The sequence below is a fragment of the Onychomys torridus genome, chromosome 15 (assembly GCF_903995425.1).
Source record: "Onychomys torridus chromosome 15, mOncTor1.1, whole genome shotgun sequence".
NCBI lineage: Eukaryota > Metazoa > Chordata > Mammalia > Rodentia > Cricetidae > Onychomys > Onychomys torridus.
The window spans coordinates 48,771,254-48,915,432 of NC_050457.1; the positions used below are offsets into that span (position 1 = coordinate 48,771,254).

General features: G+C 39.3%; 3 protein-coding genes across 6 annotated transcripts in view; 2 read left to right on the forward strand and 1 right to left on the reverse strand.

Moving 5' to 3' along the window:
* Positions 1 to 30,043: 30,043 nt before the first annotated feature.
* On the forward strand, positions 30,044 to 80,836 carry LOC118596183 (UDP-glucuronosyltransferase 3A2-like). Its single transcript, XM_036206927.1, has 8 exons — positions 30,044 to 30,274; positions 30,404 to 30,497; positions 35,856 to 35,954; positions 48,882 to 48,996; positions 66,609 to 67,140; positions 75,747 to 75,978; positions 77,266 to 77,485; positions 80,560 to 80,836. Exons 1-8 carry the CDS (start codon positions 30,044 to 30,046, stop codon positions 80,834 to 80,836), a joined length of 1,800 nt encoding a protein of 599 aa, XP_036062820.1.
* Positions 80,837 to 84,251: 3,415 nt separating this feature from the next.
* On the forward strand, positions 84,252 to 108,793 carry Capsl (calcyphosine like). Of its 4 annotated transcripts, none has more exons than XM_036207322.1 (5): positions 84,252 to 84,298; positions 99,733 to 99,869; positions 104,597 to 104,774; positions 105,322 to 105,531; positions 108,491 to 108,793. In XM_036207322.1, the coding sequence occupies exons 2-5, from the start codon at positions 99,733 to 99,735 to the stop codon at positions 108,590 to 108,592; spliced, it is 627 nt and encodes a 208-aa protein (XP_036063215.1). In that variant the 5' UTR covers positions 84,252 to 84,298; the 3' UTR covers positions 108,593 to 108,793. The 4 variants fall into 4 exon arrangements, with proteins under 4 accessions (XP_036063215.1, XP_036063213.1, XP_036063214.1 ...); XM_036207320.1 differs by having other exon boundaries at positions 84,276 to 84,409; XM_036207321.1 differs by lacking the exon at positions 84,252 to 84,298 and adding an exon at positions 98,098 to 98,193.
* A 27,340-nt stretch (positions 108,794 to 136,133) lies between these two features.
* The window catches only part of Il7r (interleukin 7 receptor), an 18,756-nt gene continuing 10,710 nt past the window's right edge, over positions 136,134 to 144,179 (reverse strand). The window contains exons 4-8 of the mRNA XM_036207289.1: positions 143,167 to 143,324; positions 141,408 to 141,576; positions 140,468 to 140,561; positions 138,923 to 138,998; positions 136,134 to 138,553 (exon numbers count right to left, since the gene is read on the reverse strand). Coding sequence (XP_036063182.1) covers positions 138,044 to 138,553; positions 138,923 to 138,998; positions 140,468 to 140,561; positions 141,408 to 141,576; positions 143,167 to 143,324 — 1,007 coding nt within the window. The 3' untranslated portion in view covers positions 136,134 to 138,043. The remainder of the gene's footprint in view (positions 138,554 to 138,922; positions 138,999 to 140,467; positions 140,562 to 141,407; positions 141,577 to 143,166; positions 143,325 to 144,179) is intronic.

The following is a 144,179-nucleotide window of genomic DNA, read 5'->3' on the forward strand; positions in this document are numbered from 1 at the left end:
GGGCCTCCCCCTTCCCTAACACAAGGAACTCCCAGGGTCCTCCTCTTTCCCTCTTCCTGCTGGGGGACCTCCAGCTGTCCTCACTGTTTTCTGCCTCTTTCCTAACACTCATGCAGTACATTGACTAGTGTCTCCACTACCTGGATCCCTTTGCTCTAGTACAATCCTTCCTTCCCCAGCTGTTTCTTCTCTTCACTCCTTTCTGCCATTGACAGTGTTATGACGGTTTCATCCTCTCTGTGACTTCTATTCTCTGATTCTAATTTCTCATATCATTTGAGATAAAAACCTCAAATATTTGACAAATTCTATTTACTACTCTATCTTTCTTATCTTAAAATATCTCTTTAGAGTTCAGAATACCTGTTCTGCTCCATTCTACTCTTCCTGTTAGGAACTGGCACTCCTAGAATGTCATATGAACCAATTTTCCTGACAATAACAACATATGATTGAAGTAGATTTATTTTTCTTGGTAGATATCAAAATTAAAATTCATATGCAAACTGAGCAGTGGTGGTGCATGCCTTTAATCCCAGCACTAGGGAGACAGAGTCAGGTGTATCTCTGTGAGTTTGAGGCCAGCCATGGCTACAGAGTGAGTTCCAGGACAGGTTCCAAAGCTACATGGAGAAATCCTGTCTTGAAAAACCAAAAAAAAAAAAAAAAAATCATCTGCAAATGGAGGGTTTGGAGAAATCATTTTTTTTTTCCAGAGCTAAGGACTGAACCCAGGGCCTTGTGCTTGCTAGGCAAGCGCTCTACCACTGAGCTAAATCCTCAACCCAAGAAATAATTTTTGATATGATAGATTTATTTCCCTATGTCTGAGAAATTATAATAAGTAAGGAAAAGGAATTACATTCTATCCACTTATTGGAGTAACAGCTTTATATGGAAAATAGAATACACTAGAAGTTCATAAATTGATAGGGTCAACTTCAGTGATGATAATTAAGAAGATAGAAAATGAAGTGATAAATGTAGAATGTCCTATTTGACAGGAGTTGAGGGACAACAAGCAATGTGTGGCTATTCATAAAATATTATTTTTGAAATCAAGTAAACATGGGAAAATCCAGTGAGAGATCATCTGCACTGTGTGGATGAGGATCACATATCACAGCTCACATTACACATAGCCTCTGGATTTGCAGGTGTGCTAGTATTTTATATATAAAACATGTTACAATAGAAAATAGTTAAACTCTTAAAATGAAATATATACAGAAATGAATGCACTTCTTCTTACCAGCATTTTTATAACCATGAAAAACATGGGAAAAAACTACTGCAATGACAGTTGATAAAGTTAAATTTGGACATTTATTTCTCAGATTAAAGACAAAGATAATTGCAAATGACCTTGCAATTTATGATTTGCATTTTATAGTTGTGTGGATTCTTATTTGAGAATGCATTATCTTTGCATAGGTTGGGAAATAAGCAAATAATTTGATGGCATTGGAAGGTTCTGTTGGAAACTGACCCAGGACTGTTTGACCCAGGACTGTTATGTCTTGAGTTTTTCTGCTTCATGGAGTCTTGCAAAAACAGGGCGTCCTTGGCCTAACCACAAAATGTACGTTTAGATAAGCCACCTGGAATAAACTGTAATCAGCCAGCTGCAAGAGCCTGGGACCAAAAACACCCCCACCCTGACCACCCTGACTTCTTCTCAAAAATTTCCACTCTCCTTTTCCTGCTCCCCCTCCCTGCCTGAAATCCTGCTTATAAGCTGCAACATCCTGCCAATAAATGAGACCTTGACGCTACTCAGACTGACTCTGTCTTTCTTTATGCGCCTGGTCTCCTTCTCCTCTCGCCCCCACTGGCTTTCAGGTGGTTCCCTCCTCGAGACCCTCGAATAACATGACCTGCTGGACGGGTCAAGTGGCACCCAACATGGGGCTCGAGGCACAGCGACCCACCGGATGACAGATGAAAAGAAGGTCCGGCCGGACACACACACACACACACACACATTTTGGTAGAGGCGCCCGGACAGCATCACTCGTGCGATTCGGGCTACCTTGAGGTAAGACTAGTGGTCCCATAAGGCATGAGCAAAGTTCTGTCTAAAGAAGCTCTCTTCATAAAGGAGATGAAGGATAATCTCAGGGAGAGGGGAATAAGAGTAAAAAAGAAAGACTTGATAGAATTTTTCTGTTTCATGGAGGAAAAAATGTCCCTGGCTGCTTATCAACAGCCCGGGGATTCACCCTCTGACTTGGAATAAAGTAGGAAAAGATATCAATAATATGCTCAAAGAAGGGGAAAATATCCCCGATGTATTTTTCAGCTTCTATGGAGTAATAAGAGATATCCTAAAGAACTCAGAAAAGGACAGTAGAGTATCACATTTACTGGCACTCGCAGAGGACCTATTAAATGATGTATCCTATTCAAAAGAAAAAAAGGGTGAAATAGCTTCAGATAAGGCAGGTCAGAAAAATGAGAGAGTTAATGCCTCAGCCAACACAGACAGACAGGACAGAACCGATGGTAAAAGCAAAAACAAAAGCAGCCTCATCAACGAGGCAACATGGGAGACTGGCTCTCGCGCTCCTTGTCTAATAGATGAGCCCATATTGGAAAAGGACTTGGACCCCCCTTTAATCAGACCTCCCCCTCCCATTAAGTCTCTGTATCCTGTTATCCACAAAGACAAGGGTGATCATTGGCTAGACCCCCCCCTCGGAGGCCAGCTTAGAGGAGGAGGCAGCCCGCTATGAGAGGGTGAGATACGATCCACTTAGGTCTCAGACTCTAACGGCCCTCACGAGGTTCCTCCCAGTTACCAGAGGGTCAAATGTCTTACAATGGCCTCCCTCTCCTCCGCCTGAATTTGTCCCTTCTGCCCCCGTAGATCCCCCCTCATCGTTACCCGGGGTCCAGAGCCTGCTTGCCACCAAGGAATCTCTTTTAGGTCAAGTCCATAGTCTAAGGGAGGACCTTTTATTAAAAAGGGAGCTTAAGGACCTCACCCACCAGATTCAAACTCTACAGGCTGACCTCACCGAAACAGCCTCACCCCCTAAAGTAAGCACAAAAGGACATAGTACTCAGAGGCCGGCGCCCGCAGTATCCCTCTCCTTCCCAGTAATAACTCGCTCGACTGGTCAGCCTTGAAGTACTGGGGAGGCGGGACAGCCAGGGGAAACAGAGGAACCAACGGAACACCCAGACTCGTCCAATGACCAGGAAGGAGGGGACATAGAGAGAAATGATGGGGAGACTGATAATGCGGCTTCGGGCTCCGAGGAGGAAGCCGAAGACAAACCGGTCGATGACAGGGGAGAGCCAGGAACCTAAATGCCACGGGCTCTCCAGGCTCCGATCCTATCATTTTCCATGAAAAGGAATCAAGATTCCTTGAAAACGTGTGGTTAGAAGAACCCATTTCCTGCACACTAGGCCTGCTCCCTGTGTCTGCCCAATGTCATTCCACATAAGCCACACCCGACTTCCAGACCCCACCATTCTCTTGCCCAATCTGCTCTGTTCACATATAACACTAAATTGATAAAAGAAGTCCACATGTTGGGATCCCATGACAAATTCCCATGATATAAAAGTTGAAGGCAGCATCTCACCCCCAAACCTATCAGGCCTATAGAAATATTTGCCGATGAGTATTCCCTGGATGAATCCCAGGATGCATAATTTAAAAAAAAATTATAAACTTCATCAAAATTCAAGAAGCTTAAGGAAAACACAAAGAAACAAAACAACCAAATTAACAAGAAAGAACTTAAGGAGAATAAATACCTGAGTGATGCCCATTAATAGCCTGCCATGGATGGAGGAGATACTAAAGGGGCCCTATTCCTCAATGGTGAACTATTATCTGATGATACATTTTAGGAGAGTGGAATGATTCTCTTTAGTCATGTATCCACTGGTGCTCCACCAGTGATTTTGCAATTAATTAATAATTTTTATTCATTTTACATACCAACCACAGCTCCACCTCCCTTTCCTGCTCTTGCTACCCCCACCTGTCCCAACCCAACCCTATGGGCTCCTCAGAAAGGAAAAAGCCTCCCATGGGATGTCAATAAGGCCTGTAACATTTGGTTGAGGAAAGACAAGCTCCTCTCCCCACATCAAGGCTGAGCAAGGCATCCCACCATATGGAATGGATGTCAAAAATCCAGTTCATACACCAGGGATAGATTCTGCTCCCACTGCCAGGGGTCTCACAAACAGACCAGGCTACAAAACTGTCACCCACATGCAAAGATCATAGTTTAGTCCCATGCAGTCTTCCCAACTGTTGGTCTATAGTCGATGAGCTCCTACGAGTTCAGGTCATCTGTTATGTTCTGATCAAAACAACAGAGACACAAACCAGTCCAGGAGGAGAGTCAGATGGAGGAGGTACAGCAATGAGAGTGCCCCCCTCATACCTCCTGAACACCGACTGCCAGTCCATAAGGAGCTCAGTGTCACATGATATGAATTTAACCTTTGTGTTTGACTAAGTCTGGACTTTCACTGCATGTGAAAGTCACAGAAGCCCTTGAGTGGCACACTAAACAGGTCTCTCTCTCTCTCTCTCTCTCTCTCTCTCTCTCTCTCTCTCACTCACACACACACACACACACACACATCAGAAATTCCAAAGAAGCTGATATCTAATAAGTAAATTCTATTGAGAGAAGAAGTTTATAATGGACCCCCACCCCATACTCTACTCCCACCTAACTATTACAGGTAGAAGTTTATCCTCATAGTCTGTATAGTTGCTTCACTCAGATCAAGGTCAATATCTAGAATCAATTCAAATCAGGGCACTTCAGGAATAAGTATTTGCCAGTTATGTCAAAGAAGACTCCTTTAGGTGCATATATCAGAAGATCTGACCATCAGTGGGATAAAAAAACAATACAAATCACATGGCAATTGTGTTGAGTCAGGCAGTTGTTGATGCTGCTTAAAAGCTCTATTATATTAGTCTTCTAAGATGTTGATTGGGTTGTGAGCAAGCCTTTGGTACACTTTCTTGATTGATGGTTGATATAGGAGGAGCCAGATTACTCTGGGTGGTAACTTGGGCTGGTGGTCGAAGGTGCTATAACAATGTAGGTTGAGCAAGCCATGAGGAGCAAGCCAGTAAACAGCATTCCTCCATGACTTCTGTATCAGTTCCTGCCTCCACGTTCTTACATTGTGTGAGTTCTAACCCAGACTTCCCTTAGTGATGGACTGTGCTGTGGACTGTAAGATGAAAAAAAACTTCCCTCCCATTGTTTTAAGCATGGTATCCTCTCACATCAATACAAACTCTATGACAATGATAATTAGGAAATATGTCCAATCACAAACATGGGGATCAGTACTCAATTTCATTGTAGTATTAATGGAAATAATAAAGAACAGACTTCTGAAGCACATAGAGCTCATAGCACCACATTAAAAGGAAAAAGAAGTTCTCACCAGTCACTAACTGCAGTGCTTGGTGGTAGACATCATCCCCTAGAAATCTAGGGAAAAATAACTTTTTTACAAATAAATTATTGTTTGTTAAAGTTAGGGGAAGGTGTAAGGAAATGGGGGAGAGAGACCAGTAGCATATAAGAAACCCTATAGATTAGGATTTAGATCAAGCACTGAGCCTAGTCAGCCATATGAAGAGATATCTCTAAGCTCTTGTCTCTGATGTCACCTAGAGATATTTGGTTGTAATGCTAAACTAAGATCCCATATGAGTGACTGAACTCTACTTCTGGAATCAGAAGTCTAAACAAACCTATGAAGAAAATGGTTGTGAGGACAACATAGGTATGGCCACGCTCCTCAGGATGAAGTCTGAGGTAACAGAGGCAGGAGGGGAAGAAAAGGGAGGGCAGGCATGCTTTCCTTCTCAGAATTGCTTCAAGCTCTCCCACTTTAACTGATAGCCCCATGCTCTGTAGATTGCTTTTCTTCTCTATTCTTTTTATACAGACAAATGTTTTAAAACTACAGGAACTATTACCACAACACTACATCTTTTGTTTTTGAAAACGTTGAATGCAATGACATGGAATGGCACTTAAAAAGTATTGCTCATTACAGCAGAGGGGGAAATAGGCTTGGCAACAATAAAAGGAGGGATTGCACTTGGCAAAATTAGCCCAGCTCTTTGGGCTTTTGCTATTTATTCTTAAGGTCTGAGCTCATGTGATTGACACCCAGGTAGGACAGTTTTCTTGCAGTACACATTGCCTGTGACTCAGTACACCAAGCCCCAGGAGTCAAACAAAGACTGGAAGAAACCTAAGGAGAACTCACTAGTCACATCCCTGATAGCCAGGAGAGCAGGCATCTCCACCTTGGCACATATTCTCTGCATTTTGTTTGCTCTGGCTTCCATTATGTAATTCTGCCCTCACTGCTCTGCATCTTCCCAGACTGACTCCTTTCTTGTAGTTTTATTTGAGCAGACCAAATCTGTTCCAGTTCCCTTGACCATATGTCAGGTAAACCAAGAGCAGTATTTCATTTTTGAGGATGTGAAGCCACTTCTTTGGATTAAATAATAACTTGGTTGTTGAAAAATTTGTTTTTTTTTTTTTTAGGATGTGTGTATTAAAATGCTAGAGAGCACTTTGATGAATGTGTCTACTTTTGTGTTTACAGGTTGTTGTCTATGAGGTGGGGGAGGGAGGGAAGAAAGGAGGGAGGGAGATGTAATTCAATTTTCTGCAACCAGATAGTGTAACAGGAATCTTAAAAGGTCTTATTAATGAAACTCAAACCTGAGGCCAGTTATTGGGGTGAATGCTGGAAGATCAGAGAAGCAGAACAAGCCACAGCTATCTCATCTTGCTAGTTCCTCAGGTGATCCTGTTTCCTCAGGCTGGAAGCTTCTGAGTCCTCCTCCACATGAAGCTCAGCTGAACTGTGTTGATCCAAAGCTTAACTAACTACATGCTTTTTCCTCTTTAGTTCCTGGTCCTCATGCCTCACATACCTTTTTCTTTCTGCCCCCACTCCCTGGGATTAAAGGCATGGGTCACCATGCTTAGCTGTTTCTAAAGTGGCCTTGAACTCAGAGATCTGGCTAGCTCTGCCTCCCAAGTGCTGGGATTAAAGGTGTGTACCACCACTGCCCACTTCTGTTATGGCTTACTCTTCCCATTTTCTAGCCACCATTTCTGGCTCTGTTCTAGTGGCTGTCTGTTCTCTGACCCCAGATATGTTTATTTCGGGGAACACACAATATTTCAGGGAACACAATACCCACCACATTTCCCCTGTTTTTGTCCAAAATTAAAAAAAGGTTATAACTAATACAAGGAAAATCATATCCAATAAGTATATACAATATACACAGTTAAGATTGCATTAATGATATCTAGTCCATTAACATTTGACAGATTCAGGTGAAAAACTCCATTATTTATAATAATGTCCAGTCCAGTAACATTTGATAAAACTCAGACAAAAATTTTTCATTACTTATCCTATCTTTTCTTTTCATAATAGATTCAGTAGTCTACCTTTTGTCATTTTTATATCTTCTTTTTCTTTTTAGAGTAGATTCAGTGATCTACCCATTTATCCTATTATTTCTTTGTCTTTTTTCTCAGGGTAGATTCAGTGATCTACCTCATATCTATTTTCTCTTTTTCCTTTTCTTTTTTTTAACAAAACCTCTGAATCTAATCTTCATGTTCAGCTTTTTTCCTGACGATTAACAATTAACAACTTGTAACCAATCATCATAAACAATGACAATATCCAAAACTCATTAAACGACCGAAAACCTCCCATCCCACTTTCTGGGGATGTGGGTGTTGTCTTCTTAAAATTACTTCCATCTTTAGAGGATCCTGAAAAGAAAATTTTTGGGTTAATTGTCAAGTCCTGTATCATTTGTCCAGCCGCTGCATAGTGAGAAAGTGCAGGGCTTGTTTCAATCCTTGTTCAGGTAGTCTGTCAGGCTGGATCATCTCAGCTAGCCATCTTGAAATTGTCCTGAGCAGTTTGTAGTCCAGAGTCAATCTTTCCATGGTGTTAATGGCTTTACCATAGTCCATGTGGCATCATCATTGTGGAGTCCCATCATCCTTTTGAAGATTTCAAAGTAACTGATAGACATGATCATGGTTCCCTTTTTTTTTTTGTGTGTGTGTGTGTGTGCATCCTCTTTGGTTTGGAGTAATCACAGTCTGATAAATGTCTGTCTTTCGGAACCATGAACATTCTTCCCTAGAAGAGAAAATCTTCACAGCAATTTCTCCCCAGCATTTCTCTTGCCAACCTTTTCCAAACAGACCTTTGCCGATGCTTTCTTGTAACATGCTGGTCCTGGCGATTCTTCTCTGAACAAGCAGCAAGCAGCAGTAAATTCTTTGTTCCAGGTAGCAGCATCACCAAAGTCACCAACATGATGAGAAGCAGCCGGTAACTCAAAGCAGGAGCCATTGCCTCCATGGTCCCACCAACACTGTTTGTGTCTCTGACCCAGCCAAAGCTTCTCCTAGGCCAGCCTCAACTCTGGATCCTCCTGCATCTTCCTTCTTCAGTAAATTCTACCAGCATGTGCCACCATAGCCTGCCTAGTGGCCCTGAGCTAGGGCTCACAAGGCCACAGGCAAAAGGCTATTTCATGAATTCGTACCACGAATGTTGGGCGCCAAATGTAACAGGAATCTTAAAAGGTCTTATTAATAAAACTCAAACCTGAGGCCAGTTATTGGGGTGAATGCTGGAAGATCAGAGAAGCAGAACAAGCCACAGCTATCTCATCTTGCTAGTTCCTCAGGTGATCCTGTTTCCTCAGGCTGGAAGCTTCTGAGTCCTCCTCCACATGAAGCTCAGCTGAACTGTGTTGATCCAAAGCTTAACTAACTACATGCTGGCTAGCTCTGCCTCCCAAGTGCTGGGATTAAAGGTGTGTACCACCACTGCCCACTTCTGTTATGGCTTACTCTTCCCATTTTCTAGCCACCATTTCTGGCTCTGTTCTAGTGGCTGTCTGTTCTCTGACCCCAGATATGTTTATTTCGGGGAACACACAATATTTCAGGGAACACAATACCCACCACAAGATAGCACTAAACACAACTCAAGGAAATGCTGGAGCAGAAGTGTAGGTGGGGGCCTTAGTAACTCTGTTTTTCCTAAGGCTCAGACTAAAAAGAACCTTAAGAAATGTTCTCAGAAGCATATCTCTATTTGTTCCTATGTCCCCTCTGTCAAGAATGTTGGAAATGGAGCTGAGAACTCTGTCAGTGGCAGTGAGCTGTACAAAAGAGCAGTGGAACAAGAGAGCCTACACACTGCCAGTGCCACGAGTCTCCTTTCAGGGGGAGCTGCTCCACTCATCCTCTACCCAAGATCTCCATGTCCCTGGCTTTTGCTGCTCTATGAATATCAATTCATCTGCTATTGTGGGTTTGGGTGGGTAAATGTGGGGGCAAGGAGAGGCAACCAATACTACAGACATAGCCCACTCCTCCTTTCCCCTCAAACCTCATGTTCAAACACTTGAAATTTTAAATGGATGCACCATTGTCCACAGGGTCCAGGCAGCGTATTGGACACAATAGATTCATTCTAGCTGTGTCTCCATCTTCTGTGCCTTCTCACAGATATGACATACATGTTCATAGACACGCAATTGCAAATGAAAAAAGAGCAAAAATGGTATATTTCTCTGCTTTGGTTATTTACTTTTTTTTTTTTTTTTTTTTTTTTTTTTTTTTTTTTTTTTGCTTTGGCCAAACATATGGTACACCAGCCATCTAAAATATATAGTGGGAGACACAGACTTTGTCAGCTCCAGTTGGTTCAACAGGCAGGTCTTTGTTATTCTAGCTGTTTACCCCAGCCTCCAGGCTTTAGGCCCAGGGGCTCAACACATGCCCCAATACCCCACCCATTGCATGCTCACTTACAGGCCAGCAGGCAGGCTGGAGTACCATTATTCCCCACCAGACCCTGTCACCTACAAGTCTCACCCACGCCCATAACCACCCATTATCTGAAATTACATTTGCTCCCTGAGACACAGAGTCCCCCAGCTCCAAGTGGTCCAAGAGCTTTGATTGGACCAAAAGCTCCAACTGGAATAGGAGCTCCCATTGGACTACGAGTGCCAATTATACCAAAAAAGGCTCCCTTAGACACAGACACCATTTATACCAATTGCAGGAAGAGATGGGTAGACATCAGTGCAAAAACACATTCAATGACATAAAGAGCAATAAGGCACAACTAGAACCTAGTGGTTCTCCATCAGCAAGACCTGAACATCCCAACACAGAAGAAACAGAAGAAATTGGCCTTACATATGACTTTAAGAAGATGGTAGAGGCCTTTAAGAGAGAAATGAAAAATTCTCTTAAAGAAATTGAAGAAAAGACAGACAAATATTGGAAGAAAGCAATAAATCCTTTAAGGAAAGCCAAGAATACTTAAAAAAAATCAAACAGGAGAAAGAAACAGTTCAAGATTTGAATGCTGAAATAGAGGCAATAAAGAAGTCACAAACTAAGGGAATGCTGGAAATGGAAAATCTGACTAAATGAGCAGGAACTACAGATGCAAACATAACCAAAAGAATGCAAGAGATGGAAGAGCGGATCTCTGGCATTGAAGATATGATAGAGAAAATAGATTCATTAGTCAAAAAAAATTAAAGCCAATAAATTCATACCACAAAGCATCCAGGAAAACTGGGACACCATGAAAAGAACAAACCTAAGATAAATAGGGAAAGAAGAAGGAGAAGAATACCAGCTCAAAGGCACAGAGAATATATTCAACAAAATCATAGAAGAAAACTTTCCCAACATGAGAGAAAGCCTTTGAAAATACAAGAAGCTTACAGAACACTGACTAGACTAGACAACCCCTCCAAAGTCCCCTTGTCACATAATAATCAAACCTGTAAATATACAGAATAAAGAAAAAATTAAGAGCTGGAAAGGAAAAAAGCCATGTAACATATAAAGGCAGACTCATCAGAATAACATCTGATTCTCAGATTCTCAATGGAGACTGTGAAAGCTGGAAGGTCCTTGACAGACACTGTACAGAAACATAGAGACAATGGATGCCAACCCAGACTATTATACCCAACAAAACTCTCAATTGCCATAGACTAAGTAAACAAAATATTCCATGATAAAATCTGATTTCAACAATATCTATCCACAACTGCCGCCCTACAGAGAGCACTAGAAGGAAAAATCCAATCTAAGGAAGTTAGATACATAAATGAAAACATAGGCAATAGATAATCCCACACCAACAAATACCAAAGAAGGGAAACACACAACACTACAACCCCAAAATAACAGGAACTATAATCACTTGGTCATTAATATCCCTTAATATCAATGGACTCACTTTCTCTATAAAAAGACACAGGCTAACAGAATGGATACAAAAACATTGAATATGAAAATCTTCAGCTTCATACAAGAAACCCACATCAACTTCAAAGACAGACACTATTTCAGAGTAAGAGGCTGGGAAAAGACTTTCCAATTAAATGGACCCAAGAAACAAGGTGGTGTGGCTATCATAATATCTAAGAAAAGAGACTTCAAACTAAAATCAATTGAAAGAGATCAAGGATATTATGTATTCAATACAGGAAAAAATCCACTAAGTTAAGTCTCAATTCTGAACATTTATGTCCCAAATACAAGGGCACCCACATTTGTAAAAGAAACATTACTAAAGCTCAAATTGCACATCAAACCACATAAATTAGTAGTGGGAGACTTGAACCCACCCATACTCACCAATGGACAGGTCTGCCAGCCAGAAACTTAGCAGAGAATTAAGGAAACTCACAGATATTGTGACTCTAATAGATTTAATAGCTATCTACAGAATATTCTACCCTAAAAAAATGTACCATCTATAGCACTCCATGGAACCTTCTCTAAAATCAACCACATACTTGGTCACAAAGAAGATCTCAACAAATACAAAAAAATTGGAATAACCTCCTGTATTCTATAGGACCACCATGGTTTAAAGTTAGATTTCAACAACAAAGATTACAGAAAGTCTACAATCTCATGGAAACTTAATAATACTCAACTGAATCACCAATGGATCAAGGAAGAAATAAAGAAATTAAGGATTACCTAGAATTCAATAAAAATGAATGTACTACTTACTCAAACACATGGAATGTTATGAAAGCAGTGCTAAGGGGAAAATTCATAGCATGAAATGCTCACATAAAGAAGATGGAGTAATCTCACACTAGTGACATAATAACACACTTGAAAGTTCTATAACAAAATTAGCAAACTCACACAAGAGGAATGAATGCCAGGAATTAACCAAAATGAGGAATGAAATAAATAAAATAGAAACAAAGATACAATATAAAGAAACAATGAAACAAAGTGTTGGTTCTTTGAGAAAATCAACAAGATAGACAAGTCCTTATCCAAAAGGTAGAGAAAGAGAGCATCCAAGTTAACAAAATCAGAAATGAAAAGGGAGACATAACAATAGACAGTGAAGAAATCCAGGGAATCATCATGTCATATATCAAAACCTATACTGCACGGAAATGGAAAATCTAAAAGACACTGAAAATTTTCTGGATAGATACCTCATACCAAAGTTAAATCAAGACCAGATAAACAATTTAAATAGACCAATAACCCAAAGGAAATAGAAACAGTCATTAAAAGTCTCCCAACCAAAGAAAGCCAAGGACCAGATGGTTTCAATGCAGAATTTTACCATAATTTCAAAGAGCTAATGTCAATACTCTTCAAATTGTTCCACACAATAGAAACAGAAGAAACATTACCAAACTCCTTTTATAATGCCACAGTTATCCTGATAACCAAATCATACAAAGGTGCAACAAGAAATAGAATTACAGACCAATCTCCCTCATGAACATTGATGCAGAAATACTGAATAAAATACTGTCCAGCCGGGCGGTGGTGGTGCACACCTTTAATCCCAGTACTTGGGAGGCAGAGGCAAGTGGATCTCTGTGAGTTTGAGGCCAGCCTGGGCTACAGAGTGAGTTCCAAGAAAGGCACAAAGCTACACAGGGAAACTTTGTCTCCAAAAACCAATCAACCAAACAACAACAACAACACAAACAAACAAATACAAAAACCCAAAAAAACCTGTCAAATCAAATCCAAGAACACATCAAAAACTTATCGGCCATGACAAAGCTGAGTTCATTCTAGAGATGCAAGGATGGTTAGACATACAAAAATCTGACAATGTAATACAGCACATAAACAAACTGAGAGGAAAAAGAAAATACATGATCATTTCATTAGATGCCAAAGAAGCCTTTGACAAAATCCAGCACCCCTTCACTATAAAGGTCTTGAGAGATCAGGAATACAAGGAACATACCTAAACATAATAAATGCAATTTACTGCAAGCCAACATCCAACATCAAATTAAGTGTAGAGAAACTCAACATGATTCCACTAAAATCAGGAACAAGACACTCTCCCCACATTTATGCAATATAGTACTTGCATTTCTAGCTAGAGCAATTAGACAACCAATGGAGATCAAGACAATACAAATTGGAAAGGAAAAATCAGATATTCACTATTTGCAGATGATATTATTTTATACATAAGTGACACCATAAATTCTACCAGGGAACTCCTACAGCATGGTACAAGATTCACTGAAAAAAATCATTAGCCTTCCTGTCTACAAATGAAAAATAGTCTGAAGAAGAAATCAGAGTAACATCACCCTTTTCAATAGCTCACAAACAATATAAAATACCTTGGGGTAAATCTAATTAAGCAAGGGATAGACCTATATGATAAGAGCCTTAAGCCTCTGAAGAAAGAAATTGAAGAATATTTCAGAAAATTGAAATATCTTCCATGCTCATGGATACATAGGCTAAACATGGTAAAAATGGCGGTCTTACCAAAACAATGTACAGATTCACAGCAATCCTCATCAAAATCCCAACACAATTCTTCACAGATTTAGAAGAAACAACAATACTCAATTTCATATGGAAAAACAAAAAACCCAGGATAGCTAAAACAATCCTGTACAATAAAGCAACCTCTGGAGGCATCACCATCCCTGACCTCAAGCTCTACTACAGAGCTATAGTAATAAAAACAGTTTGTTATTGGCATAAAAACTGACATGTGGACCAATGGGATCTAATTGAAGACCCTTATGTTAATCCAAACACCTATGAACACCTGATATTTGACAAAGAATCCAAAACTGTACCATGGAAAAAAGAAAGCATCTTCAACAAATGGTCTGGCATAAACTGGATGTTGGCACAGGAGACCACTTTCTAAATACCACAGCACTAGTCTAGACACTGAGAGCAACAATTAATAAATGGAACCTCTCGAAACTGAAACATTTTTAAGGCAAAGGACATGGTCAATAAGAGAAAATGACAGCCTATCGAATAGGAAAGGTCTTTACCAAACCCACATCTGACAGATGTCTGATCTCCAAAATATATAGAGAATTCAAGAACCTAGACATCAAAATACCAAACAATCCAAGTAAAAAATGGGCTACAGAGCCAGAAAATTCCTTTTTTTCATTTTTCTTTATTAAGAAATTTTCTATTAACTCCACATACTATCCACAGATTCTCCTCTGCTCCCTCCTCCCAACTGCCAGCCCTCTTTACCAAGCCACCTCACATCCCCACATGCCCCAAATACAGGTCTCCCATGGGTAGTCAGCAGAGCCCAGCACACTGAGCCTATGCAGGCACAAACCCCTTCCTACTGGACCAAGGCTGTGCAAGGCTTCACACCTCAGGTACCAGAATCCTAGAAGCCTGCCCATAGATCATGGACAGATCCCAATCCCCCTGCTTGGGTGCCCCCCCAAACAGATGGAGCCAAACAACAGTCTTCTGTATCTAGAGGGCCTAGTCCAGTCTCATGGGGGCTCCACAGCCACTAGTCCACAGTTCATGGGCTTCTACTAGTGTGGCAGGTCATCTCTGCACATCCTCCCATCATGATCTCAACGTCCCTCACCTGCAGAATAACTCCTCTCTTTCATTAATTGGATTCCTGGAGCTCAGCCTGGTGCCTGACCATGGATCTCTGCATCTGTCTCCATCAGTCACTGGATAAAGGCTCTATGATTACAGTTAGGTTATTTGCTAGGCTGGTCACCAGAGTAGACCAGTTCAGGTACTCTTTGGACCACTGCCAGCAGACCAAGGTAGGGTCAACCTTGTGGATTCCTGAGAACTTCCCCAGCACCCTGCCTCTTCCTTTTCCCATGATGTCCTCATTGATCATGGTATCTTCCTCCCTGACCTCCCACTCTGTCCCTGTTCCAGCATGATGCTCCCATTTCCCTATGTTCTCATCCCCCTCTCCTTGCCCTCTGCCACCACCCCACACCCAGTGTACTCATGTAGATCTCATCTACTTCTCCTTTGCAGGGTCGTTCATGTATCTCTCCTAGGGTCTCCCCCTGTTTGCTAGCCTCTGAGGAGTTGTGGGTCACAGTCTGACCACCCCTTCACTCGCATTTAGTATCCACTTATGAGTGAGTACATACTATGTTTGTCCTTCTGAGTCTGAGTTACCTCACTCAGGATGATATTTTCCAGTTCCATCATTTGCCTGCAAATTTCATGATATCTATTGGTGAAAATTTTAAGGGCATTCTATGTAGTTAAAAGGGAGGTTTATTTTGTGGGGTAACTTACAGGTGAAGGGATGGTTTACAGGGTCTTGGAAAGGCATGGTGCAGTCCTGGGGTGTTCTCTGGAGAACTCTGCTTGGTCTACCTCCCACATCCAGGGTCCAGGAACTAAGAGAGCCTATTTATCTGGATCCTGGGTCTTCAGCATCCTCTCTCAGCCCTGCCTTGTAGGTGTGACCATTACCAAAGCCTCAATGGGTGTTGGAACTTTTAGGTCAAAGCTGAAATGGCTACCCACTACATAGTTATTATTGTTTTTTTAATGCTGAATAGTACTCCATTGTGTATACGTGCCACATTTTCTTTATCCACTCTTCAGTTGAGGGGCATCTAGGTTGTTTCCATGTTCTTGCTATTATGAATAATGCTGATATGAATATGGTTGAGCATGTAGCCTTGCAGTAAGATTTAACATTCCTTGGGTATATATGCCCAAGAGTGGTTTAACTGGGTTTTTAGGAAGATTTATTTCCAATTTTCTAAGAAACCACCATACTGGTTTCCAGAGTGGCTGTGCAAGTTTCCATTCCCACCAACAGTGGAGGAATGTTCCCCTTGCTCTACATCCTCTCCTGTATGAGCTGTCTTCAGTGTTTTTGATCTTAGCCATTCTTACAGGTGTAAGGTGGTATCTCAGAGTCGTTTTGATTTGCATTTCCCTGATGACTAAGGATGTCGAGGAATTCTTTAAATGTCTTTCAACCATTTGAAATTCTTCTGTTGAGAATTTTCTGTTAAGCTTTGTAGCCCTTTTTTAATTAGATTGTTCACTATTTTGATGTCTAGCTTTCTGAGTTCTTTATATATTTTGGAGATCAGCCCTCTGTCAGATGTGGGGTTGGTGAAGAACTTTTCCCATTCTGTAGGCTGTTGTTTTGTCTTATTGACCATATACTTTGCTCTCCAAAATCTTCTCAGTTTCAAGAGGTCCCATTTATTAACTGTCCCTTGAAGTGTCTGTGCTATTGGTGTTATATTTAGGAAGTGGTCTCCTGTGCCAATATGTTTCAGACTACTTCCTACTTTCTCTTCTATCAAGTTCAGTGTAAATGGATTTATGTTGAGGTCTTTGATCCACTTGGACTTGAGTTTTGTGCATGGCAACAGATACGCATCTATTTGCAATCTTCTACACGTTGACATCCAGTTATGCCAACACCATTTGTTGAAGATGCTTTCTTTTTTCCATGGCACACTTTTGCCTTTTTTGTTGAAAATCATAGGTTCATAGGTCTGTGGATTAATATCAGGGTCTTCAATTCTATTCCATTGGTCCACATGTCAGTTTTTATGCCAGTACCAAGCTGTTTTTATTGCTATAGCTCTATAGTAAAGCTTGAGGTCAGGGATCATGATGCCTCCAGAGGTTGCTTTTAGCTATCCTATGTTTTTTGTTTTTCCACATAAAGTTAAGTATTGTTCTTTCCAAATCTTTGAAGACTTTTAGGGGTTTTGATGGGGATTGCATTAAATCTGTAGATTGCTTTTGGTAAAATTGCCCTTTTATTATTATTATTATGTGTTTTAATTTTATACATCAGCCATGGGTTCCCCTGCCCTCCCCCCTCCCATCTCCACCTCCACCTAACTCCAACCCCTCCCCTCCATTCCCATGTCCTCCAGGACCAAGACACCCCTGGGGATTCATTTAAACCTGGTGGATTCAGTACAGGCAGGTCCTGTCCACTCCTTCCAGGCTGAGCATGTGTCCCTGTGTAAGCCCAAGGTTCCAAACAGCCAACTCATGCACTAAGGACAGGTCCTGGTCCCACAGCCTGGTTTCCTCCCAAACAGATCAAGCTATTCAATTGTCTCACTTATCCAGAGGGCCTGATCTAGCTGGGGGCTCCACAGCCTTTGGTGCATAATTAATGTGCTTCCATTTGATTGGTTATTTGTCCCTGTGCTTTTTGCAATCTTGGATTCAACAATTCATGCACTTACAGTCCCTCCTCTTTCTCGAGAGTTGGACACCTGGAGCTCCACCTGGGGCCTGGCTGAGGATCTCTGTATCCACTTCCATCAGTTATTGGATGTGTAGAAGGCTGCACATAGATCCATATCTGTCACCATGCACAACACTTAAGTCCAAGTGGAACAAAGACCTCAACACAATTCCAGTTACTCTGAACCTGATAGAAGAGAAAGTAGGAAGTACTCTTGAATGCATTGGCACCAGAGATCACTTTCTAAATATAACACCAGTAGCACAGACACTGAGAGAAACAATCAATCAATGGGACCTGTTGAAACTGAGAAGCTTTTGTAGAGCAAAGGACATGGTCAACAAGACAAAGTGACAGGCTACAGAATGGGAAAAGGTCTTCACCAGCCCCACATCTGACAATGGGATGATATCCAGAATATATAAAGAACTCAAGAAATGAGACATCAAGATTACCATTTTTTAATATGTTGACTATCCATGAGTGGCGCCCAACGTGGGGCAAGAGTTTCCACCTAAAACCTGAGAAAAAAGATTCTAAAACGGAGCTAAAAACAGCTTCCTACTTGTCTCTCTCAAGTTAGCGGCAGCCTGCCAGTTTGAGCTACTATGGCGGGTTCCTGGCATGTGTGTCTGACCTGTAGTGTGGTGGGAATTTACTCTGCTGCATGGTGGATTTAACCTTTGCTAGTAAAAAAAAAAAAAAAAAAAAAAAAAAAAAAAAAAAAAAAAAAAAAAAAAAAAAAAAGGTTTCTGGGTTATGCACTGTTTTGATAGAACTGCTTCTGATAGTTGATGGTACACATGGCTCCAGACCCAGAGTTGGCAGTAAACTGTACCACTGCCATGTTGGAAATCTGAGGTGGGTGGAGCCAGCAGCCACAGAGGCCAATCTTACAAAGATGGATATTACACAGAGAATCTGGTTTGTCTTGTCTTTGGGACATTTAACTGCAGAAAAAGATTTGATCGTAAAAGCTGTTGAGTTAAACAAATATGTAAATTTTAAAGGTACCTTGACTTCAAAATTTGGATATAAGGATATGTTGCTTTGGAAGACAGTCTCTGCTTTTGTTTCCACAGAAAGCCAGAGGCACATTGTTAAAAGAAAAGGTTAAGAGATTCTTGTGTCCCAAATCAGAAGAGCCCTCTGATGTGGGACAGAGAAAAACCAATATTTTATTTAAAACACGTTGATTATAAATGCAATCTCTTTCTAAAGATAAAAAGGGGATATGATATAGATATGATAGGATGAACGGGTAGATTAATGAACTTACTTCTAAAGAGCAACAACTCATTTAAAATGTTTTACGTTGGTATAGATTTTAGTCTATCAATACAAACTTAAAGTTAATTTTGTTATACTGTATGTGTATTTCTACTCTTGTTAAAGGTATTATGTTTGTACAGCTCATTTAAAATTATAATGGATAATTAAAAATAGATTAATAATTAGTCATCTATGATAATCATACTCATAGCCATGTTAGTTAAGTCTTCTAGGTATACACAGAGATAATTCAGATAGATAGGTAATCTTCAAATACTTCAAAGACATACAGAATATGGCATTTAAAATATTTTTAAAATTTAGACTGTCTGAACAATGAGACGTATCTGCTCCTGACAACACCGATTTACTTCAGAGAGGAGGATGGGCATTGAAGACACTTCATATCTTATCTTCACCTTGGCAAAAACAGCCATTTGGGCAAGAAACTGTTCTTGCCTGGACTGCTTGATCGACTGGACGTGCAGGACCCATAGAAAGGTGACCACTAAACTTTGCTTGACAAAATAGTCCTTCAGGTTCCTGCTTCGCAGAGGAAACTGCCAGACATTCTACAGGACACTGAGAGAAGTGACCATGAGACTCTAGCCCTATGGGCTGAAGACAAGTGCCCCAACTTTACAAAGGAACATTAGGTGACTGTCCAGGCTGCCAGCTGTCTCTGTCTACCCTGCAAGACTCCCAAAAGTTGCTTGCATCCTTCTCCCAGTTCTCAGGTAATATTATATCCTTCTGAGGTCTTTGATGTGGTTGAAGACTAGATAGTTATAATTTCCTCAGTTATGATGTAAGATAAGTTAGATATAAAACTCTAGACTCACAAATATAAGATAGATAGGATATCTTCTTTAATATTGTAACTATAATTCTTGCTTGGTAATTGTTTTGTTATCTGTAATTTTACTATGTAAAAGTTAACCCTCCTTTTTTTAACAAAAAAAGGGGGAAGTGCTGTGGATATCACTCTGTATATATAAAGTGCTGATTGGCTAGTGGCCAGGCAGGAAGAATAGGGTAGGCAGGACAAGGAAGTGGAGAAGGCTGGAAACAGGAAGGCTGGGAGGAGACACCGCCAGCCGCTGCCATGAGAAGCAACATGTAAAGACACCGGTAAGCCACAAGCTATGTGTCAAAGTATAGACTAACAGAAATGGGTTAAATATATGAGTAAGAGTAGGCCTGAGCTAATGGCCAAGCAGTTTAAATAATATAAGTGTCTGTATGATTATTTTATACGTGGGTTGTGGGACTGCTGGGGCTTGATGGAACCTGGAGAGAAGCTCTCCAACTACACATGAGCACGAGAGACCTTTCCACTTTCTGACATCCTCTTCAATTTCTTTTTTCAGACACTTAAAGTTCTCATCATACAGGTCTTTCCCTTGCTTAGCTAGAGTTACCCCAAGGTATTTTATATTATTTGTGGCTATTGTAAAGGGTGATGTTTCTCTGATTTCTTTCTCAGCCCCTTTTTCATCTGTATATAGCAGGGCTACTGATTTTTTTTTTTTAGTTAACCTTGTATCCTGCCACCTTACAGAAGGATTTCTCTCTCTCTCTCTCTCTCTCTCTCTCTGTCTGTCTCCCTATCTCTGCTTTTTGGTTAATTTGGATAAGGGCTTATCTATCTTGTTGATTTTCTCAAAGAACCAACTCTTTGTTTCATTGATTCTTTGTATTGTTGTATTGTTCCCTTTTTTTTCTTTTTTTATTGATTTCAGCCTTCAATTTGATTTTTTTCTTGGCATCTGTTTCCCCTGGGTGAGTTTGCTTCTTCTTGTTCTAGGGCTTTCAGTTGTGTTGTTAATTCACTGGTGTGAGATTTCTCCAACTTCTTTATGTGGACATTTAGAGCTATGAATTTTCCTCTTAGCACCACTTTCATAGTGTCCCATAAGTTTGGGTATGTTTTACATTCATTTTCATTGAATTCTAGGAAATCTTTAATTTCTTTCTGATTTCTTCCTTGAACCATTGGTAATTCAGTTGAGCATTATTCAGTTTTCATGAGAATGAAATGGTCAACTTGAAACAGAGACAGAATGGGATAATAAGGTAAGAGATGCAATGATAGAGGAAGACATCATGGGAATGGAGAGAAACAGGGTTATAGGGAAGTTCCCAGGAATCCACACCTTAGGCTACTAGCAATAGTGGAGAGGGTGCTTGAGCTGGCTTACCGTGTTAATCAGATTGGTCAATACCCTAACTGTCATAACAGAGCCTTCATCCAGTAACTGATGGAAGCAGATGCAAAGATCCACAGCCAAGCACCAGGTCAAGCTCCAGGAGATCAGTCTAAGAGGGAGAAGAAAGATTCTATGAGCAAGGGGCATCAAGATCATGATGGGGAAACCTATAGAGACAACCAAACCAGACTAGGGAACACATGAACTGTGGACCAATAACTGCTGGTCCTCCATGGGACTGGACTATGCTCTCTGCACAGGAGATATAGTTGTGTAGCTTGACATGCTTAATGGGACCCCTGTCAGTAAGATCAGGAACTGTCCCTGGTACATGTGTGGGCTTTTAGGAGACCAGTGCCTATGATGGAACACCTTACACAGTCTTGGTGCAGGGGAAGAGACTTGCACCTGCCTCAACTGAAGATTGAGTCAGGCTCTGCTGACTCCCCATGACAGGGCTTGGCTTGGAGACAGTGGAAATGGGGAATGGGTTGGGAGGAGGGCTGGGAGGGAAGGAGAAGGGTATCTGTGGTTAGCATGTAAAATTAATAGAAAACTTCTTAATAATATAAAAGAAAAAATAAAATTATATAAAATATATAGTGTCTTTCCTTGTGGTACACTCACAGCCTTAGCCTAGTTTTCTTTTTTTGGCTTCTATTATGAGTAAAACGTAGGCATCATTTCCTCTCTGGTATCTCAGAAAGTCCCCATGCCAAAGCTGTGATACCTGTGCTCTTCCCTGGTGGGATGGACTGTAGCTCAGTAGCAGGACTAGAGGGAGATTCTGGACTTTGAAGGCTGTCTGTGCCCCTGTTGGCCCAAACTAGTAAACTGGGCAGAGATTGTTGAAGGAATGGACTGAACTGTGCCTCTGACAAGGGAACTGTACATATGATGAGCCAACACATGGTGGTGCTATGATCACATGCATTGGGGAGTTCCTCCTAAGCCTAGTTACGCCTGACAGATTATACTGCTATGGCCTAAGAGTCAGAAGGGGCCTTAAGAGTCAGACACACTATTAATTTAGGCTGTGATACCAGTGAAATCATGACATCTTATTCAGAGACTGCATTTGAATGTGTTCGTCAAATCTCAGAGCTCCGAGATTGTCTTGCACTACTTTATTGGAAATTCAACTCTCTCTTGCCTTCCTCTCAAATCCGAGGTCCTTTTCTCTTTTTTTTAGATGTAAATATATTTTATTTTATAATTATTAATAAAATTCATATAATTTCAATGATCTTTAACAATTTTATTTATTCATTTTGAATACCAACCATAAATCCCTCTCTCATCCTTTCTCCCTCTCTTCCCCTCATTTTCCCCTCCCCGACATACTCCTCATCCCCTGCTTCAACAAGGTAAGTTCTCCCATTGAGTGACAGCTAAGCCTGGTACATTCAGTTGAGGCAGGACCAAGCCCCTCCCCGCTGCATCAAGGGAGAGCAAGGTGTCCAACCACAGTAAATGGGTTCCAGAAAGCCAGCTCCTGCACCAGGAATAGATCCTGATCACACTGCCAGGGGCCCCTCAAATAGACCCAGCTACACAGAGGGTCTTCTGTATGCAGAGGGTCTAGTCTGGCCCCATGCAGAGTACTAGCAATAGTGGTGAGGGTGCCTTAACTGGCCTACCCTGGTAATCAGATTGGTGAATACTCTAATTGTCATCATAGAGTCTTCATCTAGCAAGTGAACGAAGCAGATGTAGAGATCCATAGCTAACCACCAGGCCTGGCTCCAGGAGTCCAGTTAAAGAAATGGAAGAGGGATTATATGAGCTATGGGAGTCAAGATCATGTAGGGAAATCTGCAGAGACAACTGAACCAAGCTCAGAGAAATGTACAGACTTTAGGCTGACAGCTGTGGACCCTGAATGGGACCTGACTAAACCCAGGTCTTTCAAACTTTATTTTCCTCTTCTGCTTTAATAAGAGGCTCCAGAATTTAGTTCAAGATTCTATGCCATTCAAGAGCTTGATTGTCTAAGTCACCCCTCAGACTTCTAGCTTCTATCCTAACAGAGTACTTTGAAAAGAGGACATAGTTAATATTAGATGTTTGTTGATGAATTAAGTGACTAAATGATGAAAAACAATGGTTAATATGGGCACCTCAAGTACCATGTGTGGCTGTAACTTTTCCCTGAATTTAAAAGTCATATCCGGAAGAATCAAGATTCATCATTACCCTTGGAAGAACTGGTGTCAGAAGGAAAAGTGGCTGTTGTCTGGATCCAAGTATCTGGTCTTCCTAATGTCTATTTTGATCTTGCTTTAGGATGTGCAAATTATACTTTGAAGTTCTTATATTATATTGTCTGAACACCCAACAGCTAGGCAGGAGAAAATATAGGCAGTGCTGGTAGGCAGAGAGATTAAATAGGAGGAGAAATCTGGGAAGAAAGATTGGGGAGTGCTAGGAGGACAGGAGGACTCCAGATTCCAGCCTTCCAGCTAAACAACAAGCCACAGAGTAAGAGGAAGGTATATAGCACAGGGAAACATAAAAGCTCAGAGGCAAAAGGTACATGGGATGATTTAAGATAAGAAAAGCTGGATAGAAAAGAGCCAAACTAAGGCAGGGCATTCCTAAGAAAAAATAATTCTCCATGTATTTATATGTGAGCTGGATGGTGGGCCCTCAAAAGAGCCAAAGAGTCAATGACTAAAAAATAGCAACCAACTATATGTTGTTTTTCATGACTTACAGGAAAGTCATTTTACCAGTTTATACTTAGTTTCCTGTTGTGGTTATAATGTGTCCTCCCAAATTCTTATGTTAGGAATTTAATTCCATAGTTTATATGTTAATGGAATTTTCAAGTGAGACTTTGTGATATAATTAAAATTAAGGGGAGTCCACAGCGTGGGGCCTCTATGAAGGATACAGTATGGATTTATAAAAAGAGAAGGTGTCTGGGGCTGATTTTCTTTTTCTGCTATGGCAAGTGATGTAGTGGTTAGCTGTTCCTGCTTTGACCTTGAAACACTGCCCCTGGAGTGGTAGCAGGTAACTTCTACACCTGTCTATGACCTGCCTCTGGGACTGGCCTGCCACTGGGGCATGGCTGAGAGGGAACTCCATTAAGACTCAAAGTGCATATGTATTTGGCCCCTTCTGGATACCTTATGGTACTGGAAGCTGGATGGGACACCAAGCCAGCATTCTCTGTTGGATGGTACCTCATCTCTCCCAGATCCTATAACCAACCCCTATTGGCTGTAAGTTATTTCAGAAACAAACCTCTTTGATTACCAGATAAATTACATGGAATTGCCTCACTAGTTACTGTAATAATGTGATACCCTCCATGATGCAGTATGACACACACCCTCCACTGAATTCTTAGTGTATCCTCATGCTGGGTGTTCTCTGGTCTCTCCTATCTACTATTTATTCTACATCTCCACTGTCATAGGTAGTGGATAATGGAAGAATTGGGTCAAAGTCAAATGCACCATGGATGGGTTTGGAGAGGTAAGACCAAATACCAAGTTTCTAGGCTTTTGGTCTTGGGCTCTTGCCACTGAAGTAAGAAAACTGAGAACCCAAGTCTGGACTATCAAGGTCAATCATCTCCTATTTCTGAATATTTTCTTACTAAAAAGATCAACTAGGAAAGAAATGTTGGTGTGTGTGTGTGTGTGTGTGTGTGTGTGTGTGTGTGTGTGTGTGTGTGTGTGTGTGTGTAAGAGAGAGACAAAGATAGAGAGAGAAGAATTGCCTATTCAATAAACCTTATTTAGTATTTAAGGGCACTAACCTACTAAAGAGAGTATATGAGTTACTGGTAAGCATCTCTAACACTCATATTGAGAATTTCAGTGAAGACAGAAGTAACAGAATCCAGGATTTAAACCAGTAAACGTAGGATCAAGGTGATATAGGTAATTATAAATAAATTATAACTATATATAGTAATTAAATATCACAAGTAGTTCAGACAAATGAGTACTGAGAAATTCACTCTTAACTCCTACTAATGTTTCAGACCAAATGGGTTTTAACACTTCTTTATACACATACATTCTCATTTGTTCAAATTTAGCCCCCTTAGCAACTTCTGAATGTTTTCTTTTGTCCCTATCCCAATCTACTACAAGAAATTTGCTGAAGAGGGTTGAGCAAGGCACTGACCTATTAAGCAGTATACATCATTAGCAACCATTTGATTGTATGTTGTTTTAACAGAATAATAGTATTAGGCTTTCTCCTAGACCCATGGCCTACCTAGTCTCAGGATCTTGGGTAATTTAGCAATGTCAGATATGTGTTCCATCTCATGGTGTGGTATTTAAACCCAAATTAAATCATAGCTAGTTACACTCTTATCATTGTACCACTGTTAAAGAAATATTATTTGTAGACAGACAGCTTTTGCAGGTCTCAGGTTTTGTAACTGAGTGATATTGATGAATCCCTTTCTCCTCTGATAATGCTGAATGTACTTTCAAGCACCATGGATTTTAGTCAAAACTCTGTGTAGCCAGGCGGTGGTGGCGCACGCCTGTAATCCCAGCACTAGGGAGGCAGAGCCAGGTAGATCTCTGTGAGTTCGAGGCGAGCCTGGTCTCCAAAGCGAGTTCCAAGAAAGGCGCAAAGCTGCACAGAGAAACCCTGTCTCTGAAAACAACAACAAGAACAAACTGTGTGTGTGTGTGTGTGTGTGTGTGTGTGTGTGTGTGTGTGTGTGTGTGAGAGAGAGAGAGAGAGAGAGAGAGAGAGAGAGAGAGAGAGAGAGAGAGAGAATGGATCACAAAATCCAGAATCACAGGAGTCAGAATCACACTGTTAAGTGTTTCAAGCCAATTGAAATTTTTCTGCAAATCAACAGTTGAATCAAGGACAATCACACAGAGAGGGCTATGTGTGCCCTCTGTGTATCATTCCACTTAACTATTTCTTAATCATTGCTGAACTGAGGAGGGGTTGGTATGTTAGGATTGACCTGTTTCATCTCCAATGAAGGACTTTGGCCCTCTCACACAGCACTCTGTTCTCTCATGCATCACTCTGTTCTTGCTGTTCTGTTCTGTAAATTCCAGCCAGATGCCAGGTCCTTCCCAAAATCTGAATCCAGTCCTCTCACTCAGGGAGAAGGCTTGACCAGATTTGAATATTCCTCTATGATCTGAATTCTGCAAACTGAGTCCAATTAGTACTTAGCTTTTTGTATTTCCTAATGAACAAAATGTGAATAACATTTTCATCCAGATAGTGTTTCTACTTTAGTTTTTAATCATTTTAAACAGAAAGCAGATCTATCTATTGCTTCCTTTTGGTAATATTTCATTTTGGAAAGTATTTTATTGGGACATGAACTAATCATAATCAAAATAAATAATTATACACATATGTATGTCTATATTTGTCTATATATATATATATATATATATATCTTTGATCACAGTGAGGATTTATCATCACAAAAGATTTCTCCTATATAGCACTTCATAATTTTTGCTATTGGCCATCTTATTTTCTAATAGCCATTGGTGGTTAATAAATATTTTTACTGTTTTTATTTTTATCTTCTGGGCCTTATATAAATGGGATCTTAAATTAGATTTTCTATTATTGCATTGTTTTAAATATAAGTTATTATGTAAAGATTCATTCATAATTTTTGTGAGTAATTCTTTGTGTTCCTTAGTCATAGTTATTATGTGTATTGTCACAGTTAATACATTTTGTTTTCTATTGATAGAATTTAGGCTATTTATAGTTTTGCCAGGTGAAAAAGGTAACCTGTTGTAAATGTTTTGTACACACACACACACACACACACACACACACACACATACACGCGCACACACACATTTCTGTATAAAAACTATTTTTTCTACATTGGTGGCTGGAAATGCAGTACCTGAAAGTTTTCATGTGGAATTTCATATACATGTGTAATGCATTCTGGTCATAATTTCTCCTCCATTCTCTCTATCTCCTCATCTACTTTCCTTTCTTCTTAAAGTTTCTCTCCCATTTATATCTTTGTGCTTGTGTGTGTGTGTTTTGTGTATGTGTGTTTATGTAAGGTGTGAGTGTTAGTGTGAGTGTGTGTGCGTGTTTGTATGTGTGTGTGTGTGTGTGAGAGAGGAGGTGTCTGTGTGTGACATACGTGTGTTTATGTGTATATATGAGTGTGACACTTCATATACACATATGTGAACATGTATGTGGAAGCCAGAGGTTGACATTAGGTGTCATTAGTTGTCTTCCTTTATACTGCTCTCCCTACTTTTGGAGACAGGGTCTTTTGCTGGACCAGGAGCTTGCCAATTAATCTAGACTGGCAGGTCAGCAAGCCCAGGATCTATCTGTCATTACATTCCTGGAGCTGGGATTATATTTGCCTATCTTTTTATGTGAGTACTGGGTATCTACTCAGGTCCACAGGTGCTTCATGTACCTAAGGAATACCCCAGTCCTGAGGTCTGATGTTGGAGGTGAGGTAAAGATGGGTGTTTCAGCTCCAGAAGAGGAAGGAAGAGAGAGTCTACCTTTCTGCTGTTTTATATATACATATATATGTATATATACATATATATGTGTACACACACACACACACACACACACACACACATATTTACTTCTACTGCTCAATGACAGTGCTCAGATATTTGTGGAGAAGTTGGAATTTTTTTTTCTTTTACTATTTTTACTAATTCAGAAGCTACTCCCATCTGGAAGCAATCTCATACATGACCAGAAATAAAGCTTTTGCATCTATCTGAGTATGCTTCAATCCAATGAAATTTACTATCACAGTCCCCTTTCTCACATTTATCCTCTTTTTTTTTGTATTTTCAGCTGCATGACTGTGAAATAAGCATGATTATATACAAATGAAATGTTTAAATTTGGACATAGATAAAGACTTATAGACCCAAAACACAATACTACACAGAAGAATTCAAAGCTATATTCTTCTACATGCTTGGAAAGTGCTGAAGCAGATTCTCTTCTTTCTAGGAAGACTTTACTGTCTTCCCAGCCATTTCCCAAATAACTACACAGAGACTTATTAATTATAAATGCTCGGGTAATAGGTTAAGCTTGTTACTAACTAGCTCTTAAATTTCTTTTCTACTTATCTGTTACCTTTTTTCAGCATGGCCTGTTTATCTCTTGTTTCTTCTGTGTCTGGTAGCTGACCCTGAGACTACAACCTTATTATTCCCAGAATCCTCCTAGTCTTGCTCTCCCACCCAAACTCTTTGTTCACAGCTATTGGCCAGTCAGCTCTTTCATATAAAGCAATCAAGAGGTGCCTTGGCAAAGATACATATTTACAGTGTACAAAAAGGATGCTTTGAGGATACACTGGGAAACTTCACTAAAACTTTAATTTTATACTAGAATGTGAAGGTGACAGTACAGGTCTGTATGCTCCTCTTCTTGGGTTGTTTCAAAAGTGGGCAGAATTTGATAGCACCACAAACTTGCTCTTGGGAGGATTGTGCAATACTTCCATTTATGTTTTATGTGGGCTTCATCTTAATTATTTTGCTGTTCTGGAATATTAGTTGTAGATGTGCTCCATTTGTTTATGCTGTGGAGCATTTGTTTAATGATTCAAATATTTGTTGCATTCTATTGTGTTGCATTTGTTTAACGCTATAAAGCTGTTTTAATTTGCCTGTCTAAAATACCTGGTTTGTCTAAAAGAGATCTGAATGATCAATAGGTAGGCAGGAGAAAGGATAGGTAGGGATGGCATGCAGAGAGAATAAATAAGAGGAGAAATCTGGGAAGAGAGATATGGGTGAAAATGGAGAAGGAGAAGAGGAATCCAGGGTCCAGTCACCCAACTAAACAGCAAGCCACAGAGTAAGAAGTAAAGAATGTATATAGAAAGCTAAAAGCCTGGAAGCAAACGATAGTCTGGATAATTTCAGTTAAGAAAATCTGTCTAGAAACAAGCCAAGCTAGAGCCAGGCATTTATAAGTAAGAATAATATGCTGCTTATTTCTTTGGGAGCTGGATGGTGGGCCCTCAACCCCCAAAGAGCAAATAATAAAAAGTGTAAAAACAACCAAGTATATTTTGGCATTCACTGTGGGTCTTAAAAATTCCTCAAGCCAGAGGAAACTGGGAAAGAAACCCCACAAAACACAAAATCTAAATAAAACTACTCCTTTAAGAAACTCTGTCTTATAGCACAGCCTATTTCTCACTAAATAGAAACCAAAAGCTAAGTAAAAAATGTCTGTCAAATAATAATGGACTGAATATTGTAAATGTAATTCTTACTTGATAACTGTTTTTGTTGTGTATAATTTTACTATGTTAAGTTAAAACTTCTCATTTTTATTTAGGCCAAAAGGGGAAAATGTTATGGAATATTAGTTGAAGATGTGTTACATTTGTTTATGCTGTGGAACACTTGATTAATGATGGAAGGATATGTTGCATTTGCTTAACTCTGTGAAGCTTTGTTATTTTGTCTGTCTAAAACACCTGATTTGTCCAATAAAGAGCTGATTGACCAATAGCCAATAGCAAAGAAAGAGAAAGTATAGGCAGCACAGGCAGGCAGAGAGATTAAATAGGAGGAGAAATCTGGGAAGAGAGAAGAGAAAGTGAACGCAGAAGGAGTGGAGGAGTCCATGGTCCAGCCTCCCAGCTACACAACAAGCCGCAGAGTAAGAAGTAAAGAAAGGTACATACTTTATTTTTGTGGTAAAGTCCTGCACTTAAGCCACTAACACATTTTCATGAATTTGTGACTAGTGTGAGGCCTTGGGAGATAATCTTAGGTGTTTTCCTGGATCATTAGCTTATGATTGCCACTATTGGATATTTTAAGACTGGCATCTGGCATTATGGGTTACAGATATGGCAACAGGATACAAATAGAGAAATGACAGAGGGGGCAGAGTCTTGTAAGTTAGGGAATGGGCCTGTAACTTGTTCACGGTACATGTCACTTCAAGATGCTGTCAATGACAAGATTTCTCAGGGTTTCTTGATTCACAATTTAGAGAGTTATTTAGAGGCAGTGAAGAGGATATTTTGGTTAGAGGACAAGGTAAATATTAACTTAGCACCTGTTCATCTATCGACTGTGGTGAAGGAGGGTGAAACTGAATGTCCAATGAAAAGAGACCAGCAGAGACAAGGTAAAGAGCAAAAGGACATTTGGAAGACAAGAGTAAGATCTCTCCATTTTACCTCATTTCAAGGCCAAGGCCAGTGCTTAGTGACAGAGGCTCATAGGGTCCCTTGGTGGCACCAGTTCTCAAGCTGTGCATCCTGTGCCTGTGCTCCACTTGTTTTACAGATGGCTGAGCATCGGATTGGGATTCTAGCGAGCTTATTTCTCCTTGAGGTTCTTCTCTTGGATGCTGCAAAAATCCTGACTATATCTACAGTTGGTGAGTGCTGGTTGGGAATATACAGTCTTGTGAGACCAGGATACCTGGGTTAACATGTCTCATATAAACAGCATGCAGTGGACTGACCATGCAGGAGATTTTCTAGCTAGGCTTAGATCAGACCTGAGGGAGGAAGGATGCATTGTGAAATATTGCGCTCAGAAGGGATTCTACCAAAGAATGGGGGCAAATAGTAGATGGAAACAGCTTCTGATGTGGGAACAGCAGCAGAAGACTGAGTGGTATATTCTAAGGAAGATAATAAAGACTACTCTACTAGCACTTTAGATTGTGAGTAGATGGGAGTAGATATTAGTCAAAGTGATCAGTCTATTCTTCCAAAAAAGGGAGCAGTGAGCCTTTCTTGATTTTTCAGGGGTTTGGCTACATCCATAAACATTTTTGTTTTCTAAAGTATTTCTTGTTCTTCTGTATAAGCACCCAGCCACTGAAGTTTGCATGTCAAAAGGCATCATCTTATTGTAGGTACTTCTACGTAACTCTGAACACCACAAAGGTTCTGGCTCCATTCTTTGGTCTGGGGCTCCTAAAATTTGAGTAGAGCTTCATATACATGAATCAGTGATAAAAGTCATGGTTGGATAGGGAAAATACATATTATTACCAAAGGCAACACTCAACATCAAATCCATATATAGGCTTTCTGAAAATAGTTTTTCTTTTTTACAATTTTTATCCTGTTTGCATTCATAGCTGAATAGGATGTGACCCAAGGATTAGGGCAGGCAAGGACATAGATAAAATAGGAAGGCAGAATTGATGAATGCATTATCTTATTTTAATTCTAATTTGGATACCTGTTGTTGCTGGCAAAGAGTCAAGATTTTAACACAGTAACCTTCAAGCTTCTGCAAATAGAACATAGACACTTAATTTGTAATGTGTGAACACAATAGACTCATAGAAGATATTACCCACAGCCAACTTGTCAGCAAATAACCCACATGTTGTGCTCCATGACCTCTAAAATTAATGATTTTTAAAAGTTAACCAAAAGCAAATGAAGCTGGATGACTTACTTAAATTTTTTTTATAATTATAAGGAAGAGTATTCATTCTGAAGGGACTATAATTCTGCTCTTACTGACTTCTGACATCTGAACATACTCTGTAGCATTACTAAGGAGTTTTTACAAATTAAGATATCTTGTTACTAACACTCTTATGCCTACAATTTGTATATCTATCTGAAATTCTACCTCCTTTAGCTGTCATAGTCATAAGGGTATGCTAGTTTATAAGCATTTCATTGTTGGCTCCTAATGCTGCTTTAGGGCAAAGCTTTTGGCATTATTGATTTAACAATGAAAATAGTAAGTTAGCTGTATCTGGTCCTCCTCACTACTCCTAACTATCACAGCAAGATGATGATGAAAAGTATTTTCTTATTTATGCTTATAGTATGAATATTTTACCTGGATATCTGTCTGTTTGCTACTTATATGCCCAGTCACTGTGGGGGTTCTAAGAAGGTATCAGGTCTTCTGGAACTGGAGTTACATGTGGCTATGAGCCTCTATGAGGGTGCCTAGAATTGAACCTGGGTCCTCTAGAAGAAGATCCAGTACTCTTAAACACAGAGCAAACTCTCCAGCTCTCCCTACTTTGTGACCTTTTTGTATTGTGTTTCTTTTTCTTTTCTTTTGAAAGAGAGCTTCTTTATGTTGTCTTTGCTGTCCTGTAACTCCCTCTGTAGACCATACTGTCCTAAACTCATAGATATCCCCCTGCCTCTGCCTCCTGGTTGCTGGGATTAAAGGTGTGAGTGACCTCTGCCTGGCTAATGATAATTATGTAAAGCAGAAATTTTCTTTCAGCTGCTGTAGAAGTAATCATTACATAGAACTGGGCACGAAAATTTAGATGTACACCTAAGACCTAGAATCCCACAATCTCGTCAGTGGCAGAGGCAGAACATTCAGAGACTTGTCCTAAATTTCTAAGGTGTGAATATTAGGAATGTTTTCTTCCAAGGTAAAACTGAAAAGATGACTTGGAGGAGGATTCTGTTGTGCCCTGCTGTGTTTCATTTACCTTCTCAACATTTTTGAAGATGGATGGGTCTTATAATTCTGTATTCTATGGCTCAAATGATATTTACTTTTGGTTTGTCTAGGATAATAGAATGCAAAAGTTTGGAGATGTGCTATTGTAAAGGGATGATTGTATTCAACCCTTCACAAAGGACAGTGATTTCCCCTTAGATCACTTCTAGAGATGGATCCTGAGTACCTCAATGATGGAGTGAAACACAGATTATAGACATGGGCTTGAATCTTCAGCTCTGTTCTCCTTAGAGAAAAAGAAGGATGAAGGTACTGGGCTGCGTCTTGCAGGGCTACAAGTCATATTTATAGTGTCCCATAATAAATTCATATACATTTTTTTTACAAAAAAGTTATTTTTAGGAAGAAAATATTACCAATTAATTCATAAAATTGTGTTTTTAAAGTTTATCAGTATAGACATACTCTTGGTGAATTTACATTTCCTCTTTGGCATACTTTATTTTTACATTTTATAATTTAATCTGATTTTACATATTTTCTAATGAGTATCATTTCAGTGAGGACTTGCACACTCTTGTTAAAAATTATGACTACATTTCCACCTCCTTTTAAAATTATTTCTTTTATTTTTTGAGATTATAATGATATAATTTCATTTTCTCTTTCCTCCCTCCAAACCCTCCCCAAAATATCTCCATGTTCTCTTTCAAGTTCACGGCCTCATTCTTCATCATTTGTTGTCCCATGCATGCATTCTTGTGTGTATACACATACTACTGAGTATAACCTGCTCAGTGTATACAGCGTTACTATATACACACATATACTACTAAATATAACCTGCTCGGTCTGTATAGTGTTATTGGTATATATGTTTTTAGTGATGACATGAAGCATTTATCTTAATTGTTCTATTATCAATAATAACTCTGGAGTCAGTTATTGAGGTAAAAACCTGAGAGATTCAGAAAGAAGCAAAGGAGTGAACTTCTGGCCCTCTCTGTCCATGTTTCCCAGATTGAAAGTCTCTGTAAATCTTTCTATCCCCTCTATTTCTTCCAGTCTTCTCTACGATATCCTGGGTCTTACAATTTCTCCATGGCTAATTCTCCATATATTCATAGACACTTCCCTCTGATTCAAGGTTAACTTTGTTAACACTCTTGGAGTGTCATAGTTTGATCAAATATATCAATACCATGTCCAGTTTCTATTGGATAAGCAATTACTGTGGTCTTCCCTAGGTAAGACTGGTTCTCCCATTTTCAGCATTTCTTATTTGGGTATGTATTTTTGTTTGTTTGTTTTTGCTGTGTGTGTGTGTGTGTGTGTGTGTGTGTGTGTGTGTGTGTGTGTGTATGTGTGTGTGTGTGTGAAGTATTGAAGGCTCCTGTACTTTCATACATCAACTTTAGCATTTTTATGTTGTTCTTATTTGTTTCATGTCTTGCTGGTGACTTCTTGAGTTTAGATTCTGATATTCCTATGAGACACAATCTCACAGCAAACTCCACGTTCTTCTGGCTCTTAATCCTTCTGTCCCCTCTTCTGAAATGTTCTCTGAGCCTCAGGTGCAGAAGTTGTTTCATCCATCTGCTTTCATGCTGGTATTTTTAATGTAATGAAGATAAAGACCCAACTCTTGATACTTCATTTTTTTCCTGGCCTCACTGGCTCAGTTTGTGCAGTTTGAAATTCTCAGATTTTCTCCAGGATGAGCTCTTTCTGGAGAGTATTCATTAGAATGGCTGTTTCACTGGGAAACCCTTCTCAGTCTAATGAGAACAAGAGCAGGAAAATGAGGGTGTCGTAGGCTTTTAACTGTGTTGTGTCATTTCAGCCAACACAAATGTGAATGAGCAGAGTGGTTCACACAACATATAGATTCAACTTTCCTGACCTTTCCTGCTGGTCCCCACTTTAACCACAGTGCTTTGAGATCTCCTAATCACTTTGACTTCCCAGCTTTTGTTGTACAAATTCCATTTCTTTTCTTGATTTATTGTTCTCTGCTTCAGCTCTGGACTCAAACTAATATTCTAAAGAAATTGTAGCCACAGAGAAGCTATTGTCTGATGATACTTGTGTGATATTTATACACTGTGTAAAGACATATTGCTGTGATAGGATTAATAAGGAGCTGAAGGGTCAATAGCTAGGGAGGCAGTATTGGCAGGATTTCTAGACCTAGAAAGGAAGTGGAGGACGTAATCAAGGCACAGAAAAGATGGCAAGGAGATTGGAGGAAATCAGATATGCAGAATGGAAGAAAGATAAAAAGTCATAAGGTAAAATGTAGATTAAAATAAATGGCCTAATTTAAATTATAAGAGTTAAGGGGACAAGCCTGCTCTAAGGCCTAGTTTTAAGAATTCATATTAAGTTTCTGTGTCATTATTTGTGAGCTGGTGGCCCAAATAAATATCCTTCTATAGATACTTCTACCTTTCCTGAAGATCCAGGATTGTTGAAGAATCTGTTGCCCCAGTTCCTCATGTGTCTGATGTTCTTCATGAGCACCCAAGAGTTGTTGAGACCTCATGATGACTCTTAATGGCTTTATTCAAAATGGTAGAAACTGAGGTCCAAGAAGAGAAATTTTTTAAGGGCTCAATAACCATCTGTCCCCATGAAATATCTTTCACTGAAAAAATATCAGCCATCTTATTGTGATGTATTTTCCATCTCTGGTAATTTATTGAACCAAATGACTGGATGAAGCAACTTCTGCACCTGAGGCTCAGGGATCATTTCAGAAGAGGAGCCAGAATGATTAATGTAATTATGGGAAGACACAGTGGGATATATCCATGAACCACAGGATAAATAATGTCTAATGTCCAAGCAGAGTAGCTCATTAATCAAGACAGGAACCTTCAGATTTTAAAAATAATTTATTTTTATGTTTGTGTTTGTGAGTCCTTTGCCTATACATATATTATATAACTGTATCATGTGCATTAAATGCCCACGGACGCCAGAAGAAGGTGTTAGATCTCCTGGAACTAGAGTTTCAGGTGGTTGTGAGGTATCATGTGAGTGCTTGGAATGGAACCTGAGTCCTATATGAGAGCAGTAACTGCTGTTAACTGCTGAGCCATCTTTTCAGGCATGACCTTCCTATCTTTGGTGGTCAGAGCTCTGGGTTTACATCCTGGATATTATCTAAAATGTAATTAAGGACATGGAAATGCTGGTTTCCACTTATGCATTATGAGGCTTTCTGTGTCTTTACACTTACTTTTGGATTTCTTTATGTCAGCTATTTATGGTAACCAGAAATCTTTTCAGTAGTCTTCACAAAAATGAACTTATGTTTTATTTCTAGGTGGAAGCCACTATGTGGTGATAAATCATGTGTCACAAATTCTTCAAGACCATGGCCATAATGTCACCAATCTGCTTAATGAAAAATTTATAATCCCAGGTACTTTTAAAATCAATTAATACATTAAGTCACTTTAAATAACAAATAATAGCTTTTGTATAGAACTGCTTGATATAAGTTCTGTATTTGATCTTATTTAGAAATAAATTATGGTACATGCGTTTGTGTGTGTGACTGTGTGTGTGTGTGTGTGTGTGTGTGTGTAAGGGAGAGAGAGAGAATGTGTGTATGTGTGTGTGTATAAGTTTTGCAGATCTCAATTAGACTTTGTATATGCCTCATATGGTCTTGGTCTCATATGATAAACTTCTGTATTTTACTTCGTGGTGTAGGTTGCCTGTGATGGCCAGAACAAATAGCATTAAACATTATTGATCCTTAAGTATTTAGGCCTAGCAAAACTGATTGGCCGGTGAATGTATACACTTGGAAAGGAATTACATTGTCCACCCATAGGTAGATTTTTTTCTCAGTGGTGTTGGTGTTTATGAAAGAATGAACCTTCCCTTCTTTGGCCTCTTTCTTCTCTTTTGTCATATGGCTCAAGTGCTCACTGTATGTGAAACACATCACATTCTGTGTTATGATGCAGTGAAAAGGCATCTACCAAAGGCTCCACACAAAAGCTCCACACAATCCTGGATTGTCAATATTTAAAACTATGAGATAAACAATGCTTTAGGTTTATATTTATTTTTGTTGTGTATATTAACGTGTTATGGTGTGTATTTCTGCATATGGGTACAAGAGCCAACAAGCCAACACAAGTGGTTGAATCACCTGTATTAGTAGGCAGTTGGGAGATGCCTGATGTGGATTTTGGGAATGAACATGCGTCATCTGAAAGAGTAGTATACACTTTAAACTGGTGAGCCAGCTCAGTAAAATATTAACACTATAATGTAATGAACATCATTTATTTTATTAGGGCATTAAAAACAGATTAAATAACCCATTACTTGAATGTCACTCACAGTCAACACTACACATCATTTTTGATCATTTTGAGAAATTTGATGTCAAGTATGTCTAAAAGTAGTGTTGAATAGACATATTCTGCCATATTTAGGATTTTAATTATAAGGATGGCTACACTTAGTGCCATGTAAATGTTTCTATTTTTAAAAGACCTACAATTTAAGATATATTTTCTAATTATCTTTTTATTTATGCTCAAAATTTAGGATGTGTGATTGAGAAAACTCCAGATTCTTGAAGAATACTTGGCTCTTCCCAAAATCTGCAGAATGATATCAGAAGTTCTTATTTAGCTTAGTGAGTACAGAAAATCATAAGTAAACCAAAACCCACCAGTCTCTGCTGATAGATTCAGGCACAGAAGCCCAGAAAACTTCAATTCTTTGTTTATTGGATGTATTTTTTTGAGACAGGGTTTCTGTGTGTAGTTTTGGTGCCTGTCCTGGATCTTGCTCTCTAGACTAGGCTGGCTTCGAACTCACAGAGATCCACTGGCTCTGTCTCCTGAGTGCTAGGAATAAAGGCCACCACTGCCTGGCTATTGGATGTGTTTATATATTTAATTTGCCTTAATATTATGGTTTCATAACTGCAATTTATGCTTATCCTGTTTTGCCTAGTCTCATAACCTTTGACATATTGCTGAAGACTGTAGACTCTCTGATCTTTTAACAAGCTATGCACAAAAGGTCTGCAAAGAAATCCTTCATGTCTGTTGACCAATTTTCTTTAATTCTTACATGCAAATGTTATTGACCTAAATTTTCTTTTGTCTTTCTTTTCTTTTTCTTCTCTCTCCCTGCCACTATGCCCTGTGATTTTTCCCCTTCTTGTGTTCTCTGCTTTCTTTTTCTTTTTCTTAGATTTTCTGACACATGCCCAGATTTTTGGGAACTCATTCGTATAGCTGTGGTTGTTCTCAAACTCAGGGAAATGCTCTTATCCTACCTTCCCCAACTTCCAGGTTTATAGGCATGAGTTACCTCTCCCAACTCAGAGGTCCTTTCTACTTCCATAAATATTGGACATTTCAGATGTGATAATGGGTTAGATTTTCTTTTTATTTCCTAGTACAATTTAAGTGGATTTGTGAATATAAACAACATTACCAGAATATTTTTATCCAACCTTCAACTGAAACTCTGTATTGAAACATGTGAACATTAATTGTTTGTCTGGATCACTTTATTCTGTGGTTATTCAACCTGAAAAATCATATGACAGACAATTTGAAGAAATAAAGGTATCTAGGGTTCACATGATTTGCTACTATTTGATAGTGCCTGGATGGATGGTTTAATGGTTTGACCTTATACTTCTTTTCCTTTCTATAACAAGCTTTCTTACACTTACTGTCAACCTTCATTGACCTATGCAGATCTGTCTTCAAGACTTGGTTTTTGAAGAATTTAAGGAATGAGTTAGACTACTGTCTATAATATTACAGAAAAATATGACTTCTATTTCAGTGTAATTTATACAAAACTGTAACAATCAATACAATGATCCAAGAAGGTTGTTTAAGTTCAAAAATACATGAGAAGGAAAAACAAGGAAATAAACATCAGTGATCATGTATTAAATTTAAGCAGAGCAACTGTTTCCTAGAACTTTCTCAGGACAGTTCAGTTTTAACATGTACTATAGATTATACCTGGAAAAGCACAAAAGCACACCAGAAGGCCATATCCAGATTCAGGATACCCTGAGGAGAGCCCTGGGAATATCCTTTAACTAGATTGGGTTCTATAGCTATGTTCTGACATGCAACAAAAAATAACATATCTTATAAATTTAATTTAAGTATCTGTTGTAGCAAGTATGAAATAATGTCCAAGAACAATCCAGAGAACAAAATACACTTGAGGTAAAAGGCCCTCTCCTCTTTTCTCTGGAGCTTCTCTCACAGATCCCCAAGGCCTTGTTCATAATGTGTCAATCTTTGTACCACATTTTAGCACTCACTGTAAAGAAATCTATGCAACCAGATGGTTCTCTCCTGCCTGCCCATTCCTGAATATTCATTCAGATACTTACATTAATCATAAATCCTTAGGCAATGGCTCAAGCTTATTACTAGCTACTGCTTATAATTAAATTAACCCATATTTCTTATCTATGCTTTGTCATGTGGTTCATGTCTTCTTACCTCATTTTCTACACATCCTGCTTCCTTGGCAGCTGGTTGGCATCTGCCCTGAATCTTCCCTTCTTCATCCCCATCTTAATTTCAATTGTATCAGTCAACGTTTTTCTGCCTGGCCATTGGCCAAAACGGCTTTATTTATCAACCAACAAGAGCAACACATATTCACAGTGTACAGACATCCCACAGCACATATATGTATGTATGTATGTATGTATGTATCTATCTATCTATGTATCTATCTATCTATCTATCTATCTATCATCTATCTGTCTGTCTAAGTATCTGTCTGTCTATGTATCTATCTGTGTATCTAGATATCTACCTACCTACTTACCTATCTGTCTATCTATCATCTAGAAAAAGGTTTTCATGTATAACAGGCTGGCTTCTTAATTGCTTTGTATTAAATAATAACCTCGATTTTCTGGTCAAACTTCCTCTACTTTCTGAGTTCTGGGATAATAAATGCCTCCCATAAATTTTTTGTATGGTTCGTGAGAACAAATGTAGAACTTTGTGTACACTAGGCAGGCACTATAACAACTGAGCCACATATAAATACCTGTCTACCCCACCTTTCACAAGGCACATATCTCAAGCTAAATATTGTTTTTGTTTTTGTGGGCCCAATCCAATAACAGCAGAGTTCCTCAGTGATTTGCTATAAATATTCAGGCAAAGACCTGTTTGTATACATGTTCTGCCAGACCAGCCAACCTTCATACCTTCTAATAGGCTAGTTGTTCTTTGCTCTGGTAGTTAGTTAACAAAAGCAGATAGAGAAGATATAATGATATCCCTAACTTAGAATTTAGTTTCAGATTAGAACACAGGCATTTCTTTCTCTGTCTGTTTATTGACTTTATTCCATAGGACACAATGTATGATACTTACATTCACTATGTAAGGTGAAGTTGATTCAATACTGTTGGTTCAACATCTTAAAACACAGCATTATCATTAAATATCAGAATTCTCAAGCTGACAGACAGACAGACAGACAGACACATTCACACACACACACACACACACAGAGAGAGAGAGAGAGAGAGAGAGAGAGAGAGAGAGAGAGAGAGAGAGGATTATCATAGGAGTCAGAAGAGCACTGTTAATTGTTCCAAACCAATTGAAACTCTTCTGTAAATCAACAGTTGAATCAAGGACATTCACATAGAGAGGGATCTTCTGTTCCTTCTGTATATCATTCCTCTTGACTATTTCTTAAACATTGCTGAACTGAGGAGGGATTGGAATTTTAGGATTGCCCTGTTTTTGAAAATCTCCAATGAAGGACTTTGTCCCTCTCACATAGCACTCTGTTCTCTCATGCATAACTCTAGCCTTGCTGTTCTGTTCTGTAAATTCCAGCCAGATGTTGGGTCCTTCCTAAAAGCTGAATCCAATCCTCTCACTCAGGGAGAAGGCCTGATCAGATTTGAATATTCCTCCATGATTTGAATTCTGAACACTAAGTCCTATTAGTACTGAGTGTCCTGTACTTTCTAGTGAACAGACAAAATGAATAACATTTACCCCACATAGTGTTTCTAGTTTAGTTTTTAATCACTTCAAACACAAAGAAGATCTATTATTTCCTTTTGATCACATTTCTTCTTGGAAAGTATTTTATTGGGTTACTATTGACAAACTCATCATAATTACAATGTATATTTACACCTATATTGATATCTATATCTATCTATACTTAAATAGCTGAACACATGAAGATTTATCATCACAGAAGATTTCTCCTCCATGGCTCTTCATAATCTTTGCTGTTGGCCATATTACTTCTCAATGGCTATTGGTGGTCAACAAATAATATTACTATGTTATTTTTTATCTTCTGTGTTTTATATTAATTGGATTATAAGTTATATATATATTTTATTGTAGTGTTTTAAACAAAAGTTGTTATGTAAAGATTCATTCATAGTATCTGTGAATAATTTGTTGTATTTTTTAGTCATATTCTATTGTGTGCATTGCCATAGTTAATGTATTTGGTTACTATTGATAGAGTACAGGCTGCTTATCGCCTTGTGTGGTTAAAATTAACTTGTTGTGAATGTTTTATTATACACCTACACACACACACACACACACAAACACATTTCTATATACAAATTATTTTTCTACATCAGTAGCTGGGAGTTCAGTGCCTGACAGTTTATTTTATATAATTTCATATACACATGTAATGCATATTCTGATCATACTTACTCCTCCATGTTTTGTATCTTTTTATCTAGTTCCCTATCTATTTCCCTTCCACTTGCAAATTTTCCTCCCATATTCATGTCTTTGTGTGTGTGTGTGTGTGTGTGTGTGTGTGTGTGAGAGAGAGAGAGAGAGAGAGAGAGAGAGAGAGAGAACACCACTGTATTTAATATTTAGCCAGAACCACTGTATTTAATATTTAACTAGAACCACTGAATTTAATATTATCCAGAACCATTGTATTTAACCAGGGCATTCTTTGAATGAGCCTGGGTGTAGAGTTGGGAGTTGGGTGGCTCACTAGTGACCAAACCACTGATGACAATGACCTTTCCTCTCCCAGCATCCATGGACAGTCAGCAGTTTTCCCCCAAGAAGGGCAGAGTTGCATGGGTCATTCATCATCCTGATTGAAAGTAAGATCCAGTGAAGGCAACCCATTGTTCTGTGAAATCATGATTGCAACAGCCATGGCGTGTTCAGAAGAGAGTGTTTTATGACCCTTCTCCCCACCATCCAGCTCTTATCTTCCTTTTCCCCTCTTCTGCTGTGATCCTTGAGTCCCAGAGGGAGTGATATAGATCCCCTTTGGAGGACCAAGTACTCAATAGTCACTTTACTCTCAGTATGTCAAACAGACCTGAGTCTTTCCATTTACTGCAGCATTCTGGAAAAACAAGCTCTTTGATGAAGTATGGGAACAACACTTACAATACATGGGTGTAATCATACATGTCTGGACGATAGTTTGAAATCTTGAACATTTAGTGAAACACCAATAGTAATTTCCTCTGTAGGCTGTAAGATCTCCTTAGCAATGGGCTTTTGATGAGGTTTACAGTGGCAGGTCTTTTTTCTCCCTCTGTACAACAAGCTTGAAACTCAGTCACAAGGAAGGTGAACTCTATAACAGCTCGGCCACTATTTTACCACTGGGCACCTTTTTCCAGGGTATCAGTGTTGTAACATGGAAGGTCCATCGTTAGATAAAAGCCCTGATGACATTTTTCCACTAGCGGCCTTTAAGCATTGTGTGTCAATATGAAAGCTAGCCAGATGGAGGGAAGATTCCAATTGAATTCCAGCTTGATTTTCCTCTGTCTGACAACCACAGTCTGTGGTGACTCTAGCAATACCATCTTGTGATCTAATTGGACATTAAGATCAATTACAATTGCATGTGCTATCTTGAGAGCTTCTGGGCTTCCTGACCAACAAATTGTAGGAACCTATCCCATATCTGACACTGGAATTTTTGTTTGATCACTGTGGCTTCTGAGATAAGCATTATCTAAATAAGCATAACATCTCTATTTAAAAAAGCAAAAAGTTGTTTTATGAGTGTTCTTGGCATTGAATGTGTGTACTTATTGTGCGTATGCATGCTCATGTGTGGACACATGTGGAGATCATGGGAAAAGCTGCGGAAGTTGATTCTCTCTTTCCAGTGTCTGAGTCCTAGGAATCAAACTCAGCCATCAGGCTTGGCGGTGAGTGTGTTACTCTGCTATATTGTCTATTGGCCCTTTTAGGGTTTATTTATTTTTCTTTCAAAATTAGCTTTCAGACTAGTAGATTTCCATATGGTTTCTGTATAATCTTTAGTTTTATGTAGTTCTTCTACACCTTTTCCCCAAACTTCTGTCCTCTTTACCATTTAAATGTTGCTATTCTCACAATTCCCTCTACTTTAATGTTTCATGTGTCCTATGCCAGTACTATTCTTCAGAATTCCTCTCCCCAGGCATTTCCTCTTTATAGTCTCTACAAACTTTTGAAGATTAGAAATGGACACATTGCTAGCATATCCCTTGAACAGTCAGTGAATCTTTCTCTACCACTTCTAGTTATAGAAATAATTTATTCATAGATATTTGAATCCTGACTATATGGGAAACATGACCATCTACAGATAAAATCAACAATATAGTATCATGGAATACATTGTCCTACACAATCCAGTTCCACCTTTCTCAATCTGTACACATGTGGACAATTGCCATCTATTATTCTGTTGAATCAGTTTCTTCAAATGGGTCAAGCATGGTAACAGAGTTCATTAACACAAAGAAGGTTTCACTACAAATAAGCACCTTCTTTGTGTTTACAAAGTCACCTAATGTAAAACTAGAGAAAATAAAGAATGATCCCTCCTTAGTGAGACTAAGTGTTCAGTCTTAATTATAAAGTAATTTCCTGAAACATCCCATGATGGGCTTGGTTGTGAATCTAACAAGTACTAAAGTTCTTAGCACTTAGCTTAGTCAGTTTGACAAAAAGTAGTGGTGTTATGGATCCCCTCTAACACAGATTTAACAATGCTACCCAAAACGGAATGAAAATGAGCCTTCAATGACTAGAATCTATTAGAAAATATCATTTTAGACCAGAGATGGTTTGTCCACGCTGTTATAGCTGAAAGTTTTCCTGTGCTCACCCGGCTCCCAAGTCCTGCAGTCCTGTAGCTGCTCAGACCCAAATGAACACACTTAGGCTTAATATTATTTATAACTGCATGGTCATGGCTCAGGCTTTTCACTAGCTAGATCTTACATCTTAAATTAGCCCATTTCTATAAAATTATATTTTGCCACATGGCTTGTGGCTTACTGGTATCTTTATATCTCACTTCTCATGGTGGAAACTGGCAGGCTCTCCTCTGTTCTGCCTTTTTCCTTCCTGCTCAGAAGGTAGAATGTCCCACCTAACCCTATTCTGCCTCACCATTGGCCAAACAGCTTTATCAACCCAGCAGAGTAACATGTTTTCACAGCATACAAAAAGACATTCCCCCATCACTTCCCCTTTTCTTTCTAAACAAAAGGAAGGTTTTAACTTTAACTTAGTATAATTACATATATCAAGCAAAAATTACAGTTAAAATATCTAGTCTATTTGTATTTTGTAAAATTGAAGAAAATATTTTATCTATTCTATATTTGTGAGTCTAAATATTCTATGTAATTTATCTTTTATTATAACCAAGAAAAACACAATTATAATTATCTAGTCTTCAACTACATCAATGACCTCAGAAGGATATAATATTACCTAAGTAAACAGAAAGAGAATTGTAAGCAACTTCCAAAAATCTAGAATGACAGAGACAGCTGGCTGCCTGGACAGTCATCCAAAGTTTCTATGTAACATTTGGGCATCCATCTTAGGCCTATAGACCTAGTCTCTCAGTGACTTTTACATGAGTCTTATAGAATGTCTAGCAGTTTCTTTTGCAAAGTAGGAACCTGAAGGACCATCTTGCCTTGCAAAGTTCAGTGGTCACCTTTGTATGGGTCCTGCATGTCCAGTCGATACAACATTTTGTCAAGCAGTCTAGGCAAGAACAGTTTCTTGCCCAAATGGCTATTTTTGCCAAGAAGAAGATAAACTCCATTCAATGTCCATTTTTCTCTTTGAAGTAAATAGGTGCTTTCAGGAGCAGATGTAGTCTAAGTTTTTAAAACATTTTAAACGCCATATTCTGTAGGTCTTTGAAGTGTTTGAAGATTACCTACTTAATTGAATTATATCTATGTATAACTAGAAAACTTAACATGACAATAAGTTTGACTATCAAAGAATAATAACTATTAATCTGTATTTCTTAATTATCCATTACAATTTTAATGAGTTATAGAAACATAATATTTTAAATGAGAGTAGAAATATACATAGAGTATAACAAAATTAACTTTAAATTTGTATCAATAAACTAAAATCCATTGCAATGTAACACATTTTTAAACAAGTTGCTCTTTAAATGTAGATTCAATAACCCGTCCTTTCATCCTATCTATATCATATCTCCCTTTTTTCCTTAGAAAGATATTGAGTGTGACCAATAATGATTTGTAATCAATAACCTAAACAAAGACAAATATCCATAATCCATTTTTGGGAATGTGGGCATAGTTTTCTAGCTACTTTCTGCTGATAAAGGGTACTGTAATGTTATGGGGATCCTAAGAAAATTAAGAATTATGGTAAAGTCCTGACTGGAGTGGTCTGTGACATTGTATTTATGAGTCGGTTGTCTTGAAGCTGTTTTTGGATGTTGGGTCATCTGGGCCATAGTGTCATTAGAGACCTTTCCGGGGGTCTTGTCTTTTCAAACCTGATGTATCTTAATCTGGTACAAATCCATAGCCTCTTGTTTCCTGTGGAAACAAAAGCAGACCCTCATTTCCAAAGCAACATATCCTTAGATGCAAATTTTGAAGTCAAGATACCTTTAAAATATGTATATTGGCTCAATTATCAGCCTTTACAATCAAATGTCTTTCTGCAGTTTAAAATATCAAAGACAACATAATCTGATTCTCTGTGTAATATCCATCTTTACATGGCTTATTTTTATAGTACCTTTACCATCTCTGTAAAGACTTTATTTTTTAAAACTATTTCTTTACATAACTGTCTATATTCATTTTTCTCTCTCTTCGAAGCCTACATGTACATTTTTACACACACTGTAAACCATTTAAAGTCTTTTCCATCTGAATCTGGCTTATTGTGAATCTATTGTTTTGAACTGTAACATTACTAGAATGAAATGGAAGCTTTGGCTGCTGGCTCTGCCCACCTCAGTTTTCCAACCTGGTGGTGGTATGTTGGTATGTTTACCACCATCTCTGTGTCTGGAAACTGTGTATACCACCAACTATCAGAAGCAGTGTGTAGCCCAGAAATCTTTTATCTATTTATTTTTTGTCTGTACTAGCAAAGGCTAACTTTACCACACAGCACATTGTGTGGCTTGGCGACACCTCTGTGTAATATGGCAGGAATCCACAGCCATGCTGCAGATCAAGCTCACAGGCCATGAACCTTTCATAGAGTAGCTGAAGCCCACAGGATGGCAGGCAGAATCTCTGTGTGTTCAGATTAAGGGCATGTGCTACCACTGCCTGACTTCTGTTTATGGCTGGGTATGACCTCTGATATCCAGGAAAATTTTATTAAAAATACAAGTAAAATATCACCACACCCTATCTCCATTTAAAAATGAAGTTTGTAGTATTTTTAGATCTATAAAGAAACAAAGCTGTTGAGGATTTAGCTAAGTGCTAGCACACTTGCCTAGCAAGCGCAAGGCCCTGGGTTCGATCCTCAGTCCCCCCTCCCCCCCAAAAAAGAAACAATGCTTGAAAGAACATTACTGCAAATGCTGGCATCATAATAATAAGGGCACAGCATAGTCCATGTCATAAGAACACTTTTGTGGAATAAATATTCATGTACTTTGCTTAAGCATGTCAATACATACTCACTGCTGATGTGGTTACCACTCTAGAGGCAGTAGGGCCTGGTATAATGAATTCAATAAACTAGGGAGACTAGTCTCATGCAATAGCCAGCTTTATTCAGAGCATCAGACATTTTAAACTCTGGGGGTTAAGAAGAGTCACCTGAGCAAAGTATCCAAGTGTCTTTGCAACCTTTGTTCTGATATGCCTTAATGCCATTAACAATGTTTCTACTGGTGCAATTCCTCTGATATTATTGCTAATTTAGAGATATGAAATGTAAGGACATTCTTTTGTAGTTTTCTCTAAAATCTTTGTGTATATTCTTTTATAACCTTGACTCACACCCAATTCCTTCTTTTGATTGTTCCTTGACTTCTGTCAGTAATGGTGTGTGTCTTTCTGAGATTCTCATAATTACAACTTCTTCCAGAGAAATCTGACCAGAATTGTTAAAGAGAATGGCAATTTTGAGAGGTCTAAGGCTAAAATCACGTTTAAAGTGAATCCTTGATTGTGTTGGAATGATTTTGTGGGTGCTTTCATACTACAACATCATTAATAGCATTTTTTTTTTTTAGCTACAGACATGGAATCAGTAGTGACATAAAGGGAGTTTTCCAGGATCCTGTGTCATTGTTACCTGTGTTGTGTGGGCATAAACATTCAGTTGGATCTATTCAGCTGGATATTATGTTATACAGGGTAGTCATCCTAACTATTTACTATCAGCACTACTGCCTTGCAGGTACAAGGGTGAGAGTCCTTCCACAGAGGAGACATACTCATAGAGCATGTTGCAACCTACAATCATGACTGAGTTAGAAATTCCAGTATAAGATTGGGCAGAGACACATGATGCAGGAACAATGAAAAGGAAGTCCCAATCCTATAGTCTGTCTTCAAATACTAATAGAAACTCTCCAGGGAGTCTCATGTGAGGATTCTGTTTTTGGCCAACTTGTCTTGACTTGAAATTCTCATCAATATCAAGAATGGATGGTTTGACATTTTTTTTCCTGTTAGATGAAATATATAGGTTGAAATTGTCAGGAGTTAAACTTCAAAAGTGCAATCAGACTATTAATTAACTCACGAGTAATGAGGAGAAGTGCCAGAGTGTCCAATTAAGGAATGGTGGGCCTTTTCTCTTTCCTGTTTTCTTTCTTTCTCTCTCTCTCTTTTTTCTTTCTTCCTCTGTTTCTCTCTCTCTCTCTCTCTCTCTCTCTCTCTCTCTCTCTCTCTCTCTCTCTCTCTGTGTGTGTGTGTGTGTGTGTGTCTCTTTCTCTCTGTCTCTCTCTTGTTTCCTTCCTTCCTTCCTTTTTTTTTCTGGATAAGCATTTTGCCAAAAGCTAGAAACCTTGAATTTGATCAAACAAACCACAAACAAACATGGAAACACCTCTCTGTTCTTGCACCTATTTATACTCCAAGTGCTTGGCTGCCTCAAGAAACAGGTTTGTGAGTTGAAAGCCTATGAGGCCCCTAAACATGACCCTTCCACAATCAAAGAAACAAACAACCAGACAAGCAAACTACAAACATGAAATGAACAGCAACAAAATGGCAAACAAGCAAATCAACACTTTGAATATTTCATTTTAATTTTTCTGTGAAATGCAGGGACTCTGCCATCAAACTGATTTGTAGTTAACTGTAAACTGTAACTATAGTGACAAAGTTAATGAATAATTTTATACTGTTTTCATTTATGCTTTCTCACATTTAAAGTGAAAAATAATAGCTGTGTCTTTAAATGAAAGGTGTTGCTAGAATTTTACATTACTGTAGCCTGTATAGATGTTCCTGTATTATTGTAAAATCTCAGTAATTGCAGAAATATTTTTTTGTGCTCTAACAAAAAGTTTGTTGGAGTTCGGAGCTAGCCACTTGTTAACCACAGAAGCCAGGCAGTGGTGGCACACACCATTAATCCCAGCACTTGGGATCTCATGCCTTTGATCCTAGTACTTGGGAGGCACATGCCTTTAGTACCAGTACTAGGGAGGTGGAGACAGGAAGTGATATGGCTGGGTGGAGAGAGGAATATAAGGGAGGAGAAGACAGGAGCTTGGCCCTTTCATGCTGAGGAGCTGGCAATGTAAGAGGTGGCTGTGGCTTGCTCCTTTGTCTCTCTGATCAGTCAGCATTTACCCCAGTATCTGGCTCCAGGTTTTTAGTCAGATCAATTAGGATTTATTCTACAAATAAATATTGCCAGATTACAGAATTGAATGGATCAAAAGAATGAAACCACTGAAGAAAAACCAAATTTCTGCAAAGATATAAAATTAAATTAATAATTTCTATCCCCATGATAATGTGTGGTATATTATGACAAATTTAAATTTTACTCAACTGATGTTTTCTTAGAATTTAAAGTGGAGAAAATATCATACCAGGTTATAAACTGGCATCTATCTGAAGATAAGCAAAAGGAAATTGGTAAGAGAAGACAACTCCTTGTGAAGGAATTAGTTCATAACAGGTAATTTGTTTCAATTCTTGGAACCAAAGTATTGCTAATCAAATATGATGGTCACATGATGCTTTGAGTGAATTTAAGAGAAATGATGCCTGGGTGAATTGGTAGATGTGAGGATGGATTTTGTTTGGTGGTGCATGGGGGATGACTGACAACTTGATAAATCATGGGATATTCTCTAGAAAGTGGAAGATACGCCTTCTAGGCCTTGATTTATACTTGTTGTCTTTGCATGTAATCTCGATGAAGCCACTGCAGTCACTTCAACTTCTCTATTCAGGGAAAGAAGATACAACTTCTTCTATGCACCTTGTCACCTTCTTACATGAATTCCTTAATGGAGGAAGTCACTTGACATGGCTGTGCCATGCTTTGGTCCTTTCCTGTTAAACTCATTTAAAAGCTTTCCTTTCCCCTGATTTTTTTTTCTCACATAAAATATCCTGATTCCCATTTTCCCTCATTCTATCCTCCCAATAGCTCCCCAACATCCCCCCACCCAGACCCACTCTCTTTCAGTCCCTGTGTCACTATTAGAAACCAAACAATCTTCTAAGGGATAATAATAAAATATAATAACATAAAAGCAAAAATATCACATCAGAGTTGCAGAAGAAAAACAAAGAACAGGAAAAGAGTGCAAGAGAAGGCACAAGATTTGGAGACCTCCTCTTGTATATACTCGTAAATCCCATAACATCACTAAACTATCCACGCATTGATTTAGAGGGCCTTCTTTTCCTGATGTGGTCCAAACCCTCTGGCTACTTCACTGCCTCCTATTCCCTAGGATCCCTAATCCCCAAAGGGATAGAATTGATGGAGACATCCCAGTTAGGGTTGAGTGTTCTAAGATCTCTCACAGTCTGCATGATATCTGGCTATGGGTCTCTATATTTGTTCCCATCTGCTATAGCAGGAAGCTTCTCTGAATATGTCTGAACAAGGAAGTCCCTTATCTACCAGCATTGCAAATGTTTTTAGAAGTTATTTCATTGCTACATTTTTCTCTTGTTTTTACTCTTGACCTTGGCCAATATGCCAAGAAGCGATTTGTCTTGTTTTTATAGACCAATATCATTTGGTTTTACTGTAGGTCCCTGGGCTATTTAGTATCATGTTCTTAATTACCCATGGAGTGTTTGGTACGTTTCATCTCATGGAGTGGGATTAAAGTAAAATCAGTCAGTGGTTGGTTATTCCTACAAGATTTGTGCCTCAATTGGCCTAGCACATCTTGCAGGCAGGACAACATTGTAGGTCACTGGTTTTGTGACTGACTTGGTTTTTATGATTCTATCTTGGTAGTGTACCAAAGATGCTAGAACCTCAGCTCTATATAGGCAACAGCTCATTTTCTCTATGTTCAATGATCTAAGTATGTGTTGTCTTCAGCAATAGAGCCTTGCTGTCAGCAATCTATAGTTTTGGCGAATGCCTGGGTTTTTTTTTTTGGGGGGGCGACTTCTGTGGGACCCCTTTGTCCAAATATCAATTAGATTGACTCAGTTATGGTATTGGAAGTTCATTTCGTGGCAGGAGATGGCCAGTTGGGACCCTGGCTTGTTCATCATTTGGCAATTTTATTGAGATCACCTTCATATATGTATACATTTCAGCAAGTGTCTGTTATGATAGGTTTCCATTCTACCCCTAAAATGTCCATTTATTTTATCTGTGTCTCCCTGTATTCCCTCCCTCATCAATCTCCTCCCACCCCACTAGATACCCCCATCCCAGACACTCACTTCCACCAATAACTATCTAGTCTATTTCCTTTCTTAATGAGCTTTCCCCATTCTCCATGGTCTGTTACTCTACACCTAACCCATGTGGTTCTATGACTTGTAGTTTTGTTTTCCACATGGATGAAAAGTACAGGTTTGTCTCTTAGTTAATTTCTTTTTAAAAATTTTTAAAGAGAATTTTATCCATTTCTCTGTCATTGGGCAATCCCTATGTCTTTCTTAGGGCCCTTTTTTCTAGGTAGCCTCAATGGAGTTGTGAGTAGCAGTCTGGTCATCTTTGTTTTACATCTAGTGTCCTCCTAGGAGTGAGTACATACCATGTTTGTCTTTCTGAGTCTGGGTTTCCTCATTCAGCATGATTTTTTCTAGATCCATCCTTTTGCCTGCAAACCTCATGATGTCATTGCTTTTCTATGCTAAGTAGTACTCCATTGTGTATATGTACTACATTTTCTTTAGCATTCTTCAATTGAAAGGCATCTAGGTTGTTTCTGGGTTCTGGCTATTACAAACAACGCTTATATGAACATAGCTGAACAAATGCCCTTGTGGTATGATTGACCATTCCTTGGGTATATGCACAAGAGTGGTATAGCTGGGTCTTGGGGGAGATGGATTCCCAAATTTCTAAGGAAGCGGCCATATTGATTTCCAAAGTGGCTGTACAAGCTTGCATTCTCACCAGCAGTGGAAGAGAGTTCACCTTGCTCCACATCCTCACCAGCATAAGCTGTCTTCAGTGTTTTTGATCTTAGCCATTCTGATAGGTATAAGGTGGTATCTCAGAGTCATTTTGATTTGCATTTCCCAAATAATTAGGGACGTTGAGCAATTCCTTAAATGTCTTTCAGCCATTTGAACTTCCTCTGTTGAGAATTCTCTGTTTAATTCTATAGCCCATTTCTTAATTGGACAGTCAGGCATTTTGATATCTAAATTCTGGAGTTCTTTATATATGCTGGATGTCAGTCCTCTGTCAGATGTGGGGTTGGTGAAGGCCTTTTCCCATTCCGTCGGTTGTCGCTTTGTCTTGTTGACCATGTCCTTTGCTCTACAAAAGCTTCTCAGTTTCAACAGGTCCCATTGACTGATTTTTTCTCTCAGTGTCTGTGCTACTGGTGTTGTATTTAGAAAGTGATCTCCGGTGCCAATGCGTTCAAGAGTACTTCCTACTTTCTCTTCTATCAGGTTCAGAGTAACTGGATTTGTGTTGAGGTCTTTAATCCACTTGGACATTTGTGCATGGTGACAGATATGGATCTATTTGCAGCCTTCTATATGTTGACATCCAGTTATGCCAGCACCACTTGTTGAAGATGCTTTCTTTTTTCCATTGTACATTTCTGGCATCTTTGTCAAAAATTATATGTTCATAGGTGTGTGGATTAATGTCAGGGTCTTCAATTTGATTCCATTGATCCTCATGTATGTTTTTATGCCAGTACCAAGCTATTTTTATTGCTGTAACTCTATAGTAGAGCTTGAGGTCAGAGATGGTGATGCCTGCAGAGGTTGTTTTATTGTACAGGATTATTTTGGCTATCCTGGGTTTTTTGTTTTTCCATATGAAGTTGAGTATTATTCTTTCCAGGTCTATGAAGAATTGTGTTGGTATTTTGATGGGGATTGCATTGAATCTGTAGATTGCATTTGGTAAGATTGCCATTTTTACTGTGTGAGTGGGGGTAATGAAGGGCAAGTTTCCAGGGCAGGAGAGCTTAGGGGAGCAGGAGATCCCAGCTTGATAAAGAACAGAAATGGAGAAAAAGGAACAACAGACATGATAATTGAAGACCACATGATAATAGGAGTAAGCAAATTGCTAGAGAGGTCCCCAGAAATCCACAATGATATCTCTACTGTAGACTACTGGCAATGGTCAAGAGAAAGCCCGAACTGACCTAGTCTGGTGATTGGATGGCCAAACACCTTAACTGTTGTGCTAGAACTCTCATCCAATAACTGATGGAAGTGGATGCAGAGATCTTTCGCCAGGCCCCAGGTGGAGCTCCCATAGTCTAATTGTCGAGAAAGAGGAGGGATTGTAAGGTCATGAAATGTTGAGACCAAGATGGGAAAAAGCACAGGGACAAATATCCAAACTAGTGGTAACACATGAACTATGAACCAAAAGCTGTGGAGCTCCAACTGGATCAGGCCCTCTGGATAAGTGAGACAATTGAATTGCTTGAACTCTTTGGGAGGCACCCAGGCTGTGGGACCTGGACCTGTCCTTAGTGCATGAGCTGGCTGTTTGAAACCTGGGGCTTATGCAGGGATACTTTGCTCACCCTGGAAGGAGGGGACTGGACCTGCCTGGACTGAATCTACCAGGTTGAACTGAATCCCCAGGGGAGTCTTGGCCCTGGAGGAGATGGGAATGGGAGGTGGCCTGGGGAGAAGGCAGGGTTGGGGGCGGGAGGGGGGAGGACAGGGGAACCCATGGCTGATATTTAAAATTAAATTAAATTTAAAAATAAATCCCAAAGACAACAACAACAACAACAAACCCTTATCTTTTCTTTTTATTAAGAGATTTTCTATTTGTTTTACATATCAACCACAGATTGCCCTGTCCTTCCTCCTCCCAAGCCCCAGCCTTCACCCCCCCCAACCCACCCCTCATTTCCACCTCCTCCAAGGCAAGGTCTCTCCTTGGGGAATCAGCAGAGCCTGGTATATTCAGTTGAAACAGGTCCAAGCCCCTCCTCCCTGCACCAAGTGTCTCACTAGGTTCCAAAAAGCCAACTCATGCACTAAGGGCAGGTCCCAGTCTCACTGCCTAGGGTCTCCTAAATAGTTCAATCTAAACAATTGTCTTTCTTATCCAGAGGACCTAGTCCAGTTCCCTGTGGGTTCCTCAGCTATTGATTCTCAGTTCATGTGTTTCCACTAGATTGGCTAGTTGTCTCTGTATTTTTTCAATCATGGTATAGATACCTCTTGATCATATGATTGCTCCTCCCTCTTGTGGATTGGACTCCTGGGGCTCCATCTGGGGCTTACTCATGTGTCTCTGCATCTGCTTCTATAAGTTACTGGATGAGGGTTCTATCACAACAGTTAGGGTGGTCACCAGAGTAGGTCAGCTCAGGCACTCTCTTGACTATTGCCAGTAGTCTATAGTGGAGTCATCTTTTTGGATTCCTGGGGACATCTCTAGTCCTCTGATTCTTCCTTTTCCCATGGTGTTTTCATTTATCATGGTATTTCTTTCCTTGTTCTCCCACTCTGTTCCTGATCCAGCTATGACATTCTGCTTCCCAAGCTCTTTTCCCTGACCCTTGCCCTTCATTACCCGCCTCACCCCAAGTTTGCTCATTTAAATCTCATCCCTTACTCTGATACTGGGTGATCCCTGTGTCTTTACTAGGGTCCTCTTTACTAGGTAGCCTCCTTGGATCTGTGAGTTGCAGTCTGGTTATCTTTTGCTTTACAGCTAGTATCCATTTATGAGTGAGTACAAACCACGTTTGTCTTTCTGAGTCTGGGTTACTTCACTCAGGATGGTCTTTTCTAGTTCCAAACATTTGCCTGCAAACCGCATGATGTCATTTATTTTTCTGTGCTGAGTAGTACTCCATTGTGTATATGTACCACATTTTCTTTATCCATTCTTCAGTTGAAGGGCATCTAGGTTGTTTCTAGATTCTGGCTATTAAAAATAATGCTGCTATGAACATAGTTGAGCATGTGTCCTTGTGGTATGATTGAGTATTCCTCAGGTATATGCCCAAGATTGGTATATCTGGGTCTTGAGGGAGATTGATTCCCAATTTCCTTTTTTAAAAATTTTATAATTAATTTAATTTTACAAATCAGCCATGGATTCCTCTGTTCTCCCTCATCTAAACCCCCAGCATTCTATCCCAATCCTCCCCTCATTCCCACCTCCTCTAAGACAAAGTCTCCCCTGGGGAAGCAGCTCAGCCTAGTAGATTCCGTTGAGGCATTTTCAGTCCCCTCTACCCTACTCCATGGCTGAGCAAAATGTCTCAGCATAGGCCCTAGGTTCCAGAAAGCCAGTTCATGCACCAAGGACAGGTCCCATCCCACTGCCTGGGGGCCTCCTAAATAGTTCAAGCTAATCAACTGTCTCTCTTATCCAGAGGGCCTGATGCAGTTCCAATGGTGCTCCCCAGCTATTGGTTCATAGTTCATGTGTTTCCACTAGTTTGGCTTTTTGTCCCTGCGCTTTTTCCAATCATGGTCTCAATATCTCTTGCTCATATAATCCCTCCTCTCTCTTCCCAATTGGACTCCTGGAGCTCCACCTGGGGCTTGCCTGTGAATCTCTGCATCTACTTCCATCAGTCACTGGATGAGGGTTCTATCATAATAGTTAGGGTGTTTGGCCATCAGATCACCAGAGTAGGTCAGCTAGGGCTTTCTGTTAACCATTGCCAGTAGTCTGTTGTGGAGGTATCTTTGTGGATTTCTGGGGACCTCTCTAGCACTCTGATTCTTCCTATTCCCATTGGGTCTTCATTTTCCCAGTACTTGGGTGGCAGAGGCAGGCAGATCTCTGTGAGTTTTTAGGCCAGCCTTGCCGACAGAATGAGATCCTGGACAGGCACCAAATCTACACAGAGAAACCCTGTCTCAAATAAGCAAACAAACAAATGGCTCTCTACATGGGCAACCTGAACATGGGGGGTGGTGGAGGGTAAGGGTCGGGGGAAAGAGAGCTTAGGGGAGTGGGAGGTCCCAGCTGGATCAGGAACAGAGTGGAAGAACAAGGAAAGAGATTCCCAATTTACTGTGTATGTGCCATACTGATTTCCAAATGGGCTGTACCTTTTTGTATTCCCATCAACTGTGTAGGAGTGTTCCCCTTGCTGCACACCCTCTCCAACATAAGTTGTCTTCAGTGTTTTTGATCTTAGCCATTCTGACAGGTGTTCTCTCAGAGTTGTTTTGACGTGCATTTCCATGATAACTAAGGATGTTGAGCAATTCCTTAAATATCTTTCAGCCATTTGATCTTCTTCTGTTGATATTTCTATGTTTAGCTCTATAGCCCAATTTTTAATTGGACTGTTAGGTATTTCAATGTCTAGTTTTTGGGGTTCTTTATACATTCTGGAGATCAGCCCTCTGTCAGATCTGGGGTTGGTGAAGACCTTTCCCCATTCTGTAGGCTGTTGTTTTGTCTTATTGACCATGTCCTTTGCTCTACAAAAGCTTCTCAGTTTCAAGAGGTCCCATTTATTAATTGTTGCTCTCAGGGTCTGTGCAATAGGTGTTATATTTAGGAAGTGATCTCTGGTGCCAATGTATTCAAGACTACTTCCTACTTTCTCTTCTATCAGGTTCAGAGTAACTGGATTTATGTTGAGATCTTTGACCTATTTGGACTTAAGTTTTGTGCAAGGTGACAGATATGGGTCTATTTGCAATCTTCTACATGTTGACATCCAATTATGCCAGTACCATTTGTTGAAGATGCTTTCTTTTATTCCATTGTACAGTTTTGGCTTCTTTGTCAAAAATTAGGTGTCATACATATGCAGATTAATGTCAGGGTCTTCAGTTCAGTTCCATTGGTCTACATGTTGGTTTTATGCCAGTACCAAGCTGTTTTTATTACTATATCTCTGCAGTAGAGCTTGAAGTCAGGGATCGTGATGCCTCCAAAGGTTGTTCTATTGTATAGGATTCTTTTGGCTATTCTAGGTTTTTTGTTTTTCTATATGAAGCTGAGTATTGTTCTTTCCATGTCTGTGAAGAATTGTGTTGGTATTTTGATGAGGACTGCATTGAATCTGTAGATTGCTTTTGCTAAGAATGCCATTTATACTATGTTAATCCTGGCTATCAATGAGCATAGGGGATATTTCCATTTTCTGATATCTTCTTTAATTTCTTTCTTTAGGGACTTAAATTCTTGTCATACAGGTCCTTTGCTTGCTTAGTTAGAGTTACCTGAAGTGGGTAGGCATTCCAGCCTTGGCGTGGAAGTTCCAACACCCATTGAGGCTTTCGTAATGGTCACGGCCACAAAGTGGGTCTGAGGGAGGACACTGAAGACCCAGGATTGAGAGGAGAGGCTTCTCTTGGTTCTAGGACCCTGGATGCTGGAGGTAGACTGAGCAGAATTCTCCAGAGGACAATGCCGGACTGTGCCATACCTTTCCCAGACCCTGCAACCTATCCCTTTCTAAGTTACCCCACAAAATAAACCTCCCTTTTAACTATGTGGAGTGGCCTTAATAATTTCACCAAGGGGTTGGGGATTTAGCTCAGTGGTAGAGTGCTTGCCTAGCAAGTGCAAGGCCCTGGGTTCGGTCCTCAGCTCCAGATTTAAAAAAAAAAAAAAAGGAAAAAATAATTTCACCAATAGTTACCCCAAGGTATTTTATGTTATTTCTGGCTATTATAAAGTGAGATGTTTCTCTGATTTCTTTCTCAGGAAATTTATCATTTGTATATAGGATGGCTACTGATTTTTTTGACATAATCTTGCAAATCGCTACATTACTGAAGGTGTTTATCAGCTGTAAAAGTTCCTTGATCGAATTTTTGTGGTCACTCCTGTATAATAAGAGGTCATCTACAAATAGTGAAAGTTGGACTTCTTCCTTTCCAATTTATATCCTCTTGATCTCCTTTTGTTGTTTTATTGCTATACATAGAAATTCAAGTACTATATTGACCAAATTTGGGGAGAGCAGACAGCTTTGTCTTGTTCCTGATTTTAAGTGGAACCACTTTGTTTCTCTACATTTACTTTGATGTTGGCTGTTGGCTTGCTGTAAATTGCCTTATTATGTTTTGGTATGTTCCCTGTATTTCTGATCTCTCCAAGACCTTTATCATGAAGGAGTGTTGGATTTTGTCAAAGGCATTTTCAGCATCTAGTGAAATGACTATGTAGTGTTTTTCTTTCAGATTGTTTGTATAGTGTATTACATTGACAGATTTTCATGTGTTGAACCAAACTTGCTTCTTTGGGATGATGCCTGCTTGATCATGGTGGATAATTGTTTAAAGTGTTCTTGGAGTCTGTTTGCCAATATGTTATTGAGTATTTTTGCATAACTGTTCATGAAGGAGATTGGTCTTTAATTTTCTTTCTTTTTTGCATTTTTGTTTGGCTTTGGAATCAGAGTAACTATAGCCTCATAGAAGGAGTTTAGTAATGTTCCTTCTGTTTCTATTGTGTGGAACAATTTAAAAGGTATTGGTATTAACTCTTCTTTGAAGATCTGGAATAATTCTGTTTTGAAACCATCTGGTCCTATGCTTTTTTGGTTGGGATACTTTTAATAACTGTTTCTATTTCCTTAGGGTTTATTGGTCTATTCTAATAGTTCATCTAGTCATGATTTAACTTAGGTATGTGGTACCTATCCAGAAAACTGTCCATTTCTTTTAGATTTTCCAATTTTGTGGAGTAGAGGTTTTTGAAGTTTGACCTGATGATTCTCTGGATTTCCTCATTGTCTGTTGTTATGCCTCCCTTTTCATTTGTGATTTTGCTAATTTGGATGCTCTCTCTCTGCCTTTTAATTAGTCTGGATAAGGCCTGTCTATCTTGTTGATTTTCTCAAAGAACCATCTCTTTGTTTCATTAATTATTTATATATATTGTTCTCTTTGTTTCTAGTTTATTGATTTCAGCTCTGTATTTGATAATTTCCTGGTGTCTGTTCCTCCTGGGTGTCTTTGCTTCTTCTTGTTCTAGAGCTTTCAGGTGTGCTGTTAAGTCACTAGTGTGAGATTTCTCCAACTTCTTTATGTGGGCATTTAGTGCTATGAATTTTCCTCTTAGCACTGCTTTCATAGTGTCCCATAAGTCTGGGTATGTGGTGTATTAATTTTCATTGATCTCTAGGAAGTCTTTAATTTTTTTCTTTATTTCTTCCTTGACCCATTGGTGATTCAGTTGAGTATTATTCATTTTCTATGAGATTGTAGGCTTTCTGTAGTTTTTGTTGTTGAAATCTCCTTTTAAACCATGGTGGTCTGATAGAACACAGGAGGTTATTCCAATATTTTTGTATCTGTTGAGGTTTGCTTTGTGACTGAGCATGTGTTTGATTTTAGAGAAGGTTCCATTGGGTGCTGAGAAGAAGTTATATTCTTTTTGTTAGGGTGGAATGTTCTGTAGATATGAGTTAAGTCCATTTGAGTCATAACATCAGTTAAGTCCATTATGTCTCTGTTAAGTTTTGATTTGGCGGATCTGTCCAATGGTGAGAGTGGGGTGTTGAAGTCTCCCACTATTAATATGTGGGGTTTTATGTATGATTTAAGCTTTAGCAATATTTCTTTTACACATATTGGTGCCCTTGTGTTTGGGACATAAATGTTCAGAGTTGAAACTTCATCCTGGTGGATCTTTCCTGTGATGAGTATGTAATGTCCTTCTTGAACTCTTTTGATTGGTTTTAGTTTGAAGTCTATTTTGTTTGGTATTAGGATAGCTATATCAGCTTGCTTCTTAAGACCATTTCGTTTGTAAGATGTTCCCAGTCTTTTATTCTGAGGTAGTATCTGTCTTTGAAACTGAGGTATGTTTCTTGTATGCAGCAGAAAGATGGGTCCTGTTATTGTATACATTCTGTTAGCCTGTATCTTTTTTATAGGTGAATTAAGTCTATTGATATTAAGGGATATTAATGACCAGTGACTGTTAGTTGCTGTTATCTTTTGTTGGTAGTGTGTGTGTTTATTTCTCCTCTTTGGAATTTACTGCTGTGGGGTTATCTATTGCCTGTGTTTTCATGGGTGTATCTGGTTTCCTTAGGTTGGAATTTTCCTTGTAGTGCTTTCTGTAAGGCTGGATTTGTGGATAGGTATTGTTTAAATCTGGTTTTGTCTTGGAATGTCTTGTTTACTCAGTTTATGGTGATTGAAAATTTTGCTGGGTGTATTAGTCTAGCCTGGCATCCATGGTCTTTTAGTGTCTGCATTACATCTGTCTAGGTCCTTCTGGCTTTCAAAGTCTCCATTGAGAAATCAGGTGTTATTCTGATGGGCTTGCCTTTATAAGTCACTTGGCTTTTTTCTGTTGCTGCTCTTAACATTCTTTCATTATTCTGTAGGTTTAGGTAGTAGTTTAATTATTATGTGGCAAAGAGATGGGGGGGTAGTCTGTTTGGTGTTCTTGTATCTTCATAGGTATTTCCTTCTTTAAGTTGGGAAAGTTTTCTTCTATGATTTTGTTGAATATATTTTCTGTGCCTTTGTGTTGGTATTCTCCTCTTCCTTCTATCCCTATTATTCTTAGGTTTGGCCTTTTCATGGTGTTCTAGATTTCCAGGATGTTTTGTTTAAGACTATTTCCTCTATTGTATCCTCTACACCAGAGATTCTCTCATCCATCTCTTGTATTCTGCATCTGTGTTTTCTGTTCATTTACTCAGATTTTCTATTTTCAGCATTCCCTTTGATTGTGTCTTCTTCATTGGTTCTATTTCATTCTTCAGGTCTTGAACTGTTTCCCTCACATGTTTAAATACTTTTTCGTGTTTTTTTCTTTCTTTCTTTAAGGGGTTTATTGATTTCTTCCATTTTTGTGTTTGTCTTTTCCTCAATTTCATTTTTTCTTGAAAGGCCTCTAGCATCTTCATGATGCTATTCTTAAGGTCTCCTTCTTCTGCTTCTTCTACACTATGATGTTCAGGTCTTGCTGTTGGAGGATGGGTAGCTTCTGGTGATGACATATTGCTCTTTATGTTGTATGTTATTATGCCTTGACATCTGTCCATCTCCTCCTCTAATAAGTATATGTGGTGCCTGTGTCTGAGCAAGTTACTATTGGTCCACTCTGTGCTTGTTTTGTCTGTGTCCTAGGGGCCCCCTTTGGGTCCAGTTTTAGTTCTTGGTCTCATTGGAGCAGGCAGATTCTGTGTCTCCAGTAGCTGCTCTTGGGTCAACATAAACTTGTTGATTCTGTGACTCACGAGCCATCCTTGGTCTTATCAGGGCTTTTGGTCCAGTCAGAGCTGACAGATTCTGTGTTTCAGGAAGCCTTTCTTGGTCCAATGAGAGGTGGAAGATTCTATGTCTCAGAAAGCCACTCTTGGTCTAATGAGGGGTGTCAGATTCCCTGTCTCAGGGGTACTCTTGTTCCAATGAGAGCTCTTTATCCTATGAGAGCTGGCAGTTTGGTTTCTGTGCTTCAGGAAGTGGCTGGGGTCTTAGGCAGATGTGTATGGGGGCAGGATATGTAGATTGCAGGGTCTGGTGGGGGGTCTTCATGAGGGGGGCCTTTCTGCAGGAGCCCTGCCTGCTGGCCAGCAACTGGGACAGAGTTGGTTAGTGATTCCCTGGGATGGGCTGTGTTCCAGGGATGGGTCCAAGGGGCAGGACTCTCTGGGTATGAGCAGAGTCACTCACTTCTTGATCCAATGAGAGTTGGTGGTTTGCTTTCTGTGCCTCAGGAGGTGGCTGGTTCTCAGGCAGATAGGCATGGGGGCAGGGCGTGGAGATTGCAGGGACCAGTGGGGGGTCTTGGTGGGGCAGAAGGCCTTGCCCAGGTGTCCTGCCTTCTGGCCAGCAACTGGGACAGAGTTGGGCAGGGGATGCAGGGGATGGGCTGTTTCTTAGTTAATTTCATTGGTCTCACTCATCTCTGTCCAAGAAAATTCTACTTAATACTAAGATGGTGCTCACAGCACCATGATTGTTTTTGGAAATATTTCTTACTCACAGAATTAAAGATTACATATCTTTTGTCACACATTTGAAAGAAGTCAAATTGCACCTTAGTCTAACATGGTTGTTATTTATTTACATTTTTGTCATATATATTGTATTTTCTTTTCAAGCTTGAGCTCCTGAGGTGTGGTTCAAATTACAGGCAAAATACAGTCAAGTTGATGAGAATAGAAACTTCTTGAGAAATTTTACAATTGATTTACTTTAAAGTAGAATTACCATTCTACTACATGTATTTAGCAATTATTATATAAAATATGTAAAAATGGAATTTAGATAATAAATATGAATTATGCCATGCATTGATCTACATTCCTTTATTATAACAGAATAACTCAATTTGGGTGAGTTTATAATGAAAAGAAGCTTATCCAAGTTACAGTTGTGGAAGTTCAACTCCTGGTGTCAACATCAGTCACATTGGTTGAAAGCATCGCACATAATAATGGCAACATAATGGCTAAAGAATGTGTGATTTGAAAAGTCAAGAGAAGAGAAAGAACAGGTTTATGTCTCCCATAGAAGTTAACTCAAAGTCTAATGAGGCCTATTTTAACCATCTTTTGGGTAAGGGCTTCTAATAACCTTCTACAAAGGTGTCCTCTTAATGATCCCATGACATCTGCATAGCCATATTGAGCACCAACTTTATGACAGATGAATCCTTGAAGACAAATGATCAGAGAGCTAAAAGAGTGTATATATGCATATATGTCAATTTATTCATGGGTGCTAAGGGAAAACAGACTCACATATACAGTATAATGCAGATCCAGTTGTAGAATCCTTCCTTTTTGCCCATGGGTGTATTGAACAGCCCTCTAGCCTCCGGCCACACAAAGAGAGAAACAGTACATACCCCTCCTCAGTTTTAAACAGTCACATACCCAGAAAAAAACCATGCCTCTATTAGGCCAGATACCCCAAGGTCATTAGCAGTGTGAATTCTCACAACAGACAAACTACAGCTCTTGTGACTTGAAGTGGAGTTTAAAAGTGAGCATTAATAAGCCTGCCTCTGGGATCCATCTTGTGGATCTTTTGACATAGGATGATATGGTTCACTTGTGTATCTTATCTACTAAGCATTGATGTGGAAAAGTACTGGGAAAAGTGCTGTAGGCAAGAGTCATCAATAGAATGACTAAAGTTGAGGACAGTCTTCAGTGTTAGTTTGAGCAGTAGAAGTTGTAAATTCAAACAATAAGCTTCCAATCACATTTATCTTTCACACTAGAAAGTTAAGTTAGTATATAAAGTAATAGGCTTTGCTATCGACATTTCCTTCTTGGTTCCCCCTTCCTCCATAGCACTATTCCATGATACATGTATCCCTTTTGATGACTTTTTATGTGCTATCATTGCCTCCTTTTTAATTTCATCACCTGAAAAGGCAAATACACACACACACACACACACACACACACACACACACACACACACACACTTTAGGTTTCATATATAAGAGAATAAAATCATTGGGTTTTACATTTTATTTTTCTAACTGCTTAGTTTCTAGGCAGCAACTTGAAACATGATCTTCTTGTTCTAATACTATCATTGGAAAGTTCCCTTTGTGTGCTAAAATATCCAAGCCAAGATATGCAGGATTAAAAGAAATTGTGGGCGGCCATCTCCCACCTTTTAAAGGGTTCCATTGAGGAGAAGAGAGGAATAAGAAACATTTTAGATAGAAAGATAGGAAAGACGAGAAAGACAGAAACACAGGGTAGCTTTGGGAGAACCTGGATCAAAATAAAACAGCCCCTTCTGGCTCTTCAAAAAGGCTTTTTATAACAATGCCAAGGGGACAAAAGACCTCCCCCTTCTCATTAAAGCACACTGCACAGTTAAGTGCAGAAGCTTTCAAACACCTGGTAACCATGCCTGTTGTCTAATCATTCCCTTATGCAGCCCTACTGGGAAGAGCAAGCTCAGATCCCACTAGGAAATTTCTCTGGGTCACCAAAACTTCCCCTTCTTAATATTTTAGAGGGTCTCTCAGACTCTTCAGATAGACCTGCCTTAGGTCATTCTTCTTCCCTAGTCAGCCTTACCCTTCCTTGAGATACACTTTCCATCAAGCATACTACTCTGTCTTAGGTTGGAAGCTAGCAAGAAGAATGTTACCTGTCCATGACTACCAGCCTCTGGCAGGGGGGAAGTACAGAACTTAACTCAGCTCTGAATCAGGTCTCTACTAAGAGCTTGCAAATAGTTGAAACAACCACAGAAATTCCTAGGGCTGCCACTCCCCCATGCCCAGTAAAGGAGTAGAGGATGACAAAGAGAGATATCCTTTTTGAATGGGTCTAAGACATCTATAACAGCCTTAACTTTGCCAAGCCCTTTTTTTATATCAATAAACTCTTGATGCAAATGCATTAAATAAATCAATAAACAAGTGATGTAACAGCATCAAACTTAAAGACTACCTTAATTTCAACAAATCATGGTTCTTTAATATCACCAGGTTAACAAAATTCTAGTCTGAAAATTACTATACATATTTATAATTCAAACTGACATTCAAAAGCAAACTCTGTACAGAACTACTTTGCAAACATTAGCAATTATCTAAAAGAGATCTCTTAATAGAACCATTACATTTTCTTCCAATAAGACAGAGGGTACATGAATCATGATTACCATAGTTATCATAGTGAACTCAAAACTGTTTCATTTCTGAGGTTTGCAAAATCTCAAAAAAGTCAGTCCTAATAATGGTCTTAAAGTTCTCCTGAAAGTTTTAAACTACAGTCTAATTCATTAGCGGCTCTAGAGTCTTTGTAACCATTTCCTTGACCTCAGGATTTGGTGAGTGCCACAGCCAGGCGGCTGTAACACTCAGGACAATGCCATTCCCCCTGAGCCAACTTCTCCACTCGACCTTCCTAGCAATACCAGAACAAGTGAAAGTGTGCCCAGCAGCATATAGTCACTGGTGGGCATGGAGGTGGTCCCTTTACCTAAATTCATTGCAGTTCTCCTGAATGCAAGAATTCAACTAAGTTCAAACAAATGTTGCTGAAACTTCACTCCAAGCTACAGAGGCAATTTCAATTAGCTCTCCCTAGAGTGAAGGTAGAATTACCATACTGAGCTACATTTCTGTTCAGCTAGTAAGATTAAGAAACTGTGTCTTCTAGGATCCACACATTGTTTTACAGCTAGCAATCAAAAGTGGTGTGGCTCTGGGCTCTGTTTCATTCCAGTCTTTACAGTCTCAGTAACTGAACACCAAAAAGTGTCAAAACCTTTGTTCCAAACTTCCTCTCAGCAGTTGTGGTGGGGGGAGGCTTAGTCTCCTGCTTTCCCCAGACTGCAGGATGGAACATCAATGTCAGGAACATTGGTTCATCTGCTCTCACTCCAACTCCTCTGGAGGAGCATCAGCAGCTAAGGTGTCATCAGAGCTGACATTCCTTTGTTCCACACAGTGCACCAAGTCCTCACGCAGCCATTGAGCTTCATTTGGTGACTGAGGGTACAATACCTCCCTCTTAATTTTTTGAAGCTGTATCTTAAGCCTGCCATGAGCTCTTTCCACTATGTCTTGTTCTTGATAGACTTTTATTGGCCCAATGTTTCCCTCACTTGCATTTCAAGCAAAACCCAGGTTCCTTATTTGCACTTAAGCTTTTTCCACACCCAAAGCAATTTTCTGGTGTTTTGACAATTTTGCCATTCCATGACCCCCACCCCCCCTTTTTTTTTTTAACCTGAAAATCTAACCCAGGGCCTTGTGCTTTCTAGACAAGCACTCTACCACTGAGCTAAATCCCCAACACTTTACCATGAGCTTTAATGTCTAAAGGGCCTCAAAGCAGACTGACAAGCAGCATTAGCATTTTAATTGGCTCCTGACAGGCAAGCTTTGATCATCTCTTTCCAAGCAACCACCTTAATCTTAATATAAAACTGGACATGTATGACTGCTTCCACGGGGTATTCCTATGCTTCCTTACTACCTCTGCACCCAAGTCCCTGTTCAGGAGTCATCTGTGGGAGGCCAGCTCCCACCTTTTAAAGGGTTCCTAGGAGGAGGAGAGAGGTATAAGAAACATTTTAGACAGAAAGATAGCAGAGAGCAGAAAGACAGAAACACAGGATATTTTCTGAAATACCTGGATCAAAATCCAATGGCCCTTTCTGTCTCTTCCTAAGGGATTTTGTAACAAAAGGGCAAGGCAAAAGATCTCCCATTTGCCATCAAAGCACACTGCACAGCCAAGTGCAGACCCTTCCAAACACCTAGTAACCATACCCATGGTCCAGTCATTCCCTTATGTAGCCTGCTGGGCAGAGCAAGCTCAGATCTCACTAAGAAACTTCTCTGGGTCTCCACAGAAAATGACTTTAATATTGATGACTATAAAAGATGTAATCATGTAACTTACACAGATTGGCAAGAGAGCAAGCCCCTCACCAAATATATGTATATATATATATATATATATATATATATATATATATATATATATATATATATATATAATGTGAAGTAAACAGCATTATACACCTGCCCATGCAGACTGCTTCTTTGAGATCTACTATAATCATTGATGACTTCTAAGGCAGAAGAAAATAAATCAACACTTATGATGGACTGGAATAGATCCTTAGTGGAAGTGTGATTCAAGAAAAAATAGTTTGGGAAGCAGAGCTCTATCGATATCAGAATGACTAAAGTTGAAGATTTTGAATAATGCTGTAAATTCACATGGAAAGGTGCAGTATTATCACCTAGAATATCCTCCCCTGACTCTGTTAAGCAGATATCATTAAGAAGAAAATAAATATCTCCCTGTATTAAAGAGAGGAATGGAAAATGAATTCCTGTGGGCCTATTTATTTTTAATTAAAAATATTTTATTTTATGAAAAGCAATGTGTTTTACATACTAAGTAACACTATAATTTGTATAGCTTTAAATAGAAGGAAAAAATTCAAGCCACAGAGACTCTTCTCATAAAATATATTAAAAATAATTTTATTCTAATGAGTTAGGATTTTATTTAGCCCATTCTACTGGCCTCAAAGTCATAAGTCAATGATAAGCCTTGAACTTTTGATACTTCTGTCTCCATTTCTAGAGAGATTATAGGCTTGTATTTGACTAGCTGTGAAATACTTTCATTGAGTATAACAGTCTTCCAAATAGTATGAAGAAGCTCTTCAAAATATTTTTTTTTACAGGTTTAACCATCACACCAATATGAAGATCTATGAATATTTTGTGGACTTATGCAGTCACTTATTAAGCAGAAAGGACATCATGGACTCCTTAAGGAATAAGAATTTTGACCTGTTATTTTTAGATGCAACAGATCCTTGTGTTTTCTTGATTGCTGAGAAACTTGGGAAACAATTTGTGGCCTTTCTTCCCACTCATTTTAGCATTATAGACTATGGGATACCGCACCCTTTGTCTTTTGTTCCAGGATTTGGTTCCAGTTTAACTGACCAAATGTACTTCTGGGCCAGAGTGAAGAACTTCCTGATGTCCCTTGATTCATCTGTGAAGCAAAGAGAAATACTTTCTCAATATGACAGCATCATCCAGGAGCATTTTGCCGAAGGCTCTCGGCCAATTTTGTCTCACCTTCCACAGAAAGCAGAGTTGTGGTTTGTCAATTCTGACTTTGCCTTGGATTTTGCTCATCCTATGCTTCCCAACATGGTCTATGTGGGAGGTTTAACAGACAAACCTGTTAGATCAATACCTCAAGTGAGTGAAACCTTAGCCCTCAGTTTATCTTTCATTCAGAGCCCTGCAGTGCTTAGATGGTGTCTTAGTTAGGGTTTCTATTGCTGTAAAGAGACTCTATGACCACAGCAACACTGGTAAAGAAAAACATTTAATTTGGGTGACTTCCCATTTCAGAAGCTTAGTCCATTTTTATCATGGTGGGAAACATGGTACCATGTAGGAAGACATGATGTTGGAGAGGGAGCTCAGAGTTCTACAATTTGATCCATAGGCAACAGGAAGTGAACTGTGACATCAGACATAGTTGAGCATAGGATACCTAAAAGCCCCCCCTGCAGTGACACACTTCCTTCAACAAGTCCACACTCACTCCTATTAGGCCATACCCCATAATGGAGCCTCTCCCTTTGGGGGCCATTTTATTTCAAACCATCATAGGAGAAAATTGTCACTAGGTAAAGATATCCTGGAAGGCAGTACTCTAAGGCAATAGAAGAATTCTCAGTCTACATGTATAGGTTTGTGAAAGTACAATGTTAGAATACTCCATGCTAAGTTTGAATATGTGGTTAGATATTACAAAATGTGAGTCTCTTTTGTCTCTCTCTATTCCTGGCTGTGGTGGATTAACTCCTTTAGTTAGTATTGGTATTTCCAATTGAATATATATATATATATATATATATATATATATATATATAATATATATATATAATAGAGTGAATGTCAATATACTTAGTATATGTTACAGGGGCAGGTTCTTCAAAATGAAACAGATAATACTTTCAGAAGGCATGTATCTAGATAGAACTCAGCACTATTGACAAGAAGAATGGCTTCTGATATTCTGTGTTCCCATCCTGTTGAGCACTTGATACTCTATCCCGCTACTGTAAACCATCAAATCTACCATGTAGTTCCCATTTCTATGCAGGCTCTTAATCACTATCACTGAAAATTTACAAGAACAGAAAGCTAAGGATGTTAGATTGGTTGTTCTCTGTCACTGTGGGGTTCCCTCACCTGTGATGGGAGTATAAGCCTTTAGTTTAATAAATGGTGGCCCAGATGCTGAAGTGATGAAGGTGATGATTATCCTCTGTTCAGATCAAAGCAGAAAGGGTATGGATTTTTTCTGGCTCTGTTGGGTACCACAGTGCCTATCCTACCTTGCAGTTTGTGTGAACAAGAGTTTGGGGAGTGATCACTGATATATATCACTTCTTTACATTGATTTTTTAACAGCCCAGTCAGTATTTTATTTGGCTTCTAAACACAAGCAAAGTAACAAGGTTATTTGCAATTGATTTAAAGAAAATTAGAGGATAACATCTCCTCAATAGCAAATCCTTGGCTGATATCTGTCATTACTGCAAGGACTTACATACTTTGAGTCGGGTTATACATTTATTGTCCTATGTCTATTGGCAAATTGTTTCATTGCTATTTGTCTTTAGAATGTAAAGATGAATTAGTTGATTTATCCTAAGTTTTGTTTGTTTTTTCTTTTTGTAGCTTTAATTTTTTTCTTTTTCTTTTTTCTTTATTAGGAAATTTTCTACTCAGTCCACATGCTATCCACAGACTCCCCTCCTCCCTCCTCCCACCCTCCAGTCCTCCTTCCCAAAGCCACCTCATATCCCACAAATTGAGGTCACCCATGGGGAGTCAGCAGAGCCCAGCACACTGAGCCTAGGCATGTCCAAGCCTCTTCCCACTGCACCAGGACTATGCAAGGTGTCACATCACAGGCACTGGATTCCAGAGGCCTGTTCATAGAACAGGGGCAGATCCCAATCTCCCTGCTTTGGTGCCCCCCAAACAGTTGGAGCCAAACAATCATCTTCCATATCCAGAGGACCTACTCCAGTCCCATGGAGGCTCCATATCTACCAGTTCACAGTTCATGGGCTTCCACTAGTGTGGCCAGTCATCTCTGCACATCCTCCCATCATGATCTCGATGTTTATCAAATGCAGTATCTCTCCTCTCTCTCATCAATTGAATTCCTGGAGTTCAGCCTGGTGCCTGACAATGGATCTCTGTATCTGCCTCCATCTATCATTGGACAAAGGCTCTATGATGACAGCTAGGTTATTTGCTAGGCTGGACAGACACCAGAAGAGACCAGTCCAGGCACGCTCTGGACCACTGCCAGCAGACCAAGCTGGGGTCAACCTTGTGGATTCCTAAGCGCCTCCCCAGCACCCTACCTCTCCCTATTCCCATGATACCCTCATAGATCATGATATCTTTCTCTGTGCCTTCCCATTCTGTCCCTGTTCCAGCTTGACCCTCCCATTTCACTATGTTCTCATCCCCCACTCCTCACACTTCCCACCCCCCAACTCAGTTCACTCATGTAGATCTCATCCACTCCTCCTTAACAGGATCATCCATGTGTCCCTCTCTGGAGTTGTGGGTTGCAGTCTGGCCATCCCTCCCCTCCCATTTAGTATACACTTATAAATGAGTACATACTATATTTGTCCTTCTGAGTCTGGGTTACTTCACTCAAGATGATATTTTCTAGATCCATCCATTTGCTTACAAATTTCATGATACCATTTTTTTTTCTTTTTTACTGTTGAGTAGTACTACATTGTGTATATGTGTCATATTTTCCTTATCCATACTTCAGTTGAGGGGCATCTAGGTTATTTCCAGGTTCTTGCTATTATGAATAATGCTGATATGAACATAGTTGAGCATGTGTCCTTGTGGTAATATTGAGCATTCCTTGGATATATGCCCAAGAGTGGTATAAGTGGGTCTTGAGGAAGACTTATTCCCAATTTTCTGAAAAACCGCCATATTGTTTTCCCAAGTGGCTGTCCAAGTTTGCATTCCCACCAATAGTGAAGGAGTGTTCCCTTGCTCCACATCCTCTCCAACAGAAGCTGTCTTCAGTGTTTTTGATCTTAGCCATTCTGACAGGTAAAAGTTGGTATCTCAGAGTTGTTTTGATTTGCGTTTCCCTGATGACTAAGGATGTTGAGCAATTGCTTAAATGCCTTTCAGCCATTTGAGATTCTTCTATTGAGAATTCTCTGTTAAGCTCTGTTTTTTAATTGGATTGTTCAGTATTTTGATGTCTAGCCATTTGAGTTCTTTATATATTTTTGAGATCAGCCCTCTGTCAGATGTGGGGTTGGAAAAGATCTTTACCCTTTCTATAGGCTGTTGTTTGTTCTTGTTGACTGTGTCCTTTGTTCTACAAAAGCTTCTCAGTTTCAAGAGGTCCCATTTATTAACTGTCCCTCTCAGTGTCTGTGCTACTGGTGTTATATTTAGGAAGTGGTCTCCTGTGCCAATACGTTTTGGACTACTTCCTACTTTCTCTTCTATCAAGTTCAGTGTAACTGGATTTATGCTGAGGTCTTTGATCCACTTGGATTTGAGTTTTGTACATGGCAACAGATATGGATCTATTTGGAATCTTCTGCATGTTGATATCAAGTTATGCCAGCATCATTTGCTGAAGATGCTTTTTTTCCCATGGTACAGTTTTGGCTTCTTTGTTGAAAATCATATGTTCATAGGTGTGTGGATTAATGTCAGGGTCTTCAATTTGATTCCATTGGTCCACATGTCAGTTTTATGCCAGTACCAAGGTGTTTTTATTACTATAGTAGAGCTTGAGTTCAGGGATCATGATGCCTCCAGAGGTTGCTTTATTATACAGGATTCTTTTAGCTATCCTGTTTTTTTTTTTTTTTCCATATAAAGTTAAGTATTGTTCTTTCCAAGTCTGTGAAGAATTGTGTTGGGATTTTGATGGGGATTGGATTGAATCTGTAGATTGCTTTTAGTAAGATTGCCATTTTTACTATGTTGATTCTACCTATCCATGAGCATGTGAGATCTTTCCATTTTCTGATATCTTCTTCGATTTCTTTCTGCAGACACTTAAAGTTCTTATCATACAGGTCTTTCCCTTGCTTAGTTAGAGTTACCCCAAGGTATTTCATATTATTTTTGGCTATTATAAAGGGTGATGTTTTCATGATTTCTTTCTCAGCCCCTTTTTCATATGTATATAGGAGGGCTACTGATTTTTTTGAGTTAATTTTTTTATCCTCCCACCTTGCTGAAGGAGTTTATCAGCTGTAGGAGTTCCCTGGAAGAATTTTTGGGGTCATTTATGTATACTATCATATTGTCTGCAAATAATGAAGGTTTGACTTCTTCCTTTCCAATTTGTATTCCCTTGATCTCCTTTTGTTGTCTTATTGCTCTAGCTAGAACTTTGAGTACTATATTGAATAAGTTTGGGGAGAGTGAACCATCTTGCCTTGTTCCTGATTTTAGTGGAATTGATTTGAGTTTCTTTCCATTTAATTTGGTGTTGGCTGTCAGCTTGCTGTAAATTGCTTTTTATGTTTAGGTATGTCCCTTATATTTCTGATCTCTCTAGAACCTTTATCATGAAGTGCTGTTGATTTTGTTAAAGGCTTTTTCAGCATCCAATGATATGATCATGTGTAGCATGAATCTCAGAGTTCTTATTAATAAGATCAAACCTGAGGCCAGTTATTGGGGTGATTGCTGGAAGATCAGAGAAGCAGAACAAGCCACAGCTATCTCACCTTGCTAGTTCCTCAGGTGATCCTGTTTCATCAGGCTGGAAGCTTCTGAGTCCTTATCCACATGAATCTCAGCTGAACTGTGTTGCTCCAAAGCCTGAACGCTTAACCAACCAGATGCTTAACTAACTACATGCTTTACTTTTCTAGTTCCTGGTCCTCACACCTTAAATACCTTTCTCTTTCTGCCCCCACTCCCTGGGATTAAAGGTTGGGTTTCTGGGATTAAAGGTGTGGGTCACCATGCTTAGCTGTTTCTAAAGTGGCCTTGAACACACAGAGATCCACCTGGCTCTGCCTCCCCAGTGCTGGGATTAAAGGCGTGTGCTACCACCGCCCAACTTCTGTTATGGCTTGCTCTGACCCATTTTCTAGCCACCATTTTTGGCTTTGTCTTAGTGGCTGTCTGTTCTCTGACCCCAGATATGTTTATTTTGGGGAACACACAATATTTCAGGGAACACAATACCCACCACAATCATGTGGTTTTTTCTTTCAGTTTATTTATATGGTGTATTACATTGACAGAGTTTCATATGTTGAACCATCCTTGCATCCCTGGGATGAAGCCTACTTGTTCATGGTGGATAATTTTTTTGATGTGTCCCTGGATTTGGTTAGCCAGTATTTTGTTGAGTATTTGCATCCATGTTCATGAGGGAGATTGGTCTGTAATTCTCTGTCTTTATTGCATTTTGTGTGGTTTGGGTATCAGGGTAACTGTACCCTCATAAAAAGAATTTGGTAATGTTCCTTCTGTTTCTATGTTGTGGAACAATTTGAAGAGTATTGGTATTCACTCTTCTTTAAAAATATGGTAGAATTATGTGCTGAAACCATCTGGTCCTGGGATTTTTATCATTGGGAGACTTTTAATGACCATTTCTATTTCCTTAGGGGTTATTGGTCTATTTAAATAGTTTATCTGGTGTAGATTTAAATTAGGTATGTGGATACCCACCCAGAAAATCATCCATTTTGTTCAAATTTTCCAATTTTGTGGAGTACAGGTTTTTGAAGTATGACATGATGATTCTCTGGATTTCCTCATTGTCTGTTTTTGTTTCCCCCTTTTCATTTCTGATTTTGTTAATTTGGATGCTCTCTCTCTGCTTTTTGGTTAATTTGGATACGGGCTTATCTATTGTGTTGATTTTCTCAAAGAACCATCTCTTTGTTTCATTGATTCTTTGTATTGTTCTCTTTGTTTCTATTTTATTGATTTCAGCCCTCAATTTGATTATTTCCTGGTGTCTGTTTCTCCTGGGTGACTCTGCTTCTTCTTGTTCTAGAGCTTTCAGTTGTGTTGTTAAGTCACTAGTGTGAGATTTCTCCAACTGCTTTATGTGTGCATTTAGAGCTATGCATTTTCCTCTTAGCACTGCTTTCATGGTGTCCCATAAGTTTGGGTATGTGGTGTATTCATTTTCATTGAATTCTAGGAAATATTTAATTTGTTTCTTTATTTCTTCCTTGAACCATTGGTAATTCAGTTGAGCATTATAAATCTAGATGTGATTGCCAGAGACCTCACTTCTGGACAGATGGGTCAGATATTGGCACACAGAGAGATGAAGGGATTCTTAAAGAGTAGGAGGAAATGTTCTGAAGTAATACATGACAAAAGAGTCTGGAATCTACTTTATGTGGTATTCCAATACATGTTTTGTAAGAATTAAGTGAGAAACAAATAGACAGTGGTGTTTGCCAATATAAGGAAATCAGACTTTATATCAAAACTCTCAAAGAATTTTATAGACTAAATATATTTGAAACTTTGTGTTTATCAAACATTGCAACTATAAAATATTACTTAAAACGTGAAATAGTTAGAGAGAAATATGGCATTTATGCACAAAATATGAAATAACGAATATGAAGAAAAATGTAAGGAATTTAAAGGGGAAATAAATAATAACTTAAGACTTCAATTCTACAGTTTTAGAATTAGAAGACTATCCATACAAATCATCCCCTTGAATAATACTATAGACCCAATAGATTTATTAGGAATATATAGATCATGCTTACAATGTATTTGTAAGTGACTTTATGTGCCTGAATGCTTGCTGTGCATGTATGTGTGTGCATCACATATGTGCAAGTGCCCAGAAGAGGGCACTGGATCCCCTAGAGCTAGAATTACAGAGAGTAGGGATTGCTCTGTGGGAACTGAACTGAACCAGCCAGTTTTTTCAGCTGCTGAACTATCTCTCCAGTTCTGAGTGTTCATTCCAACAACAACAGAGCACAAAATCTTGTCTAATGCACAAAACAAATTCCTTGGTTCATGTATTACCCTTCCCATCCCACCTGCCCAACATAACCCTGAGATTTGCAAATTCTCAGATTAATGTAAATATCTCTTACCACAGTGGGGTGAGTAGAAAACAACAATATATAAAATCAAAGGGAAATATCAAGAGGCACATTTGAAAATATTATATGCCAAGGGAAAGGAGACAAAACACAATGGAAAAATGGAATGCAATAAAAACAAGACTTAGGATATAATTCATAGCTATTATTTTCTCTATTAGTACAGCCAAGGTATTTGCAATTGATAATCTAACCCTTCAACAGAAGGCACAGAAAATGAAGAGATGACAAAACAGGTTGCTAGCACAAGAAGGGGCTTAAAAGAATCAGAGTGTAGATGAGTGAAACCGTGAATAGGAAACATTAGAATAAATAAAATCAAGAGTAGTGTGCTGAAAACCATTAGAGTCATTGAGAATATATATAAGAAAGAACAACAAAATAATTAACTTCTAAATAAAAAAATTATCCACTGTTATTTAAAACAATAAAAAAGGGAATTATACAAACATGGTATCATCACATTAGGTGATTGACATGAGTGGATATATTCCTATGCATGTGTGTTAACATAACTGACTCAAGAAAAAATAGAAATTCTTAAAGTTATAGGAATAAATTAGACTCAACAATGGTAAGTCTTTCATTAAGGAAGTCTGATATAACATGGATTAACTGGTTAATTAAGTGAAACATTTAAGAATTAATGCCAGTTCCTGTATGATTTTTTTGTGTCACTTCCACAGGAAGGATTACTTCTCCAGCCATTCTATGAATCTATCATGACTCTGTAAGCAAGGATAGAAAACAACACCAGAGGAAAGACAGTATACCACACAGCAAGTGAAGAAATTTTGTATACTGACTTTCTAGCATGAACATAAAATAATACAAATGATGTCAAAAATAGTTAGGAGGGGACTCAAGTTATTAAACAAAAAGAATGACCTTAAAATTAGATTACTCTGGAGCTTACATTTTAAGCAGTAGAAATCAGTTATTCAAATAAAATCTAGTGTATGTATTTGCTTGGAAGAGCAATCCATGAGAGACCAAAGGTGTAGCACGAATTTTAAAAGGTCTTATTGATAAACACAAACCTGGAGCTGGGTATTAGAGTGATCGCTGAATGATCAGAGAAGCAGAACAAATCATCCAACCTCACCTTTGAATTCCTCAGCTCATCTTATTTCCTCAGACTGAAAGCCTGAGTCCTCATCCGAATGGCTCTCAGCTGCACTGCTGCTAAAAGCTAAAAGCTTAAAAAGGCTCTAGTACCTGGTCTTCATGCCTTATATACCCTTTTGCTTCCTGCTATCACTTCCTGGGATTAAAGGCATATATCACCATGCCTGGCTGTTTCCAGTGTGGCTTTGAACTCACAAAGATCCAGACGGATCTCTGCCTCTGGAATGCTAGGATTAAATGTGTGTGCTACCACTGCCTAAACCTATACTTAATATAGTGGCTGTTCTAATCTGTGACCCCCAGATAAGTTTATTGGGGTGCACAATATATCAACCACACAAAGATGAAGAGATGACTGCTATCCAATGCAGTAACTACCCTAGACACAGTCATACAGGGACTACGAAAGGAGTGTTATCATATAGAACACAAGCAACCAAAGGATGGGTTTATTTAACAACTGGTCTTGTTTCATGTCATACCTGCTTTAACAAACCATTTTTTTTTCAAATTTCTTTATGTTTCTTCCAGGACTTGGAAGATTTTATCATTAAGTTTGGAGACTCAGGTTTTGTCCTTGTGGCTCTGGGCTCCATAGCAACCCTGCATCAGACCAGAGAATTAATTAAGGAGATGAACAGTGCCTTTGCTCACCTCCTTCAAGGGGTGATGTGGACATGTAAGGATGCTCATTGGCCTAAAGATGTCAGTATGGCTCCAAATGTCAAAATCATGGATTGGCTTCCACAGACTGACCTTTTGGGTAAGCACCTCCTAGACCTCTCACTTTATTTCCATTAATGTGCTTTGGGACTTAATAGATAACTGATACCTGAGCACTTGCAGTGCAGAAGAAAAGGCTCTGATAGGTGAAGATGTATGTCCAGCAGGCAGGTAGAACCAGCTAGAGTTCTAGGGAGAATCAGTCCATGCTCTAGACTGGCCATAGCAATAACTTCCTCATCCTTTTCAACTCAGACAGATCTCAGTTCCCTAAATATATATGTAGCCTTGACTTAAGAGTATTTGCCACTGATCACTCCAATACAATCTTGACCAATCTGTAATCTATAACTACTCCTTTGGCAGATGCCACCATTTGTTGTTGCTTTTCTCACAATGATGTGGGAAATCTTTGGTATTTTTAAACACACACACATATGAATGTAAGCATGCAGACACATCTTGGTTGTCAGCAAGGGGCTGAAAACTCAGACAGGACATGAATGTGGTGGGGTTGAGGACATAGGGAGATATTTGAGTACCACCACACGTAAGCTCACAGTACGATATGGAGATACCGATTTCTTGAGCAACCGAGAATTCCCTAAAGCCAACTCTCTTCAAATCTTTTGTTTCTATGTGATTTTATGGATACCTATCTTTTCTACACTCAGTGGCTGAATCAGGGATATGTACCTAAGACTGACTCATAACAAGCAGGGAAAATTTTCACATAGGTTCAGTAAAATCATAGGCTATACAATAGGAATAAGACTTGCTTTCTAGGGAAAATGGGTAGATTGTGTGTGAGGTATAGTTTGGGATGGTTTCTTTATGACCATAAGAAATATTTGGGTGCTTTCAATATGAGCAACAGACAAGACCTGTAACGACATAAGTTTCTGGGTCTACCATTCCCATCTGGAAGCTTCTCTTAAAATAGAGCAGATAAAACACAGAATATAGACTTCATGTGAGATCAGATGTGAGAAGCAAGAGAGGGCCAAGATTAGACAAGGGAAGAAGAAAGCATCAGTGGAGAAGATGAAGATGAGTAGAAGGACATGGAAACTTGTCTGGCTTGTCACTATCCTTGTAGCTGTCCATGGGCTCTAGGTCCTAGATAGATTTTGACTGAAGTAAGTTATCTGTCTGCAGAGAGAAGGCTGGGTATCACATCCTGGAACATTGGATCATTGCAAATCTCTAAAGCAACATCAGTAAATTCATTCTCCCCAGTATAATGGTATTTATTGGGTCTGCTGCTTTACCAGGTATCTGAACATTTCAAAGTAAAATATTGGACCATCTTTCTGTTTTGCAACAGCTCATCCTAGAATTCGTCTTTTTGTCACCCACGGGGGAATGAATAGCATAATGGAGGCCATCCAGCATGGAGTACCCATGGTGGGGATTCCTTTTTTTGGAGATCAGGTTAAAAACATGGTTGTAGTAGAAGCAAAAAAAATTGGTGTTTCTGTTCAGCTAGAGACACTCAAGGCAGAGACATTTACACATACACTGAAAGAAGTCATAGAAGACAAGAGGTATGCAGCTCTCTGGGGTTGGGGTCTCCTGGGCTAAATACAGGCTTAGTATTAATTTGTCTGTGTGGTCTTGTTATCAATGAAACAGAATTTCATGGGATGTGTTATAATTCTTGTGTGATACCTTAAAGTCCTGATTTTCCTTTGTTATTAATTCTAATTTTAAGTGATGTGTTGAGAATATGCCTCTACCTGGTGTGGTGTGATGATTTCTTTTTCTTTTTCATTTTTTGCTGGAGCTAAGGACCGAACCAGGGCCTTGTGCTTGCTAAGCAAGCACTCTACCACTGAGCTAAATCCCCAACCCTGTGTGATGATTTCTTAAAGACACATTATCTTTATGACCTCATATATTTTGGGTACTTATAATAGAATTTGAAGAGGAGGCAGGATAGATCATTGGCATATTCATAAGGTGGATAATCTCCCTGACTCATCATATACCTATAGAATTCCAATGGAACCAGCAAAGGACTGTCTTAGTTACTACTGTATTGCGGTGAAGAGGTACCATGACCAAGGGTACATGTAAAATAAAGTATTTAATTGGACCTGGCTTATAGTTTCAGAGGGTTAGTCCATGATCATCTGGGTGTGACTATGGCCACAGGCATGTCACTGGAGCAATTGGTGAGAGCTTACATCTTGATCTGCAGGTGGGAGGCAGAAAGATCAAGACTAGGCCTGGTGTAGGCCTTTTGAACCTGGTCAGTGGCAAACCTCCTCCAATAAAGTCACAGTTCTTAATCCTTCCTTAACAGTCCACCAACTGAGAAACAAACACTCAAATATATGTGGCTATGGGAGACATTCTCTCTCAAACTGTGTCAAGGACCATTGCATGTCCTATATGGGCTGACCTTCCCTCTTCAGGGTCTTTGTGTTGAACTCACAGAACCATCTCTCCAACGTTATCCTCTTAGGAGAACATGATTTTGGCTATTATTTTTTTCTGTCCTTGAGCTCACTCATCATACACTACTTTCTCTTTAACACTTTGAAATATTTGCAATATCTCTACCATGTATGTCATTATTTATCAATGGCCTTATGGAGAGCCTGCTCCACGACCACCTCCATGGTAATGCAAGAAAATACACAAAGGCAGCAAAGGCTAGACTTTTTCTATTGGAGGGTATTTAGAAATCAGTTTTTATCTCTCTGGTATAGTAAGAAAACACACATACATTCTGATGTAAACTTTCTCTTTTACATCATCTTTAAAATGGCCTCTGACTCTTTCTGACTCTGCATTGCTACATATCTCCTCACTGCTACATTCTATACATACAACTACATGTCTGTCTTTACATACATATGGCCATACATCTCTATACACAGTTATATCAGTTTTCACATGTCTACATATCTTTCTTTTATAAACATTGCTCTTCTATATCTCTTTCCCATACAGTTTCATTTTCCTAGTCTCCACATGGCTACAAATCTCTTTGGCACAGTTACATCTACACATTTCTTCTCACTACTCTGTTACGTTTTTTCACATATTATTACATCATTTTTTCATTCTTTACTCATTCATTCATTTTCTCATCTTACTCTCACACTACTCCTTCTCTGCCCACCTTTGGACAATTATAAGTTACATTTTTCTCTCTGTCCATTCAGCTACAGTCCTCAGGTAGTACATGCCCCTACAGACACACACACTGTCACCCTTACCCTCTGACCAGCTCTCACACTGTTCATTCATATCATTGGCCCCCATTCATTCTCTCACATTACCTAATGCTTCTTGTTCCTCATCTCTCACCCAGCGTCCACACACTTCACTCACATTCTGCACAACTTCCTCCTCTACATTGCCAGCGTCTTCATCTCTCACTCAGCACACACACACACACAGACACACACACACACACACACACACACACACACACACACACACACACACACACACACACACTTCACTCACATTCTGCATCAGTTCTCACAGAACTCTACATAGCTGAATCTCCATACTGCCACTACTTTCTTACAGCCAACCAAACTCTGTAAAATTATACCTTACATTTCATTTTCAGGGTCCTACCCAAGCTCACAACACAAGGTAACTCACGTTGTTTCTCTTGGGCTAGTAATGTCACATTGATCCATACAGGTAGCTCAGGGACTCAGGAAGACAGAGGCAAGTATATGCCAACAATTTTGTTTGAAGTTGATGTATGAGTCTATATTAGAAAAAGATGTAGCTATTACAAAGCAGAGTGCTAGAGAGGTCCCCAGGAATCCACTAAGATGACTCCACTATAGACTACTGGCAATGGTGGAGAGTGCCTGATCTGACCTACTCTGGTGATCAGATGGCTGAAAACACTGTCATGATAGAACTCTCATCCAGTAACTGATGGAAGCAGATGCAGAGATCCATGGCCAAGTCCCAGGCAGAGCCCTGGAGTCCAATCCACGAGAGAGAGGAGGGATTATATGAACAAGAGATATTTATACCATGATTAGAAAAAGTACGAGACAACTAGCCAAAGTAGTGGAAACACATGGACTGTGAACCCATAGCTGAGTAGCCCCATGGAACTGGCTAGGCTCTCTGGATAAGTGAGACAGTTTAGGGGGGCCCCAGGCAGTGAGACTGGGACCTGCCCTTAGTGCTTGAGCTGGTTTTTTGGAACTTAGTGCCTATGCTGAGACACTGTGCTCAGCCTTGGTGCAGAGAGGAGGGGTTTGCACCTGCCTCGTACCAGGCTCTGCTGCCTCCCCAGGAGAGACCTTGCCTTGGAGGAGGTGAAATGGAGAGTGGGTTGGGGGAAGGGTGGGGTGTCAGAAGAAGGAGGACAGGGCAATCCGTGATTGATATGTAAAATAAATACAAAATCTCTTAATAAAAATCAAAGAAAAGAAAAAGGGGTGTGTGGGGGTGCCTGCGTGTGTGTGTGTGTGTGTGTGTGTGTGTGTGTGTGTGTGTGTGTCTGTGTCTGTGTGTGTCTGTGTGTGTCGGTGTTTGTGTGGTATATGTGTGTGGGTGTGTGTATATGTTATAAAGTTCCAAGTACTGGCACAGCACATTGGTAACACTTTCTCTTTGTGTCTGCCCATAGGTACAAGTCTGCAGCAATGGCTGCCAGGGCCATCAGGCGCTCCCACCCCCTGACACCTTCCCAGCGTCTGGTGGGCTGGATTGACCACATCCTACAAACAGGGGGAGGAGCACATCTCAAGCCCCATGGCTTTCAACAGCCATGGCATGTGCAGAGCCTGCTGGATGTCCTAGTGTTCCTGTTGGGGCTCACTGTGGGCACCTTGTGGTTGTTGAAGAAAATGCTGGGCTTATTGCTCAGGTCCCTGGGTGTGGCCAGGAAGGAAAAGAAGGACTAATTTTAGGTTTGACCTGGGGGAGGATGTTGAGAACTCTGGCTCTCTAAGGGCCTCCCCCTTCCCTAACACAATGAACTCCCAGGGTCCTCCTCTTTCCCTCTTCCCTCTGGGGGACCTCCAGCTGTCCTCACTGTTTTCTGCCTCTTTCCTAACACTCATGCAGTACATTGACTGGTGACTCCACTACCTGGATCCTCTTTCTCTAGTACAATCCTTCCTTTCCCAGCTGTTTCTTCTCTTCACTCCTTTCTGCCATTGACAGTGTTATGACGGTTTCATCCTCTCTGTGACTTCTATTCTCTCACTCTAATTTCTCATATCATTGGAGATATAACTCTAAATAGTTGACCAATTCTACTTACTCCCCTACCTTTTTAAATTTTATATTCTCTCTTTTGAGTTCAGAATGCCGGGTCTGCTCTATTTTAGTCTTCCTGTTGGGCAGAAACTGCCATTCCTAGAATGTAATATGAACCAATATTGCCTGACAACAATAAAATATGAATGAAGTAAATTTATTTTTCTTGGCATATATCAAAATTAAAGTTCATATGCTGTTGAAGGTTTGGGAGAAATTATTTTAAATATGATTCATATGATAGATTTATTTCCTTATGTCTGAGAATTTAAAATAAGGAAAGTAAAGGAACTGTACTCTATCCAGTTATTGGAGTAACAGTTATATGTAAAATAGAATGAACCACGGATTTATAACTTGATACAGAATGAACTCCAATGCTATTCAGTAATTAGATACAAAGGAAGTCATAAATATAGGACATTTTTTTCAAGATTGCAGGACAGTTGTGTCAGGAAACCATATGTGGCCATTCTTCATAAAATATTATTTGTTCTTGAAACCAAGTATACATGGGAAAATCCTGTGAGGGATCATCTGCAATGTATAGATGAGGGTCACATATCACAGGTCACATTACACACAGCCACAGGATTTGCAAGTATGCTAATATTTTATTTACAAAACATATTAAAAATGAAAAAAAGTTGCTCCCTTAAAATAAAATATAAGCAGAAATGAATACACTTCTTCTCACCAGCATTTTTATAACTATGAAAAACACAGAAAGAACACTAATACAACAACAGTTGAAAAAGCTTTATTTGGTCATTAGGTTCTCATATTAAAGACAATTATAATTGCAAATGTCCTTGCAATTTACTCTTTGTTTGAAGGTGCTCAGTATACCCTGGGGTAGAAGTGTGAGTCATACTGAATCCCCGCTGTGTCTACACTTTCTATTTTATTTACTTATTTTTATTATTTAATTTAATTTTACATATCAGCCACAGATTCCCCTATCCTCCCTCCTCTCACCCCTACACTTTCTCTTAACTTGTTAAGTAACATTTTCTACTGGAAGGACCCCCTGAAATAGTGTCTGACCCAGAAAGAGATAAAGAAAGCAGTTTTTAAGCAGATGGCTGTTTACTTGCCCCTTATATCATTCCATCAGAAATCACCTTAACTAAAGCTGATTTTTAAAAATAAGTCTTCTCATTTGATGTCTATGTCAATCCTTAGAATCATACTGTTTGTTTTAATGATCTTAAAAATCAAGACCATCCTACTCTGCAAATACACAGGTAAAATACATAACAGAAAGTGGAATGGAGGTCTTTCTAGAAAGTTCTGTTCCTAGTTCTTTGTTTGATTCCAGGATGGAAGGAGCCTGTAGGTGGCAATATGGAGGGAGGCGGGATGTCATAGATACTCAGTTCAAGGAATGTGGCTTAGAGATATGCGCCCACAGCAAACACCTAACTAGCCTGCTTTTGCTCTGGCAAAGGTATTGCTAAGAACACATGCGAAGTACATGCAGAAGAAAGAATTAAAATAAAAAAGCCATTTCTGTTCTTGATCCAGCAGGGATCTCCTGCTCCCCTAAGCTTTCTTTCCTTCGAACCTTGCCCTTCATTACTCCCACTGTCGTCCAGGTTGTTCATGTAGATCTCATCCATTTCTCTGTCATTGGGTGATCCTTGTGTCTTTCCTCGGGTCCCGTTTTCTAGGTAGCCTCCCTGGAGTTGTGTAGCAGTCTAGTCATCTTTGTTTTACATCTAGTATCCTACTATGAGTGAGTACATACCATGTTTGTCCTTCTGAGTCTGGGTTACCTCTCTCAGGATGATTTTTTTTCTAGATCTATCCATTTGCCTGCAAACCTCATGATGTCGTTGTTTTTCTGTGCTGAGTAGTACTCCATTGTGTATATGTACCATGTTTTATTTATCCATTCTTCAGTTGAAGGGCATCTAGGTTGTTTCCAGGTTCTGGCTATATTACAAACAATGCTGATATGAACATAGCTGAGCAAATGCCCTTGTGGTATGATTGAGCATTCCTTGGGTATATGCCCAAGAGTGCTACAGCTGGGTATTGGGGTAGATGGATTCCCAATTTTCTAAGGAAGCACCATATTGATTTCCAAAGTGGCTGTACAAGCTTGCATTCCCGGCAGCAATGGAGGAGAGTTCCCCTTGCTCCACATTTGTCGAGAAAGAGGAGGGACTGTAAGAGTGTCAATTGTTAAGACCAAGATTGGAAAAGCACAGGGACAAATAACCAAACGAATGGAAGCACATAAATTATGAACCAGGGGCTGTGGAGCCCCAGCTGGAGCAGGCTCTCTGGATAAGTGAGACAATTGAATAGCTTGAACTGTTTGGGAGGCACCCAGGCAGTGAGACCAGGACCTGTCCTTAGTGCATGAGCTGGCTGTTTGGAACCTTGGGCTTACACAGGGACACATGCTCAGCCTGGAAGGAGGGGACTGGACCTGCCTGTACTGACCCCACCAGGTTTAAGTGAATCCCCAGGGGAGTCTAGGCCCTGGAGGAGGTGGGAATGCAGGGGAGGTGCTTGGGGAGAAGGTGGGGGCGGGGCGGGAGGGGGGAGGACAGAGGAACCCATGGCTGATGTGTAAAATTAAAACTCAAATATAATAAATAAAAAAATAAAAATAAAAAAATAATTTAAAAAAAAAGCGAAACAAAACAAAAACGTGCAAAGGTATCTTCTCACTCAGTATGTGAAAAAAAATAAGAGGCATTAAATATAATTACCTCTGCTAGTTCCTAAAGGTTGTGCTTTCACATTCAGGGCGTCTGCCTTGTAGAGTCAGAAGGGAGCCGCCTGAAACAAGTCAGACAATTTACCAAACATTTTCTTTTTAAACGTGGAAGATCAGTTTTGATGCTGTGTTAGAAACTGAACAGTTGCCAGTGGAACTTCCGCCTGTCATTTCTTCCAGAGCAAACAGCTTGGGCTTTCACGGTCCCTGGGATTTCCTAGGTAACAGGAGTGTAAACTTGAGAAAAGGCAGGACCAGCATAAGAGTGACAGCGAGCTCAACCAATCAGACCATGAATCTGCTGCAGCCTTTCCAGGCCATCCAATTAGCACCGAAAGCTTCGAAGGGCAAGAACACCTTAGGAAGACAGGTAAGAGGGAGGAGACACCGGGCTATAGGAGGATACTAGAGTTCCCTGGTGCGGAAGTCTGTGTCCATAGTTTCAGCTTGAAGCAACCTGTGGCTACAGATTAGATTCCAGGTAACTTAATGTTCTTATTTATTCTATTAACTCTGTCACTTTTGCTCTATTTTTAACTATGAGGATCTATTCTCTAAAAAGAAAAGTTAAACCTTGATGAGAAATCATATTCTGAAGAAGCCATCCCTAGGCTGTCAGAGCACAGAGCCCCTAGGGGGTGGTCTCTTGGGAGACATGTTTAGACAAAAATCAATTTCGTTAAGCAAGGGCAAAGGAGCTAACACTTTCTGAGTGGCGTCTGTGTTCTGGGTTCTTGGATGGGAATTGTTTTGATGATTTTCTGTAACTATCCTGATGGCCCCTGATAAAAGTGAGCTTCGGAGAATTATGTTTCCCAGTCACAAAGCCATCAACCGATACAATTCATTCCTATTTCTTTTGTGAGGTAAGTTTGTATGGATTATGCCATACCCTGTGGACTGATGACAGATTCAGAATCAAAATTAGGGGTCTTCATTTATTTTTTTTGTTGTTGGAGAATTTTATAGACAGAGTACTATATTAACAAACATCCCTCCCTCTCTCTCTTCTGAACCTTCTTTGCTCTGCTCACTCCTCCTGACCCCCCTGTGTCTGTCTGTCTGTCTCTCTCTGTCTCTCTCTGTCTCTCTCTCTCTCTCTCTCTCTCTCTGTCTCTCTGTCTCTCTCTCTCTCTCTCTCTCTCTCTCACACACACACACACACACACACACACACACACACACTCACTCACTAAATAAATCCATTTAGTGATACCAGTAAGTATTTGTATTTAGGGTTGACCACTTTGAATGGATTATGTATCAGGGGATTTTTTTCTGGAAGAAAAAAAAAAAAAAAGAAGGATTTCCCCCTTTTCATCATACATTGATCGACTATATAGCTGCCTTTCCTATGATTTTTATTTAATTTTTTGAAGATTATAGCAGGATTGTATGATTGTATCATTCTCATTTCCTTTTGATCCTCCAACCCTGCCCCCAAGCACCCCTTTGCTCTCTTTAAAATTGATGATGTGTTTTTAATGCAACAACTCATGCCTATTCTGTATATGAACACCAGCAATATTTTGGTGGCTCTGAGTATATTATCTTATGAGCAGTATTATACAGAACAGACTGCATGACCACAGTACTTTGGAATGTATAACAGAAATTTGAGCATTTAATGAAACTTTGAAGGGATTAAAAGTGGAGGTACACTTTACGACTCTGATCTAGACCTGCAACTGAGATATCTTTCTCCTTAAGTTCTAATAAGGCACAGTCAGTTAATTAATGGTTTCTCTGGTGTCAGTGGACAAGGCAGTGGGCACATTTGTGACAGGAAGGCATAGGTGCTTACCTTCAGCAGAAAATGAAAGGGATTAGTGTGATCTCTATTGGAGGGAATGAAGCAATTGACACCTTCTGGCATCAACAACACATGAAGTCAATGATGAGGAGAAATAATTTGCAGTTGATTATTTGTTGAGCTTTGACATTCTGACTGGGGTAAGATGAAAGCTCAAAGTTGTTCTGATGTACATGTCCCTAGTTCCTAGGGATGATGAATGTTGTTTAAGGTATTTGCTAGCCATACTTTTTTTTATTCCTTAGAGATCTTGCTGTTCAGATACCAGGCCTAGTGTTTGAATGGTTCATGTTGTTTGTTTTATTTGGCTCTTTGTTTTTTTAATCAGTTGTCAGATGAATAGCCAGCAAATATTCTTTCCCATTTTATAGGCTTCCTATTTACCTGGTTGTTTCTTTAGCTATGTAGAGGATTTTAGTTTTATGAAGTCCCACTTATCAGTTGTTGGACTTAGTTTTGATCAAACAGAATCCTATTCAGGAAGTCCTTTCCTACATCTATGTCCTATAGAACACTGCCATGTTTCTTCCTAGCTCTTTCAGGGTTTCAGGTTTCATTCTTAGGTCTTTGATCCTTTTGGAGAGTCTTTGTGCTAGATGATAGGTATGGCTCTCACCTCATTCTTCTGTATGTGGACATTCAATTTTCCCAGCACCATTTGTTGAAGATATACCCTTCCCTCCCAAATTATGATTTTAGTATCTTTGTCAGATATCAAATGGCTGTAGTTACATGTACTTGTGTTTGGTTTGGTTCTTTGCTTTTGTCCAATTGGTCCACGTCTTTGTTAGCATTTCTTTTGTGATGAAACACCACACCCAAAAGCAAGTTGAGGAGAAAAGGGTTTCTTTGGCTTGCACTTCCACATCATAGTCTGAACAGGAAGTCAACAAGGGCAGGGAGCTGGATGCTGGGGCTGATGTAAAGACCTTTGTAGGTGATACAATTTCTTGGGCAGGTTGTCATGGGCTGAATAAAAAAAGCTAGTTAAGCATACACCTGAGTGACTCAGCCAGCAAGCAGCATCTGATACCAAGGTTGTGGTTCTTCCTTGTGAATGAAGTCCCTGGTTAGAGCTATGTGGAAGACCAAGGAGACAGGCCTTTGAGTTGCTGTTTGATACCTGGCCCTGGCTTCCATCAATGGTGGACTGCAGTGTGTAAGCTGCAATAAGTCCTTTTCTTTCCTCAGCAGTCCTTGGTCTGTGTTTTGCCACAGATGAAGATGAGTAGTTGCTGAGAGTTTTGCATTGAAAGGAGGATCTGCAAAGTTGGCCTGTGTCTACATAGAATGTGCAGGACTGGCCTCTCCCAGAGACTGTGCTGATGGCAAGGTGTTTGGGAGGATTAGGGGTGTTGATGAAAGTTTGATAATTTCTTTCATCCCTGTAATCTGTTTTTTTTTTGTTAAATAAAGCTTCTTCATATTTAATTTTCTTATAAAAGTTTGTTCTTGATTCTGGTCTGACAAACATTTGACACGTGTACAAACGAAAGAATTCAGAGAGGTAGTTTGCTGTGTTGTAGAGACAAGCTGGTACTTGATAGAAGGGCCCACTATAAGATGCTTGCTGACTGTGAGAAAGCCCACAGGCTGTGTTCTCCTGATGCTCCCATGAAATTTACTCTATTCCTGGTAGCCTTGGGCAGAGACTCTCCCATGTGTCTCAGGCACCCAACATCTTGTTTTCCCTCTAGTAGGAAAATAGTTGTTCCTCATCTTTTGTATTTTGCACAATCTCAAGACAGATGGAACAAAACTTTTTTAAGTATTGCAATTTAGATGGTGTGCTCTGCGAGCATGAAGGTTTTCTGTCAGGGAGAAGATGACAAAGCCCCACTGCTTTGGGAAATGTCTTCTCTGTAGCAACAACTTGGGCTGTCAGGAGGGAGGCCATGCCCCTGCAGGAGGCGATAGTGTGACCTGATTTGCTAGGAGTGCTTTGTGCAAATTTTCGTCCTAGATTTTGTTCTGTGGCGACTACAAAGGCCTTTTGTTGACAAAAGAATATTTTCTGAAATGGGAGTAATTTATACATGATTGTAGTTGAAATCTTGATTTGTTCTTCAACCCTTATACATTTATTTTCTTATTTTGTAAAACAAGGATAAACCACGGAATTAAAAATGAGTTTCCTTGGGCTGGAGAGATGGCTCAGAGGTTAAGAGCACTGCTTGCTCTTCCAAAGGTCCTGAGTTCAATTCCCAGCAACCACATGGTGGCTCACAACCATCTGTAATAAAATCTGGCACCTTCTTCGCGGCCTTCAGGGATATGTGCAGACAGAACCCTGTAAAATAAATAAATAAATAAATAAATATTTTTTAAAAATGAGTTTCCTCTAATGTAAATGTAAATAGAAAACTCTTAAGAGTTATTATCAGGATCTACTTTATACCAAGTTAGAGAGAGAGAGAGAGAGAGAGAGAGAGAGAGAGAGAGAGAGGAAGCACAATACTAATTAGTCTTAACAACAACAACAAAAAACTCCTGTCATCAGATATTAGCTAGTGTGTAAGCCAAAAGATCAGAGAAGCAAAGGAGCAGTCACTATAGAGTTCTTACCTCTGTGAAATCTCATACTGAATGGGAGGAGAGCCTGTCTCTAAAAATGCTCAGGCTGAATGGACTCTGAGATCCTGTCTCTACCCACTTTATATTCTTGCATCTACCTCCCTAGTGCTAGGATTAAAGGTTTGAGCTTCCTATGTGCTGGAATCAAAGGTATGAGATCCTACATACTGAGATGAGAGGTGTGATCCACCATTGCCTGGCTCTGTTTCTGTTTTAGACTGGTTCGATCTCATATAGCCCAAGGTGCCCTTGAAATTCTGATCTTCCTGCTTCCTTCTCTCAAGTGCTGGGATTAAAAGTGTGTGCCACCACTGCATGGGCTCTATGGTTAACAAGTGGCCAGCTCTGCCTTCTGATCTCCAGGCAAGCTTTATTTGTCAGAACACAAACAAAAATCATACAACAGAGAGATCTTTTCTTCTTCTTACATTACTTTATTTCATCCAGGGGACATGTCAAGTGTCATGGCATGCTTGTGAAAGACAGAGGGACAGTTGCTAGAATTGTTTTGTTCCTTCCAATATGTGGCTTCCAGACTAAACTCAGGTTGCCGGACTTGGGGTGAGCATCTTTACCTGGGAAGCCACCTAACTGGTCTCACATAAAAACAAACCAAACAAACCAAAAGAACAACTCTTTGTGAATTATTTCTAAACATAGTTCACTCTTCAGCACGTGACCTTGACATAGTGTATGTACTAAATAATATTTCCTATTGCTCTTATTTTTATCTTTTGCAAATTGTTTCCCCATAAAGGCAGTAATAAACATTCTAGTCTTTGTGCTGTAAACTCTTTGCTGCAACTCTTCATCTTTGTGGTGGCAGCATGACAATAGAGACAGGCCTTTTATAAACACATGTGTGCACCACTTTTAAATAAGTCTTTATTTAGGGGAGAAGGTAGAGGGCTATGTTTTGATGACCTTGGGTGAATTACATTTTTGGTTAGGTTTTTGTGACCACAGAGTATCTTATTATGGATGTGAGGTAGCTCAGAGATTCACCATGACCATGAATAAATTTAGCAAAGGCTTTATCAAATACTGGCCAGGCCTATGGATATTTCCTAGGACCATACCCTGAGATTCAAGACACTCACAGTATGGCTCTCACATATATAGTTAGTGCAGGGTTTATAAAGGAAAGAAACACAAAGGTACAAAGTTAGAGCATTTTGCTGGTCAAAGTAGCTCACATCCTGATGTGCCTAATTTTTATAACAAACTTCCTGCAAATGCTCCAGTTATCTCGAGAAAGCAAGCAGGTTTTTTTTTTTTTTTTTTTTTTTTTTGTTGTTGTTGTTGTTGTTTTTTTTTTTTTTAACCAAAGCAAAAGCAGTGGTTATTTCCCAGGACCGATTGTCTTACAAGAACAGAAGAAGCAGTAAAATTTATGACAATCAGCAGTTTCTTAAGATTATTAGCTCAGCTATTCTGGGGAAGTCATCTCTATTAGTAAGTTCTCCGAGAGAGTACATTTCACAAACTAGCAGCTGAGAAGCTGAAGCAGTTTTCTTATGGGTTCTTTAAGTACAATAGTGCTCAAATTTTGAACATGTTATTCACTATCACAAGCTCAACTCTGGGATGTGGAACAGTATATGGTTTGAGGAAACAGTGGTTAGAAAGTGTAAAGTCATTGCTCAGTTCTGAACTTATTCTTCTAAGGGTGGATGATGTGGGTGCTTGATGTGCCGGTAGAAACCTTAGTTTGTAGAACAGTGACTCTTGACCATCCTACTTGTGAGACCCTTTAACACAATAGTTCCTCATGTTGTGGTGACCCCTAACCATAAAATTATTTCCTTGCTATTTCATAACTCTAATTTTGCTACTGTTATGAATTGTATGTGAATATCTGTTCTACAAGTCCTGTGGGGGTGTATGCCACATGCTGAGTACCACTGCTGTAGACAGTGTTGAGGGATGAGCTGCTCTAGAGCACCACATTCTAGCTTTCTGAAATCATTGCTTCTTCTGCCTGTTGTGACAGAACAGCTTGCCAGTTCAGTCTCAAGGCTCCTTTCTTATAAATATAACCTTGAGGTGGGGGACATAATACTCAGACAAAAATCTGGATCTCCAGTCTCTTTTGTTGCAGAGTGATCATAAAATTCCTGTAGTAGAAGCTGAATGAACTTTCAGGAAAGTATTTACAATGGGGTTGGTTTAGATGGCAGTGTCTCTTGACCTTTCCTGATGATTGGGGTGTTGATGTATTGACTGGTGTTGCTTTTGTTATTATGGACTTTTGGAAAACTTTGAATATAAAATTTAGTCTTGGAGGGTGGATAGACACTAGTGTCTTGGGACTAAGGGTGACTGTTTGGACTGCCTCCAGACTTTTATACATTGAAGGAAATCAGAGTCTTAGTCTCTGCTATGAGTAATGTTTCTGCCACCAATCCATACCAGATACACCAGCCTCCATCAATGTTGCACTATGACACTAGATTTCTATCTACTAATCCATCTCTATTTTCTGTCAATCAGGGATACAAAAAGCTCACTGCTTTTATGATCCTCCATATATTAAATCTTATATAGACAAATGATTCCCAGAGAAGCACCCTAAATAATTACACAAGTGACTTAATGATTTAGGTGAATAATGACACAAATGCCAATAGGGCTTGTGACACTTTTGCATTTGAACTAGGTGAGGACTAGCTATGTCCTTGAAGTGGAATCAAAACCACTGCCTGAGACCAAGTCTTCTCGGCTCTGGAAAAATGTTACTCACTTGTTCACATTAGCCTAATATTGAAACCTGGGAGTTTGCAAACATATTTTTCTTTCTTCTGGGCTTTGTTAATCTATGTACTGTCATGTATAAACTTCCCTATCTATGCTTACCTTGGGTAGAAGTTCCATATCTTCCTACTTTGTTTCTTTTTCTTTTCTTTTCTTTTTTTTTTCTGGAGCTGAGGATCGAACCCAGGGCTTTGTGCTTGCTAGGCAAGCTCTCTACCACTGAGCTAAATCCCCCCCCCCCCCCCCTTTTTAAAGAGTTTTCATCTGGAAGGCTGATTAGATTCAGAATAGACTGCAAGTTATGTTCTGATTGAAACACCAGAGACACAATCTAGTCCAGGAGGAGAGTCAGATGGAGGAGGTACAGCAATGAGAGTGCCCCCCTCATACCTCCTGAACACCGACTGCCAGTCCCTAAGGAGCTCAGTGTGACAAGATCTCAAGGTAACCTCTGTGTTTGGCTAAAGCTGGATTTTCACTATACGTGTAAGTCACAGAAGCCCTTGAGTGGCACACTGAGCAGATTTCTAGGCCTCAAGTAAGAAGTTCCAAAGAGGCTGATACCTAACAAGTAAATTTATTGAGAGAAGAAGTTTATAATGGACCCTCCCCATCCTCCACTGACACCTTTTATACAGGTAGAAGTTTATCCTCATAGTCTGTATAGTTGCTTCACTCAGATCAAGGTCAATATCTAGAATCAATTCAAATAGGGTTACTGCAGGAATAAGTATTTGCCAGTTTTGTCAAAGAAGAATCCTTTAGGTGCAATTATCAGAAGATCTGACCATCAATGGGATAAACAAACAATACAAATCACATGTCAGTTGTGTTGAGTTAGGCAGTTGTTGACATCAGTTAGAAGCTTGATTATATTAGTCTTCTAAGATGTTTGAGCTTTATAGCTATGAGTCCCTTGTCCTTTCCCTCAGGAATATGTAGAGGCTGCCATAGTCAGATATCATTTTCTAACTCAAGACAGAGGTAATGCAAAACATATAGAAGATATATTCCAGAGTCTTCCACATTCTTATTTGGGTCTCAATGGCTAGAATTTGTTCCAAAGGCCACCATTTGGAAGTACAATATATGAAAGAAAAGGATTGGCATGACTTTGAATCAGTTCCTAGCTTTCCAAAATCTGCTGTAGTTCAAACTGAAGAGTTAAAACCTTCCCTGAGGTCAAAGATTAGATACTTCATGCATTGCTACTATGTAGCACAGAATGGATTTTTTAATAAGCATATTGAATTCATGATGAAGACCAGTGTGAGACAAATTAGGTGCCATGACACAACATTTAAGGAGATATTCATTACCAGAGTTGGACAAATAAATGTAGGATCAACATTCTGTGGTCTTGAAATTGAATGTTTTACACTTTGTACTCCAGGCTCTATGGGCTCTTTTAAGCATCCTTGTTCCCTGTCCTTGAATTAGAAGTCCTAAGACTAGTTGAATAAATAAAAACAATCAAGAAAATGAATTTTTGAGAAACTGCACTCACTTGGTTGGCCTGTGAGAAAGCCTTTGGTGCAATTTCTTCATTGATAGTTGATGTAGGAGGGACCAGATTACTGTGGGTGGTTCCTTGGGCTGATGTTCTTTGGTGCTATAATGAAATAAAAAGCCATGAAGAGCAAGCCAGTAAGAAGTACTCATCCTTGGCCTCTGTATCAGCACCTGCTTCTAAGTTCCTGCCTTTTGTGAGTTCTTGCACTGACTTCTTTCAGTGATGGACTGCAAAATGAAATAAAAAAAATAAATAAAAACCTTTCTTCCTATTGCATTGACAATGGTATTTTCTCACAGCAATATAATCCCTAACTAAAACAATGATACTTAAGAAATATATCCCACCACAAACATGGGGGTTAGTACTTAATTTCATTGTAGTATTAATAGAAAAAATAAAGAACAGACTTCTGAAGAACATAGAGCTCATTGCACCACATTGAATATCTTACCAGTCACTAAACTGAAGTGTCTTGGTGGTAGACTTCATCCCCTACAACTCTAGGGAATAGATTTCTTTTCTTTATAAATTATTTTTTGTTAAAAGGAGGAGAAGGGGTAAGAAAATGGGAGAGAGAGACCAGTAGCATATAGTGCTCCCTATGGAATATGATTTAGATCAAGCATCAAGCCTAGTCAGCCATAAGAAGAGATGCCTCTAAACTGTTGTCTCTGATGTTAGCTTGAGCCATTTAGGTGCAATGCTAAACCTAAGACCCTGTCAGAATGACTGAACTTTGCTTCTGGAATCAGAAAGCTAAACAAATCTTTACTGAAAATTGTTCTGAGGGCAAACTAAAGTATGGCCACTCTCCTCAGGATGAAGTCTGGGGTAACAGAGGCAGGAGGAGAAGAGGAGGAAAGGCAGGAGTGCTTTCCTCCTCATGATTGCTTCAAGCTCTTCCACTTTAATCGGCAGCCCCATGCTCTGTAGATTGCTTTACTTCTCTATTCTTTTCATACTGAACAATGTTTTAAAACTACAGGAACTGTTACAGGAACATTATGCCTTTTGTTTTTTTAAATGTTTCATTCGATGGTGTGGACACTTAACAATTACAGAAATGTCTAAATTGGCACTTAAGGTAAAAAACAAAACAAAACAAAACAAAACAAAACAAAAAACTATTGCTCAGTACAGCAGTGGGGGAAATAGACTTGACAACGTTAAATGGAGGGAACAACCTTTGGGAAAATCAGTAGAACTCTTAGGGCCTGGGCTCATGTGACTGCTACCCAGTAGGATGGTTTCCTTTCAGTACCTGTTTTCCTGTGACTCAGTACACTAAGCACTAGCGGGTAAAGGAAGACTGGCAGAAACCAAAGGAGACCTAGCCAGTCACTGTGGTGCACATCCCTGCTGGTCAGGACAACAGGCATCTCCCACCTTGGCACATATTCCCTGCCCCACCCCTGCACAGCCTTTGCTCTGCCTTCCATTATGTAATTCAGCCCTCTCCGCTCTGCATCTTTGCACACTGACTCCTTTCTTGTTAGTGGAGTTTTTCAGTCCTCTCAGCAGCTCCCAAATAAACACACCGAGACTTATATTAATTACAAATGATCAGCCAATAGCTCAGGCTTGTTACTAGCTATCTCTTACATTTACATTGACCCATATTTCTTATCTATGCTTTGCCACATGGCTTGGCACCTTTCCTCAATACAGCATTTGTCTTCTCTCTGCATTTGCTGGCGACTCCCCAGCTCTGCCCTTCTAGCTCCCAGCATTCTCAATTTGGCTCTCCCATTTATCTTTATCCTGTTCAGCTATTGGTAAGTCAGCTTCTTTATTAAATCAATTACAGCGACATATATTCATGCAGTGTGAAGGACTATTTTAAATTTTCTTGTAGTTTTATTTGAGCAGGCCAAAGCTGTTCCAGTTCCCTTGCCTACTTATCAGGGAAACCAAGGGCAGAGTTTCATTTTTGAGAATGCAGTAAGACATTTCTTTGGAGTTAATAATAAGCTGGAGCTGGGCAGTGATGGTGCACATTTTTAATCCCAGCACTCAGGAGGCATAGGCAAGTAGATTGCTGTGAGTTCAAGGCCAGCTTGGGCTCCAAAGCTATACAGAGAAGCCCTGTCTCAAAAAATCAAAAAAGAAAAAAAAATAATAACCTGGATGTGGGGGAAAAATGGTGCTTTAGGATGCATGGGTCAATATACTAGAGTTCTTTGATGTTGGGACTACTTTTGTGTTTACAGGCTGACTATGTAGTTGGGGAGAGAGGGAGGGAGAGAGGAAGAGAGGGAAAGAGGGAGGGAGGAAGGGCACAAGAGAGGGAGGGAAGAAGGAAGGAGGGAAGAGTAATTCAATTTTCTGCCACAAGGTAGCACTAAACACAACCAGAGAAGTGCAAAAGCAGAAGTGTAGGTCGGGACCTGAATGAATCTCTTTTCCTAAGGATCTGCCTAAATAGAATCTTTAAGAAATGTTCTCAGAAGCAGATCTCTGTGCATTTCCACATGCCATCTAACAAGAAGGTTGGAAATCTGGGCTGAGAATTCTGACAGTGGCCGTCAGCTGTACAAGAGAGCAGTGGAATGAGACAGCCTGCACAGGACAGGTGTCATGGATCTCATCCTCTGCCCTAGATCTCCAAGTCCCCGCCTTCTGCTGCTCTGTGAATGTCCCTTCATCTGCCATTGTGAGTGTGGGTGGGTGAGGGTGAAGAAAGGCAGAGACAACCAGCAGCTCTGGATAAAGTCCTAGTCTTCCTTTCCCCCAAAAACCTGAAGCTCAGTCACTTTAGATGGACCTGTCACTGTCCACAGGGTCCAGGCATCATATTGGACACAACAGGCTCATCCTGGCTGTGTGTCCCATCTTCTGTGACTTCTCCACACTGTACCCTCAGTGTTCTCTTATATGACTTTTCTTTCCTTTTCATAGCCTCCATCCTCTGCCTTCATCCCACACACTTGTTCGAAGTGCTTTGTGATGTCACTTACCTGTCTGGTTTTATCCTTCTTCATATTTCCTCTTCTAATACTCCCTGCCAATCTCCACCAGTCTTCCATGGTTCAGGACTTAAGACTTTATGCAGCACTTCCAGAAGACTCAAATTCAAATCCCAACATACATGTCAGGCAGCTCACACCTGCCTGTAACCAGCTCCAGGGCATCCATCTCTCTCTTCTGTCATCCTTGTGTACCCTCACGTATGTGTCATACATGTCAGACACACTCATACAAATGTAATAAAAATAAAAACATGAACATAAAAATGGTGTGTTTCCCTACTTTGGCTATTTACTTTTTTGCTTTGGCCAAAGCATGTGGTATATCAGCCATCTAATATATATAGTGTCCTTACTTGTTGCACATTCACAGTCCTAGCATACATATATTTGTCTTCTATTATGAGTAAAATGTAGGCATCATTTCCTCTCTGGTATCTCAGAAAGTCTCCATGCCGAAGCTGTGATACCTGTGCTCTTCCTAGTGGGATGAACTGTAGCTCAGTAGCAGGACTAGAGGGAGATTCTGGGCTTTGAAGGCTGTCTGTGGCCCCTGTTCCCCCAAACTAGCAAACTGGGCAGAGGTGTGTTGAAGAAATGGACTGAACTGTGCCTCTGAAAGGGAACTGTACATATGATGAGCCAACACATGGTGGTGCTGTGGTCACATGCATTGGGAAGGAGTGCCTTCTAAACTTAGTTAAACCTGACAGTTTATAATGTTGTGACCAAAGAGTCAGATACACTTTAACAGGGGTTGTGATATCAGTGACATTATGACATCGTATTTGGAGTCTGCAACAGAATGTGTTATTCAAACCTCAGAATTCTGTCTTGTCCTTCTTTATTGGAAATATTACTCTCTCCACCTTCCACTCAAACCCCAGGTCTTTCAAACTTTTATCTTTCCTGTTCTGCTTTAATATGAGGCTTCAGAATTCAGTTTAAGATTCTATGCCAGTCAAGAGCTTGATTCTCCGAGTTATCCCTAGCTTTGAAGAGGTCATGGTTAATATTGGCTGTTTGTTGATGGATCAAATGAGTAAATGATGAAAAATGATGGTTAATGTAGGCATTTCCTGTATCACACTTGGCTGCAATTTTCCCCCTGAATTTAGCAAGTCATATCTGCAAGTGTTACATTTCTGGAGGGAAAGATATCCTGACTTGTTGGGAAGTCAGGCTATACCTGAAACTGGGGTGTGGTGGGGGATGGTCTCCCTACAGCATGTAGCAATCCTGCTCTTCTCTGAGAGCACCTTACAGCTGAAATCTGCTCTGCCCTGCCCTCCAAGGTAGCTTCCCAGTAGAGATATCTTTCTTCTGCTGCTCTGCTCCCCTAAAGGAATTTACTGGCATAGGTATTCCTTTCTTCTCAGCTCTGGCCCAAGGTGTTACTTCTTCTGCTTCACTCTGGTTAAAGGGGAAACCTCTGCAGAAGTATAACAATCTGCTGTCAGCTTCTGGGACAAGTTGTTACTTCTGCTCTGGCTCCCTTCCCCTTAAGGGAGTTTCCCAGCAGAAGTATCCATTTCTTCTTCTGCTCTTCTCTGCTCCCAAGGGAGATTCCCAGCAGAGACTCTGCTCCTCACTGAGGAAAGATCTTCACCTAAAACTCATTTAAGAAAGAGATTTATTCGGGAAGGAGGAATCCAGGAGAGTGGCTGGCTCTTCCAGGATGGAGGACAGCTGACAACTGACCAAATAGATGGGCTTATATAGGGCTTCTGAGGGATGGAGTTTTTTCCAGGGAGAAGATTTTCTGCACAGGGATTGGTTGGTTTTCCTGATCAGGGATTGGTTGGTTTAGTAGGTCAGGGGCAGAGCTGGCTCTGGTTTCAGGGCCAAGGTGTGTTTCCTTTATTGGCCCTTTTAAGCGTTTTGGCTCTACTTTTAGGGCCAGGGCGTATTTCTTTCACCAGATCTGGTTCCAGGGCCAATATGTGTTTCTTTGGCTCTGGTTTCAGAGCTAAAGTGTTTCTTTCACTGGCTTGGGTTTCAGGGCCAGAGTGGGTTTCTTCAGCGGGTCCTTTCACCCTACAATATACGGAAATATCAGCCTATATCACCCCTAGTAAAACTGGCTTCAGAAGGTAGAAGTAGTTGCAGTCTAGATTCCCAGTGTCTGGTCTTCCCAAAGTCTATTTTGATTTTGCATAAGGAAGTACCAGCAAATTACACTTTGATGTTCTTACATATTGTTACATATGGTAGAGGAGAAAGAATTTGCTGGGACTCAAAAGCCCAATGTCTGTTGTTTGTCAGAACTTATAGGAAATCCATTTTACCAGTCCATACTTAGTTTCCTGCTGTGGTTTTAACGTATGCTCCCAAATTCATGTGTTAGAAACTCAACTCCAAAGTTTATATATCAATGACACTTTCCAATGGGAAGTTTGTGATATAACTAAAGTTAAAAGAACTCCACAGGGTAGGGCCTCCAGGATGGCTACAGCGTGGCTTTAAAAAGAGAGAAGGGGGCCTGGGGCTGACATGCTTGTTCTGCTTGGTATAGGATGCCCTCCCTGATGGTTACAGTATGGCTTTACCAAAAGAGAACGGGAACAGGGCTTGGGGCTGGCGTGCTTGTTCTGCTATGGCATGTGCTGCCCTCCATCATGCAGTAGGAAGCCCCTCACCAGGTACTGAACAGATCATCATGCTGCGTGTTCTCTCATCTCTCCTGTCTCCTCTCTCCTCTACACCTCTATTGTCCCAGGCAGTAGAAAATGGAGGCTTTGGCTCAAACTCATATTCACCAGGGATGGGTTTGGAGAGGAAAAACCAAAGCCCAGATTTGTAGGCTTTTGGTCTTGGGCTCTTCCCACTGAAATAAGAGATCTGAGAACCCAAGTCTCTACTGCTCAGGCCACCTTCTCTTATTCCTGAATATTTCATACAGAAAAGAAAATCTAGGAGAGCAATATAGATGTGTGTGTGTGTGTGTGTGTGTGTGTGTGTGTGTGTGTGTGTGGGAGAGAGAGAGAGAGAGAGAGAGAGAGAGAGAGAGAGAGAGAGAGAGAAATTGTGTTATTTTCTTTCCTATAATCCTTTTTCAGTATTGAGGGGCATTAACCTATTAAAGAGAGTGTGTGAGTTACTGATAAGCATTACTAACACACATATTGAGAATCACAATGAAGACAAAAGTAACAGAACTCAGCATTAAAACTCAAGAGTAGAACATTAAATGTAGGCTCAAAGGAATATAGGGCATTATAAATATTACACACACACACACACACACACACACACACACACACACATGGAAGCTGACTGGCCAATAACTAGATAGCATATATTTAGGTGGGAGAACCAGACTAAGGACACTGGTAAGAAAGGCAGAGTCAGAGGAGCAAAGTTTTTGTCAGGACTGCAGTCTCCAAAATAAATGCATAGAGACTTAATATTAAGTATAAATGCTAGGCCAATAGCTCAGGCTTAATACTAGCTAACTCTTACAACTTAAATTAACCCATTTATCTTAATCTATATTCTGCCACATGGCATTACTTCTCCTTCATCTTGCATCTCCTATTTCCTCTCTCTGGCTGGCTGGCAACTCCTGACTCTGCCCTTCTTCCCAGTGTCTTTAGTCTGGTTCTCCTACCTAAACTTATCCTGTCCAGCTATTGGCCAGTCAGCTTCCATATTAAACCAATCACAGCAACATATATTCACATAGTGTAAAGGAATATTCAAATATATATCATACAGTTGGTTCAAACAATGAGTACTGAGAAATATACTATTAACTTCTACCAATGGTCCATGCTACATGGCTTCTCTTACTTCCATATATGTAGACATCCTGATTTGTTCAAATTTAACATCCTTAGCAGCTTTCTTTTGTACCTTTTCCTGGCCCCTTTCCTTTCACTATTAAGGATTTGTTTGTATGGAGGAAAAAGGGCTTCAGAAATATCAAAGCATGTTGGGAAATGACTGTGTACTTACTTATTGTCCAGAGTGAAGACAGCACATGTTTTTGAAACTAGATAAGTAAATTTTAAACATTCCAGGCACACAATTGGCATAGTTAAAAACTGTAAATTCTAGGAAGTTGGAGAATATTCCCTGGAGGCTGGACAAAAGATGTAAATTTCCTTCTGTTGACTGCCCAGCCAGAGCTGTGCAGTAGGGTCTGAATTCCATTAACATGCTGTGGATTCTCCTTTCAGATGGCAGGGACAGCACGCCATGATCGTGAGATGGCAATACAATCGAAGAAAAAGCTCTCTACAGCTACTGATCCTATTGAAAGACTGCGATTACAATGCCTGGCCAGGGGCTCTGCAGGCATCAAAGGGCTTGGCAGGTAGGATGGTGTCTTAGTTACTTTTCTTTTGCAGTGACAAAACACTGTAACTAAGGCAACTCATAAAAGAAAACATTTAATTTGGGGCTTATGGTTCCAGACAGTTAGAATCTATGACCATAATGGCAGCAGGCAAACAGACATGGCATTAGAGTAGTAGCTAAGAGCTTACATCCTGATCCACAAAGGATGCAGGGAGATATAACCGGGAATGGTGTGAGCTTTTGAACCCTCAAAGCCCAGAGACACATCTTCTCCAATAAGGCCACACCTCTTAATCTTTTCCAAACAGTTCCAACAACTAGGAACTCAAAATTCAAGCACATGAGCCCAAACGAGTCATTCTCCTTTGAACCACCACAGTTGGGAATACAGTGAAAGGAAGTCGAAAGATCAGAATTGTCTAGGAGAGCACTATACTGACTTTATGATATTGGGAAAATCTTTTTCCCTTAAGGCCTCAGTTTCTTATCTATGAAATTCATTGGTTGGAAGAGCTTATCTCTGAGTCCTCATGACAGTGTTTGGTTCTTAGCCCCAAATTCTGCAAAGCATGTGTCTGTTCCAAGGAAGGGAGGTTCCTAGGGCAATTGGGGTAAAGGAAAACATGTCTAGGAGTATAGACACTTGGAAGGACAAGCAGAGAGGTCCTCTCCAAAGCTGGGGTAGAAGAAGGAGGTGGAGCAATGATTAAATAATTTGGAAAAGTAAGCATGGTGGCACATGCTTGTTATCTCAGCACTTGGAGATGGAGGCAAGAGGATCAGTAGTTCAATGTCATTTCTGGCTACATAATGAGTTGAGGCCAGCAGCCTCTGCTACATGAGATCTTGTCTAAAAGAGAATTTGGGTTTTGCTCCCAGCCAAGCTGTCATGTCTCGCTTGCCACTCTAACTGCCCATGTGATAACTCAGTGTTCATCCCCAGTAGTATTCTATGGGTCAGGTGATTCTTCTTGTATTCCCTGATATTTGATAGTGCAAGTAGACTTGAGGGCTGAAAATCCCAAGGAGAAAGGAGACCATGAGACTCCTAAGAATGGATCTTGTGTATTTTAACAGATTATAATTAATGTCTAACATAAACCTGACCTTGTACATATTTGGGGGGCCTCATGTGTGGACAAGCTTCTGAAGGTCCCATGGAGGACTGAGACTAACAGAGTAAATATCTTGTAAATGTGCCTTTCAGTGGTATGAGAAGATGTTTGATAAAGAAGTACAGGATATCTGTGTAAGGAGAATCCGACCTCACACCCAGAGGCTGCACAAACTCTCAGCCAGGTACTGGGCACCTAGGGAAGCCCCTCAAAAAACTCCCAAGAAACAAATACACAAGGCACTTACATGCCTCCTTAAACTAAGCTTGGCTCTGTTAGAGGTTTAGGGGTGTAGATATACGGACCTTGCTACTCATGCTCTCACAGGCCATTTCCTTTCAGTATTGTGTGGCTCCAACCTCTAAGTCCTCCATCTTGGGTTCACTTCCTTGTCTCCAGGGCAGACCTCTGTGGAACTCTGTCTTGTGTTCTGCTAATGATCATGCAATTGTGTACTTCCTGCTACCTATGCCATTCCCACCTTTTGTTACCACCCCACCTCCATCTAAACTAGCCCTTCCACTGTGAGCTGCTATCATCTCACCCTGGGCTTCCTGTTTAACTGCCTTCTGTCTCCCTTATTGTTGGCCTTGGTCTCCCTTAGTCTGTCCTCAATTTATGTAGAGGGAAGCCCTCTCTCTATCCTTGCCTTGAAAGGCAGGCACTCCAGTCCAGACCCCAGTAAATACACCCCCACAAACACAAGCATTCTCACCAACGTTGCCTTTGAAGAACCACTCTTTGGTTAGTATCTGTCATCTACCAAACCGAGCACTCATTCTGTGAAACCATCTTTCCATCCTGTCTTAAGTATTTATTTGGAAGTTCTACACCAAGATGATTCTTTTATCATTTTGACACCTTTACTTTTTACACTGAAGTCTGGATAATTTCAATAGTATATATTCTTCCTTAAACACTTCCTACTACTGAAGAAATATAGATAGCTCCCATTTCCAAGGTTAATATCCTGAATTTACCAGTTGTCTTATGCACAGCTGAGAGAGCTCTTATTTACTCTGTCCCCTTGTACACACTGGGCAGAAAATCCTCTCTTGAGCTCTGGTTTATATCTTATATCAGAAAAGACACTCTAAGTTTATAACTAATTGGCAACCAGTGAAAATCTTGGGTAGTTGCTTTACTACCCAAAGGCAAGATGAATTAGTCCTTTCTGTAAATGGAGCTACGAACATGCATCATTTCTTGAATGGAAAATTGAGTGTTATCTTCATCAGTCCACCACACTGATGATTTGATTTCTACAGCATTTTGAGGTCTCCTATCATATTGACATTACAGTTGCTTATTGTGGACTCTCAACCTCTTTCTGTGGACTTTCCCCCAACATTATCACTGCTTCATTCACTGCCAACTTTCTGTGTTTTAATCCTTTCAACCAGCTCTTTCAGGGGCTCTAAAATGTATCTTTTTCATATTCTGGTCATTCAGACTATGCAGTTGCTTTTTAACATATAATGAGGTTTAAGCCCTTTAGAACTTAAGGGGATTAAAATTATTTATATTCTTCCATGGACCCACTTGTCCATATTTCTTACATCTCTTTTAACCTTTGGTAGCTATCTTCTTGCTTCCACAGATGGACAAGGGATGTTTTACAAACTACTGTTGATCTGAAATGCTTCTCCTTGCCAGAACTCAGAATAGAGGATTGTCCCCCTCTTCCTATCTTTCAGTCTCTGAATAAATTCCTACAGGGTAGAGTCTGTGTCTCATTTCCCTATGTATTTCATATTACAGGGTTTAATCCAATGTTTGGCAGTTTATAAGATGCCTATCTGATATTGAAGTTTGTTAAATAATCTAAGATGTATCAGCAATACATTATTTATTTCAAATTTATCTCTTCAAAAAGAAATTATCAGACTATTTGTTGTAGCAGGAAAGTTTATTCCTTAACTCACCTAGCTGATGAATATTAATAGATTGTTTCCTACACAGTAAATTTATAAAAACAAAAAGCATAGAGATGGACTCTGCCACCGTATAGCCCATATTCAAGCCTGCATGATGTATTTATTAACTTATTCAATGTCCAAAATGCTCTTTCTAGTTTTTCAAATAAAATATGAGATATAAATGAACAAGTGTCTGGCATTTTATTGCTTTTCTGTTTCTCATTGCCATTCATGGTAAAAGGTTTCATTGTGGCATTTTACACATCTATATCCCCATTCTCATTCATTCTCTCCCTACTGTCCTCTTGTGTTTCTTCACTCCGTCTTGCTGGTCCACTTCCTCTGGCATCTGCTTTTAAGTCATTTGCATCTGCGTCTCTCATCTTTACACAGAACTGGCAAAGAGAAAATTGTAAGTCGAAACTTATAAATTGCACATTATTTTAGCACTAATTAGAAATGAGGGGTCAACAGTGTAGACTTTTATGGAAAAGTGAGACCCAGTTATACTCAAGTTTACATAGGTGTTGTTGCTGCAGAACTAGAAGTCAAGCTCATCTTTTTGAAATCTTAAATGATAATTCTGTCTCTTAGGATTCTAGCAAAAATATAATTCTTAGGGTTGTAGTATGGGAAGTGGTGTATGCTGTAGAAGAGTGGGAAAAGTGAGATCATAACAGCATGGTATGACATTTACAGAAAGACCTTAAACATCACAAAGTCAACAAGAAGACATATTTCTTTCATAAAAGTTGTAGATACTGTGTATTTGGAATGATTACATTCCATGGCTATAACAGATGTGTTTCCAAGCAGAGGTTTCCTGTAGACAAAGCAGCATCTATACAGTTTATGTGGTCAGTGTGCATATAGTGGAGAACTAGAAGCTTTATTTATACTCGATATTAGTTTCTAGAGATTTTACCAAGATTCATATGATTAATAAAAAAAAATTATGCTTCAATTGCTTGTCTATTTTTTTTGGCATTTGTTTAAGTGGAAGATGAGGAAACTATGGATTTATTAGTGAACATGTATTCCAGAAAGGGTGACCTATATTAGTAGCTCTTCATTACTATAACAAGATACCACAGATAATGAACTTATAAGGAGAAAAAGTCCATTTTGGCTCACAGTCTCAGAAATTTCAGTCTGTGATCAATGAACTTCATTGCTTTGGGCCTGTGGCAGGGCAGGGCCTCAGTACAGGGAGCATGCAGTAGGGGTAAAGCTGCCTATTCTTGGTGGTTGGGAGGCCAAAAAGAAGCAAGCAGGCAGGGGCCAGGCAATATCCTTTGCAAGGGCATGACTCCAATTATCTGACTTCCTTCCAGTAGACACCAGCCTCAGCAGGCACTACCATCCCCCATCAGCACCAGTGTACCTGACAGCCAGGCCTTCACACCTAGATGTTCAGGAGACAGAAAAGGATAACTAATTAATGTTCATGTCATGTAATTAGAGTCAAACAGTGCAATTGTCGCCTTCTCTGTGTGTATGTGTGTCCATGCACAATGTGTGTCCAAAGGTTTGCTTGCCTGTAGAAACTGTTGGGAGCCTCTGAGCTCAAAAGTGTGTCTGCAGAGAAAAATATCAAACTTCTGTATTTTATTTGAAAGCAAATGGGAGCGGTTTACATTTTGCATCTTCACACTTACATGTTGTTCTTTGTGGGTTTTTTTTTTTTTTTTTCATGTTGTTGTCTTCAGAGTGTTTCGGATTATGGATGACAACAACAACCGAACCCTTGATTTCAAAGAGTTTTTGAAAGGGTTAAATGATTATGCCGTGGTCATGGAGAAAGAAGAGGCAGAAGAACTTTTCCGGAGATTTGATAGAGATGGAAATGGGACGATAGACTTCAATGAGTTCCTTCTCACATTAAGAGTAAGTATGTTCTTTATGTAGAACAAGCTGGCCTTGAACTCATAGAGATCTGCCTGACTTTGCTTGTTTACTTTGATTTGTTTCCTTACGTACAGGAGGTGTTGCAGGGATGAGAGGAGGATATGGGGAGACCAGAAGGTGAACAGAATTGGGGTGCATGATGTGAAACTTCCAAAGAGTCTATAAAGAAGTTAAATATTTTTAGAAGAGAGTAAATATGTTTCCCAACCCTTACCCCACGAATCAGTGTTTTCTGTGGAGGAGCTTGACTTTCACATGGTTTGGGTTGGCTACCTCAAGATTTTGTTTTCATAACTTGCTAGTACATTTCAGAAGGGTGTGGACAGAAGATTGAACCAGCAGAGGGACTTTTTGAAGTATCTTATTTAGTGGTCCATAAGCAATTGCACATCACTGGTGGGAATATTGAATCACATCTGTTACAGAAAAGACTCGTTTGCATGTGTATTCATCCATGTGTGTGTGTGTGTGTGTGTGTGTGTGTGTGTGTGTGTGTGTGTTTATTTTTATTTTTTAATTTATCTAGCCCCCAATGTCCAGAGCAAGAAAAGAAGTAATTATGAAAGCTTTCAGGAAGTTAGACAAAACTGGAGATGGTGTTATAACCATTGAAGACCTTCGCGAAGTTTATAACGCCAAACACCATCCGAAATACCAAAATGGGGAGTGGACAGAGGAGCAAGTCTTCCGGAAATTTCTGGACAACTTTGATTCACCATATGACAAAGATGGGTTGGTAAGTGAAGAAGATGAATCCAGATGAAATTTATCTGCCCCCACTGAAATTGTAAAGGAAGAATAGGTTCAAAGCCTTTAAAAACCTCCAATGTTGACACCGTAACTGTTACAAATAGAAGGAAACATTCCTTTGGGGCCATCTGAACTGTTAAAAATTAAAAGTGAAAAAATATATGTTTCAAACATGTACTGAGACAGACATATCTTTCTTGGTAGGGTATCCATGAGCTGCTAATTGTTCATCATGGAAAATGTGTTGTTTTGAACATCAGCGCATCTCATCGTTCATTACTAGACTCTCCATGTACAGCTAGCTATATTCTCATGAATTAGATTACAATAAAAGTGTGCTTCATTTTAAATAGGACCAAAATACTTTGGAACAGATATGCAAGGCTTTTCAGGATGTTTGATTCCTTTTACCCTTGTCCTTAGGAGTATCATTTGTCATCACACTCTGCTGTCTGAAAAAGCAGCTGTTGGTAAAGGGAATCCCAGAGAGAAGAATTTACCCTGACTCATGCTTTAGTAAAATTTGAGATTAGCTAGCACATGTAAATTACAGTGAACTTCAAGGCAAAAGCAACCACTCATTTTCACTTTAGTTGCCTTCAACGATACAAAATGTTGTATATTGGAAGAGATGCCACCTGTTTAAACACTAAGAGGCAGTTTTTGTCTTAGAGGACCTGAGAGGTATTGTGATGGGGAGGGGAGTCCCTCAGCCTCAGTAGCAGCAGCACCTCTTAACCTTTGGGTCATACCGGAAAAGATAAGTGGGACAGTGACTAGAAAGGGGTGGTGCTTATGGGAAGAAGAAACACGCCTCCTCCCTCTAAAGGCAATTTCCTCTCCCCTTCCTATAAAACCTGGTGGCTTGTCTTATTATCAAGGGACAGGAGGTAGGAAGGGGAAGTTTCTTTCCGGCTGACATTTCAGTCAGTCAGAGATGGAGAAGTAGATGAAGTCGTGTCTTGTAGGCTGAGGAATTGTGACAACAGAAACAAAGGAGTCCCAACTTCTGTTGGGCAGTCAAATGTCTAGGCCAGAAATAACAGAACTGTATGTTTCCTCTAGCCCTGCTGCCTTTGATCTACCAAGATGTCAGAGAAAAATAGCCAACTGCCATTTCCCCTATAGCTCCGCTCTACACGGGTCCCTGTTGTTTCTGGCTCTGTCTGCAGGTGGTTCCTCCTTGTCACCAGGGAAATGTCAGCTGCCTTTGACTCTGACAAGTCCAAGTAACCATTTGTGAATCAACTGACTTAACGTCCCCACTTCAGCCCCTTCTGACATTTATCTTTATCAGCCACATTGATCTCTCAAATTCTCAAAATGTTACTGAGGGTTTTTTTTGTTTTGTTTTGTTTTGTTTTTGTAGTTACTGTATTTGATGTTGCTTGAATACCATAGACCTTGTAACAATGTTGAATATTAGCTGTTCATTATCACTGGGTGTGTGTCTTGAAAACTCAGATGACTGGCTCTACTGATGAACCACGAAGTTTGACATTTGGGGAGATGTAACCCCAAGTCTTTGTATAGTTAATGTATAATCTATTAGTGCTTGCACAATCCCTATTTGAGATACTTATATCTAGGATATTTTAAAAGCCTTATTTTTATTACTAAACATAATATATGTGCAGCCTTATTTAGTATGACAGTGAATATGAACAATGTTTATTGAATACTTATCAACTTGCTATTGTGCTAAGGGCTTTACAGATATCTTACTTAGTAAACATAATAAATATCTTCATAAAAGTGGCTCAACCTTTTCTGGGTTCTGGGAAGTAAACTAAAGCGCTCTTAAAGAATAGCCAGTGGTCATAATGCCAAGCCATCTCCCCATCTTAATAACATCTTAAAAACATAAGTAATTATAAATACAAACAAATCTATGGAAAACTCTTTCATAGAGGCAATAGTTCCCATGTGTATGCTATTTATTTGTGTTTACACATGGATGACCACAGATCTATTATTCACTGAGTTTAGTGTCATTTTTTCCTTGTATCTTTTACTGGTTTAGAGGGAGGAGGTTTGGGAAACAGTATAGGGAGACATTGTAAGTCATGTGGATATTTTTGGTTAACTTAGAGTTCGTTTTTTTTTTTTTTTTAATTTTGTTCAAGGAGCCCCTATAGTAAATGAAAAAGATAATAATGGTCTCAAAGACTGGTGAGACATATTAAGCTATTACAGACTAGAAACAATTCTGCAGTTATTTATGAGTTTCCTTTCTTGTGACGTTTTAGGCTTTTGACTTAGAGGTTGGCCAACTCCTATTAACTCAAGACTTCCTTCCTTTTTCCTAAACAGTGAGTCCTCTCAACCATGGCATGGATAGACACCTCTGCTGATATTCCAAAGACAGCCATATGCACAGAGTGGAGAACCTGGGGATGGGCGTGAGGAGAGAAAAGCTGCTGGGGATGGTTTTGCTTACTCTCAGCCTCGAATGAGCAATTTGTACCTTTAAAATGCATGCCAATCACATCACTCATTTCACTAGAAATTGCTTTCTTTACCCATTGGAAAAGGCATTCCATGAAAAGTGAGACACTGCTTATCCTGACATTGGACATGGCTTGCTTCTGACATGTGCCAGAAAGGACAGTATTAACTGCAGCTCAAGAACACCTACTTCTCATTTTGAGTTTGGTCTCTTTTTCTGAACCAACAGACACCAGTTCTTAAAGAAAAGATGACAACCCATGCCTTACTCTCCACTTAGGGTGGCTTGGATGTTTTCAAGGCTTAATTCTGTCCTGGGCCCCTTTCACCACTGTCCTTAACTTGGTCTTTACTTTTGTTTTAGATCTGTCCCTCAGCTGTAATCATACACAGAAATCCTTGGTGGGACTGCCCCTTCTCTTTACAGGAATGGAAGAGAGGTCTCCATTAATAAGAGAAGCAAAGTGTCCTTTCTCTTTCTCACTTCTCCACTACAGGTGACCCCTGAGGAGTTCATGAACTACTATGCGGGTGTGAGTGCGTCCATTGACACTGATGTGTACTTCATCATCATGATGACAACTGCCTGGAAGCTCTAATGCCTGGCCCTGGGATCCCGGCCACAGAGACAGCCACGTGACTCCACATGATCAAACCTCAACCCCAAAACTCAGAATGATATTTTGTTTCATGTCCATTGCACAGCTTCTTCTTTGCCAACACAGTATATTTTCTAGGGCTGACATAAGAGCAGAAATAAAGTCACTAAGTAATTAACTGTGGACTTGCCTCCTCTGAAACTGTTTCCTCATCTCTAAAATAGAAATTATTAAAGTTACAACTCTAAATTTTCTAATGCCATGGCTGTATCTTGCAGGTATTCAATCAACTTGGAGTGTCTCTCTTGGTCATTAGTGAAAATTTTGAATACTGTAACTATGACCTCGTTTGTCCAGAAAGCCAGTATATTTTCATCTTTAAGCTAGGCGTGAGAATACATCTATTTGTATAGTGGCAAAATCTTAAGGGGTTTAATCTCAATTTTGGGACCAGAAAGATTATACTAGATTCATAATTTCTGCAAGTGAATCAGGAGTTTCACTTCTCAGGTCTATGGAAGCCTCCTTTTGGCAAAGAGAGTGAACATGACGATTGATTTGCTGGTTTCTATTGGTTTTAAAAATACTGATGTAAGAGTGGAGGCCATATTGTTGAATGGTAAACCTATGGCTCTTCAACACCTCCCTGTGGCTGGACTTGTGAGTTGTGCTGGACCCTACTATTTTATGTGGAACAGCTTCACTGTGGTAACTAGCAAATTTTCTTTTGGTACAATGTTTATCTAACTCTTCCCTGTTGTCAGCCAACCATGTAGGCAATTCTGTTTACCCAAAGAGGATGGGTGTGGCTCAGACTAAAACCATAGAACATTCCAAATCAGATTCTTCATGATACTTGATGCTTTATGATTCAAATCCTCCTTCCAGCACTCATGTCTGCTTGTATATTATTGACATGAGGGAATCAACCCATGAGGGACTAATAGATATAAAGGAAGCCTCAGAAATGAGAGAAGTGGGAGCCTGAAGTTGCAGCTCCTACTCTTCATGATCTGTGCTTCGGGGCCACAGAAAACACAGTGAGTAGATTCTGGTTGCAGTGCTGAGATGAATTCCTAGTGGCTTTTGTTGCTCAGAAGTCTTTTCTACAAACCCCATCTCTGGCTGTCTCTGTGTATTGGTTTAGGGACATGAATTTAGTTGATGGTGTCTTCAAGATCTTCTGGATTTAGGTGGTTCAATACAGAAAGTCTGGAGATACTTTGTATTTTTAATTTTTACTCCCATTATTTACCTTTTATCTTACACACTCCTTTAAGTTGAGATCAGGATAGATATTAATTTAAGACCTATGAAAATAGGTGTTACAGGATGAGAATTATATCAGTTCTTTATTGGTGCATCTTGCTTTGTTTCTTGTTGGGGAAGTTCAACTTATTTATCTTAATGGCTAACTGGAGAAGAGGCCTTTTATCTTGAGATTGGGTGTGCTTTCATATCATAGAAAGCCACCCTTCTTCCCATTAATTATACAAGCCATGCTTTCCATGGATTTACTAACTAGTCTTCTGTAGAGGATGGCAGGGCAACCAATATCAAATGTAATGAGAAAATATTTAGAATCACATAGGAAGCACAAATATGCAGGAAAGTATCATTTTAAAGCATGTGCCCTGCAAAGTGTACCTAAGGAGAAGACTGCTATTTCCTAAGCATGGTGGGTTTCAAGCTTACTGCTCTAGATAGATTTGTGTCTTTGATTCTGGGTATGACTCATGTCTTGCTTAACGCAAGCTACAGAATGAGCATGTGATTCTGAGCAGAACCTGGGTTGCAGCTATCAGCTCTGTCTCTTCCAGTGATATTTTGCTTCCTGTCTAATAAGGGTACAGGGTACAATGATCTTATTTCAGATAACTGTTGTGAGATATACACTATGTGAAGGTGTATTGCAGTGGCTGGTGGAATAAAAAACTGAAAGGTTAATAGCTAGGCAAGAGGAGAAAGGAAGAAGAGGAGGAATCTAGGTGCATAGGAGATGCCAGGATACCTGGACCTGGAGAGGAAACAGGAGGTACAAGATGGAAGAGAGGTAATACAATGTGACTGAATGTATATTAATATAAATGGGTTAATTTAAGTTTATAAAAGCTAGTTAGGAACAAGCCTAAACTATAGGCTGAGCTTTCATAATGAATAAGTCCCCAAGTCATAATTTGGGAGCTGGCTGGCAAGACAGAAAAGACTCATTGCAGATAACCCTTGTCTCAAAGCAAATTCAGTTGCTTCACTTTCAGAGCTTTAGGTGCTGGATTTGGGAGCAAGATTCCACCAGGGTCTTCTCACCTTAGAGAAACAAGACCTCTTAAGAACCCAATGTCTAAGGAAAACTGTGCTCTTATTTTTTAATCTAATTTATGATTTCAGAATCTAATTTTTAAGGAATACTACACTCTTATTTCTGATCTCATCTATGATTTCTTACACATACAGTCAAAGATGACTTATTAATCTACTCTGTCTAGTAGTTATGGAAAGAAGAGAGAAGAACCACTTTAAAATATTTTCTAACAACTTACTGAACACTTTTCCAGTTTATTTAACTTCTATATTTTAAGTTCCATTTGCAATATGAAAAGTAGCCACTTGGTTCTGAAGGCAAGACACAAGAAAAACCCTCAAGGCATTTCTAGGAAGCACTTTCCTACTGGACTTGGACTCCATTCAGGAAAGAAGAAAGGGTAGAATTAGCATATTTTTATGAAATAAAACTAATGCATGTAATCATTTCCAAATTAGAATCTTCAGAACAAGCCAACCTTACTGATAATGAATTTTCATGGTCTCTTTAATGACATAACCCTGTGTAAGAGCAGGAAGAGACTTAGCTACCATGTACTTGGATTTCATTCTCAGTGCAAATGAGAAACAAGATGTGCTGAGTTATGTACAGACTGGAGCAGAATTCCTGTCAGTCTGAAGGACTAGTTTTTCACTACTGTCTTGTGCTTGGCAGGATCTTCCAACCCCTGGATAGCAGTTTATTTGCTCTGTGTTATTTATATGCATGAACACAGTTATATTTCAAACTCTAACATCAGTATTGAAGTCAGGAGTGGGTCCCCTCCACAGAGCTTGACTTGCAGGTAAAAATATCTTATTGATAATTATTTCTTGAGCTCCATGCTCTTCCATGGAGTGTGGATTGAGTAGTGAATTAGGTGCCACCAGTGGCTTTTAAACAAAAATAACAGCCAATAGTTGTTAATAGATTAGAGGGGGTAGAAAGAAAATAATACAACACCAGCACTGAAATTCCCCTCTCCGTCCCTCAATCAGCCTTGCAAGCTAGACAGCAGCAACCCATCATATGGCACTGTGTAAGGAAAGGATAAATCCTGGAAGTCTATCAAGACAATGCAAGCATAATTCCCTCCTATTCTTGGAGGCAGATAGTAACCCTATCTCTTCAGTTGTCTTGGCCAATATAGGTTGCCTCATTGAACCATGAGAGTACAAGCAGGAAGTGACCCCACCATCATGATTCTACCTATAGTTCGTCTGTTATGCTGATAGTTAATCAAGGAAAGAGATTAAATTGTCCAATACATTATTAGCTGGTGTATGGGTACTCTTCTACTTCTGTTTGATAAAACTGTATTAACATCTTGTGACTCACATATGCTCTAGATTTATGCAAATGTCTTTTGAGTACAGAATATAAAATATACAACTTCCAACTTTCCAAGTTGGCCAACAAGCTTGCTTTCCTGGAAATTATTATTAGTATTTTAATTAAAAAATCTATTGGATGAAGCAGAGAAAAGTTCAGTCCTAGAAATGCTCATGACTCAAAAGGAAAAATCAAGATGTTGAAGGGTTTTTAAATGAAGACTTCCTGAATACAGCAACAGGATTTTAAATCTTAGAAATGCTGTGACTCAAAGCAAAAACAAATACTCTGAGGGTCTGACATATAATTGATTTGTTTGACAGACAATTTTCTTGGCATTGGTTTGACTCCTCCAAGTTACATCTATGAAAGCTGTGTACTCGGGTTAGAGCTGGCTAAGTTCTTTGGTTCTAACAGAATACCTCACCAAGTAAAGTCTTCAAATGGCTTCTTCTAAAATAGATGATGAGTGGAATCTGTTGAAAGATACATAAGCAAATGATTGACAAGGCTTCTGAGAACGTGGTTGTGAGAAGAATTCTTTCTGGCAGTCTGGGTTGATGCGGTGAGAGACTGTGGTAAAACAGTCCTTCCTCTCTGAGAATAGCACAGCCTTTTTGTTTAATTCTCACACCTGCTTTGCCAAAGCCAGTTTTTCCTTCCCCTCAAAAAATGTAGTGGAAGTAAAACACACTGAGAATATAAGCCAGCCACCAGTAGCTGAGTTTCTGATACAGATTTCACATCTAGCAGTATGGTAAAGTGCACCACAGGAAGACCCCCCTCAAAATGTCCTGATTTTTTTTTTTTTTTGGCCATGTGTGTTGAATTCTTCTCCTAATTCTTCATAATAGAATTCACTGACCTTATAGCTTGGCATTCAGATACTAGTATTGATCTGGAGCATCTTACCCTAGAGCTTAGAAGGTTTCAGGGGCTGGTATCTTGGAAACGCTCATGACAATGAGCAGTCTGAGAGAGATTCAGAACAGAATGGGGACTGAAAATTGAGAGAAAATGATGGATGGCAGAGTGGCTTGCTCCTGCCAGGGATCTCTTGGATCTTAAGGCTTCTTCACTGAAGAGATAAAATACTTCAGAAATGTGGAGTATTATCCAGTGGCAGGACATTCCCTTCGTTTCCAAGGGAACAGAGAAATAAAGTACCATTCCACTAGTTTCATACTTATTCATGTCTCAAATGTCATTTAGCAATATCATTCAAAATCCATTTACTTAAGATCATCATTGAAGCTGCAAAGTGCATGTGGTAAATCACTGAGAATTTCAGCTCTACTAATTGAAGTCATTTAGAAACTGTTTGAATAGAAATTTACTTTTATTTCATCTAAACTTAAAACAAAACAAAGCTAAGTAAACATTAGCAATGTAACAATGCTTACAAGGGCTGTGTCTGACATATATTTTATGGGTATCTATTTGCATATAATTATAATCAGTATATTAGTCATGAAAAGGTCCCACATAGCTTTTAAAGCAGTCTGAGGCCATTAATAAGTTGTTATTTTATCAAAGGACTGTAACTAAAGTTATTTTCTATACAGTGAGATGTTCCTATATGTAAACCTCATCTTGACAGCATTTAAGTAGAAATGGAATAAACATGGGTTTAAAAACAGCATTCTGCTTGGTAAATACGAAATTTGATGCTATTTATACTGCAAATGCTAAATATTTTTTTAATAGTGTGTGTTTCTAGTGGTAAGCTCCATGCATATGAAGATATTAACTTGTCACAATGGAAACAATTGGGAAATCATCTGTAGGAACCAGAAATTTAAATTTCTCTGAGCTACCAGTTTAGACATGGCTTAGTTTATTTAAAAAAAAAAAAGAAGAAAGAAAAAAAACCTTATCATTTGGGCACATTCTCAGTGATTTGCTTTTAATAAGTTCTGATTTAATATTTTTTAAATTAAAGATTGGAAACAGCAACTGTTTCAGTAAAAGAGAAGTCTAACTGTTTCAGTAAAGTTTCAAACTATTTTCAAAGTATGTTTTCTTGCATTGGCTAACATGTTGCTTATCCAGGCTCCTGGGCTGCGCTTTTGTTTTTTGATAAAAATGGAACATTTTATTGTAATGAACTATGCAGAAGTTAACTGAAATGTATAGAGTTTGGGATAGGACAAGTGTTTAATTTTGTGGCAACTTTGTTCCAGCTGTGTGTGTGATGTTTTTATTGATGAACTCATTACAGTAAAGTGAGTGTGCTTTTATATTATTTATAATATTTATAAATATTCTTGGTTTATAAATCATTTACAAATATTGTTGGTATGATGTTTCTGTTACAGGGGACAGCATTTTATGTTGAAAGTAATGAGTCTTTTTAAGATGCATGATGTAATTACTCATCACATTACTATTCTGATAGCCGAGAATGAGATCTTGAGATGTGATTTACCATTTACTGTTCTTTTCTACTCTTCCCACAGGTTCAGACTATGCCCACTCAGCGGGCTCACCAACTTCTCAGCCTTGAGTTGTGCTTCTAGGACCAAGAGGGATAGAATAACTCTATTACCAGTACAGGGAATGAGGGTGGCCAGGAGGAAGGAAGGGAGGAAAGGAGGGAAGGAGGGAGGCGGAGAAGCCAGGATCTGATTCCTTTTCTTTGTTCTCAGTGTCATTGCCAGGTTAGAAAGCCCATGTTGATGTAATTATAAAAAATACATTTAATGGAAAGCAGGATGAGCTAGTTCCAGTACGTTCTACATGGCAATTGTCTCACACCAGGCTATTGCTTATTGGGTAATATGCATCCTGTTTTCCAGAGTGCTCCCTCAAGGATCCTGTAAGGTGCTCCTTCCCCTAGGTCTATTTCTACATGTGTGTGGCCTAGACTCTCTTTCTCCAAAGCAATTATTATCTACTCGTTTATAATATAAAATCTTTATCTTAAGGTATAATCCTCTATTTTTTTATACATAGAGTTTTTATTCCAGGACTAACCACAGATAATACAATTCTTAAATGCTCAGTTCCTTTACATGAAACACCAATTTTGCTCATAAACTACATGCATCTTGTACATGTGCAATATAGACATAATTAATTTACTCTGAATTCTTCCAATAAAACCTGAGTAAATCAATAGATAAAGAACCCATTAACACAGAGGGTTGACTGTATTAATAATGAGTATGTAGTATATAGTCGAGAACAGGACTGTCTTGTAGAACTGGCTATGGTGGCAGAGCTGTTCTCTATCAGCATTTTCCAGTATTCCAGTTGCTGGCTACATAGAGCTGGTGAGCAGGGAGTATGGTTAGTGTCCCCAAGGAATGGGTTTTTTTTTCACTAAATTAGACATTATTTTAATTAGTATAAACTTAAACATTGTGGCCAATGGCTGCCTTATTGGGTAGCATGGTAGAAATCCCTAGATCTTATTTTACTATAAATAGTGATGGCTTGGGAAAGGAGGTTTAGATGACTGAGATGCAGGTGAGTCTTTGGCTGCCCACTGTAAATATCTCATTTCATAACTATTTTCAGAGGGAAAAGTGCTTATTGAGTTAGGCAATGCTGCATTGTTACCAGTTGCAAATCCAACCTATAGTGAGCATCTCAGGAAACATGAAGTGTTCTGTGGCCCACATATTTTGACACTCTTTCTCCCCATTCACCTTTTTCCTCCCTCAGGTTTCAAAAGAAGACTTCCTGAACTACTATGCAGGTGTTAGTGCTTCTATCGACACAGATGCCTATTTCGTTTTGATGATGACAAAATCATGGAGATTATGAATTTTGCTTAACCATCTTGTTGGAGGAAATTGAGAACTCTCAGACAGCAGAATGAGTTTGTAAGGAATCTGATATTATGGATCTTAATAAGATGCAAACCAACTCTAGACGAAGAACTACAGTCAACTGATGACTGCCAAGAGAACTTAACTTCCCAGTGATGAGACTTCTGATTGGTTAGCCAATGTATAGTGGTCAGCCCTGAAATCATATCCTCTTAAGCAGCAAATTGGGCTTAGTAAGTTGTATTCATGTATTTGTGCATCTATCTATCTATCTATCTATCTATCTATCTATCTATCTATCTATCCATCCATCCATCTCAATAATAAAAGAGTCCATCAGTTTTAGAGGGAGGGAGGGAGGACACAGAGGGGTTGGAGGGAGGTGATATGGAAGAGGTTGAAGGGAGAAAAGTGACTGGGAGAAGTGATATAATTGTGTTTTAATTAAATATATTTTAAAAGATATAAAGTGAAATGTTTGAAAAATCTAGAATTTTAGTTTCAAGTGATCTCCAGTAACCTTATTAAGTACTGAAATGTATTCATCTCCACAAATGCTTGGGAATCTAGTTTTAAATCAGTGTGAAAGGAAGGATCAAATAAATGAAGGAAATTATCAACTGAGATTGGGAAGTGATTTTGTATAAAAATAAATCACTTATATTTCTGTTGTAGATATAAATATAGATGTTCTCCACACTTGTGTTTTTCCTTGTTTTGATGGGAGTAAGATCTAATTGCAAAATTTCGTGGATTTACTTATTTTACTATTTCTCTTGAAAAGAGAAACAAAGCAAATTTTTTTAAGAGTTTTTTTGCTCATTTTACATACCAACCACAGATTCCCCTGTCCTCCCTCCTTCCAACCCCCAGCCTTCCTTGTCAACTCAGGCCCCATTTCCACCTCCTCCAAGGCAAGGTCTCCCATGAAAAGTCAGCAGAGCCTGGTACATTCAGTTGAGTCATGTCCAAGGCCCTCCTCCCTGCATCAAGGCTGCACAAAGTGTCTCACCATAGGTAGTAGGCTCCAAAAGCCAGGAGTCCAATCCATGAGAGAGAGCAGGGGTTCTATGAGCAAGAGACCACTGATTGGAAAAAGTACAGAGACAACTATACTTTTCTCAATAGACTATGATTGGAAAAAGTACAGAGACAACTATTCAAACTAGTGGAAACACATGAACTGTGGACCAATGGCTGAGGAGCCCCCCCCCTCACCCCCTGTACTGGACTAGGCCCTCTGGATAAGTGAGACAGTTGTTTAGCTTGAACTGTTTAGGGGGCCTCCACGCAGTGGGATCAGGACCTGTCCCTAGCGCATGAACAAAGCATATTTTAATTCTGAAAACTACGATTTTATTTAGTTCCAAACTTTAATGCAAGGTTTTATTTTATTTATTTATTATTTTTACTTTTAAGTCTATTCTTTTTTTCTCCTTTTTAAAATTTATTATATTTGTGTTTTAATTTTACACATCAGCCATGGGTTCCCCTGTCCTCCCCCCTCATGCCCCCATCCCCACCTTCCCCCCAGCCCCTCCCCTCCATTCCCATCTCCTCCAGGGCCAAGACTCCCCTGGGGATTCATTTAAACCTGGTGGATTCAGTACAGGCAGGTCCAGTCTCCTCCTTCCAGGCTGAGCAAAGTGTCCCTGTGTAAGCCCAAGGTTCCAAACAGCCAGCTCATGCACTAAGGACAGGTCTGGGTCCCACTGCCTGGGTGCCTCCCAAACAGTTCAAGCTATTCAATTGTCTCACTTATCCAGAAGGCCTGCTCCAGCTGGGGGCTCCACAGCCCCTGGTTCATAATTCATGTGCTTCCATTCGTTTGGTTATTAGTCCCTGTGCTTTTCCAATCTTGGTCTCAACAATTCACACTCTTACAGTCCCTCCTCTTTCTCGACAATTGGACTCCTGGAGCTCCACCTGGGGCCTGGCTGAGGATCTCTGCATCCACTTCCATCAGTTATTGGATGAGAGTTCCAGCTCGACTGTTAGGGTGTTTGGCCATCTGATCACAAGACTCGGTCAGATCAGGCTTACTCTTGACCATTGCCAGCAGTCTAAAGAGGATGTATCATTGTGGATTTCTGGGGACCTCTCCAGCACTCTGCCTATTCCTGTTTTCATGTGGTCATCATTTGTCATGGTCTGTTATTCCTTGTTCTCCCTTTCTGTTCTTGATCCAGCTGGGATCTCCTGCTCCCCTAAGCTTTCTTTCTCTCGAACCTTGCCCTTCATTACTCCCACTGTCGTCCAGGTTGTTCATGTAGATCTCATCCATTTCTCTGTCATTGGATGATTCCTGTGTCTTTCCTAGGGTCCCATTTTCTAGACCAAGGGGAACTCTCCTCCACTGCTGGTGGGAATACAAGCTTGTACAGCCACTTTGGAAATCAATATGGTGCTTCCTTAGAAAATTGGGAATCCATCTCCCCCATGACACAGCTATAGCACTCTTGGGCATATACCCAAGGAATGCTCAATCATACCACAAGGGCATTGGCTCAGTTATGTTCATATCAGCATTGTTTGTAATAGCCAGAACCTGGAAACAACCTAGATGCCCTTCAACTGAAGAATGGATAAAGAAAATGTGGTACATATACACAATGGAGTACTACTCAGCAGAGAAAAACAATGATATCATGAGGTTTGCAGGCAAATGGATGGATCTAGAAAAAAAAAATATCCTGAGTGAGGTAATCCAGACTCAGAAAGACAAACATGGTATGTACTCACTCATAGTAGGATACTAGATGTAAAACAAAGATGACTAGACTGCTACACAACTCCAGGGAGGCTACCTAGAAAATGCAAGGTTTTAAACTCAGCAAATTCCCATGTATAAAAAACACAAATATGTAAGGAAAGGTACATGTGCTGGGGTAATCTACTAGGTCAGACAGTGGATTTTCACAGAATGAGATCACTTATCAGCTCAGCAAAGTACAAAGGGAGTAATGGCTACAAAGCCGATGTGTTTTGGAGCTTCACCTTAGACTACAGAGATAGGTTTCATATCATTTGGAGAATTTTTCCTTCAGAATTTTATGTAAGAGTACAGTATTTACATTATTTCCACCCCTCCTTCACTTCTCTAAGTCCTCCCAGATGCCCTCCAGTATCTCTCAAATTCATGATCTCGTCTTCTTTAATTATGATTGTTACACACACATGCACCCCCGACACACACAGCCTACTGGGTCCATCTTATTTAGTGTTTAGGGATAGCCTTTGGGATTGGATAATTTACTGGGGGTCTTGTCCCTGAATATTCACTTTCTCTCAGAGACTGATGATTTACAGTAGTTCTTAATCAAGGAGTGGGGCCTTGTGAAGTTGCTCTCTTCCACATTGACATATTGATTGGTGTGGTCATGACACAGGTTTTGTTTATACAAGCATGTTGTTGAGATTGCATTAAGTGTATATAAATGACTTTCAGGTACCCTGCACAAATCTGTATGATAGTTTTGGAGGTTGAGTGATCTTTCAGTGATAATTTTCTTGATTAGCAGAGGCAGATGAACATTACTCTTGGCTACAGTTCCTTCATGACAGAGAACTGGAAGAAATGAGTGGGAGAAGGCATGGAAGCATGCAGCTGTGCTTCTCATCCTTCACTGGACATGTGGACACCTGAGAATTTTGTTAGCATGCTTTTTCTGATTCAGAAGTTTAGGGTGGCCACTAAGCTTCAGCCGTTTAACAAGTTTCATTATGATGTTGGTGTCTCTGGTCATTAGAGAAGATTTTGGTTGGAGAAGGGTAAAAAGATTCCAACTGGTGTGCTTTTGGTGTTTGGCAGACTATTTTCACACCTTTACTTGTTCATAATAGTTTCTAAACTTTGACTGCTGGGTCACCTATCTTTTCCTAGTCTTTACAGTCACAAGACTATAAAAACAATGTTATATAGGCATAGGTAGGAAGAAAATAAAATTCCAACTAGGGAAATTTTCAAAATTCAGGACTGGATAATGCAGACTCCCAGCTCATCACAGTTGGGGCTAAAATGAGACCAACAATGGCAAATACAGCTTTCTTGTTTCCTGAGTGGACTAAAGAGTTTCCTGATTGGATCAAAATAGTCACACAGGAACACTGAGATCAATCATGTCAACCCCACCAAACAAGAGTAAAGGCCCTCAGGCAGTGGCGGTGCACGCCTTTAATCTTAGCACTCGGGAGGCAGAGGCGATTCTGGTCTACAGAGCGAGATCCAGGAAAGGCACAAAGCTACACAGAGAAACCCTGTCTCAAAAAACCGGAAAAAAAAAAAAAAAAGGAAAAGGCCATCACCCAAACTCTATGTTCTGTCAGACAAGACTATCTCCCTAAATCAAGATTTGAGACAACAGCAGCAAGCACAAGAGACAGTGGGTTTAATGTAGCTTAAAACGCAAAATTAGGGGGCTTTCAAGGGTTGGGGAATTTTTTGGTTATGTACAAATTTGGCTGAACATTTCAAAATTATTTGGCAGAGCATCTTATCTTATCAGTATCCTGTCTAGATATTAGTCAGGATGAAGAAGTACAAAACTGAAGTTTTCCTGTCCTTAGCAAATTTAGCAAATATAAAACTAACCTATATAACCTTGCAAGACAATGATTTTCTATTTAGCAAATAATATCACCTGGGCATATTGGTATCATTCCAGTACTTAAATCTGTGCTACAACACAGTAGCGACTCTTCATTTATCTGTCTCCATGGAATGCAGGCATATATTTCTCATCTCTCTAAATTGGGAACTTCCTTTCTGAAGGGTCTTGAAATTATGTCCTTATCACAATACTATAAACTAGTTATTTATTAATGTTGGCAAATGAGAAAAATTTTATGCTAGCGATAAATCCATTATTTGAATGTTAATTATAGTCATGAGAGATTTTTAGTCATTTGAATCAGAGCAAAGACTTTGAATATTAAAGCAAGAGTGAAATTAAGCTGTTTCATGCACACATCTTGCCAGTGACACCATAATACTTACATCAGAAGTCTATGAATAAGACTATAAAGATGTTCACTGGCCTTTCTTTTTGAATATTTACCTGTAGAAAGGAGGCTTCATTTTAGTTTCATTAATATAAATAGTCATGAAATTGCTCAGGATACAGTCAACCTTGACTATCAGTGATACCTGGTTTCTTTAGGGCATCTTATATACATCTTGTTAAACTATTATTTCTCATATGCTGAACTCTTTAAACCCACCTCTCCACAGTCATTGTTTTGTGAGATGGGAGTGTTTGGTGAGGCATTTTTAAGTCACATAGGCAGAACCCTTGCTAGTATTATTAGGCTCACAAAATTAGCTTAATGAAGCTTGTTCACTGTGTTCTCCATGTAAAAATACAAGATGATACCAAAAAGTAACTGGACTTTGAGCTAGGCCAGATTTCATCTTTCAGTGTCTTGATTTTGTCTCCCAGCTTCCAGACTGTGAGAAACGAGTTAATTTTATTGATGAGCACCAAACCCATTGTATGCTGCTACATCAGGCTAAGCAGAATAAAGCATCTGAGTTCTTCTTAGTTTTATCTAAATTATCATAATAATGTCAGTGTTTCTTTGTGATCATTTTCATGTTTCTTGATTATACTTTAATGTATTTCCAATGAGCTAACCACAGAACTCAACTGCTTTGCTTACATCATATCCGAAGGAAGTGGGAAATGAGAAAAGTATATTATAATCTCAAAAATAAAAAAAAATGGAAAGTGAATAAATTTTATCTGGAGAGCATTAACTAGGATAACTAATCCATTGAATTTGATAAATCAGGAGGAGACATGTTCTTGCAAATAAGGTGAACTCATTTAGTTAAATATGAATAAACTTTATAATTATAGGGAAAAGCCACAGTGAAATTAAGATTAATAGATCTAACATATAAGATTAATTACCAAAAAACGCAGACTGCAATATTAAACTTTCTTTTGTTTCAAGAACCCAGATGATAGACACATGTTGTGTGTTTTCACCTGGAAACCCAAACATCCAGGATAAAATTCACCAATCCTTTTCTATCCTCTGCTTTCAAGTCTTACTATCTCTCCTCTGTTCTTTTAACTCCTTAAGCATAGCACTGTGTCTTAGCTATCGTTTTATTGATGTGATAACCACCATGACCAAGGCAACTTATAGAAGAGTTTATTTGGGATGTGCTTATAGTTCCAGAGTGTTAGAGTCTATGACAAGCATGGAATCATGACAGGAAGTACAGCTGCAGGTGTGGATAGAGAGAAAGAGAGAGAGAGAAAAAAAAAAAAGTGTGCGTGAGCTGGGAATTATGTGGGTTTCTGATATCTCAAAGCCCATTCCTAGTGATACATACTTTCAGAAAGTCACACCACCTAATCCTTCTAAAATAGTTCCATCAACTGATCAACTGAGGATCAAATGTTCACATATATTTATTCAAACTACCACATACAGTATGACAACTTTGGGAAAAATAGCTGAGTCCTCAAACTACAATCTTAAACCAAATGTTTCCTAAAATACTAAAATATACATAGATACACACACACACACACACACACACACACACACACACATCAAAGGAAACAAAAACCAAACACAAAATCAATCTATGTATGTTTGTTTGTATGTATGTATATATGCATGCATGTATGTATGTATGTATGTATGTATGTATCTATCTATCTATCTATCTATCTATCATCTACTTACTTCTTAAACAACAACAACAAAAATGCTTGAGGTATCATACTATCTGATTTCAAATTGCACTATAATGAAAGAAACATGGGAACAAATATCAAATAGTAGAGATAAATAAATGAACATATAGGGTGATAGCATTGAGTGGAGGGCCCACAAATAAACCCATATACACCCAGTTCTAGACAAAATTACTAAAAACAAACATTGGAGGAAAAACATACCTTTCTATAAATGGTGATGGGAAAGTTGGATACTTATATGAAAGAATTGCATTAGATTCCCTGTCACCCCGACAAAAATCAATTCAAAATAATCAAACATGTTCAGACCTGAAACTGAAACCACTAGAAAAAAGCAGGGGGAATTCAGGATACAGGCAAAACCAAAGACTTTCTTCATGCAACTCTAGTATTAGAGGACATACAGTAAGAATGCATAAGATTGAAATTCAAAGGCTTTTGCACAGCAAAGGAAACAGTTGAGTAAGGAGACATACTGGACAATGGGAAAAAAACTTTTGCTGAATACTCATGTGAAAAAAACATTGATATTAAGAACATATTTAAAAATATAATAAAAGAACAAACATTCCACCAACAAATGGGCAAATGAATTGATCAGAAAGTCCTCAAGTGAAGCAAGAATTGTCAACAAATAGAAGAAAAATGTTCAAAATCCTTTGTGATAAAGGAAATGCTAATTTGAACTATATTGAAATTCTGTTTCATCCCAGTGAAAATGATTATCATCAAGGAGATGAAACAGGGCCTTGAAAGATAGCTCAGCACCAAAGAGCACTTGCTGCTCTAGAATCCATATAGCAGTTTACCATTCTCTGAAACTCTATTTCTAGGGTATCCAGTACCTTCTTCTGATCTCCACAGGCACAAGGAAAACACACAGTGTACATACATCTACACCGATGAGTACTACACATAAATACATACATCATTTTTAAAGGAAGATAAATAATGATGAGTATGTGGTGAAGAAACCCATAATCACTGTTGGTGGGAGGCCAAATTAAATTTTCATTGCTATGGAAATTAGTATGCATGTTCCTCAAAAGATGCAAAAGAAAATTACCAATATGACTCTGCTATAGCACTTTTTGGTATTGTCATAAAGGAATCAAACTCAGCACATAGTACATGGGTCTACACATTCATGATTACTTCAGGATTATTCACAATAGAATATAAGAAACCATACTAAGTAATCATCTGTACATGAGTAGATAAAAAAGATGTGATGTATGTTTGTATCATTTATGTATACATACATACAAGGTAAATTATTATTTAACCATAAAAAATGCAGTCATAAAAATTTGTAGGTTGCTAGTTGGAAGTAGAAACACCATGTTAGGCAAAGTAAATCAGACTCAGAAAGACAAATGTTGCATTTTTTTCTCTTAAAGCCAAATATGTATTTAAAAAGAAAGATACTAACTGCAATCTAAATACATATTCTTACACCCATAGAAAAGTATGGCTCTTACCCCTCCTCAAGGAGTCTTCTTTTTACAGCAGATGGATGACAACAGAAATTCACAACTAGTCAAAATGCAGAGAAGCCTAACTGATACTTCCACAACACAACTCCTACATCCAAGGCACAGGGAACACCAAAGCAGAGGGACCAGAAACACTGCAAGAGCCAGAAGCCCAGGACATCTGCTGTGAGAGAATGTCTTCTATATATGACAGAGGAGCAGCATCTCTAAAATCTCAACAATATGGTTGTCTAAATAAGACCTGCATAGTGTCCACACCAGTTGGTACACTATCTTTGATAGGGTAAATATCACAAGGCTCCACCTTAAAAAAAAGAGCTTTAGGCCATTAATAGTGGAGCTAAAAGAGGGAGAATCAGTCTTCTCCAGGGACTCAAAGTACTTTTATACACATATGAAAATGTCACAGTCTGGAAGGAGGTGACAGGACCTGCCTGTACTGAATCTACCAGGTTTAAATGAATCCCCAGGGGTGCCTTGATCCTGGAGGACATGGGAATGGAGAGGAAGGGCTGGGGGGAAGGCGGGGGTGGGGGCGGGAGTGGGGGAGGACAGGGGAACCCATGGCTGATGTATAAAATTTAAAACACATAATAATAAAGAAAAAAATTATTTATTATTAAAAGAGAAAGAAAATGTCACAACAAAACAAGTTGGATTGTAGACATAACAAATACTAGTTATATTGTCATTTTGGCATAAATAAAACCTTACTTCCCTCATCTGAGCAGAGATGATAATAACAACTACAGTATAAAATGAAGATTGAACAGGTAACACGCATGCATCTCTTAGAGCTGTGTCTAGCAACCATGTAAGCTCTGCACAAGTGCCTGCTATTATTTGATGTCACTTATTAGAGTCAACTGTTGATGCATTTTGTGATTTGTCTCACTTTACATTTTCAGATCATCTTAAATATTGGAATAGATCCTAAAAAGTTCCTCTGCCTACAGTCTTACAACTTTCTACCCATCCCCCACAACAGTTCTCAAGCCTAATGTTCATTCAGATCATTTCTTAAACAATTAATAGTTGTATATTGCAAATATTAATTTACAAGTATTACCTCATTTGTAAATTCAGACGTTTCAGCTGACAGTGAAGTTATGCACAATGTACTGTAACTTATGATTTTAGAGATACCTAGTATGGTGTATCGTCATCTTCTATGCTTCAGCTATATGTGCATGGATGGAGAATCTGCCTAACGTTTTGGTCTTTGCCCTGGGTTCATGAAAAATAGCTTCTAAAAATCCTTGTATTTACTTAATGATGGGAATCTATTAAATGACAATATGGTAGTTCAGATTGAACACCTTCATAGATTCAAAATATGGCTTATTAGTAGATAATTCAATCATCTGTGTAGAAATTCTAGGCTTTCATCATCCCAACCTCTAAGGAGAGGAGGATTATTAGAGTTGAAGTTCAGTCACATGAAAAAAATATACATCCAATCATCCCAGTTGTAGGGTACTTACCAGAAAGTCTCATCTTGGTCTGAACTTGTTTCAAATGTGTAAACCAAAAGACAAATTCAGTAAAAGACAACTTGAAGCTACCAGCTTTCCAGATACTTTTTTGGCACGTAACACACATCTATGTCAGCTTTCTGAAGTAAAATGGCAGCATTCATGGATAATAAGATAATTTCTAATATAGTCAGTGGGTGTCCCCTTAACTATATGTGCACAAACATGGTGACAGTCTGGTTAGTGTCCACCTTTACAAACAGCCTGGTGGGTGGTTGACAGGAAAGAGACAGCAGAAGCCTCCCTCAACAGGGGAAGGCTGTGGCACTCTAAATAAGGTGAAAATCCTGTGTCATAACATCCAGAGGACAGCCTAAAGTCTGAAGGTCAAAAGAAACATGGTACATCTGAAGGCACATGGGAATATGGGAGAAATATTGGTCACTGTGCAGGTCATTGATGCGGTGGGTTATAGTGGTCACTATGAAGTCAGCCATAGTAGTCACTGTGGTTGTCACTATGGTAATGGTAGTGGTCAGTGTAATAGTCAATCATCATGGTCAGTGTAGGGGTCACTGTGGTGGTTGGTTATAGTGTGCACTGTAACCATTGTAATCAGAGGCAGAGCTTTCTGTCCTGTATGTGCAGTTATACCTGGCTGTCACTTTCCAAATTACCACTCAGAGGCTTATATTAGTTATAAATGCTTGGCCACAGGCTCAGCCTTATTACTAGCTAGCCCCCACATTTAAATTAACCTACATTGCTTATCTATGCTTTGCCTTGTGGTTCATGGCTTGTTACCTCATTTTCTGCATGTTTTGCTTCCTCAGCAGCTGGCTAGATCTTCCTGACTCCACCCTTCCTCTTCCCAGGATTCTCCTAGACTGGTTCTTGTGCTCAATCTCTTCCTGCCAAGATATCAGTCAATCAGTTTTATTATTAACAATGAGCATAATCCACAGCAAATCATTGTAGTCAGTGCGGTGGTCAGTTAGTGTTCCCTCTAATAGTCATCATGATCAGTGTGGTTCCCATTGATGTGGTCAGTTGTAGTATTCACTGTGATGGTTAATCACTGTGGTCACTGTGGTTGTCAATTGTAATGCTCATTGTGATGGTCACTGTGGTGGTCGGTTAGTTATAGTGGTCACTGTGGTATCAGTGGTAGCATCCACTGTTCTGGTCAGTCATAGTGGTCACTGTGTTGTTCACTTGTAATTTTCACTGGAATTGTGTTCTTTGGTATGTAGTGAGTTCCTTATCTGACATGAGAAGAAGTGGATGTTGTGTCTCCCTGGAAGAAGAAGTTTGCACACAACTGCTAAGCCTGTCTACTTTCTGGTGAAGGTATAACTTTTTTTCCCTTTGTCTTTTCCTATTTCTCATTTTTAGACACAGACTAAAACCCTACATTTGCTTTTCTTGACACTCTGGGCATCTCTCATTTTATAAAGAACGTCCCTGTTGTCATATTGCTTACACAGTTCCACCACTGACCTTATCTGCCCTCTTCACCTCTGGCCCAAAAAACAAAATTCCATCTTTTTCATTCTCTCAACTCATCTTGACAGCTGCCAAAATCTTTGTCTACTCTTTCTCTTTTTTCCCCTTGCAAACTCCAATAAAATTGTCCTTGAGCTTTCTCCTGAGTTCATTTATTAATATTTAAATTGTTAAAAATCTGTACATCAAAGAACCTGAAAAAGTGAGGCTGGGAAAGTTGAGACCAGCTTAGCAATGGAGGTCTCTGTTTTAGGCTATATTCACATCCTTCCAGTTATAATACACTTGGCAGCCTGATGACCAGCACCTACATGTACTCTTCACACACATACCCCTGAATGATATGCATCTGGCAACCCCAGGCTGCTAATTGCATATATGTCTCTCTCTGAGCAATGGAATTGCTTCTCCTCTTCTAACAAGAAAGTAGGATTTTATTCTATTGCCCTCTTCTTTGGCTGGGCAGAAGAACGTTCTGTATGAACTAGTTTTGTATGTGTAAACAAAAAGACAAACTGTATCCTCAAGAAACTTTTAAAGAGAATCCCTTATTTACCATCTGATGCTAACACATAATTGAGAGTTCTTATGATTAAAATCAGATCAATGCAATTGGGGGAAAGGTCATGTGCAGTACAAAAATGATTATTTGACCTAATCCATCAATCAAATGGAACCACACTCAGTATTCCCAATTTTACAGAGAAAAATGGGAATGAGAATTCTAATTGCAACTAAGAATTATATTGAAAAGTGTTTCTTTTTTATTATTATTGTTATTATGTACAGTTCATGTATGTGTGTGTGTGGGGTCATATGTGCCACATCATTAGTATGGAAGTTAGATGACAACTTCTGGGGTTCAGTTCTCTCCTTCTACCTTGCCATTGAGACAGTCTCTTTTGTTTCTGTCACATGCGTGCTCCATGTTAGCTGGCCCACCAGCTTCCTGGTGATTCTCTTCTCTCCTTCATCCATCTTGCTGTAGGAATGTTAGTGTTACAGATGTGTACCACCTCATCTGGCTTTTTCACCTGGTTCTGGGAGTCAAACCCAGATTATCAGGCTTGTGTGGCAAGCACTTTTTCTCACCAAGCTATCTTGATGACTTGTATTTTGTTATTTTAATCGGAAAAGAAAGCAAAGGAAATAATAGAAGCTTCTTAGTTTCTTATATTTTATGGTTTTCCCGGCAAGAGTCCCTGAAAACATCAGAAACATTTCTCCTTCAAACTTTAAAAATAATATTCTCATTGTAATGCTTATTTTAGTTTATATTTTTTCTTGTATTAGATACTTTTGTTTGTTTTCTTCTTTTTACTTTCTGTCTCATCACTTCTGATTTGATCGGGTTCCACATCTTGTCCCCAATTCCAGCAATGTTGGTGTTTCCAGGCCAATCAGAGTGACGTTCTCTCCAGAGACTTGCTCATGAAAGGATGTGCACAGTTCAGTCGAACCAATTGTACTAAAGGAACAAATAGGTTTGTTTTTCATTCAATGTTTTTTCCCCATATCCTAACCACATTTTTCTTCCTCAGAATTTCCCAGCACAGGCACAGACAAACATGTTTCCTTTATTATCACACCTACCTCCATTTTATTTAATATATGTCCATATTCAGAATATTTTATCCCCAGTTTTACAGAGAAGAATGCAAATGCTATTTCCCAAGTGATAGAAAGTGGCAGTCCTGGTGGTGGCAGTGTCAGGGAGGTGGGCAGAACTTTTTCAGAGGGACACATTTGTTATCTGATAAACATGGCCTGAGTTGTTCCCATGTGTGACCAAGCAGGTTGTGTGAAGATCTTGACTCTTTAACCCTTTCCCTGTTCACCACTTTGTCATGTGATTTCTGTGCATGAGCAGTGTGTTTCTTTACTCCTGGAGTTTAGGTTTGGACACGTGATATGCTTCGCTAATAAAATGGGAGTGTACCTGATGAATGGGATATCTTTGCATCGTCCCTCTTACGGCTCTGCTGCATAAAGCTTAGCTAAATTAATCAGCTAGTTTCAAGAGAAATGAGAGTAGGAAACACCTTCATTTCCTTGCCATTTTTATTGTTACTGTGATTAAGCATGTTCTTATATTTTAATCAGTTTTATTTCTTCTGTGAGCCTGTTAATATACTTTGCTCATTTCCCTTTTGGACATTTAATATCATTAAAAACCTGTGGACTTTAAGGACATTCCCCACCCCCTTATTACCGTGGTAGTGTTACTATGCATTTTTAATTTATTATTATCTTTTCTTTTGGTGAAGATTTTTTAAAAACTTAATAATAAAATCACCAGCATTCTAAATTTTATGCAATTTTTTTATCCTTTACCCTTCTTGCTTCTGTGTTTTATGCCTTACTTAGAAATGTTTCCACATCCAAAAATTATAAGACCACCAGTCACATCATCTATAATGTTTGTTTTTGCCTTTAAAACACTCTTTTTAAATGATATGAGATTTGGTTTAGAATAAGAGGTCAGAGCTCAGATAGTTTTCTTCTTTGCCCAAAATGTATAGTGTATTTCTCCAAACTCAATTATTAAATAATCGATCTTTTTTCTTTCAAAAATTGGAAATGGGGCTGTAGTGATGACCATGATTTGACTTCCAGCACCCACATAGTAATTCATGATCATTAGTAACTCCAGATCCAGAAGATCTGATGCCTTATTCCCTCCTTTAGCCTCCACAGACATCAGGCACATACCTGATGCATAGACATATACATGCAGGTAAAAATCTATACAAATAAAATAAAAAATAGTTCTCAAAATTTGGGGCTACACTAAACTTTTGTAATAAGACCTCAACTCAAAGATTATTCATTCTATACCATTGATTATTAATTTATACAGAAACAAATTGTAAAAACCACTTCTACAATTAATATTTTTGATTGATTACTTAAAAAATATTTTAATTCATTTTTGGTGTGTGTATGCTTTGCAAGCATGCATGTTTGTGTACCACTTTCATGCCTGCCTGGTGCCCATAGAGGCTGGGAGATGGAATTGGATTGTCTGGAACTATAAATACAGATGGTTGTGAGCCACCATGAAGGTGCTGGGAAATCTCCCCTGGGTAATCTGGGAGAGCAGCCATTGCTCTTAATCCATGAGTCATTTCTCCACTTCTTACAATTAGTATTTTATAAATTCCTTTCTTCTCTGGAATTGTACAGGCTACTATAGAACATTTATTTCTCCATGTGATTGCTTAGAATAAGAGAACATGTATACAAAACAAGACCCTTAATAGTTCATCTAATATCAAGTGGTCAGCCCTAAAAAACACACACAATAAGTGACACTAATTAGACTTAGCATTGTATTTATATGTATATAGATATATATGTGTGTTTTATGTATATAATATATATACATACAAATTAATAATATAAAATAATAAATACAAAAGTTATTTGTTAAAAAGAGGCCATGTATTTGACAGGGATCCATAAAGCGGGGGTTGGGGAGTGTACAGTGAAAGGATTGTAGAATGGAGGTTTGGAATGTTTTATATATATAGTACTTACATAAGAAGTTAAAAAAATGATTGTTATTAAACATAATGACCTGTTAAGAGTGAGATTAGAGGGGTTTTATTTGTTAAATTAGAGAGGCTTATGCTCATTGAATATGGTATATAATCAAATAGTAGGCTGGTTTAATACTGAAAAACCAATAAGGATTTAAAAGAGTAAATGAACATATGGAAATATTGTAATAACTTACAAAGCCTCATCTCTTCATTTGCTCTATTTGTTGGTATTTTCCAATCATGAAGTAACTTCAGGTGAAATATCTGCTACCCCTCTACTCAGTATTTATTCTTCTTGCTTTATTTTCCTTTCTGGTTGTATCCTATAGGATTTCTAGACCAATATTAAATATGATGACAGTAGAATTTTTGTTCTACCTTAAATCTATCAATATATTTTAATAACTCACAACTGAGAATGACATCAGCTTAGGTTCTATTACAGTTTTACTAAGTATTTAAAAATAAAGTGCTAATCATTATTAAAACCTGTGTTGGTAACTTAAAGTTTATGAAAATTTCTTACTATGCAGATGTAAGTTTTACAGTGTGTTTGTCAATGTCATGTTATAGCATTTACTGAACTTTTGTATAATTAAATTATTGATTTCTTGGGTTCCAAAAGTAATAATTCACCCCATCAGCAGATAAGCTTAACATTGAAATACTTAGGAGTATTTTAAAATCTTTGATCAAATGCCTAATACAGCTAAAATATTGTAGGAACAAGTTTGACATCAACAGAAGCCTTTTTTAATCCTACAAGATGTACTGCATTTTAGGTTGATAAATATTCATCTTGGACAGAGAGAGACTGGCACAATCGTTATAGTTGAGGAGTGTTCTGGATTAACTTAAGTTTCAATAGAAGTGAACCTTCAGGTTATTTTCCAAACTCAGGGGATTTGCCTGATGCTTGCTTCACATTTTGTTTTTGTCAGTATGTTAAGGAGTATCAATATGCTCCTTGGACTCACCAAGTTTTATGCATAACACTTTCTTTGCCTTTACAGCTGTTATTTCAAGCTACATACAAATGTCCACACAAAGGCACATGGTATCCTAATTCAGAAGTTAAGATTGACTTCAATGTAGATCTTAAATGACCTGAATTTATCAATAAACAAATTTAATGCAGATAGTTATCAGGAAGTGAAGCTTGGAAAATTCTTGCCCCTTCTCACTCTGTAATTTCCCCACTTTGTGGTCACAGCGGTTAAGAGCACAGCTGGGGAGGGAAATGTGGATGGGGAAGGCAACTGACTCTTTGCACGTGGCTGCCCAGATGTGGTATTTCTCAGGGATGTGAGGCCAGTTCTTTCTGACCAGCTTAGCTTGCCTTTTTATTTAGAGCACTGATGAAGAAAAAAGTTGGCTAGCGCAACATTATCTGCTGATGTGTTTATTCATTCTTCCCCTTGGTATTGTGTTTAGCAAGAGATACAAACTCCAGTAATTGTAGGCTCCAATGCCATAATACTTAAAGTCCTTAGTGGAACCACAGAACAAAGTAATTACAAAATGCTGTGGTACCAACAGGAAAAAGCATGAAGTGTATAGGCATATGTAGATCAGTCAATTCCTGAACTGTAAGGACATGCCCTTCTGGAAAAGATGGTATCTGACTCAGAGAGGTCAGGGGAAATGAAAACAGACTGGAAACTGGACAAGGTGCATTACACAATAATCTTCTGAAGATGGACATATCCTGATTACAAAAGCATATGCACAAGGCAAACAGGCTCTGTAGATGTGATTACAGTAAAAATATTGAAATAGAGAGATTGTTCTTATCTGAGTGAGTTCAATATAATAACACCAGTTCTAATAAGGGGAAGGGGAGACGGCAACAGCAAGAGATGACATTATGATGTGGGGAACAATGGTTTCAATGTTCCGTTTCCATGATAAAGGGATGATCTAGACTCTAGATTCTAGAGAATTCTGTTTGCATGAGTGATGAGAGAAGCAAGGAATAAATTCTCAAGGGATTCCAGAACAATCCACTTTAGCAAACACTTGGATCTTTAGCTAAATATGATTTGTTTTGGACACCTGACTCACAGGGGAATAAGTTTGTTTTGTTTTAAGTATCTAAATATGTGGTAATTTATAACAGTAACCATAAGAAATGAATGTACTAAAGCACCAAGAGTCTTCAGTTCCCTGCTGGGAAGCCATCAAAAGGTTTTTCCTAGGGAGGGATTTGACCAGATTTTCTCTGTAGCACCATTCTCTGGTGATTGTGCTGGGAAGATCATATCAGAAGCAGGGCAGGGCAGGGAGAACCTCTCTGTCCACTTACACAGAACTGTAACCATGTCTAATTATAACCATGAAACTAAAGACAAGAGATATCAAATGGGCCTTTATGACAACTTCCTCTTCTTGTTAGAGTTCTTCCTCACTTCCATCAATTAGTACCTATTGAACACCTAAGAATAAAGTAGACACCAGATGCTGCCTAGAAGTTGAATTTCAGAATTGAAGAGAATCAACAATGATCAACTAAATAAATAAGGTAATTAATATTATGAAAGGAAGTTTGGAGGAACTAAATAAAGGCATGGCAAAGAGAAATGGGAAATGCATCTTGTTTTTGATATGGTGACCTCTTCTGTAAGAAATTACACAGAGGCTACAAGTTGTAGAATAATAAAGAAGTAGCCACACAGAGACTTAAAGGATTGCTGGGGACAGAGGAAAAGTGCCTTGTACTTTGGAACTCTGACATTATTTGAAGAACTGGAGATAATTTTCTATAGACCAAAGTATGAGAGTCTGTAATCTTACCTGGAAGGACTGATTTCAATCAAACAGAATGCAATAAAATGCCTCTGAGAAAAATTACAGGAAACCGTCAAAAGGGTTTCATGTTTACATCCATGAAACCTGGTATACACTCGCACATGATGGTTGTTAAATAGTTTTTTTTTTTAAATGTACTTATTAGTTTTATATGTGTGTGTGTGTGTGTGTGTGTGTGTGTGTGTGTGTGTATGACTGTGTGAGTTCATGTGCACGATGTGCATGCAGGAACCCCAGGAGACCAGAAGAGAACAGCAAATACCCTGGACCTAGAATTATAGGCAGTGTTGAGCTGCCATGTGGGTGCTGGGAAGTAAACTGAGATCTTCTGCAAGAACAGCAAGCATGCTTAAATGCTGAGCCCTCTCTCCAGGCCCCACATGAAGTTCTTAAGGCCATACTTCTTTGCAAGCACACCCAGCTCCTGCAGGGCAAATGCATCCTTCACTGTTGACCGCCATCAACTCTGTCATTTCAACCAGTCACCGAGTGAGCCATTACTATCCATCTTGTTTTAAACACATTGGGATCCCCGTTAAGACTTGGCTGTGAGTACACCCTGTGCAACCGCTTCTGCTAAGTGACAGGTAAGCTCACAAAAGACAGTTATAGCTGTCCTCACTTGTTTAAGGCAGTAGAACTTATTATAATTGTATTTAGGGAGCTAATGAATTTTGAATATACAAAGAAAGGCAGCTCTTGATCTAAGAGAGCTACCTCAAAAATTCTGAGGACTTAATGACTGTACATTGCAGAAAAATTGCTGAAAAACTGGGGTGGAAGAATGATGGCAGAAATTCCAAGGGTTGCAATTTTTTTAATGGAACTCTTCAATTATCTTGAAGTTATTTCTTATTTCAGAGAAATAAAAATATTAAAGAGAGTAGTTTGTTGATCAGTTTATTGATGAAATTATGATCATATTCTAGGAAGAATGGACCTGGCTTTGTAATGTATTTCAGTCTGAGTGTTGGTGTCCTCCAAATTCATGTAGAAATTTTCACTACAGCTGTGTTGGAAGTGAGATGGAGGGCCTTGCAAAAGAGGTCTGAGGTGCACAGTGAGAATCCAGTGCTAATTTGCTGAGAGCCTTCATCAGAACCCTACCATGCTGACACACTTCCCAGCTTCTAACACTGTAAGCAATGAGTTTGTGTTGTTTTTAAGCTACCCAGACCATAGTGCTTTGTTAGAGTAGTTTAATTGGACCAAGAAACAACAGAATATAAGGACATATGTAAACTAAACATTCAAGATGCGTATGTTATCTTTATGAAACTGCATTTTCTTTGTCTTTCTGAAGTAACACATTATTGGAGCCATATGAGACAGTGGTGACTATATCAGTTGCTACACTTGTACATTCCCCTGAATACTTTTCCTCACAACTCCATGGCTTACTATGTTTTTTCTTATGTTGAGAAAACCCCTGTGTGGTTTCCAGGCTCAGTTACCTGGCACACTCCAGAGTCTTGCATTAACATATGAAATGAGACCTTTATGTTGCCCTTGCTTGTATCTTCTTCCATATAGCCCTGAAACATTTTAAAAATTATTATTTTATATGTGTGTGGGGGTGTTTTGTTTGCTTGTATATCTGTATCACATGCATGCTTGGTGCCCAGGGTGTCCAGAGTATGGAGTTGTATCTCTGGAAATGGAGTTACATAAGTGCTTAGTCACCATATGGGTACTGGGATTTGTTCTTGGTTCCTCTGGAATGGAAGATCAGCCAGTGTTCTTAACTGCTGAGTCATGTCTCCATTTTCTTTACCTGGTTTTGTTTTTTTCTTCTGTCCTAACAAACAGCGGGATCTCCATTGTATGTTGGGGATTCCCCTCCTCAGTAGCAAAGCCTGTCTCTTACCTTACATTTAAATGACAGTTATTCTCTTTATCTATTGCTATGGCTCAGGAAAGGGCCAAACTTGCTGATTTCACCTACAGGCTGCCACTCTGTTTTACTCTAGCAATCTGTGATGTGAAGTTGCTGGGTGTCATTGTTAAGACTCCTCAGTAGCAGATGACCCAGTGAAGGTAACTATTTTCAGTTTCTAGTGTTGTGAATCACAGAGATCACAGGGAGACCCTGTGGCCTGCAAGATTGGCTATCCACTCTTCCAAATGTTCTGTGAGCCATCTAATGTTTTTAGTAAACTCTCTGCTTAAAATTCATTTATTTTGCTGAATGCTAAAGATCTTGACTGATATTTTGCCATAAAACATTAGTGTGATATTTTAATACTACTTTGTATTTTTTTCTCCATATAACTATGAGCTTGGAGTATCTAATTCCATTGTTCAGTGGCTAGCATAGTATGGCTTCTTAACAATTTGCTATTCTTAACTTATTGCTATTAGTTAATTACTGAATTGATTAAGAAATATCTCTGGAAACCCTAACCCACCAAATGACCTAAGAATGCTTTCAGTAGCTAAAGAGGCCTGTTCTGAACTGTACCAATCTACTTATGTATAGTGGTCACAGTCACAAAAGACAGTACAGACATAAAGAGTTCTTAGATTTTAATGAAATGTGAAATGATAACATACATCATACATCTTTCTATGTAACAGCTCTACAGACTACTAATAATGCATTTGCAAGGTACACAGTCAACTCAGACAACTTTACTGTAGTGGCTGCTGTATGCTTTAAAGAACACCAAAGAAAAACTGCTGAGCTCACCAAAAAATGTCACCTGAGCTGTATCAATTCCACATTCCTTACTACATATTCTTAAGATTTTTGACAGTTCCAAATCTTAGCTCTGAAAAAAACCTAAGTATACGCATCTGAAGCAGCCTTTCTTGGATTTGAAGATACAAATTCCCATGGAAACCTCAATGAAGAAAGAGGCAAAGGCTTATAGAAAAATAAATTGACTAACAAGAGTCCCTCGATCCAAACATAGTTGATTGATCAAATTGGACGCTTGCTTTTCATTGTTTTATTTCATATTACTTGGAAATTGCAGTTGGCATCTCTGTTTTGCATATTATCTCTGACCAAGAGTTTTGGTTTTCCTTTTTGAAATCCAAGAATGAAATGGGCAGGACCAATCAGCAATGTACATACATCACACGCTGTTCCTGAGTATATAACTAAGCATTAGCAGCAGTTGTGGTTATGTGAATATAATACATGGACTTAATACATGACCAGACAGACACAGCAAATTCAAATAACCAATGTCAACACTGAAACTGAAATTAGTGCTAAGGATCCCAATGGCATTCTTCATTTACTTCCTGTTTCCTTCAGGATATTGGTCATACACACTGGGGATACAAAGTTGTGGCTTACAGTCATGAATTAACATTTGAATTTGGGCAACTTACCTATTTTTGTTTGTTTGTTTTTTTCATGACCATAGTCTCAGCTGGGGTACTCATTGAAGTGTTCACATCCCCTCCTTTCTATAATTCAGGCAACATCCAAGGCTACAGAACTTGGCGTAACTTGTAATGGTATCTACACACAGGAGGGCTATTCCTCTGCTCATTGGTCAAATGTCTTTTTGTTGTAGATTGTCAGTAGCTCCTTCAATGGTCTATGGAAGCAGATGGATAATAGCAGCAGAAGGGTCATGGTCTTGATAACTGACTCTGGAACTTCTTGGCTTAGAACTTATGGCTTCTAGAGTTTGTTTTAAAAAATAAACAAACAAAATCAAATGATCTTGGTGGCTCTTTTCTTTCCCCCACTTCCTGTGACATGGTCATGGTACTTCACATCCATAATACATTTTTGTCCTCTACTTTCTTCCTTGTAGCCACTTTAATTAAGGAGACCACACACATCCACATCTTTCTGAGACAGAACCAGTTTATGCTTACTGTTAACCATTTCTGATGTTCCCTTTCCAAAATGGCCCAGTTTGGATAATTGCTATATAATCACCCACTTAAAGATGATGCTTGGCACTCAAGAATAGGACAGGTTCATGGCAAGGGAAGGCTGAAGCTAGAATGCATGCCTTACCTGCTGCTGAGCAGAAAAGTTAGACAAACTATTTAAAATTTTCACTCTCAACTTCAGCATCTCTGGCAAAGTATATAACAATTATAATGGATGAACCCACATTGCAGTATTATTGTGAGGAAGAAATGAGACAAAGTGTGTAGAGAGCTGTTTAGATAGTAAGTCCTACTGACAGAGCTGCACTGTTAGTCTTCTGTTATTCTTTCTTATTGCAGTCATCACAGCCTTCCATCTTCCCACTACTCTTTATTTAATTTGAGTTTTGTTCATATTTTTTAATTGGGTCATTTGAACTCTTAGGACTGAACCAGCAAGGTAGAATCAGATTCTTCCTGTTTTATGCAAATGTTTCTGAGCTAGGAGATCAAAATGATTTCTCAGAAGGCTGATGATGTGTAGCAAGGTTGTCTTGACCTTATCTTCTGTGAGCTATGAGGGAGAGTAGGCATTCAAGACTTTCCATCCCAGTGATCATTCTGTTTGTGGGAAGGGTCTTTGGTTTCTCATAATTCATTTGTTTTGGTAAAAACTAGACATGGTGACATATGCTTCTTCTTGATTCAGTACTGAGGAAGAGGGGATAGGCTGTCTCTGAGGAACTGGTATCAGGATTCCTGACTGGAGAGGAAATGGTTGAGGGAGGGTGCCATTTGTGTTTCCAGGCCATGGCAGCAAGTCTTGATACACACGAGATCCATTTCTTTCACCATCTCTGTAGTCAGGGGGCCTAGGCGAAGGGAATGTAGGGGTATTGCATCCACTCAGATTTCTATCCAGGAATCTGACGGGTAACTCTCTTCCAAGAGTTTCTGGAGTGCTGACTGAAATCTCAGCTAGCCAGGTTGGGCTATGTACAGCTGCTCCATGTCCCTGCTTTTCCGGGTCCTCAGGTGGAGGAACAGGTTGTGGAGGATGAGCATTCTGCAGGAAGCTTTCTACCTCATCTCTGGATTGAATGCCATTCACCTCATGAATCTGGCAGTCCAGGAAACTTTCAGGATTGAAACTCACATTCAGATTCTGTAGAGAAAACCAGGAGCATGAGTGGCTCTGGAAAGAGGTGTTAGCACACATTCAGTTCAGGAAAGCAAAAGAAAAGTCTAAGGAACTCTCTCAGCATAATTTACTCGGCAATGTTTGAAAATTGCCGGCTTGCTCTTCAGTTGGTTTGACTTCTGCCTGAGCTGTGATTCTTCAGGTTTGAAGTAAACAGTGATTATGTTTCCACTCCCTGTCCTGTGTGTTTCAGCTTATTCCCCAGTATCCCAGAGGGAGCCTCAGAGACGCAATACATAAAAGGCCAAAAGGTGAGTTTCAGTTTTCTGTCGTCTTGAATGTTTTTAGACTAAGATGACATCAGTATGGTGTTTCTCTGCCACAAACACTTACCTTTTTCGGTTTCTTACATAACTGTTCCAGAGTTTTCTTGTGATCAGGAAGACTGGGCCACACAATAGGCTTAATCCTAGAACCAGAGAGCATTCATAGATGAAACAATGCAAGAGAGAGAGGGCACACACATGCATCTTTCTCCTTATTGGAGGGAGTTTGTAAAAGCAGGCTTCTGGTACTGGCTCTGCTACTGTTAGGACAAATGTCTTGTTTTCCATGGAGAGTATTGCCCACTTGATTAAAGGTGGGAATAGAACAGAACTCATTGCTACTGCTTAGTGAACAAGACACTGTAATTATGGGAGTGGGGTTTGCAGGGAGATAGTATTGTGGTTGATACAGAGCTAAAACCTGGTGACCTAGTTTCTGTTCAGTGTTGATATTATCATCTTATTCATTTTATTTACTAGAAGTAACTATTTTGATTTAATTCTAGCAGAAGTGGGGAATATGTCCTAAGCTATTCAAGAATTTTTTGTGTGTGTTGTTTTTTTTTCGAGACAGGGTTTCTTTGTGTAGCTTTGCGCCTTTCCTGGATCTCACTCGGTAGACCAGGCTGGCCTCAAACTCACAGAGATCCGTCTGCCTCTGCCTCTGCCTCACGAGTACCATAATTAAAGGCATGCACCACCACAACCTGGCCTCAAGGAAATTATTTTATGGTAATGTAAAATATGTTACGCTGAGGGCATCTTCCTAGGATGCTGTGTAATTCCATGGTGCATGACTCTATCACAGAGTAGAATACAAAAATCTTGAGAATTTTGTGTGTGCAGAAAGTCATGACATCAAATTTACTCCCCAATAAAATTGGTATTTCCTCCTCTGTCCTTTAGAAGGCTGTGGAGAAAATGTTTGGAAAACTCTTCACAGAGAATCTTATTTGAGGGGCAAGGGCCTGGGGAGATGGTTCAGTACATAAACTGCTTGTCATAGAAGCATGAAGACCTGAGTTCAGATACTCAGTGAAGATGTATGACCTGGTGGAGACAGGCAGTACTCAGGGTTTACTGACAAGCTAGTCTGACCTAGTCAGAGCATTCCAGGTGTAGTGAAAGATCCTGTCTCAAACAACAAGGTGGAAAATGATTGAGCAAAACAATCATGGTTGAGTGTCGGCTGCCTGTAGGCTAGCACACATGTGCATGTGCACACACATGAATACATACACAGACAGACAGAAAGATATACCCACATCCCCCCACCCACATGTGCACACACACACACACACACACACACACACACACACACACAGAGAGAGAGAGAGAGAGAGAGAGAGAGAGAGAGAGAGAGAGAGAGAGAGGAGAGTTAACATTTGGGGAATAATGTTTGTCTTACATCTAGTTGAAATGGTTTTACTCTTTCTGAAATCAACTACAGAAAAATGACTGGGATCTAAGATTAGGAGAGAGTATACTTGTCACCATAATTCCTGAAAGGTCAAGTCTCTCCTTAAAATTTTGAAGATCAGTAAGTGGGGACTGAGTCCTGCCTTTCTTTGACTACTCACAATCACCCTCTTGATTATTAAAGAAAAATCACCTTTTTTTCCATAGCACACAGGCTAAGATGACCAACAAAACCACAGAGAAAAAACTCAGAATGCTGATACTTGGCAAAACAGGATCCCATCCCCCTAGAATGCAAGGAGAGATCATGGTTAGCATTCGGTAAGCAAATAATGAGGGGGTAGATAGAGTAGATATTTCAGATGGTTTGAGTTTACTCAGTAACACAGCCTCACTTATTGTTTCTTGGAAATAGTTCTTTGATAGACAGGAAGAGTGGCGCTGATCTGGGTGACCATGAGCATCAGCCCACTTGAAATGTAAAGATGACCTTTCATGATGGCCTATAAACTCCTATCCAACTGCCAATACTCAAAGAAAAGAGTGTAAATAAGTGTTGAAGAGATGGATGTTCATCCTGAAGCTTCAGTGAGCTCCAGAATGAGAGTGTGAAGCTGGCGTAGCAGGAATAAACTCCATCTTCCCCAAAGAAGTTCTTGGTGAAGTGCTTTGGGCAATTTCCTGAGACACATTCTCTGGTTTCCGCTGGCTATTGCATTTCCTGTACCCCATACCATCTTACGCTGGGAAAGATAGTCATATTGGCCTGCTCCCTTGCTATTAGCAAAGGTGTTACCTAGAGGGGTCACAGAGAGATTAGTCATGATCCCTGATAAAGATAGTAATGGTTGTGAGTAATAGTTCTTACAGATTCATTAGTAGATCCAAGAGAACCTGAGACAGTGGCATCAAAACACTCTGTATCTGTTATCAGGTACTATGGATCCAGATCCTATTGCTCTTATTCCAGACAAGTGGCAAAGAAGGCAGGTAGAATATTTCCCAAAGAAAGTGGAAGAAAGCCCCATTGTCCTGACTTTTGGGTAATTTACATCAATCTCCTGCTCAGTCTCTGCTATACTTCAGTATATGAAGTCTTGTGGGGGGACAGGGATGCTATAGCTTTTGCTTACCTGGACTTCTGGGCTCTGGGGTCTCAAAGGTAGAACTTGGACTCCACTCACTCCAGAAGCCTTTGAAGTATCTGGTATCAGGGATGGATCGGACTTTAATTTCATACACTGCTCTAGGTTGTAGCTTTCGTTCTAGGATTGTAGTTCTTGTATTCAATAAATATACATGCTAGGGTGGAAAAACAAGTTATATTACTTGAGGTAAATGACACGCTGCTTAAATCTCTCAACTCACTTTAACACAAATGCTTTCAGCTGGGTCGCCACACTCTTGGAAGTTTTTCATATTTCTGAAGTGAAAGAGTTCAACTATGCAAAAGGTTCAGCAGCAGAATGAGGGGCAGACTCAAATGTTACTGAGGTAGGGAAAAGAGAACACTGATTGGGTAGGTTCTCAGCTGATTATTCATCACCCACTTTGGCTCACAGGTATTTCTCCCACTCCAGTATCTTTTTCTCTTTTCATGCACCAGTGGGAAACAATGGGTAGGCTAGCGGACAGTAATCATTTCCTTCCCAAAAGATAACATCTTACACTGTGCAAAACAATAAAGACAGAATGAATTTTCCAATACTATATCATTTTTTAAGAAAAAAAGATGTTATATCAGTTTTATAGACAAAAAGTAGTATCCTATTGTTATTTATGTTTGACTCTGTTAATTGAATTTATAGATTTTATTTATGATAGCTTCTAAGTTTTCTGTTCATTTACCTGTTTGTTTGTCTCTAACTTAGTGATTTATCAATTTTTTTCTGCCAACAGACAATCTGTTAGCAGTTATACAGTAACTTAATATTAATTTTTGATTTGACTAACAATGGTGTTTGTGTGTGCTGACATAAACCTCCAAGAGAGGGTGAATATTTAATTGATATATTTTTAAACAGACAATAAGGTGATTGTCTTGGAATAATTTATTCATAATCCTTCTTCCGTCTACTAATGTTGCTTTCCCACTGGTGGCATCTTCAGATGACTAGTGAGAGAAGGTAGGATGAAAGTCATCCAGTTTGTATATGAGTGGGGAGTAGATAGAGAAGAAACACAAGGCTTGGACAGGAGGGCACGTCTAGTAGCATTCCTCAGCACACTGCAGAGTAATGTGAATGAGCTGGCCCCAGTAAAGGGGACATAGAGCTTAAGGAAGCATTCTTTTATTCTTGAGAAAGAGTAGCCATCTCTTGGGGAAAAAATACCTATGTGACATAGGGAGAGCTGAGGTTAAGCTGGTAGGTTAAGAGAAACCCAACTACCAGGGATACTCTGCATCTCTCCCAGGTCATCTCCCAAATAGATGCTAAGAACAGTGAGATCTTTTCAACCCTGGACTGTGAAGAAGTGGACTAAACATCCAGAAAATGAAGAGTGAATACAAATTCATGTTTCTTCTGTGATGGAAACCTTAGACATTAGAATAAAAACAAGAGACAGACGAGTCTTCTACCTCTTCTTCTGCTGACCTCCTGCTGACCCTCCAAATCCCAGAAAACAAAAAAAGCATGACTGCTTCTTGGTTACGCTACGGAGAGCAACTATTTTTTCCCCATTAACCCGTGAATGCCAGGCTTTGTATAGCGAGGATCAGGATTGTCTGAGCATTCATTCTTATAAATCTGAACCATAAAGATACAATAGAGCAAGTCAGATGACGATGAGCAAAGAAAGAGCAGGAGTTATGGGGTCTTCGGTGAGGATGACCTCAGGAGGCTGTCTGAGTGAAGAATAAGTTTTATGAACATGATTGATCTACGTTACCGTCCAGTTGCTTTCACCCTTTCCTGGGCGGTAGGCCATGTCGTGCATTAATTGTTTTACATACTTCTTTTTTGAGTGAGATGTATTAAATGTCACCAAAAAGTCATTTGCTTCTTTTCGATAAACTATGTCCAGGCCAAAAGGAGCCTCAGGTTTAACTAGAAAGAAAAAGAAATGAAAGCTCTGTATGGAGCTACAATGGACATAAGGACAGGGTTTCTCTGTGCACCTTTTTGCCTTTCCTGGAACTCACTCTGTAGCCCAGGCTGGCCTCGAACTCACAGAGATCCAGCTGGCTCTGCCTCCTGAGTGCTGGGATTAAAGGCGTGCACCACTGCCACCTGGCTGGTCCTTACTTTTTTTAGTTAAATACTAATCCAATGATATTTTAAAAATATGATTAAAATTTAAGTCAGTAGATTTTGAGTGACACAGATTACCTTACATAAAGAGTAGGCATTGTTTAATCTGTAAAAAGCCTTAGAGATAAAAGGTAGAAATTCCTTTAAGAAACAAGTCTGATTCAAGAATGCAATATATTCTTGTTTCTTGCCATGAGAATTTGGTCTCAAGTCTGCAACGTCCACACTTAACCTGATTTTCTACCCTCTTAGTTATCCTTAAGATTTTTAACTTACAACTGCTACAATCACATGAGCTAGTTCTTAAAATTAATGTCTCTCATCTGTCTATCTATCTATCTATCTATCTATCTATCTATCTATCTATCTATCCATCCATCCATCCATCCATCCATCCATCCATCCATCTATCTATCTATCTATCTATCTATCTATCTATCTATCTATTTCTGCCACCAGTAGAACTTTGACAAATGTGGAAAATGTATATTTATTTTAAAATGATGTGTTAATTTAGCTATGCACATTTGGACTATTATGTGAAAATGTAGAAAAGATTATAAGGCCTTCATGAGAAATAAATCAAAAAAGAAAATATGTGTGGGAAGATGATGCATGACTCTGCTTCAGTTACATTCCACATACTGATGT

Bases quoted from the DNA above. Each gene is read 5' to 3' on its own strand.
- LOC118596183 (XM_036206927.1), top strand. From the start codon at position 30,044: ATGTCACTTCAAGATGCTGTCAATGACAAGATTTCTCAGGGTTTCTTG. The intron at 48,997-66,608 runs GTAATTTGTTTC...TTTTTTTTACAG, and splicing joins AAGGAATTAGTTCATAACAG to GTTTAACCATCACACCAATA. The intron at 75,979-77,265 runs GTAAGCACCTCC...GTTTTGCAACAG, and splicing joins TCCACAGACTGACCTTTTGG to CTCATCCTAGAATTCGTCTT.
- Capsl (XM_036207322.1), top strand. From the start codon at position 99,733: ATGGCAGGGACAGCACGCCATGATCGTGAGATGGCAATACAATCGAAG. The intron at 104,775-105,321 runs GTAAGTATGTTC...TAATTTATCTAG, and splicing joins AGTTCCTTCTCACATTAAGA to CCCCCAATGTCCAGAGCAAG. The intron at 105,532-108,490 runs GTAAGTGAAGAA...TCTCCACTACAG, and splicing joins CATATGACAAAGATGGGTTG to GTGACCCCTGAGGAGTTCAT.